The 144,179-nt window shown below is 43.0% G+C and overlaps 1 protein-coding gene across 1 annotated transcript; it reads left to right on the top strand.

Moving 5' to 3' along the window:
• Positions 1–2,223: 2,223 nt before the first annotated feature.
• On the top strand, positions 2,224–72,780 carry LOC126184032 (uncharacterized). The gene is made up of 2 exons (XM_049926390.1): positions 2,224–2,288; positions 71,560–72,780. The coding sequence occupies exon 2, from the start codon at positions 71,569–71,571 to the stop codon at positions 72,778–72,780; it is 1,212 nt and encodes a 403-aa protein (XP_049782347.1). The 5' UTR covers positions 2,224–2,288; positions 71,560–71,568.
• The last annotated feature ends 71,399 nt before the right edge of the window (positions 72,781–144,179 follow it).

Here is a 144,179-nt window from a genome sequence, read left to right on the forward strand (position 1 = left end):
TTGTACAACGATACGACAAATGTTTCAAACGGAGCGGCGACTATCTAGAGACATTGCGAGAAGGTGTGGCTAGCTATTCCAAACAAAATACTGGGTGTTCAAAAAGTCTGTATAAATTTGAAAACTGAATAAATCACGGAATAATGTAGATAGAGAGCTACAAATTGACAAGCATGCTTGGAATGACATGGGGTTTTATTAGAACCAAAAAAATACAAACGTTCAAAAAACGTCCAACAGTGGCGCTTCATCTGATCAGAATAGCAATAATTAGCATAACAAAGTAAGACAAAGCAAAGATGATGTTCTTTACAGGAAATGCTCAATATGTCCGTCCGCCGCTCGTGGTCTCGCGGTAGCGTTCTCGCTTCCCGAGCACGGGGTCCCGGGTTCGATTCCCGGCGGGGTCAGGGATTTTCACGTGCCTCGAGATGACTGGGTGTTTGTGTTGTCCTCATCATTTCATCATCATCCAGGAGAGTGGCGAAATTGGACTGAGCAAAGATTGGATAATTGTACGGGCGCTGATAACCACGCAGTTGAGCGCCCCACAAACCAAACATCATCATCACACATCAATATGTCCACTATCATTCCTCAACAATAGCTGTAGTTGAGGGATAATGTTGTGAACAGCACTGTGAAGCATGTCCGGAGTTATTGTGAGGCATTGGCGTCGGACGTTGTCCTTCAGCATCCCCAGAGATTTCGGTCGATCACGACACACTTTCGACTTCAGGTAACCCCAAAGCAAATAATCACACGGACTGAGGTCTGCGGACCTGGGAGGCCAAGCATGACGAAAGTGGCGGCTGAGCGCACGATCATCACCAAACGACATGCGCAAGAGATCTTTCACGCGTCTAGCAATATGGGGTGGTTCTAATAAAACCCCATGTCATTCCAACCATGTGTGTCAATTTTTACCTCTCTATCTACATTATTCCGTAGTTTATTAAGTTTTCAAATTTATACTGACTTTTTGATCACCCAGTACTTTGATTTTCGCTGTGGTTTCCATTGCGCGACCGATCGGACCTTACTTCCTGAATATGCCTAGTGTAATTGTATTAGTGGGGCACCTATCTGAACCTATTTGAAGCTTTTCTTTGAACTGTTCAGCAACTGTATCATCTGAGTCGGTGAGGGGGGGAACGGAGAGTGTTGGTAAAAAGAATCAATTATTAATTTATTCATATTGTTAATCATAACCTCTACCTATAGTAACTCTTAGGAACTATCTATTTCGTTTCCACTACAAGGAAAACAACTTCTAATGGCAATGGACACTATATTACTACCCTTTCTGACACTGTTAGGTCCTCTGTAATGAAATTCGGCCGAAGCTTTAGCTAGATTTCAGTACATATAACGATTTAAATTTTAATGCTTTCTGTTAGCGCTCGGACCTCTGGTTCCTTATCAACAGAGCTATGACAATTTACAAGTGCAGTACTGGTTGTTGGTAGGTCTACCCTTGTCCTGTGTTTTCCCTGCACCGTTGTGGACTGATGCTCGTTCTATAATTTCCTGAGACCGTCTAACCTAAAAAGCCTCCCAGTCCATTCCGCACGGCCCCTGCAATCCGTGTAGTCGTCTAGTGTGTGTAGTGGGCTCCTTACCTATTAAACGGAACCCGAAACACCACCATCCTACAACGCAGATCAAAAATCTGCAACCTGCAATGTAGCAGAACTGTCTGAGCCTCTGATGCATACTCTCCACTCAACTCTGCACCAAAGGTCCGCAGTCGACCATGTCGACGATGACGCAGTTGGTGAGCTCTCTGCCTTCATCTCGCGAGCAAGACAGGCAGTCTTTACCACCTGAGACAGCCACCCGAAAACAGGGAGAATCTCTTTTGTTCCAAAGCGGCGCACAACGGTAGTACCGACAGGAGCCACTTCATGCAGGTGGCTGCGCCCTGCGCTCTTAGCGGCACCCGGAAGCATCCGTTCCACTTCTGGCATGACTCCCACTGTACACAGACAGAGCGCACACTAGACTTCTTCCCCTCCTCCTTCTCAGCTTATGGCACGTGCGGAAGAAGCGCATTTCAGGAACGCTCGTGTCCAGTGCCGTACGAGGCGCGCAGATTGGTTTCGGTGTCGTGTGAGCAGGTGTCGCGTGGTGGCGCCTTCGTGCGCGCTCGGCGCTGCTCGGGCGCGCTCGGTGGTCGCAGCCGGCACGCGTCGCCGCGCCAGCGTTAGTCCGACGGCCGCGCCCGGCGTGAATCGCGCGCGAGTCAGTCCCACGTCCCGCGTCTCGCCCGCCACCGCTGCGCACCGGTCAGTACGCAGGCGACTGCCCGCATTGCTCTCTCTCTCTCTTTCTCCCTTCTACTAACACTACCTGCGCATTTTTCTCTACTTTTTCTTATCTTTTTTGGTTCCGACAATACTCCGCCCGCCAGTTAAGGCAGACAGAAATCATACCACTAAGAGAAAAATTTCTCAAAAAAGCTGGCAGTTATTTGAAGAAAAAAAAGACAACAAAAGGCCAGTGTAAGCTACTGTTCGTACTAACTAGCGAAATAAACATGTTCTCAAAATTTTAAAATCTTTTTCATTAGGGTGAAAGTAGTTTCGGCCTCTATGTATTAAAAACAACTGTGGTCGGTCGCCGTCAAAGCCCGTAATTTTGTCGAAATATCTTTTTGTACTTTATACCCCCTTTTTTTAATTTTTGCTGTAAATTGTTTGCCGATCTCGAAGGTGATCACTTAATTGCTCAATTGGGCAGACTGTAGCACTTTGTAAATGTACACAAATAATTCGTCATATTTTAAATACTGACTCGTCTTGTAAGCCTACTCAATAATTAGAAAAGTGTACATGACACTGGAAGTTTTTAAAATCGTCGGACCAAATAATTAATGTCAAAAAAAAAGGCAAATTATTTCGTTTGTTGTGGTATCGAGTAATTTATTACTTACAAAGACGCTCTTGTATCATTCGCATTTGTGTGACTACTCTTAAAACATTTATTTTTCGGTTTGCTTCATTAAGAGTGCACTCGTCCCTGCCAGCTTGTACCTATGTTCTCAGCTTGGTGCAACTTGGCGCCCTGGGAAGAGGGACAGTGCCGTACTGAGCGGCCGCTCATAAGCGGTCGGCTAAGGAGGCGGACAAGTGAGGCGCGCTTTGACGGCTCTCGCCACGGGGGGGCCAATTTCCTGGCGCGGGAGCAGTGTCGGAACGCAGATGTCAAAGACTAGCGTTGGCTCTTATCGGCTTTACGCGACCCCCTCATCTGCAGAGTTTGGCGCCCTGGAAACACGACCCTGTCGTCCTTCCTTCCGGCTCCTTTTCTTTCTGGCTTCTCCGATTATCGGACCGTTCACCGCTGTTCCTGCAACGGAAGTAGTAGCACAGGGAGCTGCTTGTGACAGATTTCTCATTACGACCTACAACACATCTAAGGCAAAGTTATCAGTGTCAGAGTCTCTCCATCCTTCATTCACTCTTCCGACGTCTGACTGCCCGTTAATCGGAGTACTTGATTAAATTCTAAAATGTGAATTTCTCAAAGTATTTGCGTTAATAACTGTGTATAACTCGGATGTTCAGTTTTACAGATACTGTAATTCTTATATTTCTACAGTATATGTTTTATTAGCAAAACTGCACCAGTTTGTATTTCTGTTTTTACTGGACCTACAAGTATTTCAGAGCGAATGTTCCATCATGTAAGGTCCACAGCTTTTAATGAAGGTCTGCTGAAGCAGCCAAACCTGAGTGGGCCATATTAATAGATAAATAACAGTTTATTGTGACAACGTATGTGTACTAAAGGTGAACTAATACAAAAAGGAAGCAGTCATTCTCATAATAGTGTGTAATGGTATTGTAGTATATTTTTCATAATTATATTCTTAGCTTTTATTTGTCGACGTAATCTCTCTTACATTTTACTGCTTCACCATGCTATTACGATGGAGAGGCTCAAAATCCGTGAAACATGAAGGTGAAGCATTCGCTCTGACACACGTACATTTTTTAAAAAGCTGAATTGCAGATGATTAACGTTGTTTCACAAATATACACACATGCTCAGCTGGATGTTAGCCAAGTGAAACCAATATGCATTTTTCAAAGAAAAGAAAAAAAGAAAGAAAAAGGCAGTTCTCCCTTACTCCGGATATTTTCTAGTTAATCGATAAAATGTACAAATATCGAATTTTGACCAGCCTGTGAGTTTACTCAGGAATAACGATACGAAAACATCGTCGATAAGAATTTCCCAGTAGCCCCCTTCCCGTCAATTTTAATAACTTTCTGGCTCTGGAAGATTCAAATAACACAAATTCTACAAATGTATAGTACGAAATAAAATGCAGTGTTGCTAATCTAGTTTAAGATGAGACGGTGTTTTTTTTTTATGGGAGGTGTACTGAATACGTACTGGTATGAATGGAGTGATATAAGTGAAAAAATTGTAGAAAAAAATTTGTGTTACTGATTTTTCAGTTTCTATTTGCTAAAACAGTCTGCGTAAAGAAAGCACTCCCTGTTTAACTAAAAACATGCTTAAATACAATTTGGCTTGGAATAGAAGTTTCTGCTTTATCGTAGTGTACAGATTTAATTAAATGAAACCAAAATCTATGTAATATGAATCAACAGAATATTTTTGTATGTATTTTTAAGTGTAATCAGGTTACCTATAATGTAGTAGCGGTAAAGTAATATGAAGCTAAATGGCAGTGAAAATAAAGTTTAAACTTTTTGGTCCTGCCAAAACTGTAGGAGAGTTCCGTATAGAGTATGAAGACTGAAGTCTGTACAGAACCACTGTATATTTTCTGAGCGATATGTCGGTAATGTTTTCTGTCAGTTTGAAAGTAAATAAGGCCGTCTATGGGAACCACTAAGGATTTTCGAAGCAATTTGCAATATTTAGCTTCACTCCGCAATGATTTGCAACAAAGTTTGTGGATGTCTTGAAGTCATAATTGTTTTTCGTTTTGGTTTAAACATAAACGAGGCCGCTGGCTAAGGTATTATTTAATCAGATATAAAATTGTTAGTACCTAAAAACTTTCTATAAAGCTTTTTAATATTTTCACTAATTTTCTGTATATTGTTCCCTCGCATTTAACATTAATTTTTTTCATTTTACAAACAAAACGATGACCAGTTTAGGTAGCTTAAATACCATCTTCAGATCTGAGAACTGACAAACCAAAAGAAAAATTTTCTTAAGTAACAACTCAAGAAAAAATTACTGTTGACTTACTTTTAAAAATCTACAGGGAAATTACATATGTAGTATTATAAACTCAAGTAGTAGCGTACATCACCGTTGCATCGCCCAGATCATTCTAATATAAAATCATCAGGTAGAATCTCTCATGTATAGCGGAAAACGAACCTAAGGGCAAATATATTATATTCTGGCACATAATTAAGAATAAGACATAATTATTTAGACGAAAGACCAATTCGCTGAATGTACCACGCTGTCTGTGACAGCAATAAAACAAAGGGCAAGTGCAGCGTCGTAAAAACTTTATACACTGAAACGCATGTGTAGTTATTATCGTTACGGCCAGTAATTGCAAACAGAGATTTGCCTAAGAAAAAGAAGAACTGAGTAAAAAATATTTGCTTTTAGTTACCTGAGTGCAAAAGTAATATGATTATTCAGCATAGCAAAATTTTAATAGTGAAACACACCATATACACTTCGGTTACACGATAAGTCACTCTGATCTAAAGGCCGTAAATTCCACTAAATACCTACGAATTACAATTACAAACAACTTAAATTGGAAGAACACACTCAAAATGTTGTGGGGAAGGAAAACCATATACTGCGGTTTATCAGCGTAACACTTAGAAAATGCAACAGACCTACTAAAGAGACGGCCTACACCAAGATCGTCCGCCCTCTTTTCGGAGTACTGATTACCAGATAGGATTAACCGAGTACATTGCGAAAGTTCAAAGAAGAGCAGCACGTTTTGTATTTTCGCGAAATATGGGAAAGAGTGACATTGATATGATACCGCATTAGGGGTGGACATCATTAAAGCAAAGGCATTTTTCGTTGCGGCGGAATATTCCACGAAATTTCAATCACCAACTTTCTCCTCCGACTGCAAAAATATTTTGTTCACGTCCTCCTACGTAGGGGGAAACGATAATCGTAAAAATAAAGGGAAGGGTGTTCGATTTTCCACGCGCTTTTCGCGATTCGAATAATAGAAAATTATTGTAGAGGTACTTCGATGAACCCTCTGCCAGGTGTGATTTGTGGAGTATCCATGAAGATGTAGATGTACTTGAAGTCAGAAGTTAAATATGAAATACATCGTCACACTTGGTAACTTGTCCAAACAGTAAAGGTGTATGTACACTGGGTAACACAAGACCCACACGTACTCACAGTTACAGCTGTAATGACATGAAACTGGCACGTTAACAATTGCAGGAAGTGCTCGTAGTTGGCGTTATGGCATGTAAGCGATAAGTGGGAGAAAAGATTTTTCGTTTCATTCTGTTTTAAAACAAAGTAATTAAATTAAAATTATTTTAAATCATACTGCAAAGGATAAAGAATACAGAACTACATCACAAGATTTGCGCTTATTCAAGTATATAAATTTCGTGTAAATAAAGTAGACGAAGTAAACACGGGCTATAATTTACCCGCACTTCTTGCAACTTTTAACTTGCCATTTTCATGTAAACACAACGTTCAGAACTGTTGTAACTATGAGTAAGTGGGGGTCCTGTGTCACCCAGCGTGCATAATTATATCTTTACTGTTTTGACAAGTTAACCAATGTGATGATGTTGTGTATATATTTTATGTTTCAGTTTTGACTTAAAGTACAGCTTACATGGCATTTCCACTACGAATATTTTATTATTTTGAATAATCATATTACTTTTACGCCCTGTTAACTCAAAGCAAACAGTTAGTTGCTTCTTCTTTTTCGTAGACAAACCTCTGTTTGCAGTTACTGACTGTAACGAAAATAATTACACAGGCCTTCCGATTTATAAAATTTTTACGATCTTGTACTGGGTCTTTGTTCCAATTGCTGTCATAGTTATAGCGTGGTACGTTCAGCGAACTAGTTTTTCTTCTAAATAGGTATTGCTCATTCTTATTTTTTCCAGTACACAATATATTTGCCTTTATGTTCGTTTTAGGCTGTAATAAGATATTTTGCTAATGATTTTAAATAAGATGTTCTGAACGATGCAAAAGTGTTGTACGCTGCTAGTTGCAGTTACGATACCACATGTGGTATGTTAATACAATGTAAAATTTTAAAAGTAAACCGATATCAACGTTTACATAACTTGTTTCATTAGGCATTTTTTCTTTTTGTTTGCCTGTTCTCAGATCTAAAGATGGTAGTTAAGCTACCTACACGGGTCGTCAATTTACAAAAAGAATTTAATTTTAAATGCGATTGAGACAATATATAGAAAACGTGTGAAAATTTTAAAACGTTTTGTAGAATGTCTTCAAAATTTTTATAATTTTGTATTTCATTATCTGCTTAAGATCACCTCCTCCTGTTCTGACAATGTCAAATATATTCTTTATTAAGGTGTTAGTGTCGAGTCGTCATTATTCAGCGCCATCGGAAAACTAGCGTACTGTATTTGTAGATACTCGTGTGCCTGGAAGAGTCAAAGCGGAGGAATTTATATGAGGGCGATCTGAAGAGTAATGCCTCAGAATTTTTGTCTGAAAACTCTTAGAGTTTTTCAAATAAAATAAATGTTACTGTCATTTTACATTTTTATTTTTGATATCTAGATATTTATTTCTCAACATAGCGTGGCGACGAACAAATTTCTCCCAACGAGAGACCACTTCGTTGATATCGTCACTGTAGAATGTATGAATTTGTTGACGGAGCCACAACCTTACCTTTGCCTGCACCGTTTCGACACTATCCAAGTGGAATCCTCGAAGATGTTCTTTAAGTTTTGGAAACGGACGAAAATTGGGTGGGGATAGGTCGGGACTGTATGGAGAATGACCAATGACAGTGAATCCAACGCGTCGGACTGTTGCAGACGACGCAGCGCTCAGGTGTGGTCTGACATTGACATGCTGAACGACAGGGTGTTCCATGTGGACGAACTCCCCGAATTCGAAATTCGATTACAGCACGCTGTTTGCACGCACAGACATAGTACGTTACAAGCAGCTATGTCTTACGGTACAATTCGGAGCACTCTACCGGCACAGAGCTGCAAATTTGTAGATTTGAAGAATAAACATGTAGAACATTTGTAAAGGTTGTTACATCTAAAGAGCTTTACGAGTTTTCACACACAGAATTCGGCGGCATCATTATTTTTTCAGCATACCCTCGTACAAATCGCCAGTTCTACGCAGTTCGTGCCGTATACTGTCCAAGTGATTTACACAACTCCTGAAAGCTGATACACATCACGGTGACATTTAAGACCAGACAGAGCTGATTTCCCAAAAGTAAAATAGTTGTGAAATAGTGGTTACACATTTGCAACAGGGAAGGTAGTGCTCAGCTTGACTCCTGCGAGTATGGAGAAAAAAAAGCCGTTTGAGAGCCTGACCGAAGACTACAGCATGCTAATTCGTACATAGAGGGCATGCGGCGCTTTGAGCTGCGCATTTCTCTTTGATGTAGCATTAGGCTGCCTGTGACCCAAGCGCAACGCGGTCCGCGCCACGTAGCAGACATGTGTCAAAACCCGGTAAGCTTAAGGAGCTCTCACCGAAACAACTCACTCACAGTGCCGTACGTTCGTAGCCCGCTGTTGCCGTGTTTCACAATGTATTAAACTGATGCGATCATCCGTTGTGCAACTGAAATTCGTGACATACATTTTCGCTAGATATTTTTCTATTTCAACTCTGAAAACAGTCAGCAGCGACTCTGAATTTCACTGTATTCCACAGATTGCCTATTGGCTCCCGTCTTAGGTTCCTCCACGCAAGTTTGTTTGACAATTTTTCCGACGTTCGATCAGCGCGACTGACGGGCATTGTCAAAGCTTCATCCTCCATTACTAGTGGTGGGCTGGAGTCGAGCCCGCGGCCACAGATTACGTGCACCTGTAGCGCTAATGCCAGCTGGAAGGTCTAGCGAAATACACGTTGCTTTCCGAGTACGGACTGTAACCGCACAGGCAGATGAAATAGACGTAATTCAATACCAGGTCACCGACTACTACCCATTTGAATGAAGATGTGGTCCTAAAATGAAGATGTGCTCCCCTGTCCCATCTAATTAAGAAAACGGCTCATAGAAATGATCAATTTCTTAAACAAATCTTCCTGTATATTGCTGTTAATTTAGTTTTCACATTTGCTTTTCAAAATGGTTCAAATGGCTCTGAGCACTATGGGACTCAACTGCTGAGGTCATTAGTCCCCTAGAACTTAGAACTAGTTAAACCTAACTAACCTAAGGACATCACAAACATCCATGCCCGAGGCAGGATTCGAACCTGCGACCGTAGCGGTCTTGCGATTCCAGACTGCAGCGCCTTTAACCGCACGGCCACTTCGGCCGGCACATTTGCTTTTGATCAACGTTCAGGAAATGACACCCATCTTCTGCAAACCTCCCATCATGTTCAGTAAATCAGGTAAAATGGACTGTTCTTGTGATAAGGCTTTGGAACCGTCTGTTTTATAATAGACAGATATCATGCACGTTCTGTACGTCAGGTGCCTCATAAAATCAGTGGCAAGCAACCATTAGGTGAAAATTCTTCAGCTTGTCAAACGCACTTTTAAATTAAAGAAGTCTAGAAAATTACTCATGATACTGGCAGGTGCTTGACTATTATTTAGAAATTGAGCTACATTCTGCTGTGGAAAAAGTAATTCAAACTTGACTTAGCCACAAAAAGAAAGCCCTGAATGCGAAGTAAACGCGAAGAACGTCACAGGAAGATAACGAATGTGCTCTGACCACACAGTGTGCTATCTAAATGGTAATGCTACATCATTTTAAGTTGGGTATTAACTACAAATTAAAATACATGATCCCTTCTCGAGCGTCGTAGTGAGTTTCCGAATATAAGTTGCGACCACATTTATTAAATGTTACACAGAATTTCACTGCAACTCCACATATTGGAGATTACTGTAGAAAATAAATTTTTGTATGCTTGTGAGATATCTATTGATTATCTGTTCAATGATATACATGAATCTGCAACGTCCTGAAAAAGTTAACAAAATTCATTGAAATAAGAGCCACCTAGTCTAAGAGTGATGGAAAAAAATAATTTTCGGCCCAATAACCTGTTACACGCGCAGGTGACAAAAGACATGTGATAATGATATGCACAGAAAACGATGGCGGTAGTATTACTTACACGGTTTGTAAAGGGGCAGTGCATTGTCAGAGCTCTCATTTCCACTCAGCTGATTCATGTGAAAGGTTTCCGACGTGATTATGGCCGCACGACGGTAATTGACAGACAACGAACGCGGGATGGTAGTTGTAGCTAGGCACAATATTTTGCCGAGCGGTAGCTGGCACCACGTCTTATTAAGAAAGTGCACCGTCTCTCTGTGTTTGCCTTTCAGAACACAATAAATGCGTCATCATTTCAATGGCTCTGGGCTGTAGATGCGGCGTTTGTGTCTGTATTACAACGCTATAGCATGGGACTATCATTTCGGATACCTTTAGGGAGCGTCACGATTGTGCCGAGAATATCAAATTTCAAGCATTACCTCTCACCACGGACAACGCAGTGGTCGACGGGTTTCACTTAACGACTGAGAGCAGCGGCATTAGCGTAGAGTTGTCAGTGCTAACAGACGAGCAGAACTGCACGAAAACCCCGCAGAAATCAATGTGTGACGTACGATGAACGTATCTATTAGACCAGTGCGGTGAAATTTGGCGTTAATGGGCTTTGGCAGCAGACGACCGACACAAGTGCCTTTGCTAACAGCAAGACATCACTTGCAGCTCCTCTCCTGGGCTCGTGACCATATCTGTTGGACTCAAGAGAACCGGATAACCGTGGCCTGATCAGATGAGTCCAAGTTTCAGTTTGTAAGAGCTGATGGTAGGGCAGACCACACGAAGACATGGACTCAAGTTGTGAACAAGGTACTATGCAAGCTGGTGGTAGCCCCGTAGCTGTGAGGGCTGTGTTTGCATGGAATGGACAGGGTCCTGGTTACTTTCAGCCACTTGGAGACCGTTTTCAGCCCAAAGAAAAATTAAATTTTTATGGATGACAGTGCCCATGTCGCCAGGCGACAGTTGATCGTCATTGGTCGGAAGAACATTCTGGGCATTTCGAGAGAATGATTTCGTCACCAAGATCGTTCAACATGGATGCCATCGAACATTTATGGGACGTAATCGAGAGGTCAGTTTGTGCACAACATCCTGCACTCGGAACACTTTGGCATTTATGGACGGATGTAGAGGCAGCATGGCTCAATATTTCTGCAGGTGACTTTGAACGACTTGTTGAGTCCATTCCCCGTCGAGTTGCTGAACTACGCGGGGCAAAATGAGATCTGACACGATACTGGAAGGTATCCAGTGATTTTCATCACCTCAGTGTATAGGGATAAGTATTTGGCAACACCTAGTGACCAATACAGCCAGCAGAGAAGCTCTAACGCCAGGGTTGTCTGGGTTGAGGAAGAGATCTGTTTGAAAGATGTTCAACAAGAGAAAAACGTTATAACGTACATCGTACTGTTGGAGGACGGAATCCACGAACAGTTAGTCAGTCACATAACCATCCAGTCACCGCTAATAGAGTTGTGTGTCATGGAACGGTTTCGTGTATGTTGCGCTTAGAGCAGCTATGATATTGGGCTCACCAGAGGCACAGTATTTTGGCACCACAACATATTAAGAAAGTACACCGTCTATCTTGCTCTCTCTGTGTTTTCATTTCAGAACACAATACATGCGTCGTCATTTCAATTTCTCTGGGCAGTAGGTGCGGCGTTTGTGTCTTATTACAACGCTTTGGCATTGTTTTACTCGTCATCAGGATGCAGGAGTAACCACTCATTGTCTTCTCTGCTGAGGTATTCTTCAGCCTTGATGGAATAGGTTTAGAGTTGCAAAGCTAGCGCAACAGTCGCTAACTAGGCCTACATCCTGGGTCACTTGTCACACATTCGTTTTAGATTTGGAGACACCGAGGCGACAGCTGAAGGACAATCCGCTGCCTCTTTTGATGAACTGATAAACAATAAATTAACCCTATTTTAAAACAAGATAGAGTTCATCTGTCTTAAAACACGCTTAAGTTTCCACACATCCTGTAAACTATTGCTAAGCATTCCCTCAACTCCCGTGTCTGGTGTTCGTTGTTTCTAACAAGTTCATTTTCGCAAGTTCATATCCTGTTAGCGAGTAGGTGTACTTTGATGTTAAGTGTAAGAGTCCCCTCGCTCGGTATACACCGGCCGAAGTGAGCTTCGTGAGATAACATAACGTATGGCGCAGATATATTACCTTGAGCCTAAAAATATTGTGTGTGTCTGAAATGATCTTCTCCACTGTATTATCTTATAAGACATCAAGGAACCACAACACGTAATCAAAGAAACACAGGCATCTTCTTTCTGCATATTCTGCATTCTCGCCTCTGTGATAGCGGAACCAGGGTGGAAGTACCTGGGAAAAAAAGTTTCGTTTTAGTAAACACAGTTTAAGATTTAAACGTAATCAAGTCGATCTGCCAGCAGCTGAATACAAGCGGGACGGAACAGCGTCGTCTTCACTGGCAAACTCTTTCACGAACGTTCAAAGATGTAATATTCGTGACAAGAATGGTTCAAATGGCTCTGATCACTATGGGACTTAACATCTATGGTCATCAGTCCCCTAGAACTTAGAACTACTTAAACCTAACTAACTTAAGGACATCACACACATCCATGCCCGAGGCAGGATTCGAACCTGCGACCGTAGCAGTCGCGCGGCTCCGGACTGCGCGCCTAGAACCGCTAGACCACCGCGGCCGGCAGTCGTGACAAGAAAAGTGTGATGGGACCTGGTTTTCGTTTATATTAGTACTATTTCCGTTAAGCGGTACGAGCACCCTGCTCATTATTTCCACTTGCCTTTAGCAGGGGCCACCTCTTTCAGTCTCTTCTACTAACCGACTGCGAAAGACAGTGTCTGCGTTCAGTTTTCGCTCATGCAAGCAGATATAAATTATCGCGAATCTTGCACGCAGAGAACATCCTGATAGCAAATAAGAATCTAAATCCCTTACGCTAGTGGATAAACTGAAATTGCAGAAAAATTCATCTGTAGGGAACTCTACCCTCATATTCTATCGCGCTACACCTGTAACCTCGCACTCGTACTGAACTCGTTGGCCGAGGTGTCGGATTGACTAACAACTAACTTAAATTAACCACATCTTTATGTTTATTTGTTGTATGGTCATTGCCGCACTATTCAGTAAAATACAGAGTACGAATATAAGATATCACCACCATGAATATCCAATTTTAAAATATAATTGACAGATGTCACATTTGTCATGAGGAAGCCCACAGATCACCAGAACATGTTGTTACAGACCACTCCTCTACAATATGTTTGATGTTCTGGTTTGCAGCGCCACATCCGCCACTCGGTCCCCCTCCGCAATTCGAGATATAAATAAAGAACTTGTCCAACAGATGCGGTGTCATGCATCTAACACGTCTCACAATTAAACGCAAAGGGGGTTAAATTTATAAACGTGAATGACGTTTGCTTTAATGGAAGCACACATCGCTGGTGTATCTGTGATATTACTCGAAGTACCCTTCAGTGTGCGCGCTTGGGATGCCTTGGTAATTATTATCGGAAGGGCAATTAAACAGTGATACAGTGCTTGGAAGGCTACTGATAACTTACTGTTTACAAAAAATGAAGGCTAGAGTCATCAGATATAAAAAATCGAAGTGTTTAGAACATAATTTTTCTATTATGGACAGCTCATTTTCGGTTTAATTTATCTTCTCGCATGCTTTTACAGAGTTACGTGACACTATTAAACACTGGAATCAGTTTTTCGTGGGAGAAACGATAACAGCGTACGGAAAGTTACTTTTTCTAAAATATCTCCAATGTTTGGATCTACGGCCATCGATTTGGTAGGCCGCCAAATTGTGAACTGGACCGACACAGAGTTCGCAAAACGCTGCATCCGCTGTTGTTGTAAATCAAATATGTATTCAGTATTTCTTTTCCACAGTCTACCGCGTTCATTGGGGCCCATGACGGCTGGTCACTACAACCTAAAAATTCGATTTTTTTTCACAAGTTACAGAGACGTGGAACCAAAAGCAGTCCGTGATTAATTTTTTCATAAGCCAGATTAGCCCTAAAGTGTAAATCAAACTCTGCCAGGTACCTGTCAGAGTGTAGCCATTCTCTTCCGGGCCAATGAGCAATTCCAGAAACCAACTGAGACCGGACTTGAGGCTGTATTTGTGTAGTGGACACATGGCATAATCTGTCAGCCCGCGACAGCTCAAGCGAACAATGCATATTAGTGTAACGAATCCTCTTATCGAGGGCTGTTAGCGCTTGCCAGTAACGCAGAAACCAGTAAGCAGCTCCTCATTTAGCCGTTACACTGCAGTGAACACCGCATCAACAGCCTTGTAGCGTCGTAGTAATCTCAGTTCACCTCTGACCTTTTGGAAATGGTGCATGGTTATGCTCCTGAACTGATTCTCGCAGATGTTTTTGGTTTGGTTTTTAGCGCTCGAGAACAAGCGCTGTTCCCAGATTAAGCTGCACGCTTTTAACGGCTTAGTGCTGTGTGTCGCAGTGAGGCGTTTGACGATGCATAGAAAAACACTGTGGCGCCGAGCCTCTAGGAAAGTGTTTGGCGCCTGCCGCTATTCCTCCTTGCATTTTTGTTCGATCCTCGTGAGAGAAATGAAGGCTAGCAGGACTGATCCCGAACTATTTGTCGTCGCGTATTAGTGCGCAAATGTACTTCGTCCTCGAACTGTGTACTTGATTTGGAACAGATCATATCAAAATCTATCAACTACGTGGGGCTTAACTACAGATTTGTTTGTGCACTACGGCCAAAAATATCGTGTACTAGCTCAGAGAAAGCGAGACGCACGCTTCAGATAGATGTAGTTGTTAAATTCATTGATGAGCCTAAAAATTAATACATAAGAGCATGTTGGTCCATCTATGCAAAGCAGTACAACAACCATTTTCGTGGCACTGATGCGAAAGCAAAGCGACCTTCACTGCAAGTTTAAACGTAGCCGTAACCTCACAAACATAACTGAACGAAGCCACAATTAGCTTAAGGAGAGCCATGCGTGAAGCGGTGAAATAATTCTAAAGTGAAATTCTGTCTGTCAGCTTCACAGTAGATCCTGCGGATTTTGTCAAAACTAGACCTATTCGTCTTCGCTGAATTACTGCGATCGTTACTTATAAAAAAGTGTCCAATTTCAAGCTCCGGATTGCTTTTCTTTATTTCAGTACGATCGGTTTCGGGCCAGCTGGTCATCTTCAGATCTGTATTTTTTATAATCACAATTGGTTCAAATTACAAATGGTTTATAATTTAAGTTAGGAAATTTTAAAGATTCCGAAGAAATTCGTTATAATACAGATTTGTGCAACAAACAATTTTTTACAGTTACAGCCTAACCTGTCGAATATGGCATTGTAAGTTCACTGTCATAACTAGACGTACACCAGCTTGCTGCGGCTTTATAAATAAATTTTTTAAGAAACCTGATTGTTGCAACAAATGCAGCGCTGAAAAGCGCCCTCTATAAATAGAGTGGACTCACGTAATTCATAAGAAATGCTCCTCAAGTATAGCATTAAACGCTGATGTGAAATTTAATAGCATTAAAATCTTTTAAAAGGACTTTATGAAACAACTATCCAAAATTTTTTTAAATATTTTTATATAAGGTTCCATATTGGTGCGAAGTTTGTAGCGCTCGGAAGTGCTCTCTACGGGCTGATTAATACATAAAGAATGTTCCTTAATGTAACAAACGAAACAACGATGGGGACTATTATTATTTCTTTCCTTTCTCAGACGTTATGTCTGGTTAAAAATGGAAAGTGACGCGGACCTTGATCAAGCGCGACTTCCTTTTAACTGTACGGTATATGTTACATTGCATTTAGGAACCTTCGGGTAATTGAACATGTATCAATAATTACAGATTTCTGTAGTTGTATATATACGTTTGGATGTAGCTGTATTGCGTTGATGTACTGGTGGATATTGTGTGGTATGACTCCTGTAGTTGATAGTATAATGGGTATAATGTCAACTTTATCCTGATGCCACAGGAAGTCAAGGACTTGTGGCATCAGGATAAAGTTGACATTATACCAATTATACTATCAACTACAGGAGTCATACCACAGAATATCCACCAGTACATCAACGCAATACAGCTACATCCAAACGTATATATACAACTACAGAAATCTGTAATTATTGATACATGTTCAATTACCCGAAAGTTCCTAAATGCAATGTAACATTATTATTATTATTATTATTATTATTATCATTATTATTACTAAAATCTTTAAAAGAGCATTAAAACATTGCAAAAAATTTTCTCTTGCTTTCGTTTGGCAGTTGTAGAATCTGCAGCGCTCATTGACTGTTGTTGTTGTTGTGGTCTTCAGTCCTGAGACTGGTTTGATGCAGCTCTCCATGCTACTCTATCCTGTGCAAGCTTCTTCACCTCCCAGTATCTACTGCAACCTACATCCTTCTGAATCTGCTTAGTGTATTCATCTCTTGGTCTCCCTCTACGATTTTTACCCTCCACACTGCCCTCCAATGCTAAATTTGTGATCCCTTGATGCCTCAAAACATGTCCTACCAACCGATCCCTTCTTCTAGTCAAGTTGTGCCACAAACTTCTCTTCTCCCCAATCCTATTCAATACCTCCTCATTAGTTACGTGATCTACCCACCTTATCTTCAGCATTCTTCTGTAGCACCACATTTCGAAAGCTTCTATTCTCTTCTTGTCCAAACTAGTTATCGTCCATGTTTCACTTCCATACATGGCTACACTCCATACAAATACTTTCAGAAACGACTTCCTGACACTTAAATCTATACTCGATGTTAACAAATTCCTCTTCTTGAGAAACGCTTTCCTTGCCATTGCCAGTCTACATTTTATATCCTCTCTACTTCGACCATCATCGGTTATTTTACTCCCTAAATAGCAAAACTCCTTTACAACTTTAAGTGTCTCATTTCCTAATCTAATTCCCTCAGCATCACCCGACTTAATTCGACTACATTCCATTATCCTCGTTTTGCTTTTGTTGATGTTCATCTTATATCCTCCTTTCAAGACACTGTCCATTCCATTCAACTGCTCTTCCAAGTCCTTTGCTGTCTCTGACAGAATTACAATGTCATCAGCGAACCTCAAAGTTTTTACTTCTTCTCCATGAATTTTAATACCTACTCCAAATTTTTCTTTTGTTTCCTTTACTGCTTGCTCAATATACAGATTGAATAACATCGGGGAGAGGCTACAACCCTGTCTTACTCCTTTCCCAACCACTGCTTCCCTTTCATGCCCCTCGACTCTTATAACTGCCATCTGGTTTCTGTACAAACTGTAAATAGCCTTTCGCTCCCTGTATTTTACCCCTGCCACCTTCAGAATTTGAAAGAGAGTATTCCAGTTAACATTGTCAAACGCTTTCTCTAAGTCTACAAATGCTAGAAACGTAGGTTTGCCTTTTCTTAATCTTTCTTCTAAGATAAGTCGTAAGGTCAGTATTGCCTCACGTGTTCCAACATTTCTACGGAATCCAAACTGATCTTCCCCGAGGTCGGCTTCTACCAGTTTTTCCATTCGTCTGTAAAGAATTCGCGTTAGTATTTTGCAGCTGTGACTTATTAAACTGATAGTTCGGTAATTTTCACATCTGTCAACACCTGCTTTCTTTGGGATTGGAATTATTATATTCTTCTTGAAGTCTGAGGGTATTTCGCCTGTCTCATACATCGTGCTCACCAGATGGTAGAGTTTTGTCATGACTGGCTCTCCCGAGGCCATCAGTAGTTCTAATGGAATGTTGTCTACTCCCGGGGCCTTGTTTCGACTCAGGTCTTTCAGTGCTCTGTCAAACTCTTCACGCAGTATCTTATCTCCCATTTCGTCTTCATCTACATCCTCTTCCATTTCCATAATATTGTCCTCAAGTACATCGCCCTTGTATAAACCCTCTATATACTCCTTCCACCTTTCTGCCTTCCCTTCTTTGCTTAGAACTGGGTTTCCATCTGAGCTCTTGATATTCATACAAGTGGTTCTCTTCTCTCCAAATGTCTCTTTAATTTTCCTGTAGGCAGTATCTATCTTACCCCTAGTGAGACAAGCCTCTACATCCTTACATTTGTCCTCTAGCCATCCCTGCTTCGCCATTTTGCACTTCCTGTCAATCTCATTTTTGAGACGTCTGTATTCCTTTTTGTCTGCTTCATTTACTGCACTTTTGTATTTTCTCCTTTCATCAATTAAATTCAATATTTCTTCTGTTACCCAAGGATTTCTATTAGCCCTCGTCTTTTTACCTACTTGATCCTCTGCTGCCTTCACTATTTCATCCCTCAGAGCTACCCATTCTTCTTCTACTGTATTTCTTTCCCCCATTCCTGTCAATTGTTCCCTTATGCTCTCCCTGAAACTCTCTACAACCTCTGCTTCTTTCAGTTTATCCAGGTCCCATCTTCTTAAATTCCCACCTTTTTGCAGTTTCTTCAGTTTCAATCTGCAGTTCATAACCAATAGATTGTGGTCAGAATCCACATCTGCCCCAGGAAATGTCTTACAATTTAAAACCTGGTTCCTAAATCTCTGTCTGACCATTATATAATCTATCTGATACCTACTAGTATCTCCAGGATTCTTCCAGGTATACAACCTTCTTTTATGATTCTTGAACCAAGTGTTGGCTATGATTAAGTTATGCTCTGTGCAAAATTCTACAAGGCGGCTTCCTCTTTCATTCCTTCCCCCCAATCCATATTCACCTACTATGTTTCCTTCTCTCCCTTTTCCTACTGACGAATTCCAGTCACCCATGACTATTAAATTTTCGTCTCCTTTCACTACCTGAATAATTTCTTTTATCTCGTCATACATTTCATCTATTTCTTCATCATCTGCAGAGGTAGTTGGCATATAAACTTGTACTACTGTAGTAGGCATGGGCTTTGTGTCTATCTTGGCCACAATAATGCGTTCACTATGCTGTTTGTAGTAGCTAACCCGCACTCCTATTTTTTTATTCATTATTAAACCTACTCCTGCATTACCCCTATTTGATTTTGTATTTATAACCCTGTAATCACCTGACCAAAAGTCTTGTTCCTCCTGCCACCGAACTTCACTAATTCCCACTATATCTAACTTTAACCTATCCATTTCCCTTTTTAAATTTTCTAACCTACCTGCCCGATTAAGGGATCTGACATTCCACGCTCCGATCCGTAGAACGCCAGTTTTCTTTCTCCTGATAACGACGTCCTCCTGAGTAGTCCCCGCCCGGAGATCCGAATGGGGGACTATTTTACCTCCGGAATATTTTACCCAAGAGGACGCCATCATCATTTAATCATACAGTAGAGCTGCATGTCCTCGGGAAAAATTACGGCTGTAGTTTCCCCTTGCTTTCAGCCGTTCGCAGTACCAGCACAGCAAGGCCGTTTTGGTTAATGTTACAAGGCCAGATCAGTCAATCATCCAGACTGTTGCCCCTGCAACTACTGAAAAGGCTGCTGCCCCTCTTCAGGAACCACATGTTTGTCTGGCCTCTCAACAGATACCCCTCCGTTGTGGTTGCACCTACGGTACGGCCATCTGTATCGCTGAGGCACGCAAGCCTCCCCACCAGCGGCAAGGTCCATGGTTCATGGGGGGGGGGGCTCATTGACTATGGACTGAGTAATTCATGCATAAAAATGGCCCCAAGCATAACGTATAAAAAAGTTAGGGCATTAACATCATTAATCAGGTATCCAATTACACCTATCGGCTGAGGCTGACACGGAGGTCAGTCGGTACAGCTCGGCCTTCCGAGACCTGTTCGAGAATGGTTCAAATGGCTCCAAGCACTATGGGACTTAACATCTGACGTTCAAAATGGTTCATATGGCTCTGAGCACTATGGGACTCAAAATCTGAGGTCATCAGTCCCCTAGACTTAGAACTACTTAAACCTAACTAACCTAAAGACATCACACACATCCATGCCCGAGGCAGGATTCGAACCTGCGACAATAGCGGTCGCGCGGTTCCAGACTGAAGGGCCTAGAACCGCTCGGTCACAAGGCCGGCGAGGCCTGTTCGGACAGAGTTTTAGTGTAATTACAAATACTAAAAATAGAACGTAGAAACGTCCAAAGTTGCCTTCTGCTCCTCTTCTTTGGCGGTCGAAGATCCACTAATGCTCGAGGCTAAACACGGCGCCACGCTGAAGTTCCCTCATTTAACAGACGCCAGGGTGCCGTGACCGCCGCATCTGATGTTTGGTAGAGCGTCCCACCTCATCCCAAGGCAATGGTGCAACAAGTATTTGAAAATTTCGTGTTAGCTACTATGCATGAAGTCACTTTGCTCATTAAGTAGTTTCTCACGATCTTTCACCTGGTGGGCGTAAATTTCTGTTCCTGAAGCACCTTCAAATAAAATCTCATCTGAGCGCTGTGCAACACTTCCATTTCCTCGCTTATTGCGCAGACCTCGTGCTGTCTATCTTTGAAATGCGCTCCAAATCCTGTCCGATTACCGTGACTCCAGTGTTCCTTGTATCGGATTTCGAAGTTCCGGCACGTCTGTCCTATACAGTTCCTGTCACAGTCCTTGCATTTTATTTTGTATACTACGGAGTTGCAGTGTTTAGTTTGCTTCGTATAAGTTGCTTTATGGCTTAATCTACGCACCATTTCTGAAATTCCACTCGTCCTTAATTTTTAAACGCCACGGATATGTTTCTTTTCGGAAAAACTTTAGCTGTTCTCTCCGACACACACCCTTTGCAAGTGAAAGTGACGAATTTATTTTTCATCTTTAATCTTGCTATTCTCTTCACTTAAATCAAAAACAAGTTTTCCTGTAAAAGTGAGGATAATCGTAAGTTTAAAGTTAAGAAGAAATTAGACACTGACATGAAAAATGCGTGGGTCAGAGAGAACCTCTGAAGTTTTTCCAAATAAACCTGGCCGTGGCATTTAATAATTAAGGGCAAATGGTGCATAGCTTAAACCATATGTCAGCTGCGACGAAGCAGACTAAATGCTGCATCTCCGGAGTATGTAAGACGAAATGCGTGGACTGTTACAGGTATTACATACGTCAGACGGAGCGGATTGTCGAAATCCGATACAAGGCACATTGGAGTCACAATAATTGAAAGCATTTCGAACCCGTGTGAAAGATAGAAAGCGTGAGGTTAGCGCAATAAGAGAGCAACTGAAAGTGCTACACAGAGCCGAGAAGAAGTTTTTATTTGAATGTGTTGGAGGAACTAGAAATTTACGCCCACCAAGTGAGAGACCGAAACTACTTAACGAGCAAAGTGACTTCAGGCATAATAACTACCACGAAATTTTCAAAGACGTGCTGTTGCCTTTCTTTAGGATGAGGTGGGATGCTTTACCAATCATCAGCTTTAGCGGCCGTCAGCACAATGGCGGCGGCGAATTGAAAACGGTGAAGGGAAGTTCAGCGTGGCCTGATGTTCTGCCTCGAGCAGTGGTAACTCTACGACCACCACGTTAGAGAAAGCGAAGACAACTTTGGAACTTTTTGTGCTTCTTTTAAAGTTTTAATGATATTAAAATTCAGTCCGAAGAGGCGTAGAAAGGCTCAACGGTACCGACCGACCGCCGCGTAATCCTAAGCTGATAGGTGTCACTGGTGCGGTTACGGAGAGGCATGTTGTCAGCACACTGCTGTCCGGGCCGTTTCCCGATTTGGTGACCGGATTAATGATACTAAAGCCCTGATTTTATGTATGTTATGTACGGGGACTTGTTATGTATGAATTACGGCAGTGCATAGAGGGGCCTCTTGATCATTATAAGTTCTGCGATCGCCAAATGAAAGCAGGAGAAGATTTTTTGGGAACGTTTTAAAGCACCTTTAAAGTTTTTAATATTAATAATGTCCTCATCGGTGTTTCATTTGTTACATTTAGAAACATCTCTTATGTGTTTCATCAGTTCACAGAGGCTACTTTCGAGCGCTTCAAACTTTTCCCCAGTTATAATTCTTATATGAAAATATTTTAAAAAATTTGGATAAATGTTTTCTAAAGCCCTTTTAAAAGATGTCAGACCTATTAAATTTCATATCAGTGTTTCGTGCTGCTCTTAGGACCATCTCTTATGAATGCTACAAATACAGGGTGTTACAAAAAGGTACGGCCAACTTTCAGGAAACATTCCTCACACACAAATAAAGAAAAGATGTTATGTGGACATGTGTCCGGAAACGCTTAATTTCCATGTTAGAGCTCATTTTAGTTTCGTCAGTATGTACTGTACTTCCTCGATTCACCACCAGTTGGCCCAATTGAACGAAGGTAATGTTGACTTCAGTGCTAGTGTTGACATGCGACTCATTGCTCTACAGTACGTAGCATCAACAGGTTAGTGTTCATCACGAACGTGGTTTTGCAGTCAGTGCAATGTTTACAAATGCGGAGTTGGCATATGCCTATTTGATGTATGGATTAGCATGGGGCAATAGCCGTGGCGCGATACGTTTGTATCGAGACAGATTTTCAGAACGAAGGTGTCCCGACAGGAAGACGTTCGAAGCAATTGATCCGCGTCTTAGGGAGCACGGAACATTCCAGCCTATGACTCGCGACTGGGGAAGACCTAGAACGACGAGGACACCTGCAATGGACGAGGCAATTCTTCGTGCAGTTGTCGATAACCCTAATTTCAGCGTCAGAGAAGTTGCTGCTGTACAAGGTAACGTTGATCACGTCACTGTATGGAGAGTGCTACAGGAGAACCAGTTGTTTCCGTACCATGTATAGCGTGTGCAGGCATTATCAGCAGCTGATTGGCCTCCACGGGTACACTTCTGCGAATGGTTCATCCAACAATGTGTCAATCCTCATTTCAGTGCAAATGTTCTCTTTACGGATGAGGCTTCATTCCAACGTGATCAAATTGTAAATTTTCACAATCAACATGTGTGGGCTGACAAGAATCCGCACGCCATTGTGCAATCACGTCATCAACACAGATTTCCTGTGAAAGTTTGGGCAGGCATTGTTGGTGATGTCTCGATTGGGCCCCATGTTCTTCCACCTACGCTCAATGGAGCACGTTATCATGATTTCATACGGGATACTCTACCTGTGCTGTTAGAACATGTGCCTTTACAAGTGCGACACAACATGTGGTTCATGCACGATGGAGCTCCTGCACATTCCAGTCGAAGTGTTCGTACGCTTCTCAACAACAGGTTCGGTGACCGATGGACTGGTAGAGGCGGACCAATTCCATGGCCTCCACGCTCTCCTGACCTCAACCCTCTCGACTTTCATTTTTGGGGACATTTGAAAGCTCTTGTCTACGCAACCCCGGTACCAAATGTAGAGACTCTTCGTGCTCGTATTGTGGATGGCTGTGATACAGCGACGGAGGGTGGATGCATGTATCCTCGCTAACGGAGCACATTTTGAACATTTCCTGTAACAAAGTGTTTGAAGTCACGCTGGTACGTTCTGTTGCTGTGTGTTTCCATTACATGATTGTGATTTGAAGAGAAGTAATAAAATGAGCTCTAACATGGAAAGTAAGCGTTTCCGGACTCATGTCCACATAACATATTTTCTTTCTTTGTGTTTCCTGAAAGTTTGGCCGTACCTTTTTGTAACACCCTGTAGAGGGTGCTTTTCAGCGCTTTATGTGTTGCACCGATCAGGTTTCTTGAAAATTTATTAGTAAAGCCACAGCAAGCTGGGATATAGCTAGTTACGACGTGCAACGCGTTTCGTTGGAAGTTCATTTAGTAAGCACGAAAACGCCATGCATATTATCGGCCAACTCCAGTGGTAGGCGGTGCAAGAAGGCGTTCTAAATCACTTTGTACTTTACTGTTAAAGTTCCGAGAGCGTACGTTCCTAAAAGAGTCAACAGATATATAGCTTCCTCCTGCGATTATCTCACGAAAAGACAATGAATGTAAAATTAGAGAAATTAGAGGCTTACAAACATCGGTTTTTCCCGAGCAACTGGAATCGGAAAGCGTGGAAGCGACAGTGGTACTCGAAGTATCCTCCTCTACACACCGTAAGGTGGCCTGCGGAGTACAGACGTAGGTATAAACAAGTACACGGTAAGTTCCCAGAGCAGTATTGCACCAAATGTCTACGCACTGGTCACGCAATTCTGTAAATTACAAGTCGATGGTATGTGGGCGCCCGATAGCGCCCCAAATTTTCGTCCATCAGGTTAAGATGAGACTAATTTTGTGGCCAAGACATAAACAGAGTACGATATCATACCCCTCAAACCACAGTAGCACAACTCGAGCATCATGACACTGGCAGTTATTCTGATGGAAGATGTCATCGTCGTTGCGGAAGACACGAAGCCTGAAGAAATTCAGGTACTCCGCTGAAATGCAGCCCACAACTGCTGTAGTGCTTTCGATTCCTACCGCTAGAGCCTATGGAAACCCAGGTGAATGTCTCCCATAGCATTATACCGGCTCCATCGATCTGCGTCCGTGGCGCAGTGCCTGTTTCGAGTAGCCGTTCAACGGAATGGCGGCGTATCCGGACACGACCATCGACTGGATGAAACGAGAAATGTGATTCATCCCACATGACGATTCATTACAATGGATCCACCGTCCAGTCTCGATGATCACGTGCCCACTGCAGTCGCAAGTGACGATGACGTTAGGTCATCATGGAAACTCGTAGGGCCTTCTGCTACGGAGCCCCAACTTTAATAATGAGCATTCAACCAGAGCTGCACTCTGTCGTCAAATCAGCCACAGATCGTCACCTGTCTACATCTACATCTGTACTCCGCAAGCCACCTTCCGGTGTGTGCTAGAGGGTACTTCTGTACCACTGTCACCTCTCCCCTTTCCAGTTCCAGTCGCGAATGGTTCGCTGGAAGAACGATTGCCGGTAAGCCTCGGTATGGGTTCGAAACTCTTCAGTTTTATATTCAAGGCCTTTTCGCGATATATACGTAAGAGGATATTTGCTTACTCTTCAAGAAACTTACGCTCTCGGAACTTTAAACAAACATCCACACGGTCATGTAGAACGCCTCTCTTGCAGCGTTTGCCAATGGAGTTGGCTTATTATCTCCTTCCGCGTTTGCTCTGAGTAAATGAATCTGTGACGAAACGCGCCACTCTCCTTTCGATCTTCTCTATTTCCTCTATCAATCCTATCTGGTACTGACAACTTACTGACGAACAAGATTCAAGCAGTTGCCGAACGAGCTTTTTGTAATCTACCTCCTTTTTTGACAGACTACATTTCCTGAGGATTCTTGCCGTGAATATCAATCTAGCATATGCCTTTCCTGGCCGGCCGGAGTGGCCGCGCGGTTCTAGGCGCTGCAGTCTGGAGGCGAGAGACCGCTACGGTCGCAGGTTCGAATCCTGCCTCGGGCATGGATGTGTGTGATGTCCTTAGGTTAGTTAGGTTTAAGTAGTTCTAAGTTCTAAGGGCGTCTGATGACCTCAGATGTTAAGTCCCATAGTGCTCAGAGCCATTCGAACCATTTTTTGAATCGAACCCGGAACCCAGTTCTCGGGAACCGAGAACGCTTCCGTACACATATTACTAGATATTTTATGGAAGCAACTGCTTAAAATGATAGTTCTGCAATCGTATAATCATACAATAATCTTTTTGTCTACGTGTATGCATCATGTTAAATTTGTTGATGTTGAGGTTCAATTGTCACTCGTTGCACCAGGCATCGATCCTCTGCAGCTCTTCTTAGATGTCGCTACAGTTTTCTAGCATTTTAATTCTCTGTATACATCACCTGCGTCATACAACTTCGGACTGTGTTTGCTACGTCTTTTATGTTCTGAAAAGTAATGGACCTATAACACTCGCTTGGGGTTTTCCCGAAGTTACTTTTACATCTGAAGATTTATCTCCGTTGAGAATCATATGCTGTGTTCTGTTTGCTGGAAACTCTTCAGTCCAATCACACAGTTGGTCTGATATTCCGTACACTCCTATTTTGTTCATTGGGCAGCAGTGTGGAACTGTATCGAACGCCTTACGGAAGTCCAGGAACTCGCCGTTTTCAAGCGATCGCTGTTTTTGGAATGGTTGGTTGGTTGATTCAGGGGACGGGACCAAATAGCGAGGTCATCGGTCACATCGCATTAGGGAAGGACGAGGAAGGACGTAGGCCTTGCCTTTTCAAAGTAACGACCGCGGCATTTGCCTGAAGCGATTTAGGGAAATCACTGAAAACCTAAATCAGGAAGGCCGGGCGCAGGTTTGAACCGTCGTCCTCCCCAATGCAAGTTCAGTGTGCAAACAACTGTGCCACCTCGCACAGTGTTTTTGGAACCCCTGTTGATTCCTAAAGAGATTTTCGATTTCCATAACTGTCATAGTATGCGAGCAACAAACATGTTCGAAAACTTTATAATATAGTAAGGTTGTAGATGTAGGCCCATGATTTTGTGCGTATGTTCGACGACCCTCCTTGAAAGGGAGATGATCTTGCTTTTTTCCAATCATCAGGAACAGTTCACTCCTGCTTAAAGAGGGGCAAGTTCCTTCTCATACTCTATGTAGAATCGTGTTAGTATCCGGTTATTTCTAGTCCTCACTTTATTGAACAGTTTCATTTCTTTTTCTATCCCATGGTCACTTACTTCGATATCAGCAGTTTTGTCGCTCGTGTGACGACGTAAGGGAGGTACTACAGTGTGAGCGTATTTTATCGAACGGTTGTTGAAAAAGACGTTTAGTATTAGTTTCATTGCCAGTGTCGTAACAGACTGTCTGGGCATTTGGCTCCGATAGTGTTGTACCGGGTGAAATAGCAACCGTTGGTACAGTGGTGGACTCACAGTTTTACTCCTGGAGGAACCGAGTTGATACTATAGCACATAGAATCGCTTTATTAAACTTGAACAACATGAAAGACTTAAATTTGCAACAATTCATTTCCACAGGAATTTTGTGAGTATTTGTTACTGTCACTGACCGTTAACGTATCAATTCGGAACAAGATACTAGTCTCTTCTTACAGAGTACAACTGACGATAAACATTCGTGCAGAGTTCTGTCTAACACAAGTATCGCACTGCTGTCTCGTTAGAGAGACGATGCTGTCGTCTTGGCCTGAGCGGTATTGCGCTCAGACGTAAGCAAGCATGGTGATGCGGTGGCGTATATAAACTTCTGGGCGTCTCTCCGCTTATTCGTCGCTGTGTCTGGCAGCTACTATGCTTACTGGTGGTTTCGACACCGTATATCCGTTTACCAATTTAACGTAACATCAAAAGATCTTAGTGATATTCTGCCCCGTCGGTAGACATAATTTTACTTCTAAATTCGTTACACGCTTCACGCATGGCGCTCCTTACGCTAAGTTTGGTTTAGTTGAGTAGTGGTATGTTTTCTTTTTTTTTTCTTTGCAAAAAAGGGTCTGGCTGCATTTAAATTTGCAGTGAAGCGCTCCTTGGTTCAGTAGGCGTTCTAAGGCGCATTATATAATGCTCGTTAAATTTACACATTGATACTCATTATTGTTAGTGCTGGAGAGTAAATAATCATGCCGAGAGCTCAGATAACCTGAAATTCGTTTCTTGTGGCTCTCACTAAACAAGAATATCTTTCTACCACCGAGCGAGGTGCCGCAGTGTTTAGCACACTGCTCTCGCACTCGGGAAGTCGACGGTTTAAACCCGCGTCCGGCCATCGTGATTTAGGTTTTCAGTGATTTCCCTAAATCGCTTCAGTCAATTTCTGGGATGGTTCCGGTGAAAAGGCACGGCTGACTTCCTTCTCCATCCTTCCGTAATCCAATGGCACCGATGGCCACACTGTTTGGGCCCTCACCCGAATCAACTAACCGACCAATCGTTCTACCTTTCCTTTTATTTTTGTTTACAGTCGTATTCAGTGATGCTGTAACAGCCGTATGATGATTAATTCCCTGTTCTATGCCGTGTCGAACAGTTCACGTATGTTGGTAACCAGCAGTTCTAAGATATTACCTTCAACAGTGGGTTCTCTGATTAATAGCTCTAGATAATTTTCGGATGAAGCATCTTGAACAATTTCACACGATTCCCTGTCCCTATTACCCACTCTAGTCACTTGAGTCTCCCAACCTATACCTGGGAAGTTGAAATCGCCACCTAATGCTACAGCATAACTTGGAAAAATAAACGGAATTTTCTCCACGTTTATCTTAAATGTTCCGCCACTTCTACTCCTGAGGCAGGGGTCAATAGAAGCATCAGATGACAATGTTTGCTCTAGTTTCAACACTTGTATTCACCCAAATTATGTCGCGTTCTGAATGTGTCCAAGTTACACGAGTATAAACTACCGTACTTTTATGGGTACAGACACGCATCCACCAGCAACGTTCACCCTATCTTTGAGATATACATTCGAAGCAGAATTTCGAATTTCACTGCTTTCAACAAACGGCTTCTGCCAGATTTCTGTTCCTAGTGCTGAGTGGGCATTGTTTCATTTATAAGCGAGACCCGTTCCGGGACCTTCCCGTAGAACTTCTGCAGTTAACAGATACTGTATTAACACTTTCCTTCTGCGAAACGCTCCGACGAATGCTACTCTGTCTACATTCAGAATGCATTGTACCGGGCTTGTGGACGGATTTCACTACTCTAAAAAGCCCACACGTGCACACCACACATGATCCGTTCTTTAGTAGAAGCTTCCTGTGGGTAGTGCAGGCTTGAAGTATTATGGTGATTGGGGGGAGGGGGGGGGCGCCTGCTACAATACTCCAGCCGATAGCGGAGGGCGAGAAATCCACATCCAAGATCGTAAACTTCGGCTGAGCATTTGGTCTAAGCCTTCCTCTCGGCTCCAAAGCAGAGGCCCGCGGCCTGTTTTGGGAAAGATGTTACAAAATGAGAGCTCTGCTTCCAAACCTCGGGCTAGGCTAGCTATCTTCACTAAAGTAGCCAGTTCCCTGTAGGAACCGAGGACAGCTTCTGAACCCAGGCGGGAGGCGTCATTCGTGCCGACATGAGCCGCGATCTGCAGCCGGGTGCACCCAAGGCGTCACTACTGTCGACAGAGTCTTCTTCATGCCTCGGATGAGACCCACAGGCAGGCAAACAGAGTGGGTAGAGCAGACTTGACGTATTATGGTGATTGGGGGGGGGGGGGGGGTACCAAAGCTTCATCTCAGGTGCCCCGATTCCACCACAGCCCAGGGCAGCAGCCTGAAGCTTGTAGATCGCAGTCAACACCGTTTCCAGCTGTTTACGGAAAGTGGCCAATTCCTCTTGGAACCATACACAACAGCCATAGTTCTTGTCTATCTTTAATAATTTTTTTTTTGTACCTCAAGTAACGTAACACGAGCCCAAGAAGTCTCTGTGTGTAATAAAAGTTGTGCTACTACGCTACTTCTGATTTTTATTTCATTTTATTGATTTACTACCCTCCAGCGTCATCTCACACGAAACTAATGTACATAAATTTACGAAAAAACGTCGAGTAAGTTAGAAATCACTAGTGTGCACAACAAAATATGCTTATAGAAGTTTGATGCTTTTTTGCAGAAGAGCTTGATAAAAGGAAACTAAACTAAATACTGTGAACATTGTGTATTATGACAGTTCTGGGAACCGAAAATCTCCTATGTGGGAATCAACATGGGTTCCAAAAACAACGATCATATGAAACCGGCGCCCAGGTAGATGTCGTGGTGCTCGACTTCCGTAAGGCGTTCGGTACAGTTCCACACTGCCGCCTAATGAACAAAATACGAGCATACGGAATATCAGCTGCTACTCCGAGTATACAAGCGTTGTATCCAACGGTTACGAGACTTTGCTTCACAGAACAGGCACTCCTCTAACCTCCACTTTCTGTGACGAGGCGTTGACGTCAACACTGAGGCGCCTATTCGTGGCTTCAGCGTCCTTCAAGCACTAACCACAGATACTCGGACACTAGCACGCGAAAAGCCGACCAGATTCGCCGTTTGCGAGGTTCTTGTTCTCACTCGCCGGGCCATAGCAGTCTGCCCTTTATCAGCGCTGCATTTTCCCCATTTACGGCCTGTGTCGTTTCTAGAATGTTTCAGTATTCGTCTATAGTCCCCCGACCTACTTTCCTCACCGCATTTTGTGTCCACAACCAGGCGGTATTCATTCTCGCGGTGGACATTATTCGTATTGATTCGGTTGATGCGTGGAAATGTCTCCTCAAAATAGGACCCCTTTTTTGTGTTGTCAAAAATCTTTACTAATCAATAACGATTGAGTAGTCTTTTCGCGTGTGACCATCATTCTACCTCCGACAGAACGACAGAAACGAGGGATGATGTAGAAAAATTAGGAAACAATGATTGTATCTTGCATTGGAGGCGAAAACTCTTGTTTTATTGTGCTTATCGAGCTGCTTTAGTGGGTCACTGATAGTGTTAATATATGAACACTGATCAGCCAGAATATTAGACCACCTACTTAATGGCTGGTAAGCACGGGTGGCAGCGGCGACACATCGTGGCATGGAAACAATGAGGCTTTGGAAAGTCGCTGGAGGGAGTTAGCACCATATCTGCTCACACGAGTCACCTAATTCCTCTAAATTCCGGGGAGGGTAGCGATGAGCTCTGACGCCATGTTCAATCTTTTCCCAGATGTGTTCGATCAGGTTCAGATCAGGGGAGCCAGCACATCAACTTGAATTCGCCACAGTATTCCTCGAGCCACTCCATCACACTCCTGGCCTTGTGACGTGGGGTATTATCTTGTTGAAAAACGTCAATGTCGTCGGGACATGATCGTCATGGAAGGGTGTACGTGGGCACAACCAGTGTACGATACGCTTTAGCCGTCATAGTGACTTGTAAGAGCTGCACTGGGCGCATGGATGCCCACGTGAATGTTCCGCAGAGCTCAATGGGGCCGCTACCAGCTTGTTCCTGTCCGCAGCACGGGTGTCAAGGCGCTGTTCCCCTGGAAGACGACCGATTAGCGTCCTCCCATCGGCATGATGAAGAAGGTATCGTGATTCATCAGACCATGCAACGCTCTGCCACTGCGCCAACGTTCAGTGCCGACGTTCACGTACCCATTTCAATCGTGGATACCGACGTCGTGGTGTTAACATTGCCACATGGTGAGTCGTCAACTGCGGAGGCCCATCGTTAGGAGTACTCGGTGCAGCCGGTCGGAGTGGCCGAGCGGTTCTAGGCGCTACAGTCTGGAACCGCGCGACCGCTACGGTCGCAGGTTCGAATCCTGCCTCGGGCATGGATGTGTGTGATGTCCTTAGGTTAGTCAGGTTTAAGTAGTTCTAAGTTCTAGGGGACTGATGAACTCAGATGTTAAGTCCCATAGTGCTCAGAGCCATTTGAACCATTTTGTTCGGTGCACTGTGTGTTCACACACACACTTGTAGTCTGCGCAGCATTAAAGTCTGGTGTTAGTTCCGCCACAGTTCGCCGCCTCTCCGGTTCTACTAATCTGTCCAGCCTCCGATGTCCGGCGTTTGTAATGAAGTGTGGCCGCCCAACCCCACGACGTCTGATCGTGCTTTCACCTTGGTTTCGCCACTGTTGAAGACACTCACGACAGCACTCCTCTCGTGCCGAGTCTCCGGGCTATCACAACCTGCTGTCGGCCAAACTCAGATAGATGGCGCGCCTTCCTCATTCTACACACGGACAGCACGCTTACTGGCACTACGAGGTGCATTCAAGTTCTAAGGCCTCCGATTTTTTTTCTAATTAACTACTCACCCGAAATCGATGAAACTGGCGTTACTTCTCGACGTAATCGCCCTGCAGACGTACCCATTTTTCACAACGTTGTCGCCATGATTCCATGGTAGCGGCGAAGGCTTCTTTAGGAGTCTGTTTTGACCACTGGAAAATTGCTGAGGCAATAGCAGCACGGCTGGTGAATGTGCGGCCACGGAGAGTGTCTTTCATTGTTGGAAAAAGCCAAAAGTCACTAGGAGCCAGATCAGGTGAGTAGGGAGCATGAGGAATCACTTCAAAGTTGTTATCGCGAAGAAACTGTTGCGTAACGTTAGCTCGATGTGCGGGTGCGTTGTCTTGGTGAAACAGCACACGGCAGCCCTTCCCAGAAGTTTTTGTTGCAGTGCAGGAAGGAATTTGTTCTTCAAAACATTTTCGTAGGATGTACCTGTTACCATAGTGCCCTTTGGAACGCAATGGGTAAGGATTACGCCCTCGCTGTCCCAGAACATGGACACCATCATTTTTTCAGCACTCGCGGTTACCCAAAATGTTTTTGGTGGCGGTGAATCTTTGTGCTTCCATTGAGCTGATTGGCGCTTTGCTTCTGGATTGAAAAATGGCATCCACGTCTCATCCATTGGCACCCACCTGGATGACACTTTCCGCATTTTCAGGTCGTCATGCAGGAGTGTGTGCACAGAACCCACAGAAATGCCAACTCTGGAGGCGATCTGTTCAACAGTCATTCGGCGATCCCCCAAAACAATTCTCTCCACTTTCTCGATCATGTCGTCAGACCGGCTTGTGCGAGCCCGAGGTTGTTTTGGTTTGTTGTCACACGATGTTCTGCCTTCATTAAACTGTCGCACCCACAAACGCACTTTCGACACATCCATAACTCCATCACCACATGTCTCCTTCAACTGTCGATGAATTTCAATTGGTTTCACACCACGCAAATTGAGAAAACGAATGATTGCACGCTGTTCAAGTAAACAAAACGTCGCCATTTTAAGTATTTAAAACAGTTCTCATTCTCGCCGCTGGCGGTAAAATTCCACCTGCCGTACGGTGCTGCCATCTCTGGGACGTATTGACAATGAACGTGGCCTCATTTTAAAACAATGCATATGTTTCTATCTCTTTCCAGTCCGGAGAAAAAAAATCGGAGGCCTTAGAACTTGAATGCACCTCGTACAAACGCCATGCGTGTTTCTGGCTAGCAGTCATTCCTCGCACGCTGACGCTGCTATCGCCTGGACGGGTTTATATTGATATTACGTCCGCTATCACAATGTTATGGCTGATCAGCGTATATGACGTGATACTTTGTTATTGTTTATTTTGATACTTTCTTGTTAGCTACTTCTGCTTTCAGCACAGCGTATTTTAGTGTATATTCACTCGTTACTGTTGTAATCTTTAGTGGTTGATAACAACAGAAATGTTGATCAAAACATGAAGATTTTGCCAGTAGCGCTTTGTAACAGTCGCAGACTTTTTTATAACTTAATGACCAAAGTGACTGAATTAGTACGAATTTGTGATCACACACGTCCGCACCGTTGCGAGGACTCTGGAATCTGCATCGCTGAGCTGCTTAGCGACATCTGTTCGTCTCGAATATCTATCATTATGCGATCAAATGAACTAACAGAGGTGGATTTGGGCATCACTAAATACAACACGTAATCTAGATTCTCACATAATGAAAACAGGCTAAACAGCAAAGGCAACATCGTTATGTTTATGAGTCCAATGTACTGGACCACTTCCAAATAAATTCACGTACCAAGTGGCGAATCAAGTGGAAAATTTCTTGGAATAACATGCGGTAACATTGATTTCTGTAAACATTACGGTCGATTAGCAGTTCAACTAACGATATATATGTGGGGTACAGAGAATGAGTTAACGCTTTGTGAAATCACATAAAAACGCCCGGAGTTAATTTTTCCAGACTCGTAAACCAGATCGTTTTTCGACTCCATACCACAAAAATCTGATACTTCCACCCTACTGAAATGTGGAAGTTTGCTCTCTCTCTCTCTCTCTCTCTCTCTCTCTCTCTCTCTCTCTCAGCCCAGGCACAAAATTCAGAGAAACGATAGTTCTTATAGCTTAAAATATCAAGGGATTCTTAACAAACCGGCATCTTCGCATTCACTAAGCGTTTGCTCATGAAACGGTATCATCGTCATTCTGCAAGCAACTAATAAATTACTACAAAAATGAAGTAATCAACAAAAGGTTAATAAATAAATATTTCGCTCCAGACAAAAGGCAGAAGCAGCAGAACGAAAACGTGGTTAATAGCTTGACTGAACCTCTGTTAGCCGGCTGGCGTGGCCGAGCGGTTCTAGGCGCTACTGTCTGGAACCGCGCGACCGCTACGGTCGGAGGTTCGAATCCTGCCTGGGGCATGGATGTGTGTGAAGTCTTTAGGTTAGTTAGGTTTAAGTTTTAGGGGACTGATGACCTCAGAAGTTAGGTCCCATAGTGCTCAGAGCCATTTGAACCATTTTTGAACCTCAGTTCATTTGCTCGTATAGATTTTGGAGACCAATAGATGCCTTTACCTCCACTGCAGAGAATTCTGTGACTCAACTATTCGACGGGTGATTCTAAACGATAAATTGTGCGCTGCATGTAATTAGTGTTTGTAGGTTACTGGGAGGAAGGCATGCCCTGTTATTCTGGCGATACTGTTGTGTTGGTGTGAGCACTACAGGTTTGCGGAACGTAGCAACTTTAAAAGTCATGCATATAACGTCGGGCTAAGAACTCCTCTACTCAGTTATTTCACGATTTAATTAACAACGCTCTTGCAGCAAATGCACTAATTCCAAAACTCAACGCTCAATTTCAGGGTTTTTGTTTCTGCCATATCCTTCTTTTCTGCCTGATATAACGTAAACGTCTTATGCCTCACAACGAGATAAGTGTAACTTCACTTACGTGAAAAGGATGATCGACGACACCTGTGTGTCAAACGGTCAGCTTGTGCAAGTCTGTTCATAACATGCGTGTTTGTAAAGGTATTTATATCTGGTGTGGCTGTAAATTAACGGGACTGATGCTGTCACAGAGTAAGTACGCACGCCCCAAAGATAATTGATCAATAGCTGTGAAGCTTGAAGCCCTTACTGTCTAATGCAGCATCTCTAGCAACTGTAGATACACTATGTGATCAAATGTGTCCGGACACTTGGCTGAAAATGACTTCCAACTTCGTGGCGCCCTCCATCGGTGATGCTGGAGTTCAATATGGTGTTAGCCCACCCTTAGTCTTAATGACAGCTTCTACTCTCGCAGGCATACGTTCAGTCAGGTGCTGGAAGGTTTCTTGGGGAATGACAGCCCATTCTTCGCGGAGTGTTGCGCTGAGGAGAGGTATCGATGTCGGCCTGGCACGAAGTCGGCGTTCCAAAACATCTCAAAGGTGTTCTGTAGGATTCAGGTGAGGACTCTGTACAGGCCAGGCCATTACAGGGGTGTTATTGTCATGTAACCTCTCCGCCACAGACAGTGCATTACGAACAGGTGTTCGATCGTGTTGAGAGATGCAATCGTCATCCCTGAATTGCTCTTCAACAGTGGGAAGCAAGAAGGTGCTTAAAACATTAATGTAGGCCTATGCTGTGATAGTGCCAAGCTAAACAACAAGGGGTGCAAGCCCCTCCATGAAAAACACGACCACACCATAACACCACCGCCTTCGAATTTATCTGTTGGCAATACACACGCTGCCACTGGGCGTTCGCCATACCCACACCCTGCCATCGGATCGCCGCATTGTGTACCGTGATTCGTCACTACACACAAAGTTTTTCCACTTTTCAGTCGTCCAATGTTTACGCTCCTTACACCAATCGAGGCGTCGTTTGGCATTTACCGGCGTGATGTGTGGCTTATGAGCAGCCGCTAGACCATGAAATTCAAGTTTTTTCTCACCTCTAGCCTAACTGTCATAGTGCATGTCGCGGATTCTGATGCAGTTTGGAATACCTGTGTGATGGTCTATTACACATTACGACCCCCCTTCAATTGTCAGCGGTCTCTGTCAGTCAACAGACGAGGTCGGCCTGTACGCTTTTGTGCTGTACGTGTGTCTTCACGTTTCCACTTCACTATCACATCGTAAACCGTGGACCTAGGGACATTTAGGAGTGTGGGAATCTGGCGTACAGTCGTGTCGTATAACGCAGGTGACACCCAGTCACCTCACCTCTTTCGAAGTCCGTGAGTTCCGCGGAGCGCTCCATTCTGCTCTCTCACGAAGTCTGATGAATACTGAGATCGTTGATATGGAGTATCTGGCAGTAGGTGGCAGCAGAATGCACTTAATATGAAAAACGTAGGTTTTTAGGGGTATCCAGATACTTTTGATCGCATAGTGTAAATCAGCGCGACCGTGGTCTTCGTTTGTGTTAGAGCTGTTAACTTGTTTTGCCGGAAAAATCATAACTGTAGTAACAGCGCAACGAATTCTCGTGATGATGCAGATGAAACTGGGAAAAACTGTTGCTGAAACCTGTCCTTTGCTAAAAGAATTGTATGGCGAAGACTGTTTGCCACATATGCGAGTTTTTGAGTGGTTCAAGCATGTCAACATTGTCGGGAAAACACTGAAGATGACTCATGTCCTGGACGCCCTTCAACATAAAAAACGGATGAAAATATCGAAAAAGCAGGTACTTTGATTCTATCTGATCGTCGGTTGAGTAGTCGATCGATTTATGAAACTGTCTGAACTGGCAAAGTGCGTGCTAAACTGTTGCCGAAAATTATCACGATCGAACAAAAAGTAGCTTGTGAATTGAGTGTACCAACACCTTGAATACATTGAAAATGGTCCTGTCGTATGGATGGAGTATGCTGAGGGTGACGATACCTAAATATGTATGTTTCTGAAGCAAAACACTTTACAGCAGTAGTCCCGTTGACTGCTGCGGTCGCAGGTTCGAATCCTGCCTCGGGCATGGATGTGTGTGATGTCCTTAGGTTAGTTAGGTTTAAGTAGTTCTAGGTTGTAGGGGACTGATGACCACAGATGTTAAGTCCCATAGTGCTCAGAGCCATTTGAACCCATTTAGTAGTCCCGTTACTTAATAGCCACTCCTCGTATTTCGCTCAAGCAGAATTCTGTATGTGCGTTCATACTCTATAAGCCAATTTACCTTGTATGGCGGAGGGTACTTCGTATCACTATGTTACTCGAACAGAACTGTTGTTCAAGCGTGGTAACAGATGTGCACGACTTGTAGTAAACACCTTTTTGACGCCACCTGGTACCATCTCGGAGAAATACACAAACGCTGTATTTTCATATATACGCTGCGAATAGCTATAAACCCTATAACAGAAAGTAGTTGGTGTTGTACCAAATTTCAGAGTTTCTACGTGTACCATTCACGGATGGAGCACGGCGCTAATTATTGCTTTTAAGCGTGAGCTGTTATTGGTCTAATTTTGTTTTCTTGATCTTTTCGGGATCGATACTTAGGGGACTGAAAATAGCGTTAGCTTTCACGATTCCTGGTGTTACCTGACTCAACTACAGTAATAAGATCGCTCGTGAGCTGTTGTACTCCTAAATCTGTTGATTCCGTTAGAAGACTTTGGCAGTGAAATCTGACATCAGGGAGGAGACCACCTTAATGTAATTTGTTAAATAAAAAAAAATTAATGTAAGAATCACTTTTTATACCTAGACCACAATCCTCGTATACAATTAAAGCACGATGACTAGTTTCCATTGCTTTCTACAACCATCATCAGATGATTCAAATCATAAAAAGCTGTGAACATACTTTCAAAAGCATTCACATTAGCTGCAGTCATACAGTGAAACTCTTTCGTATTATGGACCAACAAGACTGTGACACTATGTAGTTAAAGACTTCATCATGAGCAATCCTGGGCGCTGGGGACTGTGGAAGTGTTTAAAATTTTGTTTTAAGATCGTGGTTTCCCTTTCATATTTATTGAAATGTACGACGAAGTCTTCACAGTTTTGGATTAATCTGGAAATTGTTCTTACCTCCAATAACGTTGGGACCTCAGTTTCTTATACATATAAGCTTGTGCGACAAATGTTGCATGGGACAACGGGGGCCATAATACGACGTTGGTCTTTTTGTTGCGAGGTGGGGTCAACTTTTTTTTTTTAATGGGATGCTACAGTTGGTACTTATTTTCTGATAGCTGCTACCAAGACGAATCCAATGATGTGAAACAGTAAGGTCTTTGGAGGTCAAAAAGGTGACATGAACGTCCATTTAACAGAAGGTGTTCGAAGTGATGACCATTGGTATCAATGCAGTGCTGCAATCTTCGTATCATGGATGATTGGTATTCCTTATCACTTCGGCACTTACGGAAGCACATGCTCTGACAATTCTCTCTCGTATATTGTGCAAGTAGTAAATACTCGCCGAATACGGCGTATCTATCTAACGTACCATTGACATGTAAGCACCATTCAATGGTTTCGCAATACAACACTAACAGCACCGGTAAGACTAGTATCGTCGAATGAAGCGAATGTGAATGATGTATTCCTTCGGAGAACAAGTCGATATGCTTCTCATTTACGGAGAGTCCCAACGAAACTCAGTGAGAGCTAGAGACTTATACACTGAAATATATCCTCAACATACTCACCCGACACGCCGTACATTTAAATGTGTGTATGATGAAGTGAGAACAACTGGATCTTTAACGCATCGGAAACATATCCGGCAAAGGAAAGTTACTAGAGAGGAGACGGAAATTGGTGCTCTTACCCCTGTGGTTCAAGATCCTTGTATTATTTCGCGTCAAATCGCAAGGGAATCTGGCATGAGCCAGAGTAGTGTTGCTCGTGTTCTGCATCGCCATAAATATCATCCTTACCCTATCAGTCTCCACCAAGAATTAACTGGTACGGATTGTATGGGTCGCATTGAATTCTGCCTTGGGCTCAACTTCAGATTCAGAGAGATAACGCATTTATTAATATGGTTTTATTTTCTGACGAGGCTACATTCACGAACCATGGAAATGTTAATGTGCATAACATGCATTATTGGACAACTGAAAATACATGTTGGCTGCGGCTAGATGCACACGAAAAACCGTGGTTGGTAAATTTATGGTGTGGGCTTCTGGAGAACAGAATTTAGGCCCCTAATTCATCGAAGGAAATCTTAATGGTAGGAAGTACACCAAATTCCTGCAAGAAACATTAGTTCTGTTAATGGAAGAAATACCTTTAGGAACGAGGAACAGAACGTGGTATCAACACGATGGGTATGCGGCACATTTTCTTGCTGATGGCTAGAAATGAGTTCAGAGACAATTCCCAAATCGTTGGATTGGACGCGAAGGAGATATGTCGTGGCTGACTCGTTCGCGAGACTTGACACCTCTGGATTTTTCTTGTGGGGATTCGTAAAAGACATTGTTTATAAAGACGTTCCAGCTACACTTGAAGAGATGCGAGAGAGAATTGTAAGAGCATGTTCTTCGATAAGTGCCGATGTGATGAGGAATACCATTCAATCCATAAGAAGAAGATTGCAGCACTGCATTGATACCATTGCTCATCACTTCGAACACCTTGTGTAAATGGACGTTCATGCCACCTTTTTGATCTTCGTTGACCTGTTGCACATCACTGGATTCGTCTCGATAGCCGCTATCAGAAAATAAGTACCAAACTATAGCATTCCATTTAAAAAAAAAGTTGACCTTCATATCTCTGAAGCGACCCCAACTAGCGACAAAAAACTAACGTCATATTGTGGCCCCCGTTGTCCCATGCAACTTTTGTCCAACAAACTTTTCAGCTCCTATCATACTCTCGGAGTTATTCTTGGTAGAACTGTTAGTGACTCATCCTAACTCTTAACAGCGGATTAGTTAGGATTATTATAAAAAAGATGAGATTTTTAATAATGCATCAATAAAATATATTTCTGACCAGAAAGATCACAGATTGCTAATAATTAGCGAAAGATCGGTCTCATAGTCGAAATAACTGCTGCAGACAAAATGTGGAAATGAAAAATGGTGGGAGATTATGAGTTTTATGCCCGTTCCACGGCGGAGTACTGCACAAGGGAAGTACACAAAGTGTATGTAAGTTACTATGACGTAATTAAAGCGTTGTGGGGAGAAATGAATAAGTAGGAACTCCTTCCCATGAAGTATCGTTTCCGTGGTTCAAGAATGAACATGTAATACAATGTAGGTCACTCTGGCATATTGACAATAATCAATATTATCCGCTTGCGCTGTGACCACATTAGTTAGTATTAACTATCAGATGCATAGTTGTTAAATAGCAATCTTTCACCAAACAGACGTGGAAGTCTGAAACATATAAGGGGCAGTCAAAGAAGACGCGAGAGATGGGAGATGAAGTAAGAAAACTCTCTCTTATATCAGAAGTTATCGCTGTAACTGTTATTACGTTTATCCCACTGCGAGGCAAGACGGCCAATGCCTTCATGTAAAAATGTTTTCGGTTGCCTACGAAAACATGATTGTACCCAGGCGTGCACCTCTTCGTCCGAAGCAACCGAAGGCCACGAAAAATATGGAAATCGCGTGGAGAGAGATTGGGACTGTATGGAGGATGTGTAAGGGCTTCCCAGCGAAACATCTGTAGCGAACCCGAAACAACCTTGGCAACATGGGGAAGTTTTTTGGACCCGTGAAGAAAGTCATTAGTAGCCTTCGATTTGCTTCGGACAATCCTGATTCCGTAGGCAACCAGAAACATTTTCCCTGAAAGCTTTCACCGTCATGTCTCATAGTGGGATAAATGTATTGACAGTTGTCACGATTATTTTTGAAATAATAAACAGTTTACTTACTTTTTTCCATTTGTCTCGTTTTAATTTGACTGTCCCTTATATTTCATTTATTATATTTGTTCATATGAACTGTACACTTCCAGGTACGATTTCCTAGTTGTAATGACATCTACTGTATCCCAGCGACAAGTCGTCATATTATCGACTGAGAATTTAGAAATATGTGTTTGGGGATATACCGTTCGCGAGCAGTGGACTTCCCAACCATCCTGAATGTGTCGAACAGTTTCATACTGATGAGATAGAAAAATTGTATCGAAAAGAGTGTTGAAACTGAAATATCACCATCATAGTTTAATATTAGCACCAAAAATAGGTTCAAATGGTTCAAATGGCTCTGAGCACTATGGGACTCAACATCTTAGGTCACAAGTCCCCTAGAACTTAGAACTACTTAAACCTAACTAACCTAAGGACATCACACACACCCATGCCCGAGGCAGGATTCGAACCTGCGACCGTAGCAGTCCCGCGGTTCCGGACTGCAGCGCCAGAACCGCTAGACCACCGCGGCCGGCACCAAAAATAGGCATCTTAAAAAAAAAATCTCTCGTGAATTAACACTTTTCGTCAACTGAAAGAATGACGTAATAAGTTTTAAAAAATTCAGTGTCTAGTAAAAGATATATTATTGACGCTGCCTTAACCCCGCAAGGAAAAGTTCCCAGATTCTAAATGTTAACGGTGCCCTTAGAAGAACAGCTGATCCACAAGAACATTATTTCTGCATGTAACACAATATATTTTAAATTGGTAGCACAATCTTTATACACAGGAAAAGGCTTTCTATGCGATTACAATGTTCCTTTTAAACAAGTTGGGGTCAGGGAAAAATTAAAATCACAAATGACATAAGGAGAACGGCCAGGATAAGACCTTAGGTTAACGTTCGGTTCCGTTATGACCCTATCGATAGATATTTGTCGCTAAAATTGAGACACATGTTCGGTGAATTTGTATGTGTAGGCACGGTTGGCAGATAATTGTTGCCAGTGTAATTGAGCAGGCTGTTAGCGGGCAGGAAGGCGCAGCGGCGGCGGCGGCAGCGGTAGCGGCATCTGCTGGATACGCGAGGTAAGGCTATCCGGCCACCAGCAGTCCAGTTGTGGCACAATCTGCGCTCTCGAACCCAGGACACGTACGGAGGCGAGTCTCTGCTGATGACGCTGCGCTCCGCCGGAGTTTCACAACGGTTGCGGTCAGGCGTATCTTCTCCCATGCTTGGCTGCTGCCCGTATTGAATGGCGCGTTGTTTCCGAGAACTGCCCGCCAGGCCAATGCGTCTTACTGCCGCAGCTCTCCCTTTGAGAACATTTCGTTTCCTCTGCTCAAGTCGATTACGCATACTTCTCTTTCTTTTGCCAGTATCGAAAACATCCGTCTCTGAGACTACTCACATGACTTCCGGGTGAAGTGTTATAGTGCCTGTCCGCCGCTCGTGGTCTCGCGGTAGCGTTCTCGCTTCCCGAGCACGGGGTTCCGGGTTCGATTCCCGGCGGGGTCAGGGATTTTCACCTGCCTCGAGGTGACTGGGTGTTTGTGTTGTCCTCATCATTTCATCATCATCCAGGAAATTGGACTGAGCAAAGATTGGGTAATTGTACGGGCGCTGATAACCACGCAGTTGAGCGCCCCACAAACCAACCATCATCATCATCATCATCATATAGTGCCTGTCGGTGAAAGACTATGTTTTTCAGCAAATGTCGCAGTTGCGAGTGTTTTTGACATCAGTTATATTACGCGTGGAAATCATACCTACTAAAGACACATGAAAATTTCTGTTGGACCAGGACTCGAAACCGGATTTCAGTCAGGAGCAGACGTAATAATAAAGACTACAAAAAAAAAAAAAAGGTTCAAATGGCTCTGAGCACTATGGGACTCAACTGCTGTGGCCATCAGTCCCCTAGAACTTAGAACTACTTAAACCTAACTAACCTAAGGACATCACAAACATCCATGCCCGAGGCAGGATTCGAAACCTGCGACCGTAGCGGTCACGCGGTTCCAGACTGTAGCGCCTATAACCGCACGGCCACTTCGGCCGGCAATAAACACTACAGTCTATAACGGCAAAATGGGGAGAATACAAATTCTGAATACGTTTGTTTCATTAACTTTGTTGCGGGAATCCATTAAGGTGCGAGCAGTGGGGGCCTAAACACTGTGGCATATGAAGGTTTGGATTTGTGCCCGGATTTTAGGCAGGAACAGACATTGTCATAATAAATATTACCTCCTAGACGGACAGGACGACGATAGTACAAATGTACTGGAAGCGTGCACGGATAGCAGTGCTCGCGATAAGCGGAAAATCCAGGTTCGAGGCCCTGTCCGGTCACGTCATTCATAGGTAGCATATCTATATCTAACACGGCTGACGCAAGATATCGCAATTAAGTTATTAAATCATTTGCCCGGACCAAAGCGCTGAATTAAATACCACTGAGCATCGCTGGATGGATTTGTATTACAGGTTAATTATCAGCCAATCTATACCCACATTTATGCTCTGCAAACATGACACCAATGCGAAATATACAATGGAGAAGGTGGAATTATTTTACAGTCTGTATCGACTATCGGTTCTCTAAATTTAACCAGCAGGGTTTCGCGAAAACAACACTACCATTATTCAAAAGATAAAGATTTAATTTATCTCTGTTAAACCTCCATTTCGCTATACAAAAAAATGGCTCTGAGCACTATGGGACTTAACATCTGAAGTCATCAGTCCCCTAGAACTTAGAACTACTTAAATCTAACTAACCTAAGGACATCACACACATCCATGCCCGAGGCAGGATTCGAACCTGCGTCCGTAGTAGTCGCGTGGTTCCGGACTGAGCGCCTGAACCGCTAGACCACCGCGGCCGGCTCCATTTCGCTATACCAATCTGGTACGATCCTAACAGTGCGTCATTTATTTTTGTTTAACGGTTGTTGTCTAGAATATTGCATATGGACACCGAAAACGCTAGAGCAGGTGGCACTTCTGTCTTGCTTGTGTTGTGGCTTCCTAGACAGGTGCACTACACTGCCTTCGAATGCACACAACAAATCACGCTCTCCATTCATCTCTTCTACTGCTGGTTTCATGTACTCGTTCATTCTCATCTCACTTTCTAGTATTAGTTCTAGTTACTTAAAAGATAATGAATTGGCTACTGTCGAAGTTTTTCCCCATATAATTATTCTAGTTCATAAATCGCGCCATGTTGTAAATCGAGGAATCGTTGTTTTAAGTGGCTTTCACTGGGGTATGTCATTATTTCTCTTGTTTATGGGCATTATGTTGCAGCTATCCACATTTAGAAAGAGGTATCATGCAGTAAAAACCGGTCATAACCGAAAGGGGCTACAGAATGTTTCTTTTATTTTATTTTTCAATTGCTTATAGATATTTGGTGACATAGCCAGCACGTCTTTGAGAATACTCTTTACGTATTACATTATATTTAGAAAGTTTTTCGATTCAGTGATACAGACGAAAAAACTGCCCAGCGTTTAACGGGAGAAACAAAAATTCTTTATTATCAAGGAGCTGCTTAAAATTAAATTTTTAATAGTTTAGAGAAAAAATATTTTTTTCCTTCCAGTTCTTATATGAAACAAAAGTTATTAGACACGCTAACAGTAAAAATTCGTGTTTTTAAAGCGAGAAATAATCTCCATTTTTACCGTCCTTAGGAGGGCTGGTAAAAGGTTATAAAGTATTGTCCATCGTCCGACTGACGTCGAAGTCATTCGAGACGGCTAAACGCCATGATTGGTCAAAGTTTTGGGATGAAAACCAGCCGTGTTCTTTCTAAAGGAACAGTCCCTGCATTTGCCTTAGATTGTTCAGGGAATTCATAGTAAACTCAGATTGGATGCACAGACATGAATTTGACCCCGATCATCCCCCATGCGAGTCTGTAGCCTTATCTATTGCGCTACCTCGTTCAGTTACAAATGCTTCAGCTCTTATAGTTAGATGAAGAAAGAGATTACATAACTTTTGAATATGATAAATTCCGTTAATGACTATCAAAAAGTTTTAGTGCTTTCAATTACTATTTCACCTAATTAACATTATCAAACGTACATAATAGTTTCTACAGCAGTTTTATTAAATACAGGGGACGAGTCCTAGTCTGTGGTTGTTAATATATGAATGACTGACGAAAATAACATCTGAATTTTGCAAGTCATAGTGTCTTTGATACCTTCCCGCAAAATACAAAACCAAGAAAAGTTAAGCCTACCGCCCCTTCTCCCTCCCCTCTCACGTTTCTTTTCTTGTTCATCGACCGGAAAAAATTCATTTCCACGTACTATGCGCAACAAGGGAACAATGAGCAAGAGATACCATTTTCATGATAGGAAAAAGTTATTTTCTACTAGTTTGGAAACGAAGAGATTAACTGTTGAATGAAAATTATAAATATTTTAGCATTAAATTGGAAATAATGCATGTAATTGAAATAGTAGTTGTAAGAACGTTTTTCTTCACAGTAACATTAAAAATTAATTTTTGAGCATATTCATTATCGTACAAAATGTTTTACTTTCCTTGAGCGTTGCTCAACACGTCAGTGTCAAAATAATTATATTCATTTCATTGAACCTATGCATATAATACCCTGAACACGTTACTAAACTAATCACCTTATCATTGGATATTTTGTAGTAAAACTCATCTCCTTCAGTTTCTAACAGATAATATGCGCCGTGAGGTTCACTGTTCCTTTCGTGCTTCAGTACTTCATCCAAAACATAGATTTGGCGGGAAAGAATCGTTTATATCGCTTTCTAGAAAAAGATTTGGAATCTCTGGTATGATGGACTACAGAAATTTCGTTTTAAATTTCTACTAAGTATAAAATAAAATGACAACGTCAGTGTTATACCGTACTGTTTCTCTGGTCACAGTGTTTGTTCTACTAATTTCAAGCATACCATTTAGGTTATAGACCCGTTTCGTGACCATGAGCCTACAGCTCCTTCCACATCACGCAGGCAGAAGAGTAAGTAAATAAAAGTTTCTGTCGCCCTGTGTTGGTTTCCTCGCCATTTTGCTTTCACGTAAACGAAATCCTCTGAATCTTTTTCACGTCAAATTCCCCACCCCTTTGCAGTGACACCGTATTAAAGCTTACGTGCCATGTGTCGCAAGAGATATATATCCCAAATACGGTGCGTCGTTTATCACGCCACGGAATGAGCTAGCTCCACCTGCGTGGTAATATTTCTTTTTCAGAAGCAATTCATCTGTCTCGAAGTTTCACAATATCCGATAAGGAAACGTCGAGTCGAAACCTAGAATCACAGAAAAATGTCCAGAATTTACCCGTCATTCTCGATGTCTTATTTGAAATTTACTACAGACATCTCCATCTTGTCTTTCCGAAGATACTCTTTGTTCACAATCTTACGCTGACATTTCAGTCCCACATTGGTACTTAAGTAGCAGTCTACTGTTTGTCTGGAACGCTGTGGAGGTCCTGCAGGTGCTGGGAGTCGCTCAAGCGCTGAGTGGGTGTTACAGTGATTACGTTGGACTAGTATTCTGGAGGTGCGAATTTCATTATATGAATAATATTATCATTGACCGGGTGACCTGACTTAAACGTTTATAGAGGTTTGCTTGAAACGTTTTAGGCGTATACCAGGATCGTTCCCAGAATGAAATTTTAACCCAGCAGAGGAGTGCGCGCTGATACGAAACTTCCTGGCAGATTAAAATTGTGTACAACGCAAAGACATGAACTCAGGTTCTTTGACCCAAATCCTCCTTACAGTTTTACGTCCGCCAGTTTTGGAGGTAGGAGATGAGGTACTGGCGGAAGTAAAACTGTGGGGTGGGGTCGTAAGTTACGGGTGGAAGTTTCATACCAGGATCATTCTTTCTGTAATTACTCAGCCGATTTAGTCATTCAGATTTGCTTAAGCCGTAATTATTATTTTGTTGTCTGGGGTAAAATTGTACACGTCCTCCCTTTCTGACTTCAGAGAATTGTACGTGATGTTTTTGTGGATGTTATTGGCAGTATTAGTACAAACGAAATTGCTTTAAAAGTATAGCTCATACATCTAAACAGGATGCAAGGCATTAAGTCATTACGAGAAAGCTTGAGCAGTCAAAACCATATGACAGACATGGTAAGACGTTCTAGCTCAGCTATTTTTGTTGTAAAAATGATTTCCAACTTCGGAATCAATCAGTCATTCATTTGATTTATTTTCATTTATCATTGTCCTACGGAATAACGTGTTGTGATAACTCCTCACTTAGGCAAAAAACTGTAGTATTTGTAATCATGTGCGAGGTTCCAAGGTGCATTTCATAGGTATTTGTTTTAACAAATGGGAATATTAACTGTGGCCCTACACATTTATTAACCGATGAATTTTATTTTCGGCAAGCCATTTGAGTTTTTGGATAAAATAAATATCCACAATAGCAGTAAAGTTATGCGTTCTGGCCCCAGACGGGGCGACCGGGGCTGACCGACCGCCGTGTTATCCTATCCCAATGGCACCATCGGAGTCAGTGACATCAAGGGGTCGGCAACCGATTCCCCAGTTGTCGTCGGCTTTCTTGAACTTGGAAATGCTAACAATCGATCGAGTAGCTCCTCAGTCGGCCTTAACGAGGCTCAGTGCATTACGTATCAGTCCTCCCACCAAGGAAATATCGGACCCGGTTCCCCTGCATGGCAATCACCCGCGCTGTTTACTCAGCTGTGGAGGCGAAAGTCACCAACCCAATATTAAGAAGAATAATTGTCAAATGCTCTAGTCAGCTTCTCCTGAAGAATACGATGGAGGTAATCTTCGAAAGCTTGATGTTTTTCGCAGAAGTGACAAGGCCAGAAGAAAAAATGGTTCAAATGGCTCTGAGCACTATGGGACTCAACATCTTCGGTCATAAGTCCCCTAGAACTTAGAACTAATTAAACCTAACTAACCTAAGGACATCACACACACCCATGCCCGAGGCAGGATTCGAACCTGCGACCGTAGCAGTCCCGCGGTTCCGGACTGCAGCGCCAGAACCGCTAGACCACCGCGGCCGGCGGCCAGAAGAACAAAAATATTTTACTCAAGAATGTTTGTTATACAAGGAAAAATGATCTACGGTACCGTCTCGCGACCAACTGTGGCTACGAAAGGAGTGAAGTGTACAGTTGTAAAGCTTTTAGGCACACTATCTACGTAAATAAATTTTATGACGGCTAGAAAAAGTATTTTCAAGTGTAGTTTGCAGCTGTTCACACCGAACGATTACTTTTATACTCTAGAGAAATTCCTGAACAGAGAAAAAGGACAACTGCAGATACGTTAAAGGCCATCGTCTAACCTTATAAACACTTATTTTTAAGTATTATGTGCAATTTAGACTGACCTGACATATTCCACAAAACGTTATTCGCGGATATCACGTATGGAACACAAAAGTAACAAGGGACCACCGGTACTCGTCATCACCGATTTCGTGCAAGGTTATGATGTACGTTGTGCTTGGCCAGATGTGAAAGTGACAGAAACGGGAATTCCAGACGGTAAAACCTTTAGAAAAAAATTAGCCTTTTTGGCTCGAGTGAGGCAAGGAAGGAGCCATTCATTTTAGCGTAGTTTTCAGGGAGCTGTTCGCGCAGCGGAAAGAGTGCAGAACGGTAGTCCGAAGGTAGTGGGGACAACTCCCTACGCAGATACTTCTTTTTTATTTCCAATTTTTACGTTACTTACACTGCAAATAAACCGGAGTAATGCTCAATATATTGTATTTATTAATATTTACACAAATTGGTGAAAAGGAAAGGCAAAGGAAACTTTGGAATTGCAAATAACTTTCCAAGGAAGCACTTAACAGTGTCCACGAAGACTCTGCAGGACTTCGTATCCCGTTAGTTTCGTTTTGACCTGCCGGCAGCCCTCGGCAGTTTCACGCCAACAGCTACGAAGTTTATTCGCTTGCTAATTCTAAGCCGAGTAACGTCCATTTTTCGGCAGTATTGTTTTTCTATAGAAAAATTAAAGCAACTATCTAACAATTTTTAATTATTTCGTGATGCCTTCAGCTGTCATTCTCTTCATTTCATGTACGATTGTACATGAGGAGCGTGCTCCTAAAACAGCGAAAAGTTTTTCTAATTTATTTTATGACAGTTACATGCAGTCATGGGAACAAGAACGTACATGGCATGATATACTACTAAAGAATCGTCCATAAAATAATTGAAAGTGGCCTAAGGCCGTAATTGTACAGTCGTACATGAAATGAACAGAACTGTACCTGAAGGCATAACGAAATCATTCAAAGAACTCACCGCAGCTGCAGACCCTATCTCACTTAAAACTATAGAGCCATCTAACTATAAAAAAGCGGTAAGATACTGATAAAGTTACTGTTTCCCCTGTTTTTTGACAAATATCACCGCAGCACATACAAATCATTGACTGTAAAATAATGAAAGTATCTAGTTTTATATACGAAATTGTCATTGACACTTTACTATCGCTTCCTGGAAATTTATTTACAATCCCAAATTTCTTTTGCTTTCCTTTAGTAACTTTTACGGAAATATTAATAAATTACAATATATTTAACATTATTTTGGTTTCTTTACTGTGTAAGTAACGTAAAAATAGCAAATAAAAATAAGTTTCCTTGTAGGGACTTCTCCACACGACATTCGGAATACAGTTTTGTACTGCTTCCGCTGCACCAACCGCTACCTGGAAACTACGCTAAAATAAATGCTTTTTGCCTCACCCGACTAGCGCCAAAAAGACGAATTTTTCTTAAAGACTTGGCGATCAAGAGTTCACGCTACTATCATTTTCGTTTCAAGCCATAAATTTGGACGGAATCGGTGACGAGTGGACGCAGTCCCTTTGTAAAAGCAATGTGTGTAACCATTGAAGATAATTTTATATATAGATTCGCGATGTGTCAGCGTGAATTTGTTTGTTGGCGGAACGTTTAATTCGTTCTGTTAGGAACAGTGGGATGAATTAGCTGTAGAAGTCTGTTACCATTTTGTCTGTCTTCCCACCATGAACGTTAAAACAAATAAATATATTACAGTATCCGCAACAACTTATAATTTATTGATACCCTGATTAACTTTCTATTTTGGCAACATATTGCGAGGTGCAGACCTTATCATCAGGAAACTATGACAATACAAAAATATTTTTGCTGCACATAGAATGATTATTCCATGGTATTATTTTCACGGCGGTTGCCACGGAATACTTTGTCAGATTAGAATGTCATATAGAGTGACGGGTAAAGGTAGCTCACACGAAGAAACAGCTGAACCTGACAAAACATAGAATTTCACAGTACATGCCAGGGTAGTAATATCACGGAAATATGATTTTACAATTCGCATAAAGGTTTTTGTTTCCTCGTAATTGCCTCCGTATGAGGTTTACATATCGAAATATGTTTGCAATACAACATCCGAGTCTCCTTACCTCGCTACGTGGCTCAAAATTCTTAAAGAGAACATCAATCTCGCGTAGCAGTAAGAATGAAGACATAAATAACAACCGGTTCCATATCTAAAATTTCAACTAATACGGCTATAATGGGTGGAAAAATACAGTCCATTGGGTGGAGAACGATACAGTGCTCCGTAACTTGCATCAAGTTCGAATTCGAGAACACCAGACGTAATCTAAATCTGTCAATGTGAAACTGAGAGTGTGCTTAAAGCCAGAGCCCGAGTTCGAATACTGGTGTGGAGCAGAGTTTTAGTCTGTCACCAAGTTTGACTTAAGATTATTCTATCAGAGTGCATTCCATTGTGGTTCATTAAAATATGCTTAAAAATTTCTTCTACGAAGTCGTTCCGATCGCTCAGTATTCGTAACGGTGATAATTGTCAATCTGACGTGTTCAAATGACTTAGCATCTGAGGTCATCAGTCCCCCAGAACTTAGAGCTACTTAAACCTAACTAACCTAAGGACAGCACACACATCTGTGCCCGAGGCAGGATTCGAACCTGCGACGTAGCGGTCGCGCGGTTCCAGGCTGAAGCGCCTAGAACCGCTCGGCCACACCGTCAAGCCAACAGCAATACGCACATAGTATACACTCACTCTCTCTCTCTCTCTCTCTCTCTCTCTCTCTCACACACACACACACACACACACACACACACACACACACTCACTCTTTCTCTGTTTCTGTACTTGCGTAATAGGAGACTAAAGTGTCTACATCTACATCTACATTTATACTCCGCAAGCCACCCAACGGTGTGTGGCGGAGGGCACTTTACGTGCCACTGTCATTACCTCCCTTTCCTGTTCCAGTCGCGTATGGTTCGCGGGAAGAACGACTGTCTCAATGCCTCCGTGCGCGCTCTAATCTCTCTAATTTTACATTCACATGTCTCGATACTAATCGCGTTTCGACTGTTCACAATAACATATTAAAGAATCTGTATTCGATCAGAACCTAACAATACATCTGGTTAACGGACAACGCCAATCGCTTTCCAACTGTATTGGATGACGTCTGCGTAATCTATCCCTAATTATTTCATCATCGACAGAACCAAAGATCAGGCGAAAAAAGTAAAGGTTGTAAATAATTACAGCTCAGATTTCACTGTCGGTTGTACACACGTTAAGCTAATTGTTTGGAACAAGGCTTTGTATGTACGGGAGTTCATTATTATATCAGTATATTATGGCACATTCAGGACAGTATCGGTTTATAGGATACAAGTAAGCTGCCATTATATCAAACTTGTGCACGCCCGCTCGTGATTGTGTGTGAATGGTGGTGGAGGAGGGGACACGTAACCAGTGTTTTGTAATTGTACCATATTGCTACGACATCGTCTCTGATGCAGTTTTTCATTACGAAGGACTTAAGATTAAAGTGCTATGGGCTGGTGCATTTCCATTAGATAGGGACAGGGTGGCATTTAATTTTGAGAAAAACTCTTTTGTTATAAAAAGTATCTCGTCCAGTAATCCAATTAACGTCGTGCGTATATAGCCTCCGTTGAGATAATGTTCCAGGCCTCTGTCGAGGGCTAAAGGAGTAATATCACTATTATGCGACTTTCTCGTATGCAAGTAGAAAATTTGCTAGTGATGTGACGTGAACTGAAAGACTAAAAGGCTCATTTATAGTTTTTCACTCGTGTTTTAGAAATATACTGACCCATCGATGTTGTTATTAATATTAACAAAACGCTGTTTCCTAATGCGCTTAGCTGCTAAAGAGGCTGTTCCATTTTCCATCACCTGTCTTTTCACTCTTTCCTCTTTAACCCCGAAAGAACACATCCATACACGCGAAGTTACAACTGAAAGTATTTTCGTACAGGCCGGCAGACACATTAGCTCTACTTTCTGTTTGCAAATCAAAACCTGGTCATACTAGTAATGCAAGGTTAAAAGCAAACAATAAAAATAATAGTTTTTGGGTCAGAGATGCACTTGTTCTGCTATACAGTCCCCTTGTAGCTTAGTCTACTGAGCAGGTTATATTCGAGAGGTGCGATTGTGGTGGGTCTTGAGAATACGAGACTACGGTATCTGTATGGTTCAAATGGCTCTGAGCACTATGGGACTTAACTTCTAAGGTCATCAGTCCCCTAGAACGTAGAACTACTCAAACCTAACTAACCTAAGGACATCACACACATCCATGCCCGAGGCAGGATTCGAACCTGCGACCGTAGCGGTCGCGCGGTTTCAGACTGTAGCGCCTTTAACCGCTTGGCCACCACGGCCGGCGGGTATCTGTATGCTCTCCAGCGGACTCGAAAATGCTATAGCCGTAGGAACATTTGAAAATCAGAGTATATCAAATTTGATGAATTGGGAAAGTGCACCAACAGTTCATATTTAATATTTCTCATATTTCCAGTCGACAAGCATCTTCGTGGCAGGTGCATGGTACCGATATGATGGATTCTTTTTCTTTCTAAATCAGGCCAAACTTTTCTTGACTCAGTAGGCCTGCTCTAGTTGCTCTGATTGCTGTTTAGTTTCTGCTGTGAATTGGACCGGCACACGTCGCATTCTGAGTGTTCGTTTTCTATGAACTACAGAAAAAAAAGAAACAAGTGGCTGTACAGTATTACAGGTAATGCAGCGCAACAAGACACTTGCGACAATTTTAAAATACTGTATAAACTAAACAATTCCGCAGATAAACGTGAAATTTGACGCACGTCATTTTGAAACCTGTAATAGCATGTCCGATAACTTCTTTAACGACGTGTAGAAGGGCTCTGGGATGTACAGCGCTCATTGCTGTATCTATGTATTGCCCCTTGATTTCTGTTTCACACCAGCAGTAGTACACCCGACACTGGTCCATAATGTCGTTCAGAAGTTAATACATACCGTCTACAGGTCTGTATAGAAGAACCTCGTGGCTAACAGGCTAGAAACTTTCAACATTCCTCTCTCATTTAATGGCTTGATGTGTGACCACGTCACAGCTTGACAGGGAGGTGGGCTGAGGGAGACGGAACCTCTAAGCACATATTTTGTGTTGTATTGTAGTTACATTAGTTGGAAAAGGCACTTTTAGTCAGCTCACAATTTTTTGAGAGTAACAAACATCTTATGCCGATCTGATACCTTTCAGATTGCGAATACATAGAAAGAACGATCCTTTATTGTATGATTATATGATAGCGGAACAAACACTGGTAGCAGTTACTTCTGTAAAATATCTGGGAGTATGCGTGCGGAACGATTTGAAGTGGAATTATCATATAAAATTAATTGTTGGTAAGGCGGGTGCCAGGTTGAGATTCATTGGGAGAGTCCTTAGAAAATGTAGTCCATCAACAAAGGAGGTGGCTTGCAACACACTCGTTCGACCTATACTTGAATATTGCTCATCAGTGTGGGATCCGTACCAGGTCGGGTTGACAGAGGAGACAGATAAGATCCAAAGATGAGCGGTGCGTTTCGTCACAGGGTTATTTGGTAAGCGTGATAGCGCTACGGAGATGTTTAGCAAACTCAAGTGGCAGACTCTGCAAGAAAGGCGCTCTGCATCGCGGTGTAGCTTGCTGTCCAGGTTTCGAGAGGGTGCGTTTCTGGATGAGGTATCGAAAATATTGCTTCCCCCTACTTATACCTCCCGAGGAGATCACGAATGTAAAATTAGAGAGATTAGAGCGCGCACGGAGGCTTTCAGACAGTCGTTCTTCCCGCGAACCATACGCGACTGGAACAGGAAAGAGAGGTAATGACAGTGGCACGTAAAGTGCCCTCCACCACACAGCGTTGGGTGGCTTGCGGAGTATAAATATAGATGTAGATGTTGGTAAATTTGTTCCGTTGTCCAATCTGTATATCCCCCAAAATTTTCTATGTCATATTGTCAAAACTACTTTTCTTTACGTAACGCTGCTATTGCCGATCACCGATGTTAACACAAGGTAGCAAAACAAAACTGGCCCAGAATATACACGGTGGTGAGAAAAGTCGTGGAATAGCGATATATACAACGCAGATGGTGGCAATATCGCGTACAAAAAGTATAAAAGAGTTGTGCACTAGCGGAGCTGTCATTTGTACTCAGGTGATTCATGTGAAAATGTTTCATGCGTGATTATGGCTGCACGACGGCTATTAACGGACTTTAAACGCGGAATGGCCGTTGGAGCTAGACGCATAGGACATTCCATTTCGGAAATCGTTAGGGAAATCAATATTCCGAGATTCACATTGTGAAGAGTGTGCCGAGAATACCAGATTTCAGGCGTCACTTCTCACTCCGGGCAACGCAGTGGTCACGGCCTTCACTTAACGACCGAGAGCAGAGGCGCTAGCGTAGAGTTGTCAGTGCCAACAGACAAGCAGCATTGCATCAAATAACCGCAGAAATCAGTGTATCCGTTAGGACAATGCGGCAAAATTTGGCGTTAATGGGATATGTCAGCAGACGCCCAACGCGAGTTCCTTTGCTAACACCACGACATCGCCTGCAGCGCCTATACTTGATTCGTGATCATATCGATTGAACTCTAGACGACTGGAAAACCGTGGCCTGGTCAACCAAGTCTCGATTTCAGTTGGTAAGAGCTAATGGTAGGGTTCGAGTGTGGCCCAGACACAATGAAGCCATGGACCCAAATTGTCAACAAGTAGCTATGCAAGCTTATGGTAGCTCCATAATGATTTGGGCTGTGTTTACGTGGGATGGACTGGGTTCGCTTGCACAACTGTACCTATTATTGACTGAAAATCGTTGTGTTCAGCTACTTATAGACAATTTGCAGCTGTTCACGTACTTAATGTTCCCAAACGACGATGGAGTTTTTATGGATGACAATGCGCCATGTCACCCGGCCGTAATTGTTCACGACTGGTTGGACAGATCGAGCGAATGAGTTGGCCACCCATCGAAAATTTGGCTCTGAGCGCTATGGGACTTAACATCTATGGTCATCAGTCCCCTAGAACTTAGAACTACTTAAACCTAACTAACCTAAGGACATCACACAACACCCAGTCATCACGAGGCAGAGAAAATCCCTGACCCCGCCGGGAATCGAACCCGGGAACCCGGGCGGGGGAAGCGAGAACGCTACCGCACGACCACGAGCTGCGGACATCGAAAATTTATGGGACAAAATCGAGAGATCAATTCGTGCACAATATCTTTCATTGGCAATACTTTCGCAGTTATCGACGACTATAGAGGCAATATGGCTCATAATTTCTGCGGGACTTTCAGCAACGCGTTGAGTCCATGCCATGTCGAGTTGCTGCACTACGTCGGGCAAAAGGAGTTCTGACACGGTATTAGGAGGTATCCCATGACTTCCGTCACCTCATTGTATTCAGTACAGCATTTTCTGGTGTTCAAACTCTTTTTTTAGGCATTTACGGTTTTTATTCTGTACAGAGTCGGTTTCACCGCCGTTGTGTCACTAAATTTTTCTTTTCAGATTTTGCTGGAGGTTTTGCCGAAACACTTCCAGTCTTAAACTCCCGTGAAAACAGCTGCACACAGGGTACCCACTAACTGAGCTTCAGCCGGCCGGTGTGACCGTGCGGTTAAAAGGCGCTTCAGTCTGGAACCGCGTGACCTCTGCGCTCGCAGGTTCGAATCCTGCCTCGGGCATGGATGTGTGTGATGTCCTTCGGTTAGTTAGGTTTAATTAGTTCTAAGTTCTAGGCGACTGATGACCTCAGAAGTTGAGTCGCATTGTGCTCAGAGTCATTTTTTTTTAACTGAGCTTCGCAAATAACACTCGAAAATGGACACGCACTTTTTATCGTGAGCACCAGTTTATGTTGCACTCAGCTTGTCACTAAACACGTCTGCTGCTCTCACTCACTCAAAACTAACGACACAGTGAAGTACTCAAGAAAGAGCATGCGGGAGATGTACATGCGCAGAAATATGACATCAACCGATTTGTGCAGCGAACTCAGGGTTTCCGGCATTCCCTGTGATGGGTCGTTCTCCTGTTCATTAAAACCTTAATTCCGTGTCAGTCTCATAAATATTTTCAGGGCCAGTTTTATTTGGCCCACCCTGTACAAAATGCTGTCATGTCATTAGCGTCAGCAACAAGTAAAGATAATGATTTTATTTTACCTGGCTCGCTGATGCAGCTTGTTTTCGTAACACTGTAACCTAGTAGAGGAGATGAATTAGCCAGTAGCAAAGTTCCTGTAAGGTAGTTTGCAGACTCATGGGTGCCTGAACAGAAGTGCGCCGACCACTGGCTGAGTTTAAACGACCGCCGGAATCGCCTTGGGTGGCCAAGGCATTAGCAGACGGCTAACTCGTCGCCTGCAGCGGAAGGACGCGCTTCGCACCAACTCCTGTGGCTGTGTTTAACCCAACACACTCAATTCAGGCTACACATTCTTAACTGGACATAAGTGATTGTCACTACTTAGCTCAGAAATTAAAACAAAAGCTATATACTTGAGTATTCAGAGGAAGTCTCTCTCTCTCTCTCTCTCTCTCTCTCTCTCTCTCATTTAAATCAGTCACATACAATCCATTAAGCCTCTTCCTACTACGAAACACCAGCGTGAACATACAACCACATTCTGTGCTAGAAGCATTGCTGGCTTCACGAATCCAAGTTGCGCTCTTCCCACCCTTGAGAAAACGCGTTATGAATGAAAGAAACCGTGAACACCACTAGATGATATCGATAAGTAATGCTGTGTATCGGAATACTTTTTATTTCATTTCGTTACTGGATTTTTTTTCATTTGCTAAACCGCTTTCATCCAGTTGCTAATCACGAGCTCCCAATGACTTGCGTCATTATTGTCATCAAGTGTAAGAAAGCTGACTGTCAAGTTGTGTCGTTGTCGCAAGGTATTATACACTGAAAGACATGGTCCAATAACTATGAAGACGTTAAGTTCAACGGTATAATGGGAAATTACCATAGACTGGATGATTTCGAAATTTCGTTGCATATTTTCTAGTATAATTGGAAAGTAACGACGTAACAGTTGTGTTGTAGCTGTCTGACAGTAATATTTGTGCAGCGTCAGTGTGTTAACTTGTTTAAAAACCAAGCTCAGTATTCTAGTTACCATTAAATCATTTAACGATAAATAAATATATCCAAAAACGACAGTTTTGCTACGATATGTCAAAGACATGAGTGTTTGCATTTGACCAGAACAATAGTGCTCTTTTCAGACACCGTTTCTTCACCTAAAATCTTTTCGTATCGCATGATCACATGGGATTAATGAAGAAAGAAGATCTTGAAATTTTATTTCTATGTCCGAAATGTGATATCAATTATGTGAATAATATATTGCTTTATCAACACTAAGACACTGATTTGCCCAGCAAAACTCCAATATGAGTTCTACCATACAGGCATTACTTTAGCGGTGACATGTCTACTTCCTGCAAGATCTCGTGAAAAGATTACGAGAGTAGTATAGAAACTGCACTGCAGGTTACCGACAACCTTCCCGCTAACTATTTCCGAGTGGAACAGGAGGGGGGAGTATTGAGGTTCATGGTACATCGCGTAACCTCCGTCATACACCATTTGTTGATGTGGGATACAGTGGAAGGTGTACATGTACACATGGTGTAACAAAAACGTACGACACAAATTGCAGGACACATTCCTCATACGCAGACGAAGAAATTGTGTTATATGAAATAGCATGAAAATAAGAAGGTGTACTCAACTGTGAAAAACGAAGCAGAATAGAAACAGTGAACGATCCAAGCTCAAGATGTGTACCATCGATCGAATTACAAGAACCATGCCGTCGTGGTTGTGTGGTCACGGTGTCGGACTAAGAAGGGGGTTATCCGTGTTCAAACCAATCTTTTTTCCATAAAATTATGAACTTTCCGTCTGGTCATTTGACATGTTTGTTTTCCCCTCTGTAATCTTGTCAGTTATCATACTATACATTGGTTATACAATAGGGGTAATGTGGGTAATGCCAGCCATGGACGGATGGATTCCCAGACTAGCAGTTCACAATATTTCTTCAGTGCAAGGAACTTTACTTTCAATGTATTGACCTGAAATGGGACTACGCCGCCAAAAATAAGTACATTTTCAACTTACAAAGGCAGTCTTTCATTGCCTGGTTTATAACTTTTCATCTTGTTTCGTACTATGAAGAACAGAGAGAGAAAGGGAGGGAGGGAGGGAGGGAGGGAGGGAGGGGGAGAGAGAGAGAGAGAGAGAGAGAGAGAGAGAGAGAGAGAGAGAGAGAGAGATATCTGTAGGCTGAAGAACAGACCGTCACCTTGTGTAGGCTACAGGCAGCGAAAATAAGTGAATTTTGGAATATATATTCACAGACTACATGTATGAATGAGTGCATGAGTGAACTTGTCCTGCTGCCAAGGTCGGTTATGCTGTCTTGTACGTTGGCACTCGACACAAAGCTATTTTTAGTACTCGTTGGCAGGAAAAAAATCTGTTACGTTAAGGATGAGAGACCATGGTGTATACGACCTGACTACCAGTCTCTGCACCAATACCCTCTGTTAAGTGGTCTCGTCCCTACTTCATTTCATTGAGTGAGGGCTTACTCGTCTGTAAGTGGCCATCCCATTGGATGGATTTGGCCAACTCCCAGAACTTATCGTTTGACGTATTGGGGCTAGCTTCCCTTAATTCAGTGACACAATGTAGTCGCTGCGCGAGTGTGATAGGTATTTCCATATGGATAAATGTTTTAGTACGGAATATACAAATTTTCACTAGTAACAATCTCGCAAGTATTTCATTCATTACTCTGATTCGAGTTATTTGACAGCGACAACTCTTCGGATATGTGACTACATGGTTTTTAATGTGACTGTCATTTACTCTGCACTTCATAATGGCCAAGGAGGACGAAACTGGTTACACTCAAATGAAATAAGGGTGTTTCTTCGGAATGCCTTTCATGAAATTCATTAAAGCTATTAGCGACTTCTGTCACGGAAATTTCACTTATTCATTAAAATTAGGAATTTAATGCGTTGTTACCAATAAAGCTAGAGTAAGAAACGAGAAATGGACAGTAACGTGCTATTGGAATTGGTAAATTCAGTGAGAAACAGTCTGTATAAATCTGATAAGAAACATTATTTACTCTTCCAGATTTCTGTTGATAACGAGATCGTACTGAAATGGCAATTATTGATGAGTATGCACAGCCAGCTTCGTGTGTTTCTCTTTTACTCAGTGGTACTTCGTCATGCCTACGTTTTTGTTTGGCTCAGACGAATTCGAGAAATAAGGGATCTTACGGGGGCTTTTAGACAGTCGTTTTTGCCTCGCTCTGAATGCGAGTGGAACAGGAAAGAAGTGCCTAGTTGTGGTAAAAGGTGGCCTCCGCCATGCACTGTGCGGTGGTTTTCGGAATGTGTATGTAGCTGTAGGTGTAGATGTAGTAGTGCCTTTAATGACGTGTTCGTTAGTTTCAGTTACCAATTTCCAATCAGCCTCCAATTACCGTAATCATAACCTGTATTTTCGCGCAGTAAATGTTCTCATGTGACGGCGCTGAATGTGATGGACCCATTTAATGTCGTAGCATCATTTTACGCTGAAACAGAGCTTTACTAAATGTGTAGCAGTAACACAAACTGTTCAGACAAGACTTTTTTTCAGGTACCAAAAATTGTAGATTTGACAGTGAAAATGACTTTCTCCTTCGACAATACTTTCTTTGTTTTAAGTGTACCGCCGTATTTCAAGCTGTACTGTAGGTCCCCCTAAAATAGGTTAGGTGCACTGGAGCTCAGGTCAGACGCATGCCACGAGTCGATTCGTCCTACTAAATGCCTTTGTACAGTTAAGGACAGTTTATGTTAAAACTAGCCTTCCAGTTGACTACAGCTTTACTGTATTTCCATACATCTGCTTCGAAGATATATAATGAAATCGTGTTTCGACGTTTAGAGTAGCTAGCCACGAGAAATGCTGACACGTGTTCTACCTCGATTTTAGCTTCTGCATTCTCGATAGTTTCTCTATGGCAGCAGGTAGTTTTCAGTTTTCATCACGTGAATTTTACCGATGAATTGTGCACAACACGACAATAATTTTTTCAGCATTTTTAAAGAAACAAAGCTGTTGTTAATTAATCATCCAGTCAGTGCGAAATAAAACAGGAAATGAACGACAGAATTATTTTCGCACACAGCAAGCGTTAACCTACTGCCAGTCGGCTATACAGGGTACAGAAAAACTAATTTTACATATTTGGCCGGTTTATTAGCTACATCACCTAATCATACAGATATACCTAAGAAAATGCCAAGGAAACACGTAGGATTTCTCTTGTAGGCGTAGTTCTAAGCAGTCTTTATTTCCATACTTGATCCTAGTGAACAATTCTCTGTAGTAATAGGAGAGATATTTGGCTCAAACCAAAACTGGGGAGACAGTACAAGACTTCGCAGTCTCGCATTCCATAGGCTTTCGAAATCTTCAGCTACCTGACATACATCCATCGTCAAGTTCGACTGACCCTTCTCAGCAGATATACTTCCTGCTGAGTAAGTGAAAGTATAAATATTGTGCCCAGCCTACAGTAACAATGGGTCAGTAATAAAAATGACTCAAAATGTAACGCTTCGTATTATTATTTCACATTGCTCTATCACTTCGGCTTGTGGGTTCCTAACGAAAAATCTAGTTGTTTTCGAACCTTAATTTCTTACTCAAGTTGTTTTCATGTGCTTTATGGCACATAAAAGTTCTGCACCCTGTAGAAGCCCGTGAGAGCTGCACCCGTAAATCCATGTTCACTGAAAGATGAGGAAGATTATTGCGTGAAGATCTGGGTCTGTCTGCGATGCAGTCTATTATAAATACAATAGGGAAGGTATTGCGTTAAAGAAGCAAGGAAACAGGTACCGACTTGGATTAGTAGCGTGTAGTTCAACCCAGCACACAAACTGCTGTGCGTAGTAAGTTTTATTCCGGATTCGTATCTCCTATGGCCGCCTTAAATCGTCTCAGACGAATGATGAGATGTAGCCTTCTAATATATTACCTAATCGGTGCTGAACAAGGCAAGAGACAGTGACGTCAGTATGACAACTCAGCCAGATGCTTCATTTGCTTACGGAAAATTTTCTTGCTCTGAGGGAGGAAAATGGAATATCAGCTCCAGTGTAAAGTTGTTCTTCCGAGTACTTCATTCACAGAAAAAGTACAAGTAAGAGCCGATAAGGCGCTGTACCTTCAGTGTGTGAGATGTTACAGCTGTAGCGAGCACGAGGTATCTCTTAGCACGTCTGTCCTTATCTCGGCAGCAGACGCTCAGCGTGTTACTCAAACCACTTAACGCTGTGAAGGACGACAGCTTCTTCATGTTCACTCGTATCGCTGGTCCGCCTCTATCAGGTGCACGTCCCAGTCTAAAACTGACAACTGTGTTTTGCATTCGTGAAGAACAAGTGCCCAGTACTAACTTGGTTGAATTCGGGTTTAGAGTACAGTGTCATATATATATGTATATGCAAGCGATATGTACGTACATCCATTAACTGTGGCCGTTTTAATTATCCAGAATTTGCGGTTGGTTGCTGCATCCTGTGAGTTTGTTTTATTACACTGTATGTTATTAGTCTGTACGACAGTTTCCATTGAGCACGCCGTGAAATTGTATTTAGCTGTGTAGCAAGCGTTAATGACATATAGCTCGCATCGGAATTTTTATTCATTTGTTACTGAAAGATTACTTATGAAGGAACTTCCATAGAACTTAATAAGCAAAAACTTCGTCAATTAAGACGTCAGTTAAATAGAATGCATTCGCGAGACGACAGCAAAAATACAGTATGTCGGCAAGACATCGATTAAGTTATGGAAAGTGTAAATAATTAACAGCGAAAGCCTGAAAAGGCTGCAAATATACGATCAGAGAAGCAAAAGCAATAAATATGGAGCTGCAAAGGATCCTTTTGCTTTATAATTGTGAATGTGTGCCACTGACTTCAGTATAGCCGGCCGGAGTGACCGAGCGGTTCTAGACGCTACAGTCTGGAACCGCGCGACCGCTACGGTCGCAGGTTAGAATCCTGCCTCGGGCATGGATGTGTGTGCCGTCCTTAGGTTAATTAGGTATAAGTAGTTCTAAGTTCTAGGGGACTGATGACCTTAGAAGTTAAGTCCATAGTGCTCAGAGCCATTTGAACCATTTGAACTTCAGTGTGACATAGCGTACAAATGTATTTGAAACCTAAACTAGTTAGGTCCCAGTTTCACTCATTGCCTACCTCAAGAATAAATACTACTTCAGCGCACTCGCGTTGCAGATGTACTGCACACTCTCACCAGTGAATGAGATTTCCACACAAGTAAGAGAGCATTTGGATGCTATATTGCACTCGTCTCTGCGGTGACTTAAGAAATATTTTAAACACCCTCCAATTAATTCATGAATTTTGACAAGACTGTACAAATTGCTGCTACAATTCTGGAACCTTATCAACGAGAGTTTTGACGCGTTAGACGTCGTCTTCCTTCAGCAGGAAAATGTGCCGGGATCCCATCATGCATGTATCACATTGCTAACCATGGGCCGTGGGTGAAATTTGAACCAAATTCTGCGGGACTTAATGTAACCGTTTACTTTTCAAATTCCTTTATACTACCTGGGTTACTACTTCGTACTGAAGTCAGTTGCGGCTCATATACACACATTCGCGATTATTCCTCGTTCAGCTAGTTTCCGGCCTGGTGTATACTGGGATGTTTTTGCTTCTGTTGCCGCTTTAGTGTGTAACGCTGTCAAATAACCTGAGTACGAATAATGACGAGGCATGAGCGAGATCAGTTTCCTTAGCTCAAATATAAAATTTGATTTGTATATGTAGCCTGCTATACTGGTGTTATACAGGGTGTTACAAAACTCCTACTACAGCCTTCTATCACTTGCAGAGGGGACTTATCCAGACTCAGAAAAGACACCAGCTGTTAAACCACGCTCATGCATACTGCGACAGTGACTGCGCGCAGCAGTGTAAGTTTAATGATGCACGTTACCGTATAACGCGTAGTAAACTGCGTCATCGCTGCGCTGACTGACTTTTAATTACGTTCCCAGAACGTCGTGGCGGTGTCGTTAAGCATACTAAAAGGTAGCCTTCAGCCGTATTAACGATGTGTTTATATTCTTTTTTGTCGATTGTTATCCGATCTACTTGCTAGTTGTATTAACTCCCCTTGTAGTTTATTTAGATGCTAGCTCCTTCTGTAAGGTCGAAGTTTGGTATGTTTTCTTTTTTCTTTTTAATGTGTGGTAAGTTCCTATGGACCAAACTGCTGAGGTCATCGGTTCCTAGGCTTACACGCGACTTAATCTAACTTAAACTAACTTACGGCAAGAACAACACACACACACATGCCCGAGGGAGGACTCGAACCCCGGCGTGGGGAGCCGCGCGAACCGTGGCAAGGTGCCCCAGGCCATGCGGCTAAGTTTGGTATTAAAAACCCTTGCACCACCTTCACCATCACTAGCTGACAGGTTGTTACGGATCGTAGTCAACAAATTAAAACGAAGAGGGCTCTGTTTTATGTAAAATGCCCTAAAAAGCCACAGATAAGTAATATGGATATTGGAAAAACGTATAGAGTACGATATACCTCGTCTGTTAAAAAAGTTCGCGAGGGGAGTTCTAATTGTGATAAGGGCGGAAATCCCACCAAAACTGGTGAACATTTATGTTACTGAAATTTCTAATCATGTGATGATACATATGTAAAAACTTCCAGATTAAAATTTTCACTCTGCAGCAGTGTGCGCGCTGATACGAATCTTCCTGGCAAATTTAAACTGTGTGTCTGACCGAGACTTGAACTCGGTACATTTGTCTTTTGCAGGTAATTGCTCTAGCAACTGAGCTACCCAAACACAATTCACAACCCGTCCTCACAGCTTTCCTTCCGCAATAATTCATCTCCTACCTTCCAAGGAAGTTCCGAATGTAAATACTGTTTTGAGAAACAGTGCTTTCCGTTCACCATCCACGATGAAAGGGCGGGAATTTTTCAAAGAGTAAAATGAATTTTATATGGAGTTCAATCAACATATCAATGTAATTTTTTCCAGGTATGCATATAGCTCACGCATAATACCTACCTAATTTTAATCCCCTTCTTTTAGTCAGAGTTCCGGCCGCGGTGGTCTCGCGGTTCTAGGCGCGCAGTCCGGAACCGTGCGACTGCTACGGTCGCAGGTTCGAATCCTGCCTCGGGCATGGATGTGTGTGATGTCCTTAGGTTAATTAGGTTTAAGTAGTTCTAAGTTCTAGGGGACTGATAACCACAGCTGTTAAGTCCCATAGTGCTCAGAGCCATTTGAACCATTTTTTTAGTCAGAGTTACATGATTTCAAAACGGTGAGTTTAAGACTCATTAACATCGGTTGATAGACAGATCTCTCGTTGTCTTATTGATCCAATGTTTATCGTGTTGTTCAGTTTTCTTGAGGAGGGTGCATGGAGAGGATACGAACAGGCAAACGCTCACAAATTGCACACCGACTCGCTAGCCCCGCCCGAGTCACGTAATCAGACAATGACAGAAACCTTGCTTAGATGAAGTGTGCTACCAACATTCTAATTTTGGCTTATTTCTAATTAGAAAGGTATGAAGAGTCAAAATTTACAATTATTTAATAGAGCATACGACAGAGAAGCATTTTCGCATAACACTACATGAAATGCATATAAACGCATTTGTGTTGACAATAATGGAGAACTTGCCATTAGGTACGCATATAGTACTTAAAATATGGGGCAGGGATCAGATTTCTCACCTAAAAGTAATAAGTAAAATCAAATTTAGTTGCGCCCGTGAATGCTCAGTATCGAAGTTATCAAACCGTGACTCATATTATGTAAGTTAAGACATCTGTGCATTGCACTTATCATGTAATGTATGTTATTTTAGGAGTGAGTGACAACATCCTACACAAAATATTAAAAGTGCCCATTTTTCACCGGAATACGTGTTTCAGCTCGCCGCCGCAATGGGTTCCGATTAGCCTGAAGTGTTCTTACCATGGTGCGTACTCTCTCATGCTCCGCCAACTATACAATAAAGGCTGCATCATCACATACAAAAGTTTGCTTAGCCATCAACGTAACACACGCTACACACGAAGTCTATTGTGCTTACACTAGATGGTCAGCTCGCCTCGTACCATACGTGAAGTATAGCCCTCTGATACCCACCTATCTTCAAAAAATTCAGGTCTCGAATTCTTACGATATAGTCAAAACACGCATAGAAATGAGAAAACGTAGCCGTACTTCACTGTTTCGCAGCTCGAAAACTGAATGTTTCTAGCTAGAACCATACCAATAAAACTGTTCTTACTTTCACGTAAGGAATCCGATCCTTAAAAATTGTCCACTATTTTAGGTACTCTTAATATATTTAACAGCAAACGCTACCTCAGCTTCAAGACACGAGCGGTTTAAGTGAATTACTGTCGTTTTATGCGGAGATGCCATTCTGTCATGTTCGTCGTCACTGCTCTGTTATGTTTTTGCTAATTTCGATTCCTTGCTCCTTGGTAATAAGTACAGCACAGCTTTAGGAGCGTACTTCTATTCAGTGCTGTGAAATGTAATATCATTAGTGTGTACATCTACATCTACAATTGCAAGCCGCAGACCATCGCTAGAATTATAGAGGAAGTGGAGGTGATCCAAAGACGAACAGGGCGTTTCGTCACAGGTTCATTTACTGAGACCGAAAGCTTTACGGAGACGGATCATTCATCTCCAGATTCAGACAAGCTATACGTTCATAATGGTATGATCTAGTACTACATATTTTCCTCCTACTTGTCTCTCTCCGAAAAGACTGCGAACGCAAAATTAGAGAGATTCGAGCTCACACGGAGGGATAGCAACAATTGTTCTTTCCGCGTACTGCAGGAAAGGTAGTAAGTGGCAGTGGTATTTAAAGTACCCTTCGCCATAATACACTCCTGGAAATGGAAAAAAGAACAAATTGACACCGGTGTGTCAGACCCACCATACTTGCTCCGGACACTGCGAGAGGGCTGTACAAGCAATGATCACACGCACGGCACAGCGGACACACCAGGAACCGCGGTGTTGGCCGTCGAATGGCGCTAGCTGCGCAACATTTGTGCACCGCCGCCGTCAGTGTCAGCCAGTTTGCCGTGGCATACGGAGCTCCATCGCAGTCTTTAACACTGGTAGCATGCCGCGACAGCGTGGACGTGAACCGTATGTGCAGTTGACGGACTTTGAGCGAGGGCGTATAGTGGGCATGCGGGAGGCCGGGTGGACGTACCGCCGAATTGCTCAACACATGGGGCGTGAGGTCTCCACAGTACATCGATGTTGTCGCCAGTGGTCGGCGGAAGGTGCACGTGCCCGTCGACCTGGGACCGGACCGCAGCGACGCACGGATGCACGCCAAGACCGTAGGATCCTACGCAGTGCCGTAGGGGACCGCACCGCCACTTCCCAGCAAATTAGGGACACTGTTGCTCCTGGGGTATCGGCGAGGACCATTCGCAACCGTCTCCATGAAGCTGGGCTACGGTCCCGCACACCGTTAGGCCGTCTTCCGCTCACGCCCCAACATCGTGCAGCCCGCCTCCAGTGGTGTCGCGACAGGCGTGAATGGAGGGACGAATGGAGACGTGTCGTCTTCAGCGATGAGAGTCGCTTCTGCCTTGGTGCCAACGATGGTCGTATGCGTGTTTGGCGCCGTGCAGGTGAGCGCCACAATCAGGACTGCATACGACCGAGGCACACAGGGCCAACACCCGGCATCATGGTGTGGGGAGCGATCTCCTACACTGGCCGTACACCACTGGTGAGCGTCGAGGGGACACTGAATAGTGCACGGTACATCCAAACCGTCATCGAACCCATCGTTCTACCATTCCTAGACCGGCAAGGGAACTTGCTGTTCCAACAGGACAATGCACGTCCGCATGTATCCCGTGCCACCCAACGTGCTCTAGAAGGTGTAAGTCAACTACCCTGGCCAGCAAGATCTCCGGATCTGTCCCCCATTGAGCATGTTGGGGACTGGATGAAGCGTCGTCTCACGCGGTCTGCACGTCCAGCACGAACGCTGGTCCAACTGAGGCGCCAGGTGGAAATGGCATGGCAAGCCGTTCCACAGGACTACATCCAGCATCTCTACGATCGTCTCCATGGGAGAATAGCAGCCTGCATTGCTGCGAAAGGTGGATATACACTGTACTAGTGCCGACATTGTGCATGCTCTGTTGCCTGTGTCTATGCGCCTGTGGTTCTGTCAGTGTGATCATGTGATGTATCTGACCCCAGGAATGTGTCAATAAAGTTTCCCCTTCCTGGGACAATGAATTCACGGTGTTCTTATTTCAGTTTCCAGGAGTGTATGATGAATGTAGATGTAGACGATATGTGACAGAGAGTACTTGTATTTCAGTTGATATCCGTAACACTAACGGGTAAGCCTGAACTAACATGTTCGTATTCGAAGCCTTAGTACCTTACATAAACATTACCGATGGTTAGATTCATCTACTTGTACCTTCTTAAACAACTGCTTGAGTTATCTATTAATTTTTTGGCTAAAGAAGTGGAGAGTAAAGTCGCACCATATGTGGTGATATCTCACAATATAAAATCTGGTTCATTAGAATTCGGGCGTGCAACTTCAGAAGCTCGGTTCCTTCAGTTGATATTTCGGCCGAAAAACTATACGATCGAAATATCAGTTCAAGAAATGAAGTTTCTGAGGCTGCACTTTGAAATCTATTGAGTAAATCAGTACTCAGTAAAAATATGAAGATGCACGTCAGTATAAAATGCTTTTGAATATTTACACTCGTTGGTAAATTTGCTTTTATTGAGTAAGTCGGCTGTCAATCTTCGCACGAAGCGCTGGAAACACTGTATACGTTGTTCGGCATATGTTTAGACGCTTTCGTACAACTTAGTCCTGTCAGAAATAGCGTTGCTTAATCGTTTCTATCCACATGTAAACAATCTATACAATACGGCGACTGGTCACTCGCAGTATGCATAAACACTATCATTTCATTCGTATACACATACGCCTTTGCGTGGAACAAAGCCGGGAAACAAGCGAATGTTGAAAACAGTGACTGTTACTGTCACGATGTTCTACTTGCTTAAAGACATCATTGTCTAAAATTAAGGTTAAACTTACCTGTCGGTCCAGTGACTTGGGTGCATGTTACTGCTGACAGACTTAGTCTTAATGCTTATGCCGAACGCAGTGCCTTCTGTACAAAGTTGTTCGTTTGCTGAGCCTAACAGTGGATTTTTCTGCGTAATTATATCGGCTTATGGTCCCACATGTAGCATGTTTATGGAAACTAATCGTTTCATAACTCTGAAAATATAAGCATCAAGGTACTCGCGTTGCAGTGCTGTTGTCTGCTAATTACGACCAATAGATTCACAATCATCATAAACCAGATATTATTTGGTATTTGCAAGACAAAATATATCTTTACACACGCAGTAATTACACATTTATATTTCCAAAAATAGAACTGAGTGTGTTGTCATATGTTCTTACCTTCTTGGTCAGAAGAGCTGATGTGGAGTTTTGATATAGCGATTAAAATATAGGGGGTGGAACAACATGGGTACATCATTTTCGGTGTATACGCACACCAGTGGCCTAATAACAAAAGCTATTGTCATCACATTATCCAAATCTTTGTCACCAACTATTCTATTCCACTGCGTTTCAGTCTCTTAAAACCTTATCTCTCCCCTTACATCTACATATGCATGATCGCTATGATGTTCATACTCAAGTGTTTTGGCAGACGATTCATGTGGAAAAAATGAAGACCTAGCTCTTTCCATGAGAGCTCTTATTTTTCTTATTTTATTATGACGGTTATTTCTCCCTCTGTAGGATGGAGTCAGCCAAATATATATATACATTCATAGGAAAAAGTTGATGATTGAAATTCTGTTAAAACATCTAGCTCGACATTTTTTTCAATGGTTATTACCACAACTCTTTTATCATATTCGTGACACTTTCTCCCCTGTTTCACGATAAAACAAAACGATTTTCCCTTCTTTGAACTTTGCCGATGTCCTCCGGAAGTCCTGTTCGATAAAAATCCCACACCTCGCTGCAATACTTCAGAAGAGGACGCTTAAGTTTACTATAGGAAGTCTGTTTTACTCGGTTTGCTGCACCCTGTTAGTGTTCTGCCAGTAAAAAGCAGTCTTTGATTCTTCTTCCCTACAACACTTTATTTGTGATGGATCCAATTTAAGACTTTTGTAATTGTCATCCCCAGGTATTTAGATGAACCGATAATGTGTTTCGTTAATCGTCGTTTAACCGAAACATAATGTAATTTTTAGCGCTCGTGCGGAAGACGTCATGATTTTTGGGTCAACTGAAAATTTTCGCACCGCATAGAAATCTTGTCTTAATCATCTTCTAATTCGTTTTGATTCTGATGACTTTTCTAGACGATAATATGCAGCATCATCTGCAAACAGTAGCTCCGATTGTCTCCTAAATTTTTCATATACAAAGGCTTTTAGTTTATTTAGGCCCCGTCGGTCGCAAAATGGAAACTACAGTGAAAATCAAAAATGTGTTAGTTTCAACAGTTAACTACCCTTTCCAGCTACCTGCCTACACACTCGCCGCTCCGAGTTAGACATTTTCCGTAGCGATGTACCAACTCTCCAATACCTTCGTCATAGAAGGCAGCCGCCTGTACTTGCCGCCAATTCATTGCGCTGGTTTTTAATTCGTTGTCTGTGCCAAAACATTGTCTTCATAGCCAGCGGTTCATGTTAGCAGAGATAAAACTGAGAGGGAACAAAGTATGATGGTGATCAAATACTTTCCATCGAAAACGCTGCAGGAACGTTTTCGTTGCCCCTGCAGCGTGCGGCCAAGAATTGTCATGAAGAAGGTAATGCGTGACCGTTACGTTATGTGGGCTGCATGAAATCAGTCTGAATCTCGTAGCACGCCCTCACACTTTGCGGGAGGCACTGTTTTCTAGGCATCTTTACATGCTCACCGTATGCTCAGAACTGAAAAAAGAGTGACATGACGCAATCGGCATGTATATTAAAGGTATTATCCAACAAAACAGTGCAAAGCTTCGTGGTATTTTCGCAGTGGTTTCCATTTCGCAATAAACGAATAGCCCTTGTGGATTAAGAACAGAAGAGGGTCTATAACGCTTCCTTGGCGGTCCTCCGATACAACTTCAGCTTCACATGACTTCCTGTCACTCATTACGAGCTGTGACCGTTCTGACACGAAGCTAATTGTGTAGCCTTGTAGCTGTGAAACGTCCCCTTAGAAAAATTATACATCACTGTGCTTAAACTGACACACAATATTTTTAGCGCAACGCAATCTGACTTTTAATAATCCCCACAAGAGAATGGTCCTGACTAACAATAACCTATACCTTTCACAAATCACTTACCTCACAAAAATCTTCGTTACTCAAACTACTGCAATACAGCGAGCGGCAATACTGCCAACTTAATAGTGTTCAGAAGTCATAATATATATAGCAGTTCATGGCATCCATTCTTACAAATGTACTGTTTCTGATGGGCACACGTCCAGATCATCCGCTCTCAAAATTCCGTCATTTCTCTCCCCGCATCCACCACTGCTGGCGGCTCACCTCCAACTGCGCAACGCTACGCGCTGTTAACAGCCAACTGCCCAACACTACAATAGCAAATTCCAACAATGCCACCCAGCCACAGACTGCACACAGCACAGCCAGTGATTTTCATACAGAGCGCTAGGTGGCGGTGGCGTTACCAATATAAGAACCTAAACAGCCTACTTACAGCTGTTCTGTGTGTACGAGGAGCCAATGCATGTCCACCCGCTTTTTTTTTTTTGGGTTGTAAGGGGCTTCCTTAAATGACGTCAGGAGAATTCCCGGACGGGCCCTTAAATCAGGCAGCGGCCCTTTCCTTCCCACATCCATGTCCAACTTCCATTAACGGTATCTGCTTTAGTGTGGGCTCCTCATTCTAGAGCAAGGTACATAATTCGAAACATTTCTTCGTCGATAATAGTATTAGTCAGATATAGCGGTCAATAGCTGTTACTCGATTATCCTTGCAAGGCGCACACCTGAAAAGTATTTTCCGTTCCGGAAAAGTGTTTTACCGACTAGAGCCAACGCTACATTTTTGTATTTGTGATGTCTTTGTTACATGTTCTAACATATTACGGTTTCAAACAGCTCAGAGTAATGGAGGAAGAAGAGGAGGACGTTACAGTGCAGTCGCGAGCGAGGCAAGAGATCATCAGTGCTTCGAGCCGCTCGACTTCCAGCACAGAGAGGGGGGAGACAGATGCAGCAACACTGACATCAACCATCAGCGTGCAGTCGTCTAGCCAGGCCAGCATTAGACAGCACGGCGTGATTATAACTCAGCAGCAACCCTCCGATGACGATTCCGATACAGTAGGGAACGCTAGCGACGGCGACGAAGGCGCCGCCGCACTGCCGGAATTCGAACCCGACACCGACGTCGCTTCCTTCTTGGGGGCGCGTCAGTCTCGCACCACATCCACCAAAAGCTCGCTATACTCCTCGAAATCGACCGAAAATGTGGTGTCGTGGAAGACATCCACTCAGCTGACGTCGTCATCCAAATCCTTCCTGATGTCTCACGCTAAATCCGAAGAAACTAGTCCGAACGCCTCACCGACGAGGGCTCCAGGGGGCGCTTACAAGCCGGGCGGCGGCACCATCTACAGCGCCCGCTCGACCGAGAACGTGGCCAGCTGGAAGGAGACGCAGCAGTTGGCCGTCCGCTCCAGCTCGTCCAAGGGGTCCTCCCTGTCGTCACAGGAGGAAGCGTCGCCGCCGCGCAGCCTGACGCAGGCGCACTCGGTCGAGACTTCGAGCGTCGGCCAGGAGGGCCGCCAATGGCTGTCGGCGGCGGCGAGCCGCGCGGAATTGGCGCGCTCCATGGAGAGCCTGCGCACCGCCGTCACCCAGCAGCAGTCCGGCAAGCTGCAGGCGCACCACCACCACCGCCAGAGCTTCCTCACGTCTTCGGAGCGGGACATGAGGCGCGTCGTCGCCACGTCGGTGGAGGCGCGCTCGCTCGAGTCCCTGGAGCGCGAGATCCGACTGAAGCGGCGCGCCGTGTCGGGGGAGGAGCCACCGTCGGCGTCGGCGTCGGCGTCTGGGGGCGAGGAGCCGCTGTCGGCGGAGCGGCGGCGCGGTCTGTACGCGGTGGGCGGCGAGCGGCGCGCAGCCGTGCCTTCGCACCTCTCTCTGCTCACCACCCCAGTACCGCAGGACCGTCGCCTCACCATTCTGTCGCCGCACTCACCCATGGCGCCCCCGGACCTGCTGCAGCTCGCCTCGCTCAAGAACCGCCGCAAGAAGGCCGTCGTGCTGCCCAAGCTTATTCTACCGCGCAGCGAGAGCGACGTCTTCATGGAGTGAGTAGAGTGACTCCTTCCTGTCGTTATACGGGGTTTTACACTTCGTGTTACACACGGGTAGAGATTGTACAGGGGACACGTTAGATAGAGTTTTACATAGAAACCCTTGTCCGGAAACGTCATTCAGCGACGCTACAGAATGTCAGAGTTACGGGCACCAGCGCCGTGATTATGTTAAAGACTGTCAAGAATGTTGGAGAAGGATAAATGTATCAATATTAGGTAACTGTCCCTGTACTAGAAACGAAGGAGTCGAAAGTTACAAGCGAAAATCGTTCTGATACTTCTGATATTGGAATAGAGGAAAGGTGCCTATTATGAGACACACTTTTGTAAACCCATTTGAAAGCCCTAAAAGTAAGTGCAATTGTATTTTTTATGATGGTAATAAGATCTTGCATTATTTAATTTTATCATACAATTATCGTAGTTGCAGTAATATACAATGTTTTAGAGTAGTTATTGGATCTTCACAAACAAGGCATTTCGTAGAAATGAGATCAAGGTTTCCCGATATGAGACAGTAATAATATTTTGCTTTAATTATTTTATTACATAATAATGACATATGAATATACAATTTTTACATGTTCATTCATTTCTGTTATCCTTCACTCATTTCACACTACTTAGGTTTATATTTACGACATCCGGGGCAAACAAAATTGTCTTCTGTGACACCGCAATCTTCATGAGCCCTGCGATAACATTTCTTGCACTGTGTCCATTTCTCCCCGTGTTTGCCTTCAGAAAAGCGCCCAGTACAGAACAGACAATCTGCGTCATCGTCATCACTGCTGTCTGAATCCCCACTGTCATCAAGATAGACATCGTATTCCGAGTCACTACACGATTCTTCTGCTTTAGGTCTACGATTGGAAGATTTTCCACTCTTCTCCCCAAATAACTTTCTCGCTGCTTTCTTAGCTTCAGCCTCTGATTTCTTCTGTTTAGATTCTTGCAACTGCTTCACATAATGAGTTGAAGTTAGTAACGCAGCAGAGCACTAACGCGATGTTTGACCTATTAGTCTAACTCCAGCTAGTTTTGCGATGTGTGGGAGAGGTCTGATGTGTGCCGGGCTGACAGCTTGACCATCACCATCAGTATTTTCATTTTCGTTTTTGGCACCACTTTCTTGAAGAGCGTAAGCATGGCGATGAATTGAAAATTCATGTTCCCTAAAGATGTTTCTGTTGCATGGGATGACACCTGTTTTTCTGAAGGCAATCACAGATGCTTCCATTGTTGCTGCTCGGTTGTAAGCTGCCCCAAATAACTTGACTATTAATAATGGGGTGATAACACGACCTGGGTTACTTGCCAACCACGTTTCTATCTCTTGGGCATAGTAGGTTTTCAAAGGCCCCAGAAATCCGACGTCAAGTGGCTGCATTTTATGCATGGAATGAGGTGGCAAACATACAATATGAACATTGTTTAAACGTGCTTTATCTAACACATTGAGATTCTTTGTGTGGGAATAATGCCCATCAAGAATCAAAATGACAGGGTCATTTGAAGATGGCTTTACATGACTCACAAAATGACCAAACCACTGAGTAAAAATGTGAGTTTGTATCCAGCCACTTGGATGTCAAGCTGATATTGATCATGCAGGTGCACCGTCCATCAAGTTCCAGAAAACATTCCAATTTCTGATCATAAGACTAGTCAAAGTAATCCCTGTTTATGATAATTTAATCGAATTAAAATAAACGCAGTTGCCAAAATTTTACTACAATAAGTGATGAAATATTGTTATCTCATGATAATATTGCGTAAATTACATGTAAAAAATCGTGAGAGAACGAGTTACCCCAATATGCGATAGGTATCGTAATATGCGACACTGTCACGTATTTGGATCCCCATACTATCGCATATTAGGAATTTCGCCATCTTACACAAAGAATCACGCACTTGCTAACAACGTTTGTTGGAAAATGAACCTAATTGTCAATAATTATAGGTAATACCATTACAAATAACAACAATAAAAGAGTACAGTAATATCCACTCACCTTTAAGCTGAAATATTGTCTCAACACCGATGTCGCAAAAACTCCAAACACAAGAAATTTTGTATCAATATCTACGTACTGTGTCCGGCTCAACTACGGCGTCCTACTCGCTGTGTCGTCATCTGGCACGCAGTAGACGTGTTTAAGAAACTCTCCACCAGATTGCAATCCGTAACATGAGCACAGTTGGGGTGCCTCATATTAGGGAACTATCGCATAATAGGCACCTTTCCTCTACATGTACCGGTACTGTTGTTGCTAAGATTGTAGGGTGGGCAACTTTCAGAGGTGGTAATATGCTTCGAGACAAGAAAAAATGTCCAGTAAATATGGGCTCCAAAATGCTTACGTGAGGAGCTATGAGCGCTTGTTCATCTTAGCTACTGTGAAACACATCTCTGTGGAAGAAGCTGTCATAGTTGCAAATGCATGCATTTTAGAGCCCGTATTTACTGGACACTTTTTTCCTTGTTTTGGTCCATACTACCACCTTTAAAAGTTGCCTACCCTACAATCTTAACAACAGTATCAGATAGATATTCCACTGTCAGAGGTATCAGAACGATTTTCGCTTGCACCTTTCGACTCGTTCGTTTCCAGGACAGGGACCCCAACCTCAAACTGATACATTTATTCTTCTTCATCATCCTAGAAAGTGTCCGGCCCCCGTAGGTGAGTGGTCAGCGTGACGGAATGTCAATCCTAAGGTCACGGGTTCGATTCCTGGCTGGGTCGGAGATTTTCTCCACTCAGGGACTGGGTGTTGTGTTGTCCTAATCATCATCATTTCATCCCCATCGACGCGCAGGTCGCCGAAGTGGCGTCAAACCGAAAGACCTGCACCAGGCGAACGGTCTACCCGACGGGAGGCCTTAGCCACACGACATTTCATTTCATTTCATCCTAGAAAGTTTGTGACATCATCAAGGAATCACCCCGTATGTACGCACATTTACAGGCGCCGGCGCCTATAACTTCGACGCTCTGTGGCGTCGTCGGATGCCGTTTTCGGACATGTGTTCCTATGTATAACTTGATCTACTAAGTCCCTTCTACAACCTCTAGAAGTGTGTAATACGATTTGTGAAACACCCCGTATGTCACCCAACAGATCCTCCAGTCGACACCCCTAGTTTCGCTAGGAAACGCAGTAAAGACGCCCCTAGGCGCGAAATGACATACTGCTATCCATGATCTACATTAACATTCTTACGATCTTAGAATAATCTCAATCTAAAAAAATCTTTCTAAAATACATTTTAGTAATTATCAAATCACAATTCACTGATCTACATCATTCGACAGCACACTTACGTAATATTTTACGTTAATTTAATTTCAAACCGTGTGCAAAGACCCAGCTGTAATAGCGTCCTTAGCCACCTCTGGCTACACAACGTGCAACAGAAGATATTTTCCGTATTCAGAGACATGACAGGGACGATCGTTAGAAGTAAAGCCCTCTAGTAAACATGAGCTCTACAAAGCATACCTTCAGAGCCGTGACCACTACTTCATCTTGCATACTGTGAAGCAACTCTTTTCTACTGCAAGCTGCTTGGTTTTCATATTTTGGGAGGCTATAACATGGACCCAAACACGAAAAGATCGTACAGTAAACATCGGCTCTAAAAAAATAAAAACCGCAAGAGGGGACGTTCATGAAAGTGACCAAAATGTTCGATTTTCAATTTATTTTGAGTTATTACTAGAACTCATGGACAGTAAGTTTCCAACGTTCCAGTGATGAAATCGCATCCGAACTACCTGAAAAATAGTTAAATACGTGACGCGACCGTCCTGCGACATCCACTTTTCAAGCAACGCTTCAATATCTACAGACTCAGAGGGATAACAACCCCTACATTCACAAGGAGAGGCTTCCGAACTGTTTCCTGGATAGTGTCAAGCCCACTTACAGTTTCTGATTGATGCTGTATTTCTAAAAAAATGTGTTCTTAGCAAAACTCGGATTCCAAATGAGTCTCTAAATCCACTCATATGGAAACAATACCCGAAACCCACATTTTTATCTGCACGGTCGTCAGAATTGCAACTAATGATGCAGTTCTTGCATGTAATAATGGGAACGTAGGGAGGAAGAATGTATTAAAGGGAATGGGAGAATGTCATTTAAGATAAGAAATTTCACTCAAAACATGTTCAGAAACATAGATTTACAGCGCCTCTCTGCCGCTGAAAAATTGGTTGAAGACCTCGTAAAAGAGAGAAGGCAGAAAATAAGAAACCCGAAGAGAAGCCTTGAAGGGAACGAGGACCCTGAGTCCAAACCTTGGGCCTTCTGAAGAGGTGACACAAGGAAAAACGTGAGGTTGAACTTTAAATTGTATTTCCTGAAAATTATATTTTTCAGAGTTTATGCACCTTGTTCTCAGAACCTGTGAACGCTAAAATTATGAAATTTTGTACACTGACTTCTGTAAACCCAGTAAATGTTTCCTTAAGAGCAAATTTTGAGATTCTGAGTGTAAGCTGAGATATGGAGCTAAGTGTACGGAATTCTGCATGGATTCAGTATTATACTTGCAGAATTATAATTAAAAATTATTAAAATTCTCCTACTCGATATATTCAAGAAAACCTCAGCCGAGGAAGCTTATTATATGCAAAGAGATTAAACAGAGAAAATTTTGTAGGTATCTCTTGAACAGATTCTGAGAAAAAGGTACATATATCCATGTTCCAAAATAAAATTTTTAAGTCCCATAAAAAGTTGTATGTATAAAATGCAAGGAAGTGAACACTAAATGCATTAATTTCATTTAAAGCATTGTACAAAATTTCGTTTCCGTATCCTTAAAATTGTGGGTTTGGTGCGTCCCTTAAACAGTGTGTCTTTTTCATGAATTTCAGCCTCTTTAAGAGGTATGAGCACCACGTCATCTCCCATACTGTGAAACAAATCTTTTCTGCTGCAAGCTCTTTGCTTTAGATACTTAGGAAGACTATCTACCAAAACAAACAAAATATCTCTAGCAAACATTGGATGTGAAACGCATACCTTAAGTGCTCTGTGCACTTTTTCACTAGAGAAGATGTATTTCACGGTAGCAATGACGAAATAGTGCTCAGAACTCATGTTTATACGATTTTTCTTTTTTTTGGCCCATACTACAGCCTCAAAACATGGAAAGAAAAGAGCTTGCGGTAGAAGACTTCTTTCTCACAGTATAGTTGAAGAGGTGCTCATAGCTCTTAAAGTATGCATTTCAGAGACCATGTTTACTAGGCTTTTTTTGCCTCGAATGGCCGTTCCTGTCATATGCCTGAATGTTGACCATTCCTCAAGGTACACCTAGTATAAGGACTTCAAATGGCCAGCCCAAGTCAATTCTGTAGTAAAGGATTCGTGGAAATGTTGATTCAAAGCATGAGTTGGCTCAGCCATCGGCTAAGAAGTTTTTATTGCCTCCATTGAAATCTTTATATAGTGTAGGTACATTTTTATTTGATTCATTAATGTGATGATTAATGTAACGTTTTTATTCTTCAGTTCAGTGTTAATTTTTTCATAGGCAATTCATAATGACAATTTCGTTTCAACCAGTATGGACATTAAACGGTTTATACGAGCATTAACTGAAATAAACTTTGTAGTGGAAAATAAGATGCGCACTGATGCTCTTTGTCAATAACATGGCCAGTGTGCGGGTATCCATACAGCACATCTTCAAAAGCAGCCGCCTTCTGTGGGAAATATTGTTCCAGGTTCCTTTATGGTAAATTATTTTAGAATGTCTAGTGACGTTGCGTTGCTGACGTACTATACATAAAATACTGATATCTCCAGGTAGAGAGAAATCTCCGAAACTGATAATGACAATCATGTTTGCTTTTTCTGACAACGTAATACACACACAGACACACACAGACACACACACACACACACACACACACACACACACACACACACACACACACACACACACAAAAGTAAATTTTGTACAATGAATAAATCGCACAATAGTTGCTAAATCAACAATATTTTATTGTATATACCACGGTTTCGGATCATTTAAGGTTCCAACATCTGGTGTAAACTGTTACAATGGATTTTATGTAAGTAATGACACAAAATATGTTATTTCCCTTCCCCTCTTTATTGTTTTACATGTTTCAACATTCTGGAGACTTTCGGTTGCCGGTTGTGATTTCAGTTTTTTTTCAGATTTTTCTAGGTCCTCCCGTTTACCCCGTTCGTTACAGAATTTTTGTTCAATGAGAACAACGGCGTGAGAATGACTTCAGATAGTTAAGTAACGGTCTGTTCCCTTTTTGAATTGGTTTTAATTAACTTTAGAAATTTTAGCCGCATTGTTCCTTATCTGATATTTAAAATTTGAGGATCCCCTCCCACTCTACTGTAACATATTTTCACTATTACAGTTTACACCAGATTATGTAACTTAAAATATTCCGAAACCAATCGTGTATATAATAAAAGATTGTTGATTCAGCAACTGTTGTGAGTTTTCATTATTTTACAAAATAAATTTATACAGCTTCGTCTTTCGCACAAGAACAATTCTTTCTACACACACTACAGCTTATGCGATTGATCCCACAATGTGGAGTGTTCTACGTCGCTGTAAACGTCGAAAATGGGTTTAAGAAAGCTGTGGTCTGTGAAACAGAACCGTCTAATAAGAAATCGTTTCAAGTTTTCCATGTAGATTTAGTTCTGCCATCACTCATGAATTCGCATTGTTAATGAAGGTGAACACATGGTGATCTATACAACTTACTGCCTTTCTTCTCTTTTTATGAAGCTCAGTAATCACTGCTCAAAAAATGCTTTCACGTGTGCTTGATGATGATGACCACAACATATTTTAGTGAGTAACTGATAGAGGATCTTCACCATTCGTAATAAAGTAACACAAAACAACTTGCGTTAAATTTTGTAAAGCAGGTAAAAATATCCTCTAAAATAGTGTACACTTGCATGTAATTAACTGTAAAACACACACACACACACACCACACACACACACACAATGACATAAAAAACAGCTGAACCATGAACCATCCATACATAAAACGTGTCGAAATCTCTTACCTGAAAGCTTATCTTTATCTACAAACAGACCAGAGGTACACAATTTATTCAATATCTGCTCTGTTGTAGACTATAAACTGTGCTCCATTAAACTGTTGCGTCCTGAAACATGCATCCCACAAGTACCTCATAATAGGTGGGTCTCTCGAAAGCTCTAAAAACTGAACGATGGAAAACAATGGTCCATACGAAAATAAATCATATCAAACTTACCCGATGAGCTATAGGGAAAACGACCAGATAAGTTGCTTTAACATAGTGTAGATACTTTTCGGCCCTTCCCTGTCAACCTATACGCTGTTGACGGACGACCCTCTGATTTAACGGACGCACAGTTCCTCTTTGTATACCCTGTAAACGTTCAGGGCGTAGTTTGGCAGAATTCCAACACAGAGGAAAATTATTGAAGAATGAGGCTGAAGAGCATTTTATGATTACACTTTTCTCTGAAAAGCTCATCTTATATTTCATTGTGAGTGGACACCTGAATGAGTGTAATCGTACCTTTGATTCCCTCAAGGTTTACTAAATCAAAGCACATGTCCTCATCCGTTCCATCGTCGGACCCCCGCCCCCTCCTTTGACACAAATGACACTTCCCAGTATGAGCTTGTCGTGTATCGAATTAAACCTAGCACTCAATCACTTTCGTATCAAAATACTGCCACTTTCCCAATATTATTACTCTCAAATAGAGAGGAAGACTTCTACATCGTTTTTCGCATGGAAAATTTCCCCGAATATCTTTCCGCCAATTTATCTGAATTTTATCTCTGGCCTTAAAGCCCTTCTGATGATCTTCGCCTTGACCACTGAATCCCGAACACAACAGCCACCGCTTAGAGCATTCGGCTCTTTTTGTAATTAACTACCAGTATAAAATCTTATTTTTTTCATGGCACACCATGTCAATATGGACAGCCAGTCTCATGTACCAATGAGCCACCTGTAGTCTTTGGTTTTTCCCCACAGGTCTATAGTCAAGTTGAAAACCTCTTCCTAGCAGTCCTAAAAGACCTACCACTGACAGCCTTTGGAGTAGCAGATGAAACAGCAACGATCACCTCTCACAGTGTGTTTATGACTGTACATGTCTGACCAAAACCTTCAACCTAAATCCAGAATTCGCTCAACCATCAGCTTCGGGTATGTCAAGAGCCGCGTCTCCTTTCTGCAGCTACTGAAGACGATTGTGTTATCATCCAAGCAGTCTTCTGCAGTCAGTCATCTCTCCGTCGAGGGCGCTGGGTCTTCACCAAAGCCACACAGCTTACACGCCATTATATGAACTAACATAGCATGAACCACTATGTTGCAACATAACAGCACATTGACAGGTGTGTGTGTGTCATCTCCCAACCAACCTCCCATCAGCAATTTCGATTGTAGCCTGTTGTTGACGGTGATAGATGCAATGTTCCAGTTTACTTTTACGAATATATTACAAATACCCACAACCTCGGAAGAAGCTACCACTGGAGCACTAGCTTAAATTTTCCCATTTAAATGCCTCCCTAACGTCACAGTCTGGGTAATGAGTCTCATTTCCGACCTCAGGTGTTGAATGAAGTCAATGCGCTGTGTTACCCGTCAACTGCCTTCCACCTCATTCTATCACTTTGCCAGTGGATCGTTAGAATGCCTTGTACAGAAATTCAAAATACACATGGCCAGGATCGTTCAGGATAGTAATTGTGAGACAGGTTTAACAAATTTCTTAAGCATATACTGTACCGTCAAAACAACGGGAAGATTTCAGCAGAGTTTCTCCTTGAAGGCCAGACACGGAAAGCTCTTTGCCTCTCCCAAACAGATGGCCAACAACCGACATTACTGGACTGGCATCTCTGCAATAAAACCACGCTGGAAAATTCCACGTTATTTGTTTCGAGTATTCTTCGTAATTTCTGTAACAGTAAACTGAACTGACCGTAGTAACTCGCTCTATTTACTAAACCATCAATGTGTCTTTCCTCGGGTCACCCCCCATCCCCAAAAGCAAAAAAAAATCCTTTTTCGAAGAAAAGTCCAGTGACATTTTCCAGTTTTCTGAGTTGAACTGATTTGAGCCCACTTCGAAGACCCCAAATTTGTCTTGACGTTCACATGAGTATTTACACGCCTCACCAACTGTAACAATTTGATCGTAAAGGCCACGTTTTTCTTCGCACAATAGAAGGAACGTCAGAGCGAAACTCATGTGGATCTCGCAATGATATTTGGAAACACAACGAGAACAAAATTTGTAAGTTTCTGTTGTGTTAGTTGTCGAGTCATACAGAACTCTTTGTGAAGCACGAGGAAGTCTGTCCGATAATTCCACAACACTCTATCATTGATTTTCCCTATTGCCTTACGTTTAACATAAGTTCATCACTGCCTCGTCACGAACACAACTTCGTCTGTTCTGAAACATGCAGCAACTTTGTCTGACAGAATATCAGTCTCAAAATTCTCTATATAAATTTCAAAAATTTGAAGATAATTATCTGCAGATAATCTCTCTCTCTCTCTCTCTCTCTCTCTCTCTCTCTCTCTCTCTCTCTACCTCTACCTCTCCTCAAAGAAAACGAGCTACTGTGCGTGCTTAACAGTCGGCGGGATATGTGATTGCAATGGTCTGTCCAAATCTGTCACACGGAACACAACGTCACAGCGGTCATACCTCTCATGATACCTGACGGGTACCGACCTAAGATCCCTACGCATCTTCTTTCCCGTTTGTTCTGCAAACGGAAGTTATTTTCCCAACTGCCCCCGAATAACAGTTATTTCTTCTTAAGTGATATTTACAGAAGCTAAATGACACAGTAATGAAGAGCTACTTCGTTCACTTTGATAAGTCAATAATAAATCAGATACAACCCTATTAATGAAACTCAAGGTGACATTAGTGTTGAGTGACAGTGTTCACTCCGATACGATGAAAGATTCTGCAGTGTGTCAGCAACGTCATTCACCGAAATCGACGACATTATGAACCATGAGTGTAGGAAATATGGGCAAAGCCATCTCAGAAACATAAAGTGTAATTACGCGACTCTTGACTAGCACATCTACTGGTGTTCTTTCACGTACAAATTCGAAAAAAGTGTTTATGTTGGAGAATGATATAGGTTGATTCCTCACCTGGAATGTTGAGGAGTTTTCCGGTAGAAATTGCTAAACAATCCTAGGCTCAATTGGAGTCCTTATAAAGACTACAATTTCACGGTTAAATGTTTTCTGTCTGTCGTATTACGAAAAAGCAAAATGTATATAATGTTCTCAGTAAAAATTTATCGTTGTAAAGTTCTAAAAGAAGCCAAGAAAACTTTCTCTCTCTTCATCGTGTCTTTGTGCTTACTGTAAACTGTCTCTTTTCTACAATGGTTATTCGGCGAGATTGAGAATTCACAGAAGCTTATTGTGTTAAGTTGGCGCATTTTCTATATTTGCATCCGCTTGTCGGTTTGTTGTTGGTGGTACTGGATAAAAGAGAGAGACTGTCTGGCGTCGCTTTTACGGGTCCGCCTCAGCGTCGCGCTCTGTTAAAGTGTGGGCGAGAAATCCGCGAGGAAGACATTTCTCGCTTTACCTCTCCTGCAAAGCCGGTCAAGATGAAGAGCGTATGACAGGTACGCTAGCTCGCACACAAAGCTCGTATACACGCGCTTGCCACCGCCTACGAATATTGCTGTGTCAGTACCAATACGCTTTCTAAATGCGTTACTGGATTACGGTCTTAGACCATCCTTTACTTCGTACTCCCCTACACTGCACGGCCACTGTGGCCGAGCGGTTCTAGGCTCTTCAGTCCGGAACCGCGCTGCTGCTACGGTCGAAGGTTCGAATCCTGCCTCGGGCATGGATGTGTGTGATGTGCTTAGGTTGGTTAGGTTTAAGTAGTTCTAAGTACTAGGGGACTGATGACCTCAGATGTTAAGGTTCCATAGTGCTTACAGCCATTTGAACGATTGGAGCCAGATCAGTAGCTATTCAGTTGCGCGTGTTTACTGATAATCGTGATACAAAATGGCTCTGAGCACTATGCGACTTAACTTCTGAGGCCATCAGTCGCTTAGAACTTAGAACTAATTAAACCTAACTAACCTAAGGACATCACACACATCCATGCCCGAAGCAGGATTCTAACCTGTGACCGTAGCAGTCGCTCGGCTCCAGTCTGTAGCGCCTAGAACCGCACGGCCACTCCGACCGGCCTTGATACAAAAGAACTCTACATACCAATACTGGCTTCTAGTTAGGAAGTGAACTAATAGCAGTTATAAATTGCAGTGTAGAAGTTATCTTGTGTTCGCGGCGTGGAACAGATTATTAACGTGAAAACCTACTCAATTCGTTAGACATATTCGTACGTTCAAAAATGGTTCCATTGGCTCTGAGCACTATAGGACTTAACATCTGTGGTCATCAGTCCCCTAGAACTTAGAACTACTTAAATCTAACTAACCTAAGGACATCACACACATCCATGGCCGGCCGGTGTGGCCGTGCGGTTATAGGCGCTTCAGTCTGGAACCGCGTGACCGCTACGGTCGCAGGTTCGAATCCTGCCTCGGGCATGGATGTGTGTGATGTCCTTAGGTTAGTTAGGTTTAAGTAGTTCTAAGTTCTAGGGGACTGATGACCACAGACGTTAAGTCCCATAGTGCTCAGAGCCATTTGAACCATTTGAACACATCCATGCCCGAGGCATGATTCGAACCTGCGACCGTAGCAGTCGCGCGGTTCCGGACTGGGCGCCTAGAACCGCTAGACCACCGCGACCGGCTTTTCGTACGTCCGTAGATGTATAGTGTAGTGCGATCGACCGTTCATCTGTTATTTTCTTAACACAAACGTCGTAACTCATCATCGAGCTGTTTTGTATGTACGCGGTGGGCATGGGTTCCCAAGCCATTACATTACTTCTTTTCTCGTGCTGTCCTGTTACACTTGTAAGTGGGCTGCTTCTGTGTTGGCAGCGCTGTGGAGCGCTTTGCACTGAATCTCTGACTGCGCTTTCTTTGTGAGAGACTCTGTGGCTGGTTGGACTCGTTGTTGGAAGTTAATCGCCAGTACTGTTGGGCAGTTGGAAGTTAGTCGCCAGCGGTGGTGGAAGTACTGTTGGGCAGTTGGAGGTGAACAGCCAGCAGTGATGGATGTTAAATGTGAGAAGATAGCATTGATGGAGGGTAGAGGTCTGAAGTGTTAGCGTAGGCTAACGATCTGGAAATATTCGACTTGGAGATTGAAAATTATTCATGTATATATATGTTTTTACTGGATGTCAATAACGATTTATATTCGTGTTAGAGCTGGATGGCACATTATTAAGGTAAAAAATACATTATTTGGTTTGCAACAAAATCTTTCCTTTGCTTACCACATGCCTATTAGTAGTTAGTGGCTTTAGTAGTTAGAATTTTTTATTTAGTTGGCAGTATTAACACTCGCTGAATTGCAGTGGATTTTTGCGAGGTAAGTGCTTAATGAAATGTATAGATTACTGTCAGGATTGCTTCTTATTCAGGGCCATGCTTTTGTATTAATTATTTGAAGTCATGTTGCAATTTTTTTGAGCAGTCAGATTGCGTTGCGCTAGAATATTGTGGGGCAGTGTTGACATGATAAGAAAAAGTAAAGAGAAATTAGGTTCAGTACGTTCAGTTTTACAAAGCTGTTTCAGAATCAAATAACGTAGAAGTTTCATCTTCCCAGTCATTCAGCAATATAAGTACATACACACACATTTACATATTGAAATAAAGAAGTTTCACAATCCGACTACATTTTTTCTCCTGCTTACTCTCTAGGACAGATAAATTCCTTGTTGACGACACAGCCCGCTCGTACCCCGTCGGTTTTGGCTTCTCCCACTTTGTCCATTATTTTACATCACATTTTTGGTTAACTAACTTTAGGGATTGATCGGCTATGAGAGGGGCGGGCCCCGTCACATGCATAACTCCAGGAGACTCATGTCTGGCTCCACCCACCTACTGACCTAATAATTTTTCTCGCCTTGCCGGCCAGGGTGGCCGAGCGGTTAAAGGCGCTACAGTCTGGAACCGCACGACCGCTACGGTCGCAGGTTCGAATCCTGCCTCGGGCATGGATGTGTGTGATGTCCTTAAGTTAGTTAGGTTTAAGTAGTTCTAAGTTATAGGGGACTGATGACCACAGCAGTTGAGTCCCATAGTGCTCAGAGCCATTTGCACCATTTTCGCGCCTTGTTTTCTTATTTTCGGTCCAACTACCGAGAGGGGTAGCGCAGTGGTCAGCACACTGGAGTCGCATTCGGGAGGATGACGGTTCAAACCCGCGTCGGGCCATCCTGATTCAGGTTTTCCGAGATTCCCCTAAATCGCTTAAAGCAAATTCCGCTATGGTTCCCTGGAAAGGGCACGGCCGCTTTCTTTCCAAACCTGTGTTCCGTCTCTAATGTCCTCGTTGGCGACGGGACGTTAAACACGAATCTCCTCCTCCGCCTCGGCCCAACTCATAACCATCACGCTTTTAGCCTTCTCAGTTTAACTATTTGGAATCTCCCGGCTAGATCGCCTTGTTTACTGTGTAACTATCCTTGCACTTAATCATGTTGGCGGGGGTTCGGTTGCGTGTGTGATTTCTCTCGCCACAGATGGTCCGGGGAAGCACCTCGTCTGCTCTCACCAATGTACCTGGCCGACCCATATACTTTTACTTCTCCTTAAATTATTTCTCAGCTCTGGCATCAGTATTGCTTTCAGTGCCTCGATATTACCACTGCTACGTACTTTCATAATTCTGTCAGATTTACGTCGAACGTCACTGACTCCAGGTGAGCTCTCTCTCGACCGAGGGACTGATGAACCCACTGTTTAGTCCCTTAGTCCCAATCCAGCCCACCACCCATTCATTTTGGATATATTCCTACGACTATGAACCACGGCTCGAGCAGAGCTGGGGCATTGTGAAGATACTGCTTTGGCATTCGGGAACACCAGGATTCCAATCTTCTCCGATGGTCTTGATGTAGATTTTCTAGATCGCTTTTTCCTAGAGCGATCTTACTCCACAACATTCTGGTGTGTGTAGATGGACGGCAGTTGGCCTCTCCAGAATAAAAATACACGAGAGCGGTGGTCGTTTACATCACGAAAGTTTGTAGGTTAGGAAAAGGATATGAAAGCGTAACACCAAAGTTTACTTGTCGTACATTAAAAATACGCCGAAAAAGGATATTCGACACATTGGTGGAATGTTTTCAAGTAACGGTCGTTAATCAGTTGTTTTTCTGTCACTGAAATTGTTGGTACATAATTCGTTTGCTACTCTAAGGTTTAATGAATCTGGAGAAATAGATACTGAGATCGCAGCTAAAGATACAGTCTGTGCCCGAACTCTTCCAACAAATGTTCAGAGATTATCAGTTTTATTTTTGCAAAAAGTTTAGGTGTATAGAACCCATTGTCTCTAGTAACTCGTTGGAGAGTTCTTTGATTTATTGCTCCAGTTACGTTTGTGACTGCATTGCATTGAAAATATTTGCACACCGACGCAAAATGAAAAATAGTGCGTGGCGTTTGTAAAGAAATAGCTTTGATTTCCTCTTGGTGTTCGCTTTTGGCAACATAATTACGAATCACCCTGCCTCGTCGCCCCCGGGCTTCAAATGGGACCACTGTAGGATGCTGCCGTGTGTCCAGGAGCAGATAATTTAGATTGAAAAAGCAAAGGATGATTACACGGACGTATTACAATACCCAGATATGTAGAACGTTTCTTTATAAGAAGTGTTGAAGATGTGAACACGACGGTAGACCGAACAAATTGCTCTTTAACGAGCCACTGATTACGAATGGGCGTTATATGAAAACAATCAGCATGGAGACCTGACCAGCGTTCGAATGTTTTTGTCGTTACTCAAGATATATATATATCACAGTATTCGAATGTAGAACTGTTGCCGCTCCCAATAGTAAATCAACAGGTTGTCAATCCAATTGAGCGACTTCTTAATTTTACGGTGTGCTTCATTTTTTGTACGCTACTTTCTCCACCGTACATGTACGCGATGTATACACACAAAAAAGCACTCATGCTCCCTGTCCAGGTGCGGATTCGTCGTAAGAAATCAGAAACCATCTGAGAGGAATCACCTCAGTTGAGTGTTCGTCCTATGAACATGGCAACGTCGTAAGTAGCGATTAACATGTGGCACTCTGCTCCCAATGAGACGCTCACCTCTCCTTCCTCGTCCACTTTCATCTCCTGCCTTGCTGCCGAGAACGGAATGAGAGAGACTGCACTCTTCATTTCAGAAAATGCGGTGTCGTCCTTAGTATTATTTTCGCATGATTTCCCGCGGCGGCATGTTACTCCTTGACGGGGCGTGTTGCCTGCCCAAGGGATTTTGATGACTCTGCGATAGAAACGCATTTCATCGGCGAAGCTATCAGCAGCCAGCTGTGGGCGTCATATGGCCGGACGTTGCATATAAAGGAACCCTAGCGATTTTTTAGTTGCGAAACAGTCCAAACGTAATGTCGATTTTCCTTCTGATATCAAATTCTCGATCCTAAACCCTGTTTAAACTTTCAGATCCGCGTCTAGTCAGACTAATTTAGGTTTTTCATTATTTTCCTAAACGTAGCCCATCTTATTTAAGGAAGCTCACCTCTCTGATGTCTATAATTTCAGTCGATTTGGAATCAGTCAATATCTCCCAGAGAAAGTTTGTTACCAGGAACTTGAAAGCAAGCCTTTATACTTACAGTGCCACAGGCGAAGATATGCGAGTTGTTTCATATCATTTCCTTCAGAAACCTGGAGGATGCTGTTACTGTTGCATTAATTTTCCATTTAAAATTGACATATTTGAGTACATTTACAGCCAAAGAGCAAGCGGGACATTAACAGATATATTCTGCATAGACAGACTCTGTTCATCATGATTCTGTCGGACTTGATGTCTTCTGAAATTAGAAAAGATGTGACACTGGCAGGGATATCATAATTACACGATACCGTTGACGTAACGATCCTTGTATAGAGTGAATCCTAAATCCACAGACAAAATTTCTAACGTTTTTCAGGAATATTTTATGAATATTTAAGCTAAAAGGACCCGTGGTCTCCAGTGCTCGTTATATACTAATTTCATTTAGTTTGATTTCTTCTGCGGCATTTACAACTGTATTTTCACTGTACTTGAAAATATCTGCGCTACTGTGCAAATGTCGACGGTATGTGTTGTGTTTTTTGTTTGGAAGCAAACTTGTCCCTTTAACTCACGGTACTTGCCGTTGACAACAGCAACACTCATTTTTTCTCTTCTTCCTCAAGCTTGCATTCGATACTGTTCAGTTTTAACTCGGGTTTGTTTTTCCGGCAGTGTTAGTTGTATGTTAACAGCGACAGGCAGCAGTACGGATACGTTCATCGGTAAAGAGTTGACTGACATGCAGTTCGCGGACGCGTTTACTGAATGCAATGCCAGAACGGCACAGCGACGCTTTTCTGAGCTGTTTCCGGAGAGACGACAGCCACGTCACAGTACATTTGCTGCGTTACCGTGTCTGTTGTGCTATGCTTTCCCGTGACTGGTCACTACAGGCGTTTTCACTATCGGAATGGTGTTTTCCTAGAAACAACTGTCATTGGGGTAAGGAACAGTAACTGTCATGAAACTTCCTGGCAGATTAAAACCATGTGCCGGACCGAGACTCGAAATAGGTCCCGAGTTCGAGTCTCGGTCCGGCACACAGTTTTAATCTGATAGGAAGTTTCATATCAGTGTACACTCCACTGCAGAGTGAAAATCTCATACTAGTAACTGTCATAGTTACATTTTTATTCTGTAACAAGGATCCACAGGATACCATGGGTCCTCGTACCGAAATACTCAAAAAATGTCACTGAATTTTGTCGGTAGAGTTGTTTCATACTGTAGACAGAGCAATGGCTCAGACTGGATCATGATGGGGAAAAATCTGTCGTGGTCTTGTTTAAGAAACCATCTATAGTGTTTCAAGGGAAGTACGGGAAACCTAAATTTAAATGCTCGGATGGTGATTTGAATCGTTTTTGTCTTAGATACGTGTCCTTGGTCTTACAGACTGGATCACATTGTTGTGTTTGCGTCTTTTCATTTTGGCGTTCAGACGCAGCCGTTGATTGCTCTGCAGTGGTTCGTATCTGAAAATAGTCACTCTATGCAAAGAGAGGTTCAAATGGCTCTGAGCACTATGGGACTCAACATCTTAGGTCATAAGTCCCCTAGAACTTAGAACTACTTAAACCTAACTAACCTAAGGACATCACACACACCCATGCCCGAGGCAGGATTCGAACCTGCGACCGTAGCAGTCGTTTATGCAAAGAGAGCACGTGATGCATCCAGCAAATGTTTAGCAAATGTTTAATAAATTTTTTACGAGTTTTCCGGCCTCTACTGTTGGTGCGATTGTATGTGAACCGAAGATGGAAAAACAGTATTGGTGGATGTTGTATCACGTATCGGTACCATCCTGCGGCCTATCAAGGTTGTTAACGGAATGTCAAGTTTCTGTCTGACCCCGACAGTGGTCGCGCGGGACTTGGTGGACCCAATGGTGCACGCCCTCTGGGCCACACCTCCGGCACCTCTGTGCTGTGTGCGCCCCCCCCCCCCCCCTCCCCTCAAGCCATCGGCACACGGACCAAGCATTCGAGCGTTGAGCGTGCCGAGTTTCTGACGTCATAGCGTGGAACAGCACGCTCGGGAGTCTTTCCGAACGTGCAGAGCAATGTCTGGCATGTCAGATATTCTGAGCGTGCGACTGAGCGTTGACCAATGAGATGGCACAACGCCACCTACGCCACACGCACGCCGTCTCCCTTCAGTACAGAGTTGTGAGGCGCCATATTGGCATTCATTTCAAGCTTATGTGTATATATGCCGTTTCTGAGCATCAGCCGCGGGACTGCTACGGTCGCAGGTTCGAATCCTGCCTCGGGCATGGGTGTGTGTGATGTCCTTAGGTTAGTTAGGTTTAAGTAGTTCTAAGTTCTAGGGGACTTATGACCTAAGATGTTGAGTCCCATAGTGCTCAGAGCCATTTGAACCATTTTGAGCATCAGCAAATTCAGAATCATTGGAAAACCCTTTGTTAACTGTGTGATTCGTTCCAATTAATTAATGAGAAACATCATATTCGTGGCAAAAGAATTATTGTAACGAACGTGTTTTGACAGTAGGCTATTTGAAAGCAGCGACACACTGAAGATCCACCCAAAATGCATTGTTCTTCCTACAATTTGTTATAATTAAATTTCAATATATTGTTAAGTTGCATAAGCAAGTTGTTGGTTTAGCGTAATGAGTAGCGTCTTTGTCCATTAATGAGTAATGGTTAGGGCGGTGGTTTGCGTCGTAACTCTCCCAATTTTTTTTTTTCCTAACATTCGAGTTTTTATTTAGTTCTGATACTTTATTATTAGTTTAATATAAGTATATGCTATAATATTTGATGTTATGTAAATATAAGTTTACCTTTTTATGAGGGGTGACTTTGTTCGATTGGCTTATTACAGGGAAGCTTGCGCTACTTGTATAAAGATAATTTGCTCCTTTTTCTTTTAAGGTTCGTAATTCACATGTTGCAAAGATTCTGCTACTGGGTAGGAACAGTGATCAAGTAAGACTGACCTTGGGGCTGTACTAAAATGTGTAAATGATGAAATAATGTTTATCTTACGCGGAGAAATATTCCAAATTTGTAATGCACTATTTGTAATGGAACTTTTATAAGCCTGTGCCCTTATGGATTGGACATGGTACTTTCCTTTTCGTGGACGATGGAGGAAATGTGCGTTTTAATGGAGCTAACGTGGGAATTTTACGCGCGCCCGTTGAGTAAACAGTGTGATTTACGAACTAGAAACATCCCTCAACTGCCGCTGGAGTGCGTTGCGATCGCGCATACCACGTTGGGGCCCACGTACCGTATGCACAAGTCGCATCATGTCTGAGCGTTCAGCAGCACGTTGAACTCGGCACGCTCAACGTTAACGTTCGACAGCACGGTCCATGTGCCGACGGCTTAAGCCTACTGGCGCTCAGAGCCACTTCGCCATGTGACGCTAACTAAAGCACATGTCGTCTAGTCTCGGAGAACACCATAGTTCGTGCTTAGTACAGCGAGACACTTCCTAGCTGTGATTGTATTAAATGGGTTCTATTTCTTGCTGCTTTATTTGCACAGAGTCTTTGTGCGCTGGAGAAATCAATCTAAGAAAATCCTCTGTTTACTGTGATTAACTTTTTCGCTCATCATTTCCGTTCCTGTCCAACTTTCCTACGACGACAGTACCGCACTGAGAAATTAGATAATGAAACACCTTTTCTTACTACAGAAACCATTCTGTCTCCTGAAGCATTAGAATGCATGAATAAGCGATTACTCATTCCAGAAGCGCTCTTAGCTCGACGTTAAAAGGGAAGAGATGGTAAGAACATTACCGGCTCATGCTTACTTTTAGGTAATCTTATGACAGAAGGAATTATCTTCGATAGGCGGAATTGTCGCAAATGTACGTGTTGCCTAGTTTAACTGTGTACTTTAATATTAATGGAAGCCATCTAGTTTGTATGTATGACTTAATAGCACTCCTCTTGCAATGCTGTGCTAATACGGACGTAAGGAATATCTTAGAATGTATCGTGACACTATTCTGCTTTCATCACGGATCTCGAGCAGTTTCCGTCCTTGGGGCTGTGTCTTTTACAGTCACTAATTTCTCTTCCTGGCGCTATTACGACACCAAAATCCCAGTGGACTAAAACGCTATAAAGCATCTTTTGTTTTTATAATAAATGAAACAAATCATTTGTTGTAGGACGTGTAGCACTATCCCTGTACATTTGTGTTTTCACATGTAGTAATATGTGTTTTTAGGTGATGCAAGGCTGTTAGCGAGCCAGATTGGAAACCACTCCCAGGCCATCTCAGAAACTGAGGGCAACGTTCACCACCAACATCGTAGTCTAGGTCGCTATCGCATTCCTGTGCAGCAGTCCTCTACTCGGAAGTGGTGAGAAAATTTTCGTCGCCATTATTTAATCGCAAGAGGAGGACACAGGATGGTTTACAGTTCCTTATCATAAGACCGAACAAGGTTTGAATGAAATTCCAAACCTCTCCGCAGTGGCTTTCGCAGTGACTGAACGTGCCTCTGTTCATGGCAGTTCAAGGCATTGTTCCAATAATGAGCTATGTCCACTTTTGGCCGAAAATGAGATTTTCCTACAATTGAGTGGTTTGAAAATTGCTCTGTCGTGTGGAGCAAGAGTGAGACCTGTCCCAGGGACTAAATCAGAGTAACATGTGGAATGGACTTGTCGATGTCCGGTGTTTGGGGCAGGAACCAGACGTGTCCATGGTTGGCTTTATCATTGCACCAAATATTCGTAAGATTGTAGCATGTTAAACATATACGTGAAGTCCACTGTGGTTGATGTTACACAAGATCTGTTTTTAGACTTCTTGTTCCACCCAAGAAAAGCTGTTTCGTTCTAAAACTAAGTGTGTCGATAATGAGAAATTTGCTGTTTAAAAGTACAGATTCTTTGAGTACTTCACTGCACTGTAGTGCATAATCATCTCAACATGTGTATCATGATTTCATCATTCAGAAAGCCCAATTATATTGACTTTTCCAGAGGAAACAGTTAACAAAGTGACTCTGCCAATTAAATCAGATAACTATAAAGATGTTATAAAGCTTGCCAAGAAGTATATGCTAGCCTCAGGCATGGAATTTTGTGATAAGGTGGTCTGTGACAGAATTGTTACAGATGCTACGTAAAGTTTATCAGGTGAAGCGCAGTGAGCTTCATATTAACCTTTCATACCTATGGCTTTTATTAGGGTACCAGTTTTCTTCTTCTTCTTTTTTAATTCTCAGATTCCTCCTCATATTCGGTAACCTGTAAATTACTAATAGTTGTTGTTTCTTCCGTTGCTTGTTTATTTTTTGACGTCATATTCGGAAAACAAATTTATTTGGTGCAACAGCGAGACATGGTCATTTTTTTAATTCAATAAATATCATAATAAACCTTTGTTTGGTTGTGTAACAAGTTATTACGGTAAGTTTATGGCCTAAATAAAGGTCAGTAAAAGACAAGACCGGGTAATAAATCTTTCCAAAGTTTTGGATGTTTTTTTTTTGTTTTTTACTCGAAAGGATGTAAACGTGACCTGGTTATTGTACCGATGCCTTCATTTCGTCCATGGGATGGTGGCGTTGAGAATGAATCACCAAATACGCCACATCAGCTGCAGAAGGATGTAATCCGCTATTGCATGATAAACGTTCGTTATACTTGCGTGTCGATCTCGAATTTACTAAAAGGCGGCGTTATGCTGTCATGGAAATACCACAGTGACCTGTATGTTCTAATTGTCTGGCTAACGCAACGCAGATCAGGTCTGAAACCAGTTATAGAAAATATAATTAAACATATGATCTAGACTGTGTTATTCAGACAGATTTTAATTTGTAATAGGCCTATATTAATTAAACTATCCGTCAGATTTGCAAATAATATTTTTATTAGTGACTAATTTCGAGCCGGCCGCTGTGACCGAGCAGTTCTAGGCGCTTCAGTCCGGAACCACCCTGCTGCTAAGGTGGCAGTTTGGAATTATGCCTCGGGCATGGATGTATGTGGTCCTTAGGTTAGTTAGGTTTTAGTAGTTCTAAGTCTAGCGGACTGATGATCTCAGATGTTAAGTCCAATAGTGCTTAGAGCCATTCTGAACTAATTTCGAACTTTTCGTTCATTGTCAATGTTGTGTTGGCAGAAGAGCCAACACCGTGTTGCTAGGGGAGGCCGAAATGCTCGCGTTTTAGCTCACGCAGGCTGGCGTGAGGAGGGAAGAACTAGTCACTAATAAAAATGTTATTTGCAACTCTGACGTGAGGTCTGGAACATGACAAGGAATTAGAATTCAGAAAGCGGACTTAATTAATTTGATACTTAACTTTAATCCATTAATGATGAACGTCGCTCTTGACGGTATATGATTCACAATATCAATATCAATAGTAACTGAATATGGCGCCTTGCTAGGTCGTAACAAATGATTTAGCTGAAAGCTATGCTACACTGTCGTCTCTGCAAATGAGAGCGTCTGTAGTCAGTGAACCATCGCTAGGAAAGTTGACTGTACAACTGGGGCGAGTGCTAGGGAGTCTCTCTAGACCTGCCGTGTGGCGGCGCTCGGTCTGCAATCACTGATAGTGTTGACACGCGGGTCCGACGTATACTAACGGACCGCGACCGATTTAAAGGCTACCACCTAGCAAATGTGGTGTCTGGCGGCGACACCACACTCAAACCATTACCTGTATTAGAAGATAGTGTTATTTGTATTTCATGTTTTGTTAATAACATCGTATGTTCTAATATACGTAATGGTTTGAGAGGAAACGAAAAGTTCGGAACTAGTCACTAATAAAAATGTTATTTGCAACTCTGACGGAAACTTTAATATATACAAATACGTTGAGTTGCTGATCCTGATGCCAACAAAATGCTCGAATTACGTAGATCTCAAATTAGTGCTGCACTTGCGCTATAGAGCGAGATGGCAAACTGTCAGAAATTCCCGCTCGAACAAACGCACTATTACACAATTCAGACTCAGTACACTGCAGCGTAGAGCGTTCTCTTGAGTGAGTGACGGCGAGACCCGCAGGAGTTTCCGTTGTGCTGTGGCTGGATAGCGACGGAGTGCGCAGGTACGAGGCAGCAGTAGGCAGTCGACCTAGCGGACGGCGGTCACTTGTCTGGCTCCGCAACAGGGCGTGCGCATGCGCTCTGTGCGCCTGCCATCCTGCCCCAGCCCCAGTCGACAGCGAATTCATTAGCGCCGCGCTGGCCGAGGGAAAGAGCCGCTGCAGCTCCTGCTCATTGTGAATAACGTGCTGCGTGCTGCGCGCTCCGCTCTTACGGCATCACTGAAAATGCCAATTTTCCGCCCTGCAAACCTCTCATACTTTATCCTGTCAGGTTCACCGGATCGGAGAACTTAGGAAAGCGTGTCCAACGAGACTACCTCAAAGGGAATACTGCTGAATCACGTAATCTTTTATGCATTGCTGACGAGAGTACACTTCGGCGTAAATATACAGACGGCAAAATAAACTGCAACAGCAAAAAATAATTAATGTAGAGTAATGAAATTTCGGGAACACATTTGTCTTTCTAGATTTCCGGAAAGCTTTTGACACCGTTCCTTACAAGCGACTTCTAATCAAGCTGCGGGCCTATGGGGTATCGTCTCAGTTGTGCGACTGGATTCGTGATTTCCTATCAGGGAGGTCGCAGTTCGTAGTAACAGACGGCAAATCATCGAGTAAAATTGAAGTGATATCAGGTGTCCCCAGGGAAGCGTCCTGGGACCTCTGCTGTTCGTGATCTATATAAATGACCTGGGTGACAATCTGAGCAGTTCTCTTAAGTTGTTCGCAGATGATGCTGTAATTTACCGTCCGAAGACCAGTATCAGTTGCAAAGCGATTTAGAAAACATTACTGTATGGTGTGGCAGGTGGCAGTTGACGCTAAATAACGAAAAGTGTGAGGTGATCTACATGAGTTCCAAAAGAAATCCGTTGGAATTCGATTACTCGATAAATAGTACAATTCTCAAGGCTGTCAATTCGACTAAGTACCTGGGTGTTAAAATTACGAACAACTTCAGTTGGAAAGACCACATAGATAGTATTGTGGATAAGGCGAGCCAAAGGTTGCGTTTCATTGGCAGGACACGCAGAAGATGCAACAAGTCCACTAAAGAGACAGCTTACACCACACTCGTTCGTCCTCTGTTAGAATATTGCCGCGCGGTGTGGGATCCTTACCAAGTGGGATTGACGGAGGACATCGAAAGGGTGCAAAAAAGGGCAGCTCGTTTTGTATTATCACGTAAGAGGGGAGAGAGTGTGGTAGATATGATACGCGAGTTGGGATGGAAGTCATTAAAGCAAAGACGTTTTTCGTCGCGGCGAGATCTATTTACGAAATTTCAGTTACCAACCTTCTCTTCCGAATGCGAAAATATTTTGTTGAGCCCAACCTACATAGGTAGGAATGATCTTCAAAATAAAATAAGAGAAATCAGAGCTCGAACAGAAAGGTTTAGGTGTTCGTTTTTCCCGCGCGCTGTTCGGGAGTGGAATGGTAGAGAGATAGTATGATTGTGGTTCGATGAACCCTCTGCCAAGCACTTAAATGTGAATTGCAGAGTAATCATGTAGATGTAGATGTAGGTAAGACATTTAAGCGATTAGCATTGCAAGATCAAAATCAAATGGCTCCAAGCACTATGGGATTTAAAATTTGAGTTCATCAGTCCCCTAGACTTAGAACTACTTACACCTAACTAACCTAAGGACATCACACACATCCATGCCCGAGGCAGGATTTGAGCCTGCGACCGTAACAGCAGCACGGTACCAGACAGAATCAGTTCCGGACTGAAGCGCCTGGAACCGCTCGACCACCGCGGTCGCCACTGCAAGATCACAGGTTACAGTAAATACGAGTAAGCCATTGCAAATGTGAAATGCTGGTACATTAATAAACAGTGTAGCAGTCAAACTGTTGAATGCGAATATTGTAACGTGCATGCATTGTGTTTTAAAGGTGCCGGGTGTCAGTTGGGAGATGGAGTCCCATGCCTGTCGCACTTGGTCGGCCAATACAGGGACGGTTACAGCTGATTCTGGATGACTCTGGACTTGTCCTATGATGTCCCATATGTGCTCGATTGGAGGCAGATCTGGTGATCGAGGGCCGGCCGGAGGGCCGAGCGGTTCTAGGCGCTTCAGTCTGGAACCGCGGGACAGCTACGGTCGCAGGTTCGAATCCTGCCTCGGGCGTGCACGTGTGTGATGTCCTTAGGTTAGTTAGGTTTAAGTAGTTCTAAATTCTAGGGGACTGATGACCTCAGATGTTAAGTCCCATAGTGCTAAGAGCCATTTGTACCATTTGGTGATCGAAGAGGCCAAGGGCGTTGTGTTACAATAGTGGATGTGGGCGAGCGTTATCATGTTGGAAAGCGCCCCATGGAATGCTGTTCATGAATGGCAGCATAATAGATCTAAACACCAGACTGATGCACAGTTTTGCAGTCAGGGTGCGTGGGACAACCGCGAGAGTGCTCCTGCTGTCAGAGGAAATCACACCCGGAACATAACTCCAGGTGTAGGTCCAATGTGTGTAGCATGCATACAGGTTGGTTGCAGACCCTGGCCTCCTAACCAACACACAGCCATCACTGGCATCAGAGCAGAACCAGCTTTCATCAGAAAACGCAACAGGCCTCCACCCTGCCATTCAGTGAGCTCTCGCTTCCCGACACCACAGGACGTCACAAGTGACGATGGTTTGGATTGGGTCGAATGCACGCTACAGGGAGTCTGGCTCGCAGCCGTCCTTGAAGTAACCGATTTGTAACAGTTCTTTGTGTCACTGTGGTGGCAACTGCTGCTCAAATTGTTGCTGCACTAGAGCCATATGCCGAACACGACGGACATCCATCTCGATAGTGCCACATGGCCGTCCGAAGCCCGGCTTCTTGCGACTGTACATTGCAGAACGAACATCCAGCTTCTCATAGTCCTATTACACGACCTCGTTCAAACTCAGTCAGGTGTTGATAATGGCGTATTTGTCGCCTTAAAGGCATTCTCAACTAACACCTAACCACGTACAATTTCAAAGGTAATCTCACGACCTTCACAGCATACATGTAAAGCGAACCTGATTTGCATCCTCATAGTGGTGCTACTAGAGCCACTCTTAGGCGACGTGTGCCAAATTTGAACAGACTTCGTCTTTCAGATGTAGAAACACGCCGACTAACTTTAGTTTACGTCGCACTACTACTCCTTCGTGTTGCGATTCCTTTTCTGTTCGTGTGTATGTGAGGTAACGATAGATCTTAAAAATTACAGACCAGGTCGAGTGCAATAAAATCTCAACTGACAAGGGGACCGCTCCTACTCGTCCTCACCGATCTCGTCCAAATTTATGGTATGCGAAAGACTTGATCAGAAATAAATTTGACAGAAATAGGAGCTCAAGACTGTCAAGCATTTCGAAAAAATAGCAGTTTGGCACGGGTCCACGGAGAGATGAGCCATTCATGTTAGCGTTGTTTCCAGGCAGCGATTTGTGCAGTGGCAGGAGTACAGAACGGAAATTCGAGGATCGCGCCGTCGCGTCCCTGTGCAGAAATATTTTTTTGTTTTATTGTCCATTTCCATGTTACTTATGCTGCACAGAAACTTAAATAATGTTCAGTATATTGTATTTATAAAATTTTCATAACAGAAATGAAAAGGAAAACATGGGGTTGTAAATAAATTTCGAGGAAGGGACTCTAAGGTGAACGCGGGAACTACTTATATAGAATTACATACTTTTATTATTTTTCAGTTGTTGATTTAGATGCGCTGGGGAGATACGTATCGTAAATACAGGAGAAGCAGTAATTTTCTCGGCATCTGCACCGGGAACCTATTGTTTGTGTGCACATTCCTAGGGTTACTCGAACGTCAAAATTAAACTAACAGAAAATGGAATCATGTACGCTTTAATTACAATCCCTTCTTGGAAAATTATTTACAGAATCCTCGTGGGCGCTGTAATTACAATCCCTTCTTGGAAATTTAGTTCCAATCCCAACTTCCCCTTCGCCTTCCCTTTTCATGCCTTTTATGAAAATACTAATAAATACAATACTTTGGTCACTATCTCTGCTTATTTGCAATTTAAGTAACGTAAAATTGAAAAAAAAATCCGCATATAAACTTGATCTCAAGAAGAATAGCTTACCGTTCTGTACTCTTTCTGCAGCGCTAACGGTTGCCTGGAGATCAGCTAACGTAAGTGGCTCACGCCTCGCCCGACGCGCGCCAATAATGGTATTTTTTGTAAACGCTTGACCGTCCGGAACTCCCACTTCAGTCAGTTTCATTGCTGGCCAAGCGCTGCATGTGCTATAAATTTGGACGAACTCGGCGAGGACGAGTAGGCGCAGTCCCCTAATACGTAGTCAACTGCTGCACGTGTGTGCACGAAAACTGCGGAGGTTTGATAGTACAAGCCAAAATGTGATTCCTATAGCGATCTCTTTTTAGATAAATCGATGTACCGTCATATATTGTCAAGAACTGAGTAGAACGTTTACTGTGGCCATTCGTAACGAATCCTACATGCATCTTCCCTAAAGAATACCAAAAATAAGTAAAATGGCAGATATGAATTGTAGGCACTGCCACCATTATATAACTTATCGTCATTGGTTGAAATATAGATACCAAATTTCACAACACCTTTGGATGAAATATTCTGGAACGTCTTGCCCTTCACTGAGAACTCATTCGACTAATTCCTCCAGCGTTAGGAGGAATTGGGTATTGTCGCTGCTAATGTGGTGGCCTTTTATCGCCAACAATCGCTCTGTTATTGACATAAATGTGCCGTTTTGTCATCGTACACATGTAAAGCAGTTTGAGTGTGCTAACAGAGAATAGGTGGATGTCTGTTGTGGAACAGCGCTACTGCCATCATGGTTCCTATTGCTGTATTACTGTGTGGCCTCTCATCCTTGAGCGTCTGCTTCCACACACCTCTAAGATTGTAACCACTCTTACAGATAAAATTGTTGTTGCACATTCAGATCGCAGCAGTCTTCCTAGATGACGCAGTCCCAATCGCTCGATACGTGACACAAGATTTTTCTTTTCTCTAACGTATTTTCTTCTTTGTTTATGACTGCGAGCTTACCTCTCTCTGATTTGGCCAAATCCAGAGATTTAATTTGCAGTTCTCAAATATATACAGACGAATGTACGTTAATTTTACTGCACTTCCCTTTGCGTCTGTAACGTTTCCGTACATAATAAAATGTCGTGTATTTTTGTCCACGCGCTTAAAATCTCTGTCAGCTTTTAACCTAAGATGTCAACAAAACATAGCACTGCACATCAACGAACATTTTCTAGGTACTCTATTTGATATCACGTATTGATACCCATTTCGTGCCACGTGTTTTGTCTTTTTATTATCCTTAGATTTTTAACGCATTTCGTGTTTTCTGATTCACAAGATACTGTTAACAGAGGAAACGCAGAAGATCCAAGGAAGACCGGCGCGTATCGTGGTGAGTTAACCTGGTTGCTAAAAAAAGGTAGTATGCACTACAGGTAAGTTTATTGTTAAAACTCCGAAATCGGACGTTCCAAGGCGAGTGGAGGAGCGCTGTGGCGCAGTGGTAAGACACTGGACTCGCATTCAGGTGGACGCCGGTTCAAATCCCCGTCTGGCCATCCTGATTCAGATTTTCCGTTCCACTAAATCACTTAAACCACATGCCTGGACCATTCCTTTGAAAGCACGCGCCCGGTTTCCTCTCACCACCTACCCCAGCCTCTCTGTCTTTCTCCAATTATCACGTCGTTGACTGGGCGTTGAACTCCTGTTTCTTTTTATGGCAAGAATACTTACTTCCTCATACGTATAGCTCGTGCATTGATCATGAAGGAAAAATCGGAGATATTAATCATTCTTTGCACGCATCAGTCGTGAAGAAAACTGATCATAATATTAAACATACATTAAAGATATTCACAGCTGCGAATAATAACAACTATCAGTTTTATAACAGAATGACGACAGTGAAAATGTGTGACGGACAGGGACTCGAACCTACATTTCCTGCTTTGCGCGAGTGATCGCCTTAATCACTTTGACTATCTGTGCACGACTCACGGCTAGACCCAAACTTAACTTAATCGTCGTTTCCGCTTCACAACCAGTACTCATACACGTTATGTCATTCCCATACATGGGAGGACATGCGTACATGCCCAAAGGAACATTGCATCGTTCTTCTTACCAACAAGGGCCCAACAATATCGTAATATCAAAAGTGCCGTACTACACGGTTTTTGGAGTATATACCGTGTTATGTACACAACGGTAAGGTAAGGTAATACCAAAAGTGCCGTACTGGTAGGGTAGGCTCTGAGCACTATGGGACTTAACATCTACGGTCATCAGTCCCCTAGAACTTAGAACTACTTAAACCTAACTAACCTAAGGACATCACACACATCCATGGCTCTGAGCACTATGGGACTTAACATCTGAGGTCATCAGTCCCCTAGAACTTAGAACTACTTAAACCTAACTAACCTAAGGACATCACACACATCCATGCCCGAGGCAGAATTCGAACCTGCGACCGTAGCGGTCACGCGGTTCCAGACTGAAGCGCCTAGAACCGAACGGCCACACCGGCCGGCAAAAGTGCCGTACTACGCGGTTTTTGGAGTATGTACCGTGTTGTGTACACAACGGTAAGGTGAGGTGGGATACAGAGTGGTGCGACGGCTGTCGTCGCAGGAAAGCAGCACAGGAGCAGAATCACCGCGACTAGGCGACGTCTGCCTTGCATCATGTACCTAAGAGGCTCCAAGCGCGAGGGAGCTGTGAGGCTGTCGCCGGCCGTCCTGTATAGTGGCGGCAAACTTGAGGTGTGGCTTCTACCTAAGACGGGATGGAGAAGAGATAAATAGATGTAGGAAGTTGTTTTTTGTGTGTCACACAGCACAGAACTAACACGTCACAATGCCCGTCAAACCGAACCGTGACCGCTCTCTTCCTATTAGGCGTTTCACTACTGGCGTTCATTCGTATCAAAGACAACTTTTTGCGAAAAAGTTCACAGCTTTTCTTACGATAATTTAATCCCATAAGGAATGATTTCGAGTTCTTAACGTATTTCATGTGTCCTGTGTCATGTGCTCCGAAATATTTTGTTGTCGGCTTGGATTAAATGCTGACATCCTGAAACACACAAATTCCTCTAGCCTATATGAGCGAGAATGTGCGTCATATGAGAAATAGCTTCGTCATTCAAAATTGGTGATAATATCAAATAACGTCGTTTTTTTTTTTAATGATCTGTTTCTGTACGCCGGCCGGAGTGGCCAAGCGGTTCTAGGCGCTACAGTCTGCAACCGCGCGACCGCTACGGTCGCAGGTTCGAATCCTGCCTCGGGCGTGGATGTGTGTGATGTCCATAGGTTAGTTAGGTTTAAGTAGTTCTAAGTTCAAGGGGACTGATGACCTTAGAAGTTAAGTCCCATAGTGCTCAGAGCCATTTGAACTGATGAAGAATATTCGAGAATAGAAGATTGAGTTTTTAGGTGGCCAGTTTTTTGTGGTTGAGTTACATTTCCTCAAGATACTGCGAACTAATCTCAGCCTGGCATCCGCTTTTCCCACAGTTAGTTTTATGTAGACGTTCCACTTTATGCAATATATGTTACATTTATCTACGTTGAAGTTAAACTGCTAGTGCCTGCATTATCCGTCGAGCCTCTGAAGGTCTTTCTAATTTTCGCTACAATATTTTGCTTTTGGTTTCCGTCTACAGACAACAATTTCGTTCACGAAAAGCCTCAAAAGCTTCCGAAGTTATCAACTACATAAAATGTAAATTGTAAACAATAGCGGCCCTAAAGCTCCAGTTCACCTTCATATTGTATTGCTAGCCAGTTTTGCACTGTTGCCTAATGAGCAAATTAAGTGCGTACGTAATATCAAAGCAGCTCTATGATTGAATTGAAGAGTTTCTAGCAATAAGAACACAGCACGTCATTCTTAACAGAGGGAGAGAGGGACATCTTCAGACGTAAAAGTAACTTCGGGAGTACCCAAAGGAAGAGTCGTAGGGCCATTAGTATTCCCTCTCTTATAAACATACTAGGTGCAGTGAGCGGTGTTGCCCGGGATGTCTAATATCTGCCACACAAATTGATGGGCCCTGGGTATGGCTGATACAGCGAATGCAAGCCGCATGGGGAAACTGCAATAGAGCGAAATCGAAGGGAATATTTAAATCACTGGGTATCAATGAAATGCGAAGAATGAAAATACCTCGACCTGCGGCATACCCTATGTAACAACGCCAACTAAGCAATAAATAAGGGTTTACAATCATATTTATGTCAAATTTTCGGTATGTCGCTCGTCTGTGATCTGATAACATCTTTTGGTACTAGCTCCAAGACGGGATTTTGCCACTGTAATTTATTTTTGCGATAGGAATTATAGTCCACTTACAACGACGTACTTCATTAAAATGAAACAATGAAGAAAATTAATCAAAAAGTAAATGTCTAACAAACGAAGTACATCGTGGTAAGCGGACTGTAATTCCTATCGCAACAATAAATTGCGATATAATATATATCTTATGTCCGTTTAAACGTTCATTAGGGAATCGTGTAGAAATCTGAAGTAAATCGGCCAAGAACTTCTGAAAAAACTTTCGTAACAACCTTTCCCCTTTATATATTACATAAATATATGTTTCAAGACCAATTACGAAATATTATGTAGATAGTGATCTGGCTCTTGACTTGAAGGCAGAGTGTGCAAAATTTCATCAAGAGCGGAATAAAACTGTAGATTTGTATGAAGCGCTCGCGCACTGTGTGTTAACCTTCAACATAAACAAATGACGTATCGCACATTAATAGGCGGAAAATAAAGTATTTTGCGGTTACAGGACTGCCAATGGAACACTGGAAGCATTCATATCCATTAAATACCTGGGAGTGTGCGTACGAGGCGATTTGATGGGGATGAAACACACAAAGACAATCGCAAGAAAGGTAGATGCCAGAGTAATATTCATTGAAAGAATCTTCAGGAAGTGTAGTCCACCAGCGAAGAAGATATCTTATAAAACCTTCGTTCGATGTATTCGCGACTGCAACGGGGAAGGCGGTAGATCGCAGTGGTACATCAAGTACCCTCCACCTCCCCCTCCCAACGAATCAGAAAGTGGCTAGAAGAGTACAGACGTACATATTACCTACTACTTTCTGAGGTCTTCAGTCACTGTGGCAGTGAGACAGTGCCATATGCACGGTTGTATTTTTACTCCGTTTTCACTTATTACTGGGTCCCCGTTACTTCGAGCTTTTTCGACGAATGCTCCTTCATGCAACTATTGTATAGTACGAATAACTAAGACGACATTTTGGCGGATGCCTCGCGATACTGAGGAAAGTTACCATTTCCAGAGTAGCGGCGAGTTCCGCTGCAGTGGCGCATAATGACATTACGAACGTGATAGAGTAAGCCAGAGCGAGGAAAATGTCGAACCGCCGGAATCCGTCTGTGCGCTTTTGTGACGCACGTGGGTGCAGCGCAGGATTGGAGAGAGATGAGTGGCGCACTTAGCACAGACGGAGCTTCCGCGGGCACGTAGCGCCGACGTTGAATTAGCAGCCGGACAAAGGCGGAGCGGAGTTCAATCCAATATTCATGCGGCACGCCGGGTCGCACGCCCTGACCACCAGTCGCGCACGCGCCGCGCCGTCAAAGCCCCCGCGTCGCGCTGCGTCACAACTCACCGCAAATTATTTAGCGCCTAGCCTGGCCCGGCCCGGCGCATCTAATTACTTTCCTTTGCATCCTCTCTAAATCGCGCAGTCACAAAAAACACCGACATTTTCTGTTATTTCGCCGTGCCCCGAAGTCGTGAATCGCTGCACTCCAATATCGGAGGATTTTTCGCCCATTTATTCTATTGTTATTCTTTTTTTTAAGCATCGAGCCGTGTCAAAATATCGATGGACTGACTGGTACTCTAATTCAGGGATGGCGGTTATTGCTGAAACAACCAGTTTTTGGTTATACAGATATTTTCGTCTCCACTTTAACCTGAGCGTTGAAGCCACTAAAAATAACCAGTATCTGAAATAACAGATTTTTTGTTTTTTATTGCCGTTAGTTCCAGTAGTAAAAAAATCTTCAAATGTGTGTGAAATCTTATGGGACTTGACTGCTAAGGTCATCAGTCTCTAAGCTTACACACTACTTAACCTAAATTATCCTAAGGACAAACACACACACACCCATGCCCGAGGGAGGACTCGAACCTCCGCCGGGACCAGCCGCGCAGTCCATGACTGCAGCGCCTTAGTTCCAGTAGTACACGTAGATTCTGAACAAAGACTGAAAAATTCTAGTGACTGTGATGAAGTAGGAAATGTCGATCGATATGGGTTTGAGGCTGTAGCAGAAACTGGTTTTCAACGACTCTAACAAAGATGGTGAAGGTGAAAGAGATGGGAGCGCTGACGGCGAGAGTGAAAGGTCATAATTTGATGAATTTCCTGCGTCATCACCTTTGGGTGGTATCAATTTTTCACCGTAAAGTAATAAAGTAACCATCATATTAAGAGTTCGTTTGTTATCCCAAGTTTACAGCTCTTCAACAAAGTTACAAGTGAATCAAAAAACTTTACCTTCTCTTCCAAAAACATTGTGGATATGATTCTTGTGCCTCCTCCCGTTTTTAATCTTTTAAAGCAAATGGAGGACTGTACTTCCTTGCTACCACGCTTCGTAAAATACCCCCAAACTAGGGATGATGCAATACAACCGATGTCCGAACACAACAGTGAGAAACGACCGTATAGACAAAGTGTAGCGTCTAATAGGCCACTCCATACAGCAACAGGTACATTATTGTCTTAGCAGTGTTGTTCAAATGGCTCTGAGCACTATGGGACTTAACTGCTGAGGTCATCAGTCCCCTAGACCTGAGAACTACTTAAACCTAACTAACCTAAGGACATCACACACATCCATGCCCGAGGCAGGACTCGAACCTGCGATCGTAGCGGTCGCGCGGTTCCAGACTGTAGCGCCTAGAACCGCTCTGCCACTGCGGCCGGCTTAGCAGTGTTTTACCGATTCTATGTCATACGTTTGTTGCTCGTTTCTAACTGTCGGCGATGTTTTTGAAAGAGCACTGATCGATTTCCCATTTTCTATAATACCCAATATTTCAAAGCAATGGAGATGTTACGAATAACAGACTAGTTTTTTTAATAAATAGCTTTATTTAAAAAGCAGTTTTAGATCTACCGCTATGGAAAATCGATATGCCGGTTTTTTGCCGAAAATAAAAACAACTTGTTAAAACCGAGACCAAAAAATTTTTCTTTGTGTGGTAAAGCTCTTAGGTGATTTTTTAATTATCTTAGATACAAGATTTATACAAAAATATGTACCCGTTTTCAAAACAGTTCGTACACGTGGCTTCATTTTATGGATTAAAGTAACTAATTAGAAAATATGTTCTATTGTAATAAACAGTAAAATGACCATTCAATAATTACCATACAATATAACAACAACAACAATATAGTAGAATATAGCGGACGAAGCACATCAATGTATTCTGATGCTCACATGGTGCTGCGCACTGCTACATTGACTTGCTGATACTTCCATAGTGACACCCAATAGCTGGCAACACTTGCGCATGATGAAAAGGTTGAACATTCACAAATGTGTATATCAGGTGTTTACTGAAGAGAAAAAAAAAACTTCTATTGAGCTAAGATACAGTAAAAGTTAATGTGCACGGTACTAATCTGGCGAATCGGCGATACGTTCGGCTTGACTTACTTCTTGCCTCTTTGTCCCTCGGTTATTCCGAACTTCTTATGAAAATGTCACCTGTGACGTGCTCTAGGCGGTTACTTCAGCGCACAAATTTCTACAGCTAGTTTCTCGTGTCCCTCTGGACGCAGTCAGCCGTCCTCAGATACGCCAAAATTACCGAAATGTCTTTCAAACTTAGTGTCACCTGCACGAAAAAGGTAATAATTCATCGTAAACGAGTTATGGAGCTTTCCTTAAAGTTCCCGTAAGGGCTTTTCTTCAGAAGTATTGTTTTAACGAGCTCACGATGTAATACTTTACTGAAGGAAATAAAGGAAACCGCTCGAAATGTCAGAATATTCCCTCCTCTCCGCTGAGAGTTGTTAACGTACGCTAGTGGGACGGCTCATGTCAAGGCGGTAGATGATTCGGATCATAGTGGTGAAAGAATTTTTCATCCCTCGCATTTCCTGGAAAGTGGAAGGTAGCTCTTGACAGAGAGAATCTCATCACCAGACTTAGGGGCTAATGTTTCAGGCTGACTTCAAAACATCTGTGCAGTGTCACACTGAATGTAGATATGAGACCCAGTGGGTTGTGTGATCTGCCATTCAAAGATTAACAATACACTCCTCAGCACAAAAAATACGATTACATTTAAGATGCAACACTCGTACTTCGTGAAGGTAACGCGCCAGAGTCCACGAAGAAAGGAAAAATCCTTTTCATTAAGACGGCGAAACATATCTCTCGCGTTTCGCCCGTGCAACAAGTGTCGTAAGATAGATGAAGCCATATTTGTTTGTGTTACTTCCGGTTTAACTTATTGCCTTTGATTTGTCTGTTGGTTTGTTTCTCAGATTGGTCGCTTACATTGCTTAGTATTGCAGTTGTGCGGTATCTTTGTAATACCCTCGAACAAAGGTAACGCGGCCGTGCCGGAAGCGAGATTGTCGGTTATAGTCACCATATTAATAATTCAGTATCTTCGATTCAATAACTGAGCGTTGAGTTGCGTGAAAGACGTTGCCTGCAGCCTACGTCGCATTCAGGAATTCTGTGGACTCTGTGAATCAGTTTAGATAAACAGTGGTGTGGTGGCGTAATCAAGTGCAAATCCAATTCCTTCTACGCCGGCCTTGGTGGCCGAGCGGTTCTAGGCGCTTCAATCCGGAACCGAGCGACTGCTACGGTCGCAGGTTCGACTCCTGCCTCGGGCATGGATGTGTGTGATGTCCTTAGGTTAATTAGGTTTTAGTAGTTCTAAGTTCTAGGGGACTGATGACCTCCAATGTTAAGTTCCATAGTGCTCAGAGCCAATTCCTTCTACTCTTATTCAAGCGAATTATTGCTTATTGTGTTATCGCCACCAACATGATACTGAGATCCAACATTTCTTCCTGTATGGACTCCATAAATACTGGTATATTTCACATAAGTGTGTTTCATACCAAATCCTCGACCTATCGATAGCAAATTCACATAAATCATCCGTAGTGTGAACTAAAAAACTGTGAGTCGTTGCACCGTGGACTACCCTTTAGTCGTCGACCGTCTTACTGGCACGCATGTTCGCGATACATGAGTTTTTCTTGCTGATAAAATGTTGTGGTTCAGATGTGGGAAAACTAACCTGAACAGCTACGTAGAAAGAAGTTAATTAATTTTCTATTAGCGTGTGATATAGCGAAAGTGAAGGTGGCTGGGGAACACATTGAGCAAACTAGACAAAGAATTGATAAAAAGGCATAGGAATGGGGCCCCAGGTAACAAGGAAGGGAGACAGACGTAGATATTCATGAATGCGGACGGTGGATGGGGAAGCGCGGAGAGTGGGCAAGCCCTGGGCGGAATTGAGGAAAATGGCCAAAGACGGATGCCGAGTTGTCCTGTTTATCTTAAGCCTCCCTAGGCGCCAAAAGAATTAACGTGTAATACACATTACTCATATTTAGAGTGCAGAATGAACGAAGGCTATGACAAAATATACACATTAAGTAACAGTAAACACACAGAAGTAAGCTTATCCTGGAGGCTCTTTAAATTGTTGCAAGATATTACAGAATTATTATCTCTTTCGTCCGGTCTACTTACGGCTATGTGCGGGTAAGGAGCTACGTAAGAGGGCTGTAAGAGGGCTATTCGGAAAGTAAGGTCTGACAGATCGCAAAATGGAAACGACAGTGGAAATCTGATGCATCTTTGCACAGATATATTGGGCAGTATCTCTGATATGCCTGTCGATTACGTCACATGGCTCTTTTTGGTTCTTAGCACACAGTGGGCACATAAAGATGCCTAAAACAAGAGTGTTTCCCACGAGGTATATGTGCCCGCTGCGAGGTTTCGCCTGACTGCATGCAACACCACATATCGTACCTGTTATGCATTTCCTTCTTCACAGTTCTCGGCAGCACGCTGCTGCGGCAATGAGGTCGTTCCCACAGCGGTGTCGATGGGAAATGTTTGATAACCCACCATACAGCTCGCACTTGGCTCCCTCTGATGATCATATCTGCTCGCATGAACCACTGGCTATGAAGACAACATTTTGGCTGCAGACCAACATGGAGAAGAGGCGGAAAATGCAGGCGGCTGCCTTCCATGACTTGGGTACTGGGAAGTTGGTACAACGCTGTGACAGATGCCTCTGTTGATTAAAAATTCGGAAAATAGTAATAAGTATAAAAATTTGCGAAAAAAAGAATTGAACTCTTGAGTCACAACCAGACTACTTGAAAATGTTATTTTGAAACACACGGTTTGAGTTTCTTTATCCCTTTCATTTTAATTTTTACTTCCAAGTTAATCAGTTATCCCCGATGTAATTTCGCTAGTCCACCCCATAATGCGGAGCTATGTGGGCGGTGACGATACGTTTATTGCACTCGGATGCAACGAAACACAAATATTAATGCAGTCATCAAAATTTAGGTTTTGTAGTTTCCCTAAAACCCCCGAGCAAAATGGTGGAGTGGTTTCTTCAAGGCCACGGCCGATTCATTTCCTGTATGCTTTCCGACTGACAGATTACTCCGTCTACAATGACCTCTATGTAGCCAGAGTGTTAAACTCTAATGCTCTTATATATTCTCACTATTTTATTATTGCAGAGTGTAGCGAGTGTCACGGTTTATGCAGCTTGTAACGTAACATCTGAAAGAAACCACCATTAGTCGCCTTGTTAAAGTTAAATATAGGTTTGGATCTGCGCCAAGGCCGCCTAGCCCTCTATTGTCTCAATTTTCTTTGGCGCTTGGTGTGGCCACCTCTCACTGCACTTTCCTTTGTGCTGCAGAACTCCACATTATACAGTGATCTGGGCGTTGTCATACGTAATTTGCCAGTTAATTAATATCGTAATTGCAACGTAGTTCGTACGACAGAAGAGACGAGCTGTGGAATCACACGCTTATAATTGCAGGATATAATACCAGCTGTAACGGGCCAGGAGGCAAACAATCAATATACGACAGGAACTCGGCCAGTGTGGCCTTCATTTTTTATCAAGGTGACTCCTGTCAGCAGCAGTTATTATATTCGTGGTTGCTCATCCTTCATAGAATCACCATTAGAGCTTTCGCTGTTACGGACCCTCTGAGACAGGAAATAAATTCTTATTTGCACGACTAGGATTCGAGGTCGACTCTGAACTTTTTGGCGAGAGCTGAGTTAACTGAATAGGCTCCACTTGTAGTCACGTAGCTATACCCTACACCTATAGATTAGTTGTCAGTATTCTCGACCCTATTTCTCCCATAAGTGCAACTCCTGCTTCATGTGGGAGTGGTAATTGAAGCATTGGATCTGTTAGAGAGGTTGATTTGGAGAGCTGATTGATCTGATTGGTGAGCGAGAGTTAGAGCCCTTGGTTGGGACTTCGATACAGAGTTTTAATTTGTATAACGGGTCGTACCGAGTCGTAACACGCCTCACGAATTTCCGCGCATTTCGTGCAGTGTTGTAGGTAACCAAACATAATGTAACGGTGCTGAATTTCATCTGTGAAAAGTTTAGTTGAGATTAAGTTCATGTCTAATACAATCTCATCTACTAACAGAATCAGTAGGAAACCCAGAGACGTGGGACCCTATACACGACATAAGCAGCAGTCCTAATCCTTGATTAACTTTGCTGGTCTAGGTATTGTGGTGTGGGCAGGTGTAATGTTGCATTGGCGAACTTACCTCCTAATCTTCGAACACCTCATCGGTCACTGTTATTGTGACACTGGACTACTTCCACTGTGCGTCTTTCCAGGGCTGCATTAGGCCGTGACTTCATTTTTATGGATAAAAATGCACTACCAGACTGAACAGCGCAGGTGGAGGAGTCCATGTACCGGGAGGATATTCGGTGAATGGACTGACTTGCCGGTTCCCACAACTTAAATCCCAACGAGCACGTGTGATATGGGCTGGGGAGACGTATTCCGGCACGTCCTCGTGCGCCACGACCCTCCAGCAATTGTCAACGGTGCTGGTGGGGGAATAGAACGCCCTACCACAACAACTCTTTACCAACCTTGTGGCCAGCATAAGAGCACATTGCAAACCGTGCAGGGCCGTCCGCGGTGATCACACACACTATCAAGAATCGCGTCCCGGCTTTTATAATGTCCAGGGGACCACCGTGTATCCTGCTGGCTTAAGTGTAATTATTGTTTTAACTAAAGGTGTCGTTTCTGTGCGTCTCGTTGCGTATTTCTTTCAGTTACCTGTTGTAAGATACTGTAATAGTTCTTTCTATCTACGGTCGAAGTGTCGTCGGGCTATCTTGACAGTGACACGTCATGAGAAAGTTACTTTCCTCCTTACATATACACTACTGGCCATTAAAATTGCTACACCAAGAAGCAACGCAGATGATAAACGGAGATTCATTGGACAAATATATTATACTAGAACTGACATGTGATTACATTTTCATGCAATTTGGGTGCATAGATCCTGAGAAATCAATACCCAGAACAACCATCTCTATCCGTGGTAACGGCCTTGATACGCCTGGGCATTGAGTCAAACAGAGCTCGGATGGCGTGTACGGGTACAGCTGTCCATGCAGCTTCAACACGATACCACAGTTCATCAAGAATAGTGACTGGCGTGTTGTGGCGAGCCAGTTGCTCGGCCACCATTGACCAGACGTTTTCCATTGGTGAGAGATCTGGAGAATGTGCTGGCCAGGGCAGCAGTCGAACATTTTCCGTATCCAGACCTGCAACATGCGGTCGTGCATTATCCTGCTGAAATGTAGGGTTTCGCAGGGGTCGAATGAAGGGTAGAGCCACGGGTCATAACACATCTGAAATGTAACGTCCACTGTTCAAAGTGCCGTCAATGCGAACAAGAGGTGACCGAGACGTGTAACCAATGGCACCCCATACCATCACGCCGGGTGATACGCCAGTATGGCGATGGCGAATACACGCTTCCAATGTGCGTTCACCGCGATGTCGCCAAACACGGATGCGACCATCACGATGCTGTAAACAGAACCTGGATTCATCCGAAAAAATGACGTTTAGCCATTCATGCACCCAGGTTCGTCATTGAGTACACCATCGCAGGCGCTCCTGTCTGTGATGCAGCGTAAAGGGTAACCGCAGCCATGGTCTCCGAGCTGATAGTCCATGCTGCTGCAAACGTCGTCGAACTGTTCGTGCAGATGGTTGTTGTCTTGCAAACGTCCCCATCTGTTGACTCAGGGATCGAGACGTGGCTGCACGATCCGTTACAGCCATGCGGATAAGATGCCTGTCATCTCGACTGCTAGTGATACGAGGCCGTTGGCATCCAGCACGGCGTTCCGTATTACCCTCCTGAACCCACCGATTCCATATTCTGCTTACAGATCTCGACCAACGCGAGCAGCAATGTCGCGATACGATAAACCGCATTCGCGATAAGCTACAATCCGACCTTTATCAAGTCGGATACGTGATGATACGCACTTCTCATCCTTACACGAGGCATCACAACAACGTTTCACCAGGCAACGCCGGTCAACTGCTGTTTGTGTATGAGAAATCGGTTGGAAACTTTCGTCATGCCAGCACGCTTTAGGTGTCGCCACCGGCGCCAACCTTGTGTGAATGTTCTGAAAATCTAATCATTTGCATATCACAGCATCTTCTTCCTGTCGGTTAAATTTCACGTCTGTAGCACGTCATCTTCGTGGTGTAACAATTTTAATGGCGTGTAGTGTATATACTGTGTCGAATGCCTTTCTGAACTCGAAAGACAAATCGTTAATCTGATCCCACTATATATTACCTTCTTGCTCTCATGGTTGAATAGGTCGGACTCAGTTTCATACGATCCGAATCCTTTATGCTTCCGTCCGTGGAAATTTTCAGTTTCCAAAAATATCATCACACACAAAACTAAAAGTCTTCCGCTATTCGAGAACAGTTTCCTATCAGAGATGTTGGCCATAACGATACAAAATGAGCAAATGATTCGTAATATGAAATCCAATTAGTGGTTCGTAGAGAAGCTCGCATCACCGTTTCGGAATATTTGGAACCGTTCTGCAATTGATTGTAATACTGGAGACCTTCACTCCTGAGGCACCAAGGGTAACAACACAAAAATGAAAGCAGCAAATCCCCGCCCAGCTACCCTGATCCAAGAATTCTATGAACTCCCTGAATCAATTAAGGTAGATAGTGGTGTGATGCCGCAATCAAACCCAATTCCTGCTTCAACACTTTTCCAACTGAATTATTACTTAGTGTGTTATGCTTTCACTGCTGACGGGATACTGAGATCCAACATTTCTTTCTCTATGGACTCCAAAAATCCAGGTCCTTCCACGTAAATATATTCCATAGCAAATCCTCGTCTGATCGATAGCAAATTCACACAAATTATTCTTAGTCTGAACTAAAAAGCAGTGGCACTTCGCTCCAATAGACTACGCTTCAGTCGTCGACTGTCGTACTGGCGCGCATGTTCGCAACACGCGAGATGTTCTCGCTGATAAAACGTCGTGGGTCAGATGCGCATGGCAGAGGGCGTCTGCTGAAGTAGCCCATATGCGCGGTTGTACAGCACGTGGTCGCCAGCGATACGGTGTAGAGCTGGCCACTTGTATTGCATGGTCGGCGCCGCATCTGCTGACGCGCACTCGCCGATAGGTGCGACCATCTATCTTTCGCTGTTCTCCACTTGCTCTGACGACTTACTCTTTCCGCTCATTGGCATTAGTTTAGATGTACTTTAAGTGCCTCAGCTATCAAACATTACACAGCTACAGCAGTCTGCAAGGCTCTTCCAGTAATCCGTCTCGCATTCGGGAGGACGACGGTTCAATCCCACTTCCGGCCACCCTGATTTAGGTTTTCCGTGATTTCCCTAAATCGCCTCAGGCAAATGCCGGGATGGTTCCTTTGAAAGGGCACAGCCAACTTCCTTCCCCATCCTTCCCTATCCGATGAGACCGATGACCTAGCAGTTTGGTCTCCTCCCCCCAAATCACCCCCCCCCCCCCCCAACCCCAGTAATCCGTCCTTCATCAGATACTTATAAATGCTGTCGTTTTCTTGGCAGCTTAGAATGTTCACAGCCTACAGACTGTGTGGTCGCATAAGTGTATGCAGTGGCGTTTGGTGGTAACTATTATCGCAAAGATACACTGACTAATTTAAATTTCGTGAGACGATCGTACTGAATGATCTTCATCGTATTTTTGGCACCTTACGGTGCGTGAACTATAAGTGTTATTATTAATATTATGATCTGCTTGGCTTCGGAATTTATACCAAATCCTTTGCATAATTAAAAGTGCTACTGCCATTTATTTCTTCAGTCCTATGGTTATAATTTTTCAAACTGTAGTCCGTGTTATTTTTGGTTAGGTTTACATAGAAATGGCTGTCTTCTTTCTTTTTCATAGAACTTCAAGTCTAAAGTAACGAGCCAGCTCATTCGTATTTATTCAGCTGCTTTTATATAAAAGTATCTCACATTATTTTATTCCTGATCAGTGATCTATACTCGATTTCTTGCATGCGTCACAGATATGCCTAGTAGAGGTACATAAAAATCACACAGATATTGTTCTGATTTTGAAGCAATTGACAGTTCTCACAAGCCTAATACATTTCTGTTCATTAGCTGACTTATCAGTGTTAGTTTAAATTCGTCAAGGATTAAGCTGCTAGACTGTTACTGTCAGCTGATAGCGTCCTTGAAACAGTAATTAGCTTGACACCGCAGTTTAGCCAGAAAAAATGCCCACGATGAGGGTTTCCGGTAATTCAAGACTCCAGTGCAACGAAAACGTTATTCTGTTTCTTCATGACGTCTTCACTGTGTAATCCACTGTATAACGTAGAACTCGTAGTGGCTTCCATGGTTCCTGTGGAACATCTAATTAATTTTGTTCTTTTTACCAAAAAATCTTAACGGACACCGCAGCTCTTGCATGAACTAACTATAATACAACTTGGCAAGGATCCTAGACGGACGAACAATATTCCAAAACTCGGGAGTAAATTACGCTTAATTTTTGGCATCTGTCTCCCCAGCCGCTAGCTTAATGTTTTCGTTCAAGTTTTAGTTTGCCATCGATATACTCCTACTTACTTCACAATTACGACTGATTCCAGTAACTAATTTCCGATCGATGTAAAGGGTACCGACTCTTCCACTTGTTCTTGCACATTGCAGTAAGGGTCAGTTTGCCAGTTTTTGTACAAAGCGCTGATCATCCGAAAGTCGTACTGCGTGTCGCAAAGATTTTGTAACATTAGCTTCCTATTCAATTGCGTAATCTACAGACAGCGACCGTGTTTATCAGTTTCTTTTGTGAGTTGTGTGACAACATTTTTTGCATCCTGGGACGATGTAGTTGGCCAGGTACCGTGGTCTGTACGTGGAAGTTTCGGAGTTACACTCGACTAGCCGTCTCAGGGATTTACTGCCGCAAAGCTGCGGTAATTATCTCGTCGTAACTAATTACCGACGCAAATGCAGCAACCGAACTAACGCAAACACTCATCAGAGACAAATTCCTTAATCTCATCTCTTGCTGAAACCTCGTTCATTTGTGTTACATAGTAGCCTTAAGCAAATCCTTAGCAATAAGCAAACAGTTTCTGTACGGGTTCACGTACTGGAGCATCGGTGCTAAGTTACTATCGATATATTTTCACTTTCCTTCTAACAATAAATCTATTTAGATGGGAAAATACGTTGACTAAATGACGATTAACTCACACTATTTCAGGTATTTATGTAAGCTGGTGCCAGTGTTGCTTCACACGGAGAACGATAATCTCGGTCAATGTATTGTCTAACATGTCTGACCTGTCCTGATTTTTAGTTATAACGTTACCTTAAACGCACCAGACGGGGTCTAAATTATTGGCTATTACTGATGCAAATCTGTTGTAAATCACCTATAAATATGAAATTATAGATGATTTTATACATGGCCGATCCAAACCAAAAGTGTTGTGAAACTGAAAGTGGATCGAGGCTTGCATGCACAAAGGCGCAACAGATTTATTATCTGAAATAGCTACTGCTAGAAATGAGGCCACGATGAGAAAATCTCGGCGCGCCACGAAGATGGCGAAATTTTGAGGGTACGTTCTATGTAGTAAAATTAACGAAGTGTCGTCTTGACTTGTCAAATATTTTCATTTATGTAGCTTCTGAAACTAGAATTTTAGTGCACTTTGCTTTACTGTATAAGCCTGAATACCGTTTATTTTACGATGTTTTAACACCTAAGGAAATTCATTCACAGTTTGTGACAGTTTACAAGTAGCCTTCCCCTATATTTTCAGCGATTTAGAAGCAGAAAGCTGCATGAACGCGGAGAAACCTGCCTTGAAGATGATTTAAGTGAGAAACCTCCCAAAATCGCAACTGCTGACAAGAACGTGGAAGTAACTTACAATATAGTGTTGCTTAGATTGGCAGTTCAGTATGTGTGACACTACAAGCTTATTATAACGAAAAGTACAAGTGATTAACTTTAAGACTTACTTATGCAAGACGAACGTCGGAAGTGCGAATAATAATTTCTTAGGACTTTTGGACTGTTGTAAAGAGAATCCAGTTGATTTCGTGAGGCCAATACGCTGATATGATGAGCGATGAGGCCGCGGCATTTTGACAGAAGCGAATTAACAGTCAAAGCAGTGTGTGGATGCCGATGGCAGTGCACCAAAAAAGGCTGTAGTCGATTTCGTCTGCAGGAAAAATTATGGACACAATGCTCTATCCACAGATGTGCTTCTACTGCTTTTGGTGATGAATTTGCAGGACAGGTTTTTGGTTAGTCTATCCTATTCACCAGATTTGCAAATCGTGTCACTACTGCAGCAGTAGATAAGTTCCATAGGAGTACAGCAAGAATGGAATCACCTTGTTTGAAAAATACTGGACAGAGTGCATTGATCTGAAGTGGAACTGCGTGGGAAAACACTCCATATTCGATTTGAAGAACGAAGGTTTTTACTGCGGCGAACGTTTCATATTTCTTACGTACAGATGATGCAATATCGAAATTACATTTGTGGTCATGTAATCCTCTTTTACAACGACGGAATCATTAGAGATGCAACATACGAGTAACAGGCGCAATTATTATTGAGCTAAAATTCGTTTTGGTACTGGCTAACAGTTTTAAGAAAGTTGTGGAAAAACCTTAGGGCCGCGGGTCAATTTTTCAAAACAACATTCCCCCAGCTCTGCACAACGGTACGCCATCGTTCTGACCTCTCTTTTGGAGAGCTGGAGGTTAATTCCTCACATGCAGCGAGAAAGGCATTGAACTCACGTTCCATAGTTTGAGCGGTCTATTCCTGTCCTCATGGGGGGAGAGGGGGGGGGGGGGGGCGAGAGGGGCACTGGCAAGGCAGGGATGCGCAGCTGCAATACGGACGCCAGAAGATCTTAGACCGCTTTTAGGCTGACTTGCATATTCATTCTACCTTTGCCTCGATTATAAGGCCCCATAACACTAGTTTGTTCTTAATTAGATAGACATTCACTTGTATCATTTCATTATTTTATAGAATTCGAAGTTCTACTGACAAAGAGGTGTTCAGAGACGGAGCACTGCGTCAGATAAAAGAAGCAGAATGTAATAAACCTAAAGATATCATTGGTGTCCATTATCGCTCTCGTCAACACAGCAGGCGTTTCCATTAGTTGACATTCAAGCTACGATCGACATGTATTAGTCACTACGGTGTGCCTCAAATTTTTGATGTCATTTACTTCTCTGTATGTGCTGTATTACAGAAATCTGTTTCTTAATATTTGACAGCAGATACTGTGGTAAAATGTTGCATATAAGTGGATGAGTATAAAACGCCACTGAAACTGAATCTGCTTTTTCGAGCTTTGATTAGTCCTGCAAGGTTATCACTTCATTTAAACTTTAGAAAGTAACCGAAAACAGCAAAACCACCCGATTTTGTATTCCCTCTGATAATTCACAAATACGTTTTAGGCACCCGGATAGCATCAAATGTTCACATTATATGAAGTGCAACTCGTTCAGCAACATATTGAGCAAATAGCCTATACTCACACACATTTATGTTCACCTACCGATAAAACGAGCTTACATCCGCGTGGAGTTAATACGCCGACTAGTATAATCGATTGTGCGCAATCTCTTCTTTCTGCTGAAAGACTTAGTGTTCACGAGGACTGGACAGGAGGTTCCCACTAAACGTGAACACCACAATCCTGTTAGCATGTTTCCAAGGTAAGGAGGCACATCGTTTTCTACTTCAAAAGAGACATTTAAACGACTCCGTTGTCTCGCTTGTTTATTGCAAAATGGTTCAAATGGCTCTGAGCACTATGGGACTCAACATCTTAGGTCATAAGGCCCCTAGAACTTAGAACTACTTAAACCTAACTAACCTAAGGACATCACACACACCCATGCCCGAGGCAGGATTCGAACCTGCGACCGTAGCAGTCCCGCGGTTCCGGACTGCAGCGCCAGAACCGCACGGCCACCGCGGCCGGCTGTTTACTGCACTCAGCAGGAAAAACCTTTGCGTTATCAACTTAAAAATTTCGGATTTTTCTTCCTGTGCTTCTCTACAGACTATTTATATGCCATTGAGTTAGAAATTCTATCGAAATTACTCACCGCACATTTTCTCGCTGGAAATGCCCTCCCTTGATAGTAATAGTTTCTCTACAAGTACTTTTAGTTTGCTGCGTTCAGACGTTCTTTTGTGAAACATGTTACTTGTCGTTACCTGAAGTTGCACAAACCTACGAGAACAAAATGCAAAGATTTGGACTTCGAAATGGCTGGAGTTCGTAACAATGAAGGTTACGTTGATATATGATGGGCAGCTTGGTTTGCGGAATAGCTTTGTTTCTAAGGGCAGTGTATAAATAAATGAAATGGAATTCCACGCCATCATAAAGTATTAGTTTTGGTTGATTTGTAATCAACAGATACTCGTCCGAAGTTAGTTACGGTTTATAACGAGTCCATTCCTTTATTTTCAACAGTTAAGAAATAGACAACTTAATTCAAACGTTACAGAACGAATTCACTTGTAGGATATTGCAACCACAGGTGATCACATCAAGGAAGCGACTAATATGGCATTTGACGAGTGCCGATAAAAGTTGTAACAAATAGCCAACGCTGTAGCGACGGCAGAAGAAACCGTGCAACGCACTTCGGACGCAGAATTAACTGTAAGATAGATTAGTGCAGGACTGGCGCAGCATTTAATGAAATCGAACCAAATACGAAAACATTTTTTTTAGCAATGCTTGTGCAGTTTTAAAAATAATCCTTCTTATTTATTACTAGGTTTGACAAGTGGAAGTGTTCGGCTGGTCGTGCACCAAAAGAAGGCGAATTCCGTTTCATATGCCGGAAACGTTATATTCAGTGTTTCCGTGGTTACAAAACAGAACAGCGTATTAACTGCCCAGAAAGGACTAATTGACTTGTTTGAACGAATTACATATCTACCTTCAATATTATTTCACTGGTAGTGTGTCATAGCTTTACCCTGGCCTCACAAGGTTAGGCTATCTGCAGTAGTGTCTTTCGTAGAAAGAAACGTTCGTGAATCTCGGGAAACACAAACTCACATTTATGTCCGACTCCCCACCCGTCGATAAGAACACTCATATTTGAAAATTTGCATAGAATTAAAATTATGTCATACGTGCACTGAGAGAAAAACGCCATTTTATAGAGCTTCGAAATGCAGCTTATAGACGTGATATAATGAAGTGTTAATGTTCTTTAAATAGTTGCCTCATGCTGACTGAGGCTCTAAAGGCAGAGTGACTGGTGAATCACAAAGATAAAACGCGCACAGAATAAAATTACGCTTGTTTTTGTGTTTTCTGTTGGCGCAATATTTAAATTGTTCTTCAGTGACCACGTTATAGTTAGTTAAACCTCAAGCCGTAAAAAAGAGACTATCTTTGATAAATCCGTTTTTAATCATGAGATACCAGCGATAAAGGGCGGTTTCCATCGCAGTACTCAAAGTGAAGCACCATCCCTCTGAGGTCGCTTGCTGTTGCTGGACGGCGACAGGTGTTCAAAGGCAGCCGGGTGTCACAGCACACCAGCCTCCGGCAACGCACTATGCAAAACAACCGCTTGTTTGTGATCGCAGGGTAAATGCCGCCATGATGGCAGCTTTAAAACAGGCCTAATACACGGTCGCGCTGCAGACAACGCCCACATTGACCGACCCTGCTGTTACTAGACTAGATGCAAAGCGCGCCGTTGCCTGCTAGTTGTTGTCTGTGTGGCACACTTGGTTTTGGAGGCAGGCAGCCCATGTGGCAAGTGCCTTAGTGTTTCGGTTTGGTGTGATAATATGTCTGTGCTGAATATGAAACAGTGTAACAGAAATTCACTGTGAACAAACAGTGAAGCAGACTTTGTAAATTACAGGAATGACTGCTTTAACAAGACCCGATAGACATCCTCGTTTCAGAGCAGTGAATCCTTTGGACATCATCTTCGCTGTAGGTGCAATAACCGAAACACAGTTCACTGAACGAATTTTGTTAACAGAATACACATTTCTTTTCTCATACCCTTAACTAGATTAACTTTTCGCATCTTTCGACTTGGCGAAATATCTTTAATGGCAATGGAGATCGATTTTCGTTATTACATTGCATTTTATGGTCACCTGATTATAGTGAAAAACAATTGCGAAACCATTAACGGTAGTAAAACAATTCACGAAAGTAAAACAGCAATCACGGGATTTAAATTACTGAAATCATTATTGCTAGAGAAAGTGATACATTTGGCCGGCCGGGATGGCCGAGCGGTTCTAGGCGCTACAGTCTGGAACCGCGCAGCCGCTACGGTCGCAGGTTCGAATCCTGCGTCGGGCATGGATGTGTGTGATGTCCTTAGCTTAGTTAGGTTTAAGTAGTTCTAAGTTCTATGGGACTGATGACCTTAGAAGAAGTCCCATAGTGCTCAGAGCCAAAGTAATTCATTTACAATCATTCAAGGCATTTACAAGACACATTGTTAGTTTATGACACTGAATCAGACCTCGCGTGCTCCTTATTTAAAAGTCAGATTGCCTTCTGATACTTAATATCTTCGTTATACCCAAACAAAAGTGTGACAGACAGTTTTTTGGCAACGTTTTTTCTCGCTAAGCTCTAGTGAGTATATTTGGTAAATCGGTTTCTGCGTAATACTGTACAACACTTCGTACTGCTTTATGTGTGGTGTCTGTTCTTTCTGACACGTCCGAAATAACAGACACCATTCTGATCCTGCAGCCACTAAGAATCAAGACACAAATGAATTAAAGACATTAGCTGCCAGTGGGTACTGATTTATATGAGCAACACCAAATATACGTAATTAAGAGGATAACGACCAATGATCCCTTCGGTGGAGATGCACACCAAGCACGAGCTCTTTTTTTTTTTTAAAAAAAAACTTTATTCTCAATATTTATATATGATACAAACAACCCACCACCTTATACAATTAGTGGCTCCTATTTGATACATTTTGATGTTAGTACTACAGCTACTCTATATATTACTTTTCTGTTGCTCTCACTATGGGCACTACTATTTATCTTCCTATGTTGTTTTTTCTGCTTATGCTAAGCTACATCTACCTGCAGCGTTACAAATGTGCCAGCATAGTATAAACCTGCGTTGTTGGCCCTGTTTACCGAGCTAATCCCGGTGAACGTGCCCCTGACACCGGGCTGGCCGGAGTTGTAGTTCGCTGCAGCACTATACTAATGGTTTCTATCCTAGCTTATCCTACGTCTAATCTATCTTAACCTAGTGTCAAAGCACGAGCTCTTACCGGAGTCGACCAGATGCCGCGAGTAGTGGGGCACTACGTCAGTAGTATGTGATCCAAGTTGAGAATTGGGGACGGCCTGAGTGGCCGAGCGGTTCTAGGCGCTACAGTCTGGAACCGCGCAACCGCTACGGTCGCAAGTTCGAATCCTGCCTCGGGCATGGATGTGTGTGATGTCCTTAGGTTAGTTAGCTTTAAGTAGTTCTAAGTTCTAGGGGACTGATGACCTCAGCAGGTAAGTCCCATAGTGCTCAGAGCCATCTGAACCATTCTTTATAGGATTGGGGTCTGGCGGGAGGCGTGCTAGGGTAGTCCTTTGGAAATTCGGAAATTTGTGGTAAGGTATTATGGGACCAAACTGCAGAGGTCATCAGTTCAAAATGGTTCAAATGGCTCTGAGCACTATGGGACTTAACTACTGTGGCCATCAGTCCCCTAGAACTTAGAACTACTTAAACCTAACTAACCTAAGGACATCACACACATCCATGCCCGAGGCAGGATTCGAACCTGCGACCGTAGCGGTCACGCCGTTCCAAACTGACGCGCTTAGAACCGCACGGACACACCAGCCGGCAGGTCATCAGTCCCTGAGCTTACACACTATTTAATGTAACTTTAACTTACGCCAAGGACGACACACACACACACACACACACACACACACACACACACACACGAGGGTGGACTCGAATTCCCGACGGGGACAGCCGCGCGGGCCGTGACAAGATGCCTAAGGCACCGCGGCTTCCCCACGCGGCGGTAGTCCTTTCGTGGGCGGTGACCACAGTGTCTGATTTCATATTTTTAATAAGTCTGATAATGTTAATGTGTCAGATCTGCTAAGAAAATCATCATTGTAGTAGATCAAGTTGACCAACAGTAAAGTACTTAGGCTCCTCCTGAACTGAACGTTATTGGTTTGTTTTTGTTAAGTGACTTAACATGCTCTCCCACATTGTCAAATTTCTAGTATTGATTGGCTGAAGTAAGCTGTTCGAGAAAAAGATATATATAATTACGACAAATTTAAATAAGAAACAACTGTAATTGGAAACAGCGCTTTGCATCCCTCGTAACTCTGAAGAGGTTTCGCTTCATTTAGCCTTCTCCGGAATGAGCGAAATCCACGCGTGCCTGTTCTCTTATCTAACAACTTAAAAACTGCATAGTGAGTGACTTCCTGCCCGGGTTCCCGGGTTCGATTCCCGGCGGGGTCAGGGATTTTCTCTGCCTCGTGATGGCTGGGTGTTGTGTGATGTCCTTAGGTTAGTTAGGTTTAAGTAGTTCTAAGTTCTAGGGGACTGATGACCATAGATGTCAAGTCCCATAGTGCTCAGAGCCATTTGAACCATTTTTGAGTGACTTCCTTGATGAGCTACACGTAGAGATGATTACAGCTTCGATCCGATTGTAATCTGGTGTCTGGGCGATCTATAACTTACGGAGATGACACCTAAAAAAAGTAAGGCAATAGACACTGATTACATTCTCATAAATTTTTGTGTTATCAGCGTTGTCTCCGGTAGGAAGTGAGAGCGGTGGGGAAATAATGAGGGCTGGAAATTTTCGTCGGCGCGCTGCGCGGTCAGGCTGTGTGATGTCAGGATTTCACAGCGGCACCGGAATGCCGGCTATGGACAGCGCCCGAGGGCCGATCTTCGTGCCCCCCTCCCACGCCACATCCTTCTGCTCCCGCCGTCTACTTAATTTAGCTCGTAATCACTCTGCCCGGAACCCGGAAGCGGTGTTCCTGGCTATTTCTGTTAGTCGAGTACTAGACGCATCTCTCCCAGTTCCCGAGGGCCATCCTGCGCTTCCTTGCCGAAGATATTGCCAATCAGCCAAATGGAAAGCCGAGCGGCATGTTCTTTCTGTGTAGAAGACAAACAAATAATTGCTCTAGGGGCCAGTATCGAGTGGCGGTCACTCGGCTTACTAGGTGGGAACACTGTTGCTGTTCGTCTGATTTTTTTTGTGAATGAACGTACCTCCGTTCCCAAAATACGACGGTTTCTCTCGGAACCTGTCAGTAGCGCTTCAGATCTGTTCGCGGACGACCTCGGTTTTTAACGAACGCCGCTTTGACTAGACAACTGTCACGAAATCGAGAAATGTTCACATAAATCAGCACCTAATGAATAGATACCTGAAATTAAAATATAACGAAACCATAGGAAATACTGGGTGGATCTCAGTTCAGCACCGTAATTGCTGCCGTTCACGTAAGATAGTTTTACTAACAACGCAATGTAACTGTTCTCGATCGCCGTACTATTCACTCACGATATAGCTTGACAAATGACAAAAATATGGTTCAAATGGCTCTGAGCACTATGGGACTTAACATCTGAGGTCCCCTAGAACTTAGAACTACTTAAACCTAACTAACGTAAGGACATCACACAGCCATGCCCGAGGCAGGATTTGAACCTGCGACCGTAGCAGTCGCGCGGTTCCGGACTGAAGCGCCTAGAACCGCTCGGCCACCGCGGCCGGCGACAAATGACAGCGTGCATGTCATGCCGTCATACAAATCGTGTAAAAAGCCAGATATGCACCTGGTAACCGCAATTGAAACTGATGTTTTTTCCAGCGTAGATTGGTTCCGCAAAACCCGTTAGCTATTCTACCACGTTTCGCTGGCATAAATATTAATAGCTCACGCTGAACCTCTGAGAGTAGCTGTACTTCAATTATAACCACTCGGTAGATACAGAGTGATTTTGAACAATTGTCTACTATATCAGGAGGCAGTCCTTGAGAGGCTAAGAAAAACTATGGTCCAATGCACGTATCTCCGGAAATGCATGGTTTCCTTGCCAGGAGACATTTTATTCATATCGTGCGTCTATCTCTCTCTGCAGCTCATTCCAGTGGAATCGATGCAGCTTTGAAATTCGCGTTGTGGAAAGAAATGATGCCGTCCCTAAAAAAGGTGGCCCTATCTGTGAAAAATGTGGATGACAGAGATAACTGAATGGTGGTGGCGTAATCAACAAAGCTACGACTAAACTGTTCCTTTACGCTATAAGACAGAATTTCGTTCACTGGAGTGCTGTGAAACGATCTTTAGCATGGACGATACACAGTTTGTGACATGTGTTCGGTTTATCTTATTTTTTCTTTATCTTCTCACGGATCCTCTCTCGCAGTTTGGCGACATTGTTCAAAATCACAATGCGCAAGTATATCGAATAGTCCGTTCTACATGAGCTCTTCCTTGTTCTTTACAGACTATAATCTGTTACGTGAGGGACAGTGTTATTTGTTACTGTTCGAACATGAAATGCACACGCCTTGCCAGATCTTAACCGGAAGCGTTTTGCTTGAATATGATAAGTAGAGATAAGTGACGTTCGCTGACGAAGGGGCAGTGCCTCGGTTTCCATTACCTCCCTGATATAATAAGTCCTGTTTGAATTGCCCTCAAAAGGTTCAAATGGTTCAAATGGCTCTCAGCACTATGGGACTTAACATCTATGGTCATCAGTCCCCTAGAACTTAGAACTATTTAAACCTAACTAACCTAAGGACGTTACACAACACCCAGTCATCACGAGGCAGAGAAACCTCAAAAGGTGAAACGTCGAGAAAACGTGTAATCTCCCTTGGCCCATTTACACGTATTCCGCTTTCACAGTAGGACAAGTTGAAGCGGGACGTTTATGAGTATTACTGATAATCATCTTCTCTTTTGCACTTCATTGGGTGCTCATCACGAGCTGAATTTGGCGTTGCATAGACCTTTCCAACAGAGACAAGAAAGATTAGGTTTGTGCGTTCCGTCAAGGACGGGTTGAGAAATTTGCTGTGTTCTTTCAAAGAAACCATCCCTTAGCCTTGAACGATATATGGAAGTTACGGGAAATGTAAATCTGGATTTGTACCACCGATCTCCAGAATACAAGTCCTGTTGTTACCAGTGTACCACCTCGCTCATTACTACCTTCCCACTCACACTTGCGGGTCGTTCCGTGTTCACTTTCTCTTTCTTTGTCACTCATTGCTGTTACACTCTTCTATACATCTCATTAGTTTTCATTCATTAGGGCTATCTAGTTGCAAGTTTCTCAAACGTCAGTCTGTTTTGATAGAAGATTAGCTTTCCTTTTCATCCACGCACGACTGTCAGTATACTAACCTTTGTACCAAGCGCAATTTAAGCAAGAGCCTGACATGATTTAAAGGCGTTGAAACGGTTTTGTGTTGCCTCATAGTGCGAGCCATACCACTTTCAGCGCGAATGAACGGAGCCGTCTTGCCTGGGGACGTAGAACGCGGCCGATTGCGAGTCTTACGTGAGAAGGGCGGAGGAGGGGGGAGGGAGGGGGTGAAAACTGCTATCCATCAAGAACTTAGGGTCAGCTGTCGTTTGCTGAGCGTTGCTGGCGTAGAAGCTCGCTAGAAGTTTGGCAGCGCGTAGACTGCCTGCCAGGCCCACACATCGCCCCTCTAAGCCTCCTGCACCTTCGAAGGAATCATTACAACTTTCCTCTCAAATGGTTTTGGAAAATCACTAATCTGGATGGTATCCCTTCGGTTAAAACACCTGATCCGTTTTTGGGAAGAGCGGAGTCTTTATTTTCCATTCTGACTAACTTATTGTCTAGCGTGATTCCACAACACTACTTACAATCGTTTCACTTCTGAGTTACACTCATAAACAGCTGCTATGATGCCAGTGTCCGCCGTCACGTAGGATGTCAGTTGCTCGACAAGACGCCTTTTCAGCAGATGGACAGGAACCTTAGGAGAAATACTGAACCACACCATTGCAGTATCTTTCCGTACCTCTACGTCGAACGAGGTAGCGCAGCGATGAATCTATTGGACTCCTGTTTGAGACAGAGATCAGACTCCCGTGTGACTATTTAATTTGCTCGTTAAGTTGCTTCGTCTAAATAAATGTTGCAGCAGGCCTCATCCAGCTGCTACAGAGACACAGTTGTCCAATAACTTTGACAACGACGAATCGTTAAACTCTAATTTTGCTTCCTTTCTTCGAGGTGCAACAGTGTTCGTATGAGCATGAAAGTGCGCTTGACTTAACTGATTCGTGTGCAACGGAAATCGATGCGATACATACAGGCAGCAACCTGGCGTCCTGAGATTCCTTGACCGAAATTTTATAGGCTGTTTCGAAACGTTATCTTCACCTCAGATTATATATACCCACATAGATTGCTCTCCCGAAGAAGTTTGTCGACATCCGAGCTTCAGTAACACGCGAGAGTTGAGGTTATCATAAAGGCTGCGCCGCAGGATAGAGAAGTCTTTGAGTCTAATGTCGAGTGGGTGTTCTTGTGGCCATGTGTTGTTCATGCCAGTGTTTGGTAGCGAGTCCCCTGTTGTTACACTGTGCCACATAAATCTATTAGTGTTTAAAAGGTCCTGGCCGTTTTCTTTAGGCAAATATCGTCATTATTCTACCAAAGGACTAACGAGCAGCAGCCAAGAGGCGGGCAGTTCTCTTCCTTCGACTAATTTTGGGAATTTAACTTGCTAGTTTACTTTTTTTATGACTGTAAATGTCTTCTTAAAGTGCATTACAACAGCTTGTTCTATTAAGATATACGGAAAAAGTGTGCAGTTGATGTGGACGTTCCAGCACTTTACGAGGTAAACTCGTGAAGTCTAGGAAAATTTTTTGTTGCACTTGGGAACTTTAATATTGTGTGCTTCGTCGTCAATAGATGTCTTCTGAAATACTGATTTCGGTTTATGACCTTAAGGTGCTATATTGTCTGTTGCTGTAGATTTCAAATTGCTCTGAAACTTATTTTCATGCACAGAAATAGTTCATTAGTTAAATAAAAGCAATGAGTAACGTAACAGTGGTGAATTCAACGTACGAAAATAATTATGTGAGTCATTACATTCACTGTATCTGAGTACCTCGTTTAGCCTCCCGAACTCAACTGCTTCTATATCTCACTTTGATATCCAACACTAATATAACATTGTAGAACACTGCGCACGAAAATACCAGCACTCGTGCCATTACGAGGTTGCACAGGAATAGCCCACATGTTAACTCCTAAAACATAAAACTTTGTTCAGCATCGCCACTACACTTTAGCAAAACACTTCGTCTACTCCGTTTGAGGAATGGCAGTGGGTATCAAAAGATGAACTGGTTCCACGTGACGAAAGTTCGTTAAATGGGTCATTTTCGCGCTACGACAAACAGTAAACAACAAACTGTATTTTTACTCGATGATAGTTTTCTGCAGCAAGAATGCAAGTCCGACAACAACGTAAGTCCACTGAGTAGTTTCACTCCCATTTTGGCCGGCCGCTGTGGCCGAGCGGTTCCAGGCGCTTCAGTCCGGAACCGCGCTGCTGCTACGGTCGCAGGTTCGAATTCTGCCTCAGGCGTGGATGTGTGTGATGTCCTTAGTTAGGTTTAAGTAGTTCTAAGTCTAGGGGACTGATGACCTCAGATGTTAAGTCCCATAGTGCTTAGACCCATTTGAACTCCCATTCTGTATGCCACTTGTGCATACTTCTCTTTAGAAGAATCGGTAGAAAATAAATTGGTTTTTGTATGATAATGTCCCTCCTCCCCTCTCTCTCCCTCTCCTTTTTTACAAAAGAAGTGCACTAATAATGTTTTATCGTATGGAAAATGATTGTATAGTCAGCCTTCGTAGCTGAGTGGTCAGCTACAATGTGGAGGACCCGGCTTTGATTCCCGGTCCAGATTGCACTCAGCCTCGAGATGTCAACTGAGGATCTATTTGATTCAGAAGCTGCGGCTCCAAGGTCTGGAAAGTCGGCAAAACGGCCAGAACTGCGGGGCGCCGACCACGTCTCCCTCCATATCGCATCCTCATGACGCCAAACGGCAGAGCTTAACACGGCGGCCGGTCGACATCTCTTGGGCCTTCAAGGCCTGGACGAGGAGCTCGCTAAGCTTCTTTTTTTTTTAAAAAAAAAAAGAAATTGTATCTGTAACACGCCACACAGGTGACTCACTGCCTTACAGATACCCATAAACCTGATGTGTGTTTTGTTATGTGAGTACTCTTCAGTATTTCGTTAACTAATTCAGTCTCCTTTTCTATTTCCCGTAATAGAACTGTCATGGAATATCAACTTGCAAAAGTTCTGAATGTTAGTTCAGCAATAAAGCTTTGATTTAGCTTACTTAACATTGACAGAATTTTGCTATGGAACATCTTGCACAAAGAGTAATACGAATTTCATTAATTTTTGTTGTGGACAGTCAAAATTGTAGCACTTCGTTACGCCCTAATTGTAACAGCAGCTATACTAAACCAAAAGTACAATAGCCATATATTTAGTACTAAATCACAACATATTTCTGAAGTTTATAAATTTGTAGTAAACGGGCTCTTTCTTTCTCTAAACGTCTGTACACCAGATAGTACACACTGAATTTAAGATAAGTTCGAATGCGTACATAACGCTTGCGACAGTAACGAAAATATTTGTTGCAGTATAAAATGTCAAGAAAGTCATTTTATTCTGTAGTAACTGCAATTTATTTTATTCGCCTTTCAGCAGTTAGTTACGAGCTCTACCCATATTACAGAATGACAGTTGTCTAGGAAACATGCATGTTAAATAAAATTACCAATTATTATGTTGCTGGTTACAATGGGCGATTATAGGTAGTATGCGTAGTTCATAAGCAGCTTTGTATTAAAACACTAGTACCATCCGAAATGAGATTCAGTTCAGAGGTTCTACTGGAAGATAAATAAACTGCAGCAACTGTGAGAAGAAGGTGTGCTGCTTGAAATTTATGAAAGCTGCCAAATGCAGTAAGCAGAAGCTATTGAGCAAATGAGCCCTAGCCTTCAGCCCTACCATTAAACATTCGTAAGAGTTCTTTGCTATTGAAGAGCTGTAGAACAAAGCAACAACTTGCAGTATTCAACTCACGACAGTAAATACTCATATTTGCATGTACCTAGAGGACTTCTCAGCCAACAGAATATTCGATATTACTGAAAGTAGTTACTAATACATTTTTAGTGTTACTACGAAACAAAAATAATTTAGAGAATGTACGCCGAGCTTCGCGATTCATGAAAACAACAGCTGCGTTTTCTTTACGAGCCAGATGCTTCAAAAGGAGCAGCGAAAAGCGTGCACGGAGGCCAAGCAGAAAACGTCTACGAACAATGGTGTGGGCTTTCTCAGTCTCTTACCACAATGGATGAATGTTGTGTCATCATTTTGACACACAAACGAGAGAAGAGAGCAACAGCGAAAATACTGGACCTCCTCTCCACCGAGGAAAGGACAGACGTGTTCTTCGCAAGGGTTGATGATGACAACGTGTTTCGAGATTCACTGCAAAAAGTAAAGGAAATTAGTCTTCAGCAGGCTCATGATATGCCAAGGAATCAGGACTTGAAAGCATAAAGATTCCGTGGTTACATGAAATGATTTCCCCGTTCTCCATTTAAATCCCATATGACATCCCTTCTCTCCATCTTCGCAGTTGTTGCACATTAGGTACATGTAAGAGGCACATTCACTTAGTAATGAAAAGTATTTTTTTCTTTTTTCTCAGCAAGTTTCGGTTGAAAAAATGCAGAATTCGTTGTGGGAAATTGTGGAGTATTCCCACTTCAGACCCTACAGTTCGATGAAGTTCCGATAGATGGCAGCGTTATACGTAGCCTTCAAAATTGCGTCTGTAACGGATAAGCGTTCCAAGCAGAGAGCTGTCATTGAGTTTCTTTCAGCGGTAAAACAGAGCATCGCAGATATTCATAGGCACTTGCTGAATATCTGCGTAGCCCTCGCAGTGAACGTAAACACGCTGTGTCGTTGGGCGAGGCGTCTCGGATCTTCGCAACAAGGTCGGGAAATCTGTCCGATCTTCAGCGTTTCGGCCGGCCGTACACAGCTGTGACTCCTGCAATGTTGGAACGTGCCGACACTCTCATTCGAGAAGCAAAGGAACGTGACCTCCTCCACGATAACACAATGCCTCACACAAGGGCGCACCCAAAAGGAGTTCACAAGACTCAGCCAAAGCTACGTCCTGGATATCGCAGCTTCCGGCTTCCATCTCTTTGGCCCAATGGGGTAGGTTGTTGGTACAGCAAGGCGTTGGCTCCGCCCTAGACCAGTAGGGTGGTGCCGTGCGGGCATACAGGCACTCGCAGTAATGTGGCGTAAGGCCTCTGCATTTAACGGAGACTATGTTGAAAAATAGTATGGGAATAATGTGGTGTATTGGAATCCCGAATGAAACTGACGTGCTTTCAGAAAAAAAATGTGTTGCATTACTTATTAAATGACCTTCGAACACACAAATTCTGCTTTTCGTCAGAAATAACTTCATTTAAAATTGTACGCAATGCCATTTCTGACCCTGTCGATCCAACTTCAGACCCCCTTGTTGCTACAACATCTACTATCCAGCTTTTATTCGATTTATTGTGCCTACTGTTGATAGCATCGTACAGAATATATGCAGATATTGTTATGGGAATAAATGAGTGTTGACAGAAGCAGCATTCATTACATATGACAACATAGCGGTACTTTAATGCCAAGTACAATAACTGGTGAAATCAGAGCTGTGGTTCTTATAAATCGCAGTACTAGCCCTGCAACACTTACGACAAGCAATCAACGATGAGGCTGCACAACCAGAGACTTTAATGTAAAACTTCAACTTCATTTAACGATGTAAAACGGTAAAGAAAAAGTTAAATGTGGCAAAAAATGGCAATGTACTTGTAAATTTCAGTACAGATTTACCTAAAGTCCACGCTGGTGATAATCAATTCTTTTTCCTTAATCGCCCGTTTCTTTCACTGCAATTGCTCTATACCGTGATACTGCTTTTTAATAATAGACACAAGCAATCGCCGGCTGTTGACGCCGAGCGGTTCAAGGCGCTTCAATCCGGAACCGCGCTGCACTCGGACATGGATGTGTGTGATGTCCTTTAAGTAGTTCTTAGTCTAGGGGACTGACGGAAGTTAAGTCCCGTAGTGCTTAGAGCAATTTGATAGGTGACACAAGCAATCGTAGAAAGTGCGTTCAGCTGTTGTAGAAATCAAGCCCCGGAAGAGGGATGAAATAAAAGGACGATATCACATTATACATAACTTCATACACAGTATGTCTCAAAAGATTCATCCTATTTCGCAAGTCTTTATTCTATGTAAATAAAGATACAACCTTGAGCGGAATTTAATTAAGCATCGAAGCTAAAGATTTATTTTGGCGCCAGTTGTAATTTGCTGGTTCATATGCTGAAATCTTCTGTGAAATCATTGAGAAGGCACATACGAAAGATGTCCCTTAACTGAAACAGCAAGTGAAACAATTTAAGAAGTGCGTAATATGGAATTAGACCATCAGCGACAAAATATGTATGAAACAGGTGACGTCATAGCACTAATATTACGGTACATTTTCTGTGAAGAACTTATTTTGAGAATGCTTTGTATAAGACGGGGCCGGCCGGAGTGGCCGACCGCTTCTAGGCGCTACAGTCTGGAACCGCGCGACTGCGACGGTCGCAGGTTCGAATCCTGCCTCGGGCATGGATGTGTGTGATGTCCTTAGGTTAGTTAGGTTTAAATTGTTGTAAGTTCTAGGGGACTGATGACCTCAGATGTTAAGTCCCATAGTGCTCAGAGCCATTTGAACCATTTTTGAACCAAATACGGCTAAGTTAATTTCATTTACCGGAAAAGTTACGCTCACTGTTTTCAGGAATTCAGACTGACTTCGTCGGATCGATTACCCTGCAACGGTTATAACAATAGCTGTTGAATACTAAGCAAGGCTTCTGAATTATCTGGAAAAAGAAATACATGTGAGGAGGCCTGGGTTTCTGTACACAGAACTACTTTGGCAGTCAGAAAATGATGAATTAGAATTACGAATTGTTCAACATACGTAGCGTTTCCTAGACTTGGAGCCCTCTGACTTACAGCTATTTCCGCATTATTTTAGGAAATTTGCACCTGGGAAATGTTTTAAGTGCGTTGCAGAGCTTATGGCAGCCGTAGGTGGATATTCTGAACATCATTTAGTATCGAACTATAAGGAACAAATCTTCTTACTATGGAAATTTGGAAAATGAACTGACCTAAATGGAAACAAAAGTGCACCTTTGGTCACGTTGCCTAATAATAACCTTGGTGCGTGCATACAAGTTTTCATAAAAAGTGAATGTCAGCCTAGGTCATTATGAGCTTATCTGGGGTAGTTACATTATAAATGGGACATTAACCACGTACAGAAGGTACGTAGCACCCGGAAAGGTATTTACTTCTGACGGCATGGAGGGAGGAGAGATTTTCGTGAGGGATTTCCGTGCTGGCGTAGCGCTGGCAAACACTCACCAAATACCGCATGCGGGATGGCTGAGTCGACCGACAGAAAAAACGAGCCGATGCATAATTCATATTCGTAAGAATAGATCGCGTAGCGGTGCTGTGGCGAGAGCAAACATTTAGCGCGTCGCTGCCGCCGCTGCAGCGCACACCGCCAAATATCCACTTAACACTTCCAAATATTTGGTGTCATGGACGCGCAAATAACCACATTCATGCAAAGCTGCGCGCTTTCGATCCGTGAATGGGCTCTCGTATCGCATGACATGTGGCAAACATATGGTGGGTAACTGTTTCGTTTTTTGCGTAACGATTGATTTATATATTTTGGTTTCGGAATAGCGAAGATATTAAGACACAGAGTATTTTTGTGTGCCTACCACTGAAATGGTATGTACGTCAGTGAAATTTTGTTTTGGTTGTGTTGACACATCTTACACAAGATTATAAATAACTGTCAACGTGATATGCAGTGTAGTTTTGTTTACATGTCTTCTGATTCATATCGCTGAAGTGAAGTACTGTGCAGTCCTAATATTAGTTATTTCCATTTTATTTCCAACAGGAATTCATCCAAAGTCATTAACAGTTTCTAAAAATCTGCTCCTTCGATTTCAGTAGTGAAGAAACGTGAGTGTGAATTCCCACTTCATCTCATAGCTATTGAAGATGATCCACGAAAGGACTTTCGAAAAATGTGTGCACGGATGAAAACACATGTATGACTGGCGTTTTAATGTTTCCACAAGAACTTTAGGACAAAGAACATTGGAAGTTGGATGCAGCAGTTCTTGGACGCTGATCAAAAATAAATACGAAAATTAATGTCTCAGCGGTAATAATTTTTAAAGAGATTTTAACTGTAAGGTTGCCTGTGGTGAATATGTATAGCTTAAGTGCAGTTCATGCGATAACGTACGAGTCGTAAGACGGGTTGGACAAAAGAAATGGATATTTAACCCAGAACACCTACACCATTAAAAATGCAGTCGATAAAACAACGATAAATATGTAAGTACTGTCAGCTAGTCGAAGATGGTTGAGCCCGAAACGTGTCTTGGCTAAAGTTTGAAAGTTTTATTTCTTCGAGTGATGCGGTCAGCCGGCACGATGCTCGACAGGTACAAACATGGACAAAATAATGAACAGTGAAAGAATAATACTCTGAAGAGCCAAAGAAACTGGTATACCTGCCTAATATCGTGTAGAGCCCTCGCGAGCACGCACAAATGCCGCAATACAACGTGGCATGGGCTCGACTAATGTTTGAAGTAGTGCATTGACACCATGAATCCTGCGGGGTGTCCATAAATCTGTAAGAGTAAGAGAGGGTGGAGATCTCTTCTGAACAGCACGTGGCAAGGTATCCCAGATATGCTCAATAATGTTCATGTATGGGGAGTTAGGTGGCCAGAGGAAGTGTTTAAACTCAGAACAGTGTTTCTAGAGCCTCTCTGCAGCAGTTCCGGGCGTGTGGTGTGGCCTGCTGAAATTGCCCAGGTCCGTCGGTATGCACGCACAACGGACATGAATGGATGCAGCTGATCAGACAGGATGCTTACGTACGTTTCACCTGTCAGAGTCGTATCTAGACGTATCAGGGGCCCCATATCACTCCAGCTGACACACCCCACCCCATTATAGAGCCTCCACCAGCTTGAACAGTCCCCTGCTGCCATGCAGAGTCCATGGATTCATGAGGTTGTCTCCATACCCGTACACGTCCATCCGCTCGATACAATTTGAAACGAGACTCGTCCAACAAGCTAACATGTATCCAGCCATCAACAGCCCAATTTCAATGTTGCCGGGCCCACGCGAGACGTAAAACTTTCTGTCGTGCAGTCATTAAGGGTACACGAATGGGCCTTCGGTTCCGAAAGCCCATATCGATGATATTTCGTCGAATGGTTTACACTCTGACACTTGTTGATGGCCCAGCATTGAAATATACAGCAGTTTGTGGAAGAGTTGCACTTCTGCTACGTTGAACGATTCCCTTCAGTCGTCGTTGGTTCCGTTCTTGCAGGATCTTTTTCCGGCCGCAGCGATGTCGGAGATTTGATGTTTTTCCAGATTCCTGATATTCACGGTGCACTCGTGAAATGGTCGTACACTAAAATCCCCACTTCATTGCTACTTCGGAGATGCCGTGTCCCATCGCTCGTGCGCCGACTGTAACACAACGTTCAAACCCGCTTAAATCTTGAAAACTTGTATAAATAGATTTTGAAGGGATTACGGTTCCTGATACCGCAAATAAACTGACTAGAATAATATTCATATATGAATTACTGGTATAATAAAAAATATCAGAATCTTCGTTAAATCAGGAGCGTGTGGCATCAAAGTGAGAATATAATTTTTCCTGCGTGTTTACTTTCTTTAACAGCGGCTGAAACTCCGATAAAGCTGCCCGCATCTCTGACTGAAAAACAAACAGCAGGTACCGACATAGGCGGTCATACATCGTGTACTACCCTTACAACTCTCCAGGTCCCCAGGGGCTTGCTATACGTCTGAACAGCAATTTCTGTACTGCATACCTAAATTTCCGCGCCCCGCATACCTTCAAACGATGCGGAACTTGACGCTAAGAGAGATAGCTTTGTAACTGCTGTTAATGGTAAATATACAGGGTGATTCAAAAAGAATACCACAACTTTAAAAATGTGTATTTAATGAAAGAAACATAATATAACTTTCCGTTATACATCATTACAAAGAGTATTTAAAAAGGTTTTTTTTCACTCAAAAACAAGTTCAGAGATGTTCAATATGGCCCCCTCCAGACACTCGAGCAATATCAACCCGATACTCCAACTCGTTCCACACTCTCTGTAGCATACCAGGCGTAACAGTTTGGATAGCTGCTGTTATTTCTCGTTTCAAATCATCAATGGTGGCTGGGAGAGGTGGCCGAAACACCATATCCTTAACATACCCCCATAAGAAAAAATCGCAGGGGATAAGATCAGGGCTTCTTGGAGGCCAGTGATGAAGTGCTCTGTCACGGGCTGCCTGGCGGCCGATCCATCGCCTCGGGTAGTTGACGTTCAGGTTTCATAACTAACCTTTTTCGTAGGACTCTCCATACAGTTGATTGTGGAATTTGCAGCTCTCTGCTAGCTCTGCGAGTCGATTTTCCTGGGCTGCGAACAAATGCTTGCTGGATGCGTGCTACATTTTCATCACTCGTTCTCGGCCGTCCAGAACTTTTCCCTTTGCACAAACACCCATTATCTGTAAACTGTTTATACCAACGTTTAATACACCACCTATCAGGAGGTTTAACACCATACTTCGTTCGAAATGCACGCTGAACAACTGTCGTCGATTCACTTTTGCCATACTCAATAACACAAAAAGCTTTCTGTTGAGCGGTCGCCATCTTAGCATCAACTGACGCTGACGCCTAGTCAACAGCGCCTCAAGCGAACAAATGTACAACTAAATGAAACTTTATAGCTCCCTTAATTCGCCGACAGATAGTGCTTAGCTCTGCCTTTTGTCGTTGCAGAGTTTTAAATTCCGAAAGTTGTGGTATTCTTTTTGAATCACCCTGTATAGCTAGATTCTCCACAAACGCTTAAAATTAAATTCCTCGTTCTCTACTTGTTAGAAATCGCGATGATGCTATTGATCGTGAGGTGAGAAGCAAAATGTAAGTGATTGGTGCAGGCCTGCAGGAGAAAGAGAGGATATGCAGGTTTTCCACCGAGTAAATTCCATTCCAAAAGTGTGATTCTGGAAAGTCTACGAAACAGCCATCGCGACAATTTAGTATGACAAGCTCCTCATTTACTCTGAACCATTTCCATCCTAAAATATCCTTAGATGTGGACGTACATTCCAACAATTCAATTATCTTCGCCTCTCACTATATTTCCATCTGCTTCCTAAATAAGGCTTACTTAGTGTCCTCCAGTTAATGTTTTGCTATTTGAAAGGTAAACAGTCACAAGATTCTCTTTTTCATCCTAGAAAATAATGGCCGTTCACTTTCAGGCAGATAAACTTGACTTTATATTCTTTGGTAAACAGCCACCGAGTTTCAATCCCTTCATTGATTGCTTTGTAGTTTGTGGAATGAAGTGGTGGACCCATGTTCAATACAAAGCAACAGATCGGCGCATGAAACAAATGGATTATTTTTAAAGTGGTTCTGGACTTGCCGAGAAATTCGTTATCCATTTGATTTCAGCCAGCATTTACAGCATTTCACTAAACTTTGTAATAGTTGACCTTTCATGTAAAATTTTGCCTTACCTTTGTTATAGTACGTGTATAGCGTCAGCTGCTTCACTCACCTTCAATCAATAATCGTCGAGTATCGTTTTATTAATGTTTGTCTCTATGGCCACTTTTGGCTTCATCCTTCCATTTTGTAACTCCTGAATCTGAATAAACACAAACGTTTTATAAGTGCCGATAAACCGTCCAAAATAAGGAATTTTTCGACGGAACTTTAGTTCAGTTTTTTCTTCTGAGCGAAACATAAATAACACGATATCTTTATAAAGGCGTTGAAACAAATCACTTCGCAAATGAAATTGACACTGTCTTCTGTGGGGTTTGATTCGAATCCCATGTTCAGAGGTTACGGACAGGATTGTACCTCTCGCGATGGTAACAGAGTCGAGGAATTAATCAGCGGTCCAGTTGAGTACGTTAGATGCAGATGTGTAGCAGGGTTGCGATGAATACATGCATCTCTATGGTTTCTTAGCCTTAACCCAGTGGTCCAAAAATTGACATGTCATTCCTCGGGTCACACCAACAACAAAAGCGCAACAGCATGAGCATATTCTGTTATATTATTCCGTATCGGATGTTGTATCTTGATATGTAAAATAGAGATAACTGTTCTGATTTATTAACTGTTTTTTCAACTACATTTATTTTTTCATTCCGACGAGGGAAGGAAACAGGAGGAAGAAATGTTTCAGCATGAGGTCCCTAGCACCGAACTCTGACGCAGTACGAGCAGGGACGGAGAACATCATCATGAGAGGCAGTGATCCCGGAAGTCGCATGAAACGACCAGAGAATACTACTGGAAGCCCAAATCATCGTGACAGATCCGGAATTTTAACCTCAGTCCTCCTAAATATTAGTCCGTTTTACTAGTCTTACAGTCTTCTGTACCCAAGGAATAGACAAGTAATGTAGTTAGAATATCTGTACGTGGACAGCCATAGAGTAAAGAGAAATTCGTCTGTGTGATATTCTTGTCATTACACTCAGCGCTTTGAGATAACAGAACCAGTAAGTCAGTCACAGAACCCTGCCATCCAAGATGAGATTATCCCACAATTCCCCCACGTGATGTAGTGAGTAATACGGATTCCAACTGAGTTTCCAGTTACAAAGTTGTTACTTCGCCATTTGACGAAGCTGTGATATAAACACAATCTTAATATTACAGGGTGATTAGTTTCAATGAGTTTTCTTTTTATATAGTAGATCACTTTGCTTTGGAGAGCAATGTCCTTGTGCAGTCAGAATATAAACGAGAATCGTAGCCCGTTAATTTTTCTAGTGTGGATAATAAGAAATGCACAAAAGAAGCGAGACAGCGTGGAAATTTAGTTACGTACGCGAAACGGTAATTTAAAGAAAACTGGGTTTTGAAAAGTGTTGCATATCGGTGAGAAAAAATCCTAGATGTTCCTTAGTTGTCAGCATCAGGAAGTTATATTCAGTTTGTCGATAACTAAAGAGAAATGTTTGTTAATTTTAGGGCTGTTTCGTATTTTTTACAAAAAGGGTTGCGAATTTTGCGTTGGTCAACCAGAAACTATAGCGTAAGGTTGTGGAATGCGTATTTGATAGCGCTTGGTTTAAGTACACGACGTCGATTATTTCTCCTGTCCTTCGTTGAAGGATTGCCATTGTGTGAGGTGAATTTACACTTTCAAAGATATTTAGGCATCACGCGTATGTACCTTTGCTCACAACATCCAGTGTCCAGCTACAACGAGATGCGCGCTTCCTACGACATTATTTAAAAAACGAAATAAAGAAAATCCTTGTCGTTTATCAGGTGATGTGCTCAACAGTGGGATGAATCGGCTATAGTTAAAAAGCAACAGATGGGCACATTCTTTTCATAGGACATTCTACACCAAATGATAATGATACAATAAAAAATTATTTTTCCTTGCACTCAGTAACTTATTCGATGGTAATTTCTACACGCGGAGGTACTTCACAGAAATCGTCGCTATCGACAACACACAATATTTTGAATAATCTCACAAACTTCTATTTTCGTCTTTCTAAATTCGCTGTTAATCTCCAGAGAAAGAACTTAATTTTTCAATAAAGAAGGGCTATCCAAAGTGGCGAATTTATTAGTTTTATTTTTAGATGGTAGGAAGTTGCGTTTTTGGTTTCTGCACAGTAATACAGGCCTTGTCACAGACCTCTGGCCGGTTTGACTCAATGATGCTGTCACAAAAGATGAGGTGGCTGTTCGCCTCTGCCCGCAGCCCTCTACTGGCACAATACCTTTTGGCTGTGCTGGAAATCAATCTGCCTGCCGTTCAAGTTGGTAGCCATGAATACCGGCCCAGAGGGTCGGAGGGGGGAAAGGAACGTAATGAGTTAATACTGTCGTCCAGACTTATTACTGGAGAATTTCTTAAGCTCTTTCTGGCTTTTGCGAATGCATTTCTCTCTTCGAAATATAGTGTTTGACTCTTTTGGTTACGAGCGCAGGTTGCCGTAGTTAAACAACTGGAAACGTCAACCGAGGGGAGTGAAATTTATATCCTCGTCCGTCCGTCTTGATTTAGCTCTTCCGTCGTTCCCACTAAGCCAACTGAGGTGAATGCCAGGATGGTTCCACAAGGTCATACACGATTTGCTTCCCCACCGTTGTTAAGCTGAGCTATCGCCCTATCTCAACTAACCTCGACAATGACATGGATTAGACATTAAATATTCTTACTTTTGGTTGGTTGGTTCGTTCAAAAGTATTCTAAAAAATCCATCAGCGCTAGTTACACCCCCGTCTCGTATTACGATTTCCTGCTGTACAAATTTCTTTTCCTACTGGTCTCTGTTTGGAGAGAGCCGCGTTTGGTCACACAAACGAAGAAATTAATGACACCTTGTCAAACGTTACCAGTCGGACTCTACTATCAGATCCAGAAGTTTCGACTTCACCTGTATAAAACTGTTCAAACAATCAGATTTAATAACCACTGCAAACGTATTGATCTTATGAACTTCGGCATAAGTGTAAAGATCAAAGAAGTTCGAAAGCAACAAAAGTTGCCAGACAAAATTGAACTGCTCAAAATGTTTGGCTGGGAAACGAAATTAAGTGATTATATTCGAAAACACGAAGCATAAACCAACAATTATAGAAATATATCTCCAGATACGACAAGAATTAAACAATCCTGCTGTACATGCAGAGCAACAGGAGAAATGCAATTAAAAATCAAAAACAAAACTGCAAACCTCATAACACACACACACACACACACACACACACACACACACACACACACACACTGTTGAAATCTTAAAAACATAACACTAAGTGACAATAAACAGCAGCTCTTAGAAAAAGGTTTAAAACATGCCGTTGACTCACCAGCAAATGAAAAACAAATGGAAGATCTCATTATAGAATTTGAATGTATTCTCACCGCAGAAGAAATAAATTGGTACAGTAATGTAAATACAGAGCCAATTAGAGAAGTAATAAAAAAAGAAATTTAAGACAATAGCAACATAGACTATGTGAAAAGAAAACAATACATTCAAAATTGTGATGAATGAAAAGTTTGAAATCTAAGGAAAAAACTGCAAGCAGAAAGTATTATTCTAACAAAAGCCGACAAAGATAATACTCTAATACTCACATAAACGAAAGCATACACAGAATAAACAGATGAATTTATCACTAAAACAACATACAACAGTTAAAATTAAACAGATTTCAAACACTTGCTAAATACACATTCAGAAACATAGAGCATATATTTTCACACAGGGAGAAACAAAGAATTGTGCGCAAAAATTCTCAGACAACCAAAATAAGATGGCAGCCAAAAATCCTTAAGACGGAGATTCCGATCTGGTCGATAGTAAATTTTGGAGTACCTCTCACGTACCTCCTAGCAAAAGAAACGCAGTCATAGTAAATTCAGTACTATAAACTTAAAAAATGAAAAGACAATAGGAAATACCACACAGCTAATACAAAAATCCCATCCACAGCAATACTGCTTTCCTTTGGTGAAGAAACCATGTACAGCTGTATGACTGTTAATGAGTTTATTAAATAAATTCAAAAATACCTGAAAATTCACAACCAGTTATGTCATGAACACGTAGACGAAAAAATAAAATCATCTGCTTGGTAGCGATGAAGTGAGAATTTTTCCGCCGATCGTTTCACGAGTGCACCGTGAATATCACGAATCCGGTGAAACGTCAAATCTCCGACATCGCTGTGGCCGGAAAAAGATCCATCAACAACGGGACCAACGATGACTGAAGAGAATCGTTCAAGGTGACTGAAGTGCAGCCCGCGGGAGGAGGTAGTTTTGGCCCGGTTAAGAATTGGACACTGCCGGTTCAGCCATCGCCATCTGCTGACGGCTGCGCCAGCGCCGTTCTGCCCATGTGGGCACTTGCTGACGGTTCGACACATTTTAATGTCCTGTCCATATTTTAACACAGTGCGTCTAGATCTTAACCTGCCAAGTACTTTCGATGCCATTTTAGCGGATGACCCACGCGCAGTTGCTCGTGTTCTTCGTTTTATCAATTTGACAAACCTCTCTCAGGACATTTGATGATGCTGTTTTTTAATCCTATGCCTGTCAGTCTGTCTTCTATCGTGTTTTCCCTTTTAGTTGTTGTTGTCCACTTGTGCCTCGCGGTGCATTCTTAGAGTAGTCAGGGCGCTAATGACCATTGAAGTTGTGCGCCCTAAAACCACAAAAAAAAGTGCAACCCTTCCACAAATTGCTGCACATTTCAATGCTGGGCCATCAACAAATGTCAGCGTCCGAACCATTCAACAAACATCATCGATATGGGCTGTCCACCTGCTTAGCCTGGTGGTTACGTGCTTGCCTCCCATGCAAGCGGGCCCGGGTTCGATTCCCGACCGGGTTGGAGATTCACTCCGCTCGTGGACTGGGTGTTATGCTGTCATCATCATCATTTCATCCTCATCACCGGAGCGCAAGTCGCCCAGTGTTGCGTCGAATGAAATAAGACTTGCACTTGGCGGCCGAGCTTCCCCCATGGGGCCTCCTTGCCAACGATGCCATATGCTCATTTCATATATCGATATGTCCGCCCCTGGTAGCTGAGTGGTCAGCGCGACGGAATGTCATACCTAACGGCCCGGGTTCGATTCGCGGCTGGGTCGGATATTTTCTCCGCTCAGGGACTGGGTGTTGTGTTGTCCTTATCATCATCATTTCATCCCCATTGACACGCAAGTCGCCGAAGTGGCGTCAACTCGAAAGACTTGCACCAGGCGAACGATCTACCCGACGGGAGGCCCTAGCCGCACGGCATTTTCACTTATCGATATGGGCTTTCGGAGCCGAAGGCCCACTCGTTTACCCTTGATGACTGCACAATACAAAGCTTTACACCTCGCCTGCGCCCGTCAACACCAGCATTGGACTATTGAGATGACTGGAAACATGTTGCCTGGCCGGACGAGTCTCGTTTCAAATTGTATCGAGCGGATGGAAGCGTACGGGTACTGAGACAACCGCATGAGTCCATGGATTCTGTATGTCAGCAGGGGACTGTTCAAGCTGGTGAAGGCTCTGTAATGGTGTGGAGTGTGTGCAGTTGGAGTGATATTGGATCCCTGATACGTCTAGATACGTTTCTGACCGGTGACACGTACGTAAGCACCTGATCACCTGCATTCATTCATGTCTATTGAGCTTTCCGACTGCCTTGTCACACGTCCAGAATTGCTACAGAATGGCCCCAGGAACACTCTTCTGAGTTTGCCACCTGAGTTAGCCACCAAATTCCCCAGACATGAAGATTATTGAGCATATCTGAGATACCTTGCAACGTGCTGCCCTCCACCCCTTCATACTCTTACGGATTTGTGGACAGCG

The sequence above is a fragment of the Schistocerca cancellata genome, chromosome 4, assembly GCF_023864275.1.
Source record: "Schistocerca cancellata isolate TAMUIC-IGC-003103 chromosome 4, iqSchCanc2.1, whole genome shotgun sequence".
NCBI classification, from domain to species: domain Eukaryota; kingdom Metazoa; phylum Arthropoda; class Insecta; order Orthoptera; family Acrididae; genus Schistocerca; species Schistocerca cancellata.

Excerpts from the sequence above, each read along its gene's own strand:
- LOC126184032 (XM_049926390.1), top strand. The coding sequence starts at position 71,569 with ATGGAGGAAGAAGAGGAGGACGTTACAGTGCAGTCGCGAGCGAGGCAA.